General features: G+C 43.1%; 2 protein-coding genes across 5 annotated transcripts; one reads left to right on the forward strand and one right to left on the reverse strand.

The window, feature by feature from the left end:
- Nucleotides 1–6,708: 6,708 nt before the first annotated feature.
- KLHL15 (kelch like family member 15) lies at nucleotides 6,709–49,268 on the reverse strand. 3 transcript variants are annotated; one of them, XM_016943822.4, is made up of 5 exons: nucleotides 49,187–49,233; nucleotides 46,901–47,102; nucleotides 46,658–46,720; nucleotides 28,040–28,751; nucleotides 6,709–12,030 (listed from the first exon to the last, which is right to left on the reverse strand). In XM_016943822.4, the coding sequence occupies exons 4-5, from the start codon at nucleotides 28,742–28,744 to the stop codon at nucleotides 10,921–10,923; spliced, it is 1,815 nt and encodes a 604-aa protein (XP_016799311.1). In that variant the 5' UTR covers nucleotides 28,745–28,751; nucleotides 46,658–46,720; nucleotides 46,901–47,102; nucleotides 49,187–49,233; the 3' UTR covers nucleotides 6,709–10,920. The 3 variants fall into 3 exon arrangements, with proteins under 3 accessions (XP_016799311.1, XP_054533023.1, XP_016799310.1); XM_054677048.2 differs by lacking the exon at nucleotides 46,658–46,720 and having other exon boundaries at nucleotides 49,187–49,268; XM_016943821.3 differs by lacking the exons at nucleotides 46,658–46,720; nucleotides 49,187–49,233 and adding an exon at nucleotides 47,674–47,860.
- A 27,201-nt stretch (nucleotides 49,269–76,469) lies between these two features.
- EIF2S3 (eukaryotic translation initiation factor 2 subunit gamma) lies at nucleotides 76,470–99,842 on the forward strand. Of its 2 annotated transcripts, XR_008542093.2 has the most exons (13): nucleotides 76,475–76,870; nucleotides 77,448–77,511; nucleotides 79,270–79,397; nucleotides 79,482–79,603; nucleotides 81,944–82,038; nucleotides 84,265–84,423; nucleotides 86,056–86,190; nucleotides 87,853–87,947; nucleotides 89,849–89,993; nucleotides 93,435–93,604; nucleotides 94,969–95,141; nucleotides 98,071–98,511; nucleotides 98,593–99,339. XR_008542093.2 is itself a non-coding variant. In XM_016943739.4 (12 exons), the coding sequence occupies exons 1-12, from the start codon at nucleotides 76,802–76,804 to the stop codon at nucleotides 98,654–98,656; spliced, it is 1,419 nt and encodes a 472-aa protein (XP_016799228.2). In that variant the 5' UTR covers nucleotides 76,470–76,801; the 3' UTR covers nucleotides 98,657–99,842. The 2 variants fall into 2 exon arrangements, 1 of the variants encoding a protein (XP_016799228.2); XM_016943739.4 differs by lacking the exon at nucleotides 98,071–98,511 and having other exon boundaries at nucleotides 76,470–76,870; nucleotides 98,593–99,842.
- The last annotated feature ends 44,337 nt before the right edge of the window (nucleotides 99,843–144,179 follow it).

The raw sequence follows: 144,179 nt of genomic DNA on the forward strand, positions 1-144,179 counted from the left end.
TGGGCGTGGTGGTGGGCACCTGTAATCCCAGTTACCTGGGAGGTTGAGGCAGAGAGAATCGCTTGAACCCGGGAGGCGGAGGTTGCAGTGGAGCGCCATTGTACTCCAGTCAGGGCAACAGAGCAAAGACTCCGTCTCAAAAAAATAAATAAAATAAATAATAAATAAAATTAAAGTATAAATTGCATCAGTCACCTATTAGTTAGAACCTTTCAATGCCTTCCCACTTGCCTTAGAATAAAATACACATTCCTCATGGCCCCTTATGTGACCCTGGGTGTTCTGGCCTTAGTTCCTCTCCCATCTCATCTTCCATCACATTCTCTGCATTCCTTACGTCAACCAGATGCCCTGGTTCTCTTTCAGTCTCTTGGCTGCCCCAAGATTTTTTGAGACAGGGTCTTGCTCTGTCACCCAGGCTGGAGTGCCGAGGTGCCATCTCAGCTTACTGCAGCCTTGATCTCCTGGGCTCAAGGGATTTTCCCCACCTCAACCTCCTGAGTAGCTGGGACTACAAGCACGCCACCACGCCCAGCTAATTTTTTGTATTTTTAGTAGAGATGGGGGTTTCACCATGTTGGCCAGGCTGGTCTCGAACTCCTGACCTCGTGATCCACCTGCCTCCACCTCCCAAAGTGCTGGGATTACAGGCGTGAGCCACTGCACCTGGCCAAAAAAAAAGTATTTCTCCAGTTACTCTCATGAAGGGAAGCCTGGGTGTTCCATAAGGTGAACTGTGGATCTGCTTCTCTCAGTCTAACCCCGCTGGCCTTAAAATTATTTTCAAGGCAGCTCACCATTTTATATGATGTTTCGGTCAATCTCTATTTTAATCGGTTTTTATTCTTTTCCTATAAGGTCACGGGATATTTTAGTGAAAAGTTGTGAGGCATTTCAATGGGGGGCTGTAAAATCCTATTTTTTCTTATCCTCTTTTAACAAAGTAATCTGCAGATCCACAGAATATTCATGAATATGATTTTGTTTTTGCTTGACATCTGCTCTCATAGCTCTGTCAGTGAGGAATTCATCATTCCCAAAGCATTCCATATGCTTTTCCACTCTGCATTTACCCATGCAATTTCCCCTGGCACAAATCCTCTTCATTTTTGGCTGCTAGCAACTCAAGAACAGGATGTTTCGACCTTCCCCTTGTTTGGAGCCTGAGGACACTACACTGTGACTCCATGTTTCTAAGTGCAAACACTTAAATCCGAATTCTACCAACTCTGGCCGGGCACGGTGGCTCACGCCTGTAATCCCAGCACTTTGGGAGGCGGAGGCAGGCAGATCACTCAAGCTCAGGAGTTCGAGAGCAACCCAGCCAACATAGCGAAACCCTGTCTCTACCAAAAATACAAAAATTAGCTGGGTGTGGTGGCACACGCCTGTAATCCCAGCTACTCGGGAGGCTGAGACAGGAGGATCGCTTGAGTCCAGGAGGTGGAGGTTACACTGAGCCAAGATTGTGCCACTGCACTTCAGCCTGGGCAACAGAGAGAGAGAGAGCCCATCTCAAAAAAAAAAAAAAAAAAAAAAAAAGAAAGAAAGAAAGAAAGAAAAGAAAAAAAAAGTATTTCTCACAATAGGGGCATGGTTAGATAAATGATGGTATAACCATATTATGGAACACTAGGTAATCACTAAAAATATTATTTTCAGGTTAAGCATGGTGGCTCACGCCTGTAATCCCAGCACTCTGGGAGGCCGAGGTGGGTGGATCACCTTAGGTCACGAGTTCGAGACCAGCCTGGCCAACATGGAGAAACCCTGTCTCTACTAAAAATACAAAAATTAGCCAGGCGTTGTGACACATGCCTATAGTCCTAGCTACTCTGGAGGCTGAGGCAGGAGAATCGCTTGAACCCAGGAGGTGGAGGTTGCAGTGAGCCGAGATCACACCACGGCATTCCAGCCTGGGCAACAGAGCAAGACTGTCTCCAAAAAAAAAAAAAAAAAAAAATATATATATATATATAAAATATATATACTATATATATATGTAATTTTCATAGAAATTTTAATGACTTATGAAATTGTTTCCAATATAATGTGAAAATACAGGATAAAAAACTATAATTGCACTGATCGCAATAACACTGACCCCCTGAGAGGCAGTTTTCTGGTGACTCCTAATTTTCCTGAGTATGGGTCACACTTTGCTGTTTCTTTGTACATCCTGTTTCTTTTAGGTAATATGTTGTAGCAACTCTGGACTCTGTATTAACCCACTCCCAATCCAGATGGTGGTGGGGTTTGCTATTTTTAGATTTGTTGTTTGTTTAGTGATCTGCCTGGACTAATTCTGTGGCGTCTATTCCCCACTCACTCTCCCCGCTCTCCAGTGTACAGCCACTGATGTCTCTGCTGTTTTCAAAATTCTTGTTTTTAAGACTGGATTCCTAGGGATCACTTCTGAGTCGGCATAGGTCAGCCAATGATTGGTCAGAAGTTGTTTAAACACCTTGAGCCAGTAAAGCTCTCACCCTCTGCTGATGAATGCGTGTGACCTGGGGAATGCATTCCAGTCAGAGCAGTTTCCAAGTCTATTTATTCCAGTTTTGATTTTCTGTTTGCAAGGCTTCACATGCAGGCACGGACAAGTAGCTTGTTAGGGCCCTTTTAGGTCTCTTCTTGGGTGCACACGGTCCTGCACATGATGAGCACAGCCTTATGGACCACTAGGGATAAGTGGGATCTTATCAAGCGTATTTTGCTGTTACATTCCCAAGACCTCCCTGTTAAACTGCTCGCTGCTCTGTCTGCCTCTCTATTGCTAGCCCAAATCACTATTGAGACCTCAGGCTACCTGCAATGTTGGCCACACTGAAATATGGGATTCTCCACACTCTATTCCAAATGAAGTCAGCCCCCTCCCACAGCCCTAGAACTTCTGTGACACAGAGCCTGGGGAGAAGGGAGTTGGGATGGGAGCAGCCCCAGGTTAAAACATCACAGACTCCTACTTTTCTTAGAGAGGGGTTCAGTAGATTTTCTTGAATAAACACTCCTCAATTTTTTGTATGCCTTTGGTCAACTTCCAGTCTTAATTTTTTTTTTGTGACAAGTTTGTTCAGTTTTGTCATTGCTTTTTAGGGAGAGGATTTGCTGAGCTCCTTACTTGGCCTTCTTGGAAGCACTGCTCCTTAAACCATACCAGTTGTAAAAATTAATTATACTGGCCGGGCGTGGTGGCTCATGCCTGTAATCCCAGCACTTTGGGAGGCTGAGGCGGGAGAATCACTTGAGGTAAGTTCAAGACCAGCCTGGCCAACGTGGTGAAATCCTCTCTACTAAAAATACAAAAATTAGCCAGGCGTGGTGGTGGGTGCCTGTAATTCCAGCTACTTGGGAGGCTGAGGCACAAGAATTGCTTGAACCCAGGAGGTGGAGGTTGCAGTGAGCTGAGATTGCACCACTGCACTCCAGCCTGGGTGACTCTCTCAAAAAAAAAAAAAATTAAAACAAATTCATCCTAATCTTAGGATAAAGTGGGACCTTCCTTGCTAAGTAAAATCCCTAAGGTAATGTCATCTTGGCAAAATGTTAACTTCACCTAGAAACTAACTGCAACTGCAGGAGGAAGTCCTGTTTTGTAGACCAGAGTACCTGAATTAGTAGTCTTGAGATTTTTTTTTTTTTCTTCTTCTTTTCAGAGACGGGATCTCACTGTCACCTGGGCTGGAGTGCGTGATCATAGCTTACTGCAGCCTCAAACTATCCTCCTGCCTCAGGCTCCCAAGTACCTGCATTGTTTTCTTTCAGTTAATCCTTAGCGAGGCTTTTTCCAGAGCATTCACGGATCACACATACTCTATGAAAAAGAGTTCAGCTCTTTGACTGGTTTACAAACAGTGAAATGTTTGGTTTATACTGAGCTAAACAAAATCAAAATGAGTTAACAGCAGGACTTCTGGGAGCCTTTAATAGGCTAATGTTGGTTGAGATTCTCCAAGAAGAGAAGTGTAGTGTTTCCCAATATTACTGTGACCACTGAACACTTCCCCCGACAGAGCATTTCATGGGATTAATGTTCTGCAAAAACACCCTTTGGTCTGTCTTGATATTTTCAGTCTGGATCACGAATAGTGAGATGTTCAGGGAAGAAGTATTTGTTGACAGTTGTGAGAGCTGTATGCATTACCCTTCTAGACACGGGAGTGGTGGTTGTGGAAATGGAGGGAAATTCCTCTGGGAGGTCAACTTTGGCAGACAATCAAGCTCTCTCATACAGGTACCCCCTCAGCCAGAGCATTTCATTGGCAACATTCCAAGTTTCTGAGTTCTCTTTTAAGGAGGACTTACCATGTACCAGACATTAAGTCAGACTCTTGGAAAATAAAAACACAGTATTTGCCCTCAAGGAGTACGATTAAGGGTGGGATGGAGAAGACAGTTCTAATCACGTGTTAAGGGAGATGGGGTCTAGGTATCCAGAAGTGTTATGGTAAGACCAAGGAGACAATGTTAACATGTCCCAAGGGGTTAAAAAAAAAAACAAAACCTGACAGAGGGCATGATGCCCAGGCTGGTTCTTGAAGGCCAAGAAAGGGTTAGGCAGGAATGGAAGAGGGGAAGCATGTGTGCAAAGGCAGACAGGCTTAAGAAAACACAGTCTATTCAGGAACTCCAATTAGCTTGCATAGCTAGAGGATAGAACGTAAAACAGACTGAACAGGTACAAAGAGAGCAACGCATGAAGGGCCTTGTGTGGCACGCACGCTAGGGAATTTGGATCTTAGTCTCAGGGTGAAGGGAGATCAGTAAAAGGCTGCGGAGGCGGGTGGATCACTTGAGGTCAGGAGTTTGAGACCAGCCTGGCCAACATGGTGAAACCCTGTCTCTACTAAAAACACAAAAACTAGCCGGGAGTGTCATCCCAGCTACTCGGGAGGCTGAGGCAAGAGAATTGCTTGAACCTGGGAGGCAGAGGTTTCAGTGAGCTGAGATTGCACCACTGCACTCCAGCCTGAGGGACAGAGTGAGACTCTGTCTCAAAAAAAAAAAAAAAAAAAAAAAAGTGGATGATGGAGGTAGATGATCAGAAAGCTCCAGAAGGCCAGCAAGGAGGACAAGGGTCTGAACTAGGACAGTATGGATGGAAAGGAGAGGGCAGTTGAGAGTTTAAAGTGCTAGAACTGGATGAACTAAAATGTTGGGGTTAAGTGGGAGAGAGACATTCCGAGGTTATACATGAACAATTGTAGGCAATGGTAAAGCCAGATAATACAGACAAGATAAGCGGCATGTTTTGGGGGAGTAGACAATGTATTCAGATTTGCACTTGTTCAGTTTGAAATTCCAATACAACAGTGAGAGATGTTCAGGAGATGGTTGGAACTCTGCGTTGAGAAATACAGATATGATGGGTATCAGAATAAAAGTTGTAGGCTGGGTGCAGTGGCTCACACCTGTAACCCCAACACGTTGGGAGGCCGAACGGGTGGATCATCTGAGGTCAGGAGTTCGAGACCAGCCTGTCCAACATGGTGAAACCCCGTCTCTACTAAAAATACAAAATTACCTGGGCATGGTGGCACATGCACCTGTAATCCCAGTTACTTGGGATGCTGAAGCAGGAGAATCACTTGAACCCAGAAGGTGGAGGTTGCAGTGAGCCAAGACCACACCATTGCATTCCAGCCAAAGCAAGGCTCTGTCTAAAAAAAAAAAAAAAAGAGTAACAGTTGTAGATGAAGCCATAGGTATAGGTATGGATGAGATAGTACAGAGTGTGTAGACTGAGACGCAAGCAGAGACAAAACCCCAGGGCATTGTAATCTCTCTCTCATCTGAATACCTATACCATTTGTCTGTTACATATTGAATTTGTCATATGCTGCAATAAACATTTAGCTCAGTGCGTACTGTGTACAAATGCTAGATATAAGGGTACAAAGAATGAAAGATCTTTTCACCCAAGGAGACTATGATCTAGTTGTGGAGAAAGAATCATGCCCAATTATTATGCAAAATGAAGTTAAATAGAAACTATAAGTGTGTTGAGTGTAGAAGAGGCAATTAATTCAACGGAAGAGCTAATGCAGCTTTCAGGAGGGGAGGGAAACATTTGAGTTGGACTTTGCAAAAATAAGTGGATTTTAACAAGCAGGGCAGGGGAAAGAAAGGCAAGTAATTTTAGGCTGGAAAGGAACACATGTAAAGATCACAACAGAATGGAGTGTAGGAAGTGGTGGGGAGAAAGAGGCTAGAAAGGTTGCCTGAGGCCAGGATCTAGGTGCTTGGGAATCCTGTTGAGGTTTCTTAGGTGTCATTTGAAAGATGGCACACATGTGCTGATGTACCCAAGGCCTCCACCTAGTTCTGAATTTCAGAAATGCCTGGAAGACCAATGAATCAAAAATGCTTAAGGAAATCTAAACATCACCAAACTAAGGCTTGAGGCTTGTAAATGCTTTTTCTCAGTTCTATATTTTCATTTTGCAAGACTGCAAAACTCTGTGTTAGTAGAACTTTAATTACTTGGCTTCATTATAAAATTTCCATTGCACATAAGAGTATAAATAATTTCACTCTAATGCTCTCATTTGAATCTGCGGCTGAAAGCACTAGCAGAAATCACATTTTCATGGCACTTCCTTGGCATGTTGAAGGAAAACAAAATGTATTCTGCTAATCAAGTCATTAGTGACTTTGAAAGTGATGGATTATATTAAAAAACGGCAAATAATCAGAGATAAAGAAGTATATTTTAAAGATTAAAAATATTTTATTTAAACTTTTCTTCATAAACACTTTTAACATTTTTTTCAATTTAAAAACAGAATGGATAGCATAAACATGTTTGAATAGATTATATCCACGGCTTGGGAAAAATTACCTGACAAAAATGTAAAGGCTTTCAAAACAGGTATAAAAGGCAAACCTTAAATTATTCTAAGATTTTTATATCGGCCCTAGGATTATTTGACTACTGGCCCAAAATGTACCTAAAGGTCAAAATATTTTTCTATAGACAAAGTATGCCCAAGAGGTATAGGGCATATACAAGTTAGGTAGAAAATAACCTCTCCCAATCACCTCACTGGACCATTCCTTCAGAAAGCAAACACCTAATCCTTACTATATACTGACTAATAACATTTTAAATGCAGTTGTTCCCAAAATGTAAAAAGAAAACCGAAGAATTTAAGGGAGAACAAAGCTGATGGCATTCTCCTCAATGTTACTTGTGTAATATTGAAGTTATACGGTGTACTGAAAGGATATGATTTCCATGAATTTTATCTATTCCAGTCTATGCCTAGTGAATATTTGACTTTATAAACTCTGGATAAACTAATTTTTAGGACTTCCATTTTTAAGATAAATCTCTTTTTAGAAGATATTTATTCCCAAACCAACTCTAAATGTAATTGAACAAACATATGATCTCTCAAAATGTTCAGAATACAAAAACAAAAATCAAAAATGTATAACAGGCAAACAAGAAAACTGGCACTAGCAGTTTTACTGCCATATAGCCCTCAATTATATCTGATTTACACTATTATCTATGTTGCATTTTACTTTAGTCTAAAACTTTAAATTATGAATTCTCAAAAGAGCTAGTCTCCTCTGAGAGATAGCTTATAAACTGAAATAACAATTTATATTATAAACTGAAATGTTATGACCTACACCCACATATACATATATAAAAATAGTCCCACTGAACGTTTGACATGTTTAGATTATGCAGCTCAAATAATCTGTTATAAAATATTTTAAAGCTTAGTTTCATGTAATTAAGACAAAACTCCATTTTTACCACTTCTCCCCACATAAAGCGTGTGTCCTTTACTATGACTCGAGCAGGCTTCCCAGAATGAGGTGTCCAAAGGTGCTGCTTTAGAAAAGATAAGTGAAGGGCTCAGTCAGTATTTCACAAATTCTAGTAACACTCACACAGAGCAGAGTAATGAGGACACAGAAAGCTGTCTCAAGAAAAGCTAATAATTCTATTAGTTAAGCTTTGCTTTTTAAAAACCAGTAGCATTTCTTCCAACACAAAACCTTCAAAGTGAGATTCTTGCATTTTAAGAAAAGGCTGTAGTGCAAGGAATTTCTTTAAAATCAAAACTTAGAAGGTCAAAGACACGGAAGAGAACAAATGGTTCTAATTAAGATGTAATTAATGAAGATCAGCTATTTTTGTGAACTCTGGCATTTGAGATATAAAGTGAAAACAACACGCATAAAGGTCATAACAGTTAAACTGTATAGATTCAAATCTTACTGAATTTTTCAAAAAACTACTTTTTCGAGCGCAATGTATATAAACAAAAACTCCAAATGAAGCACACAAAAAATAAACTTGAAAAAAATGCTATGAAAAACTTTTCCATAGTTTAGTATAACAAAAATAAATCTCTTGCAGCAATAAAACCATAATTTTAAAAGGGAATGTAAGTTAATCATGGATTTAAAATAACCTAAATTAGAACTACATATAAACAGGGAGTTTTCTCATACATTCAGAACCCAAGCAACAGCAACTATCCTTAAAGCTCAAAACTGATTACAGCTAACATCAGGTCCGACGTGACTTACGTAAAGCTGAACCCAGAGTTAGTTCAAGTTAAGATTTTACGAATTTTACAAAACATGAACTTTGATCTTGGCCTCTGTCTTTAAAATGGAAGACCAAGAATACTCAAATGTTTGCCCAGATGTCACCCTAACTAGGGTCATGAAGTCATATCTAAGCAATTAAAGAGAACCACCACTATAGTGTAAAGCCTTTGATGTGGATAGCTGGCCTGATGGCTCTTTCTTGGTCTTTTCTAGCAAAAGACATCAATGAGGAAAATAATGAAGACGTTATTTTCTTTAAAGCAAAATAGCACACATACAAAGCCACTAAACTAATGTAGAAAAAAATTAAATGGCTAACTTATTCCTAACTTTCAAAAATAAAATAATGTATTTTTTTTTAAATGTAGAAAGACTTTTACCCATATTACCATGGGAAACAAGATACCAAATTTTATGTTTGGAAACTGTAAGTAAATGACAGGACTAGTTAATGAAAATATAAGTCTCATATATAAAATAAGATTATTATTGATTTTTGAAATCAATGCCAATGGTTTTTTCAAAAGCTACTTATGTACCTGTTTCTTAAACCCAAATGCCTCCAATTTTGGAGTTTGAAGATCAGGTTTAATCTCATAGTATGTCTAATAACTGCCCAAAAAGCCCCCAAAAACCAAAGTCTTCACATTTCCATGACTTCACACTTCCATTTTATGTTCAATGGTGGCAGCAGCAAAAAAAACAAACAAACAAAAAAAAAAAAAAACAAAAAACACCAAACAAAGTGAAACTAGAAAATTTATACATCAGCAGCCATATAGAAGGCATTGCAATATTGCACCAATATTCTAAGATCTGGCAAGTTTTGCCAGTATAGATCTAGTCTGTATCAGATATAGACTACTCATGCGCAAATGGCATCAATTTCAATGATCCACTCCCAGGTTATTCTTGCTTAACTTTGTCAACTATGTTTTTTCCTCTGAATTTAAAGAGTTGAAAGGTGCAGCTAATCCTAAAACACTTATTATAAATGCTTTTAAACAGCTATTCTTGATCCATTCTGAACTTTGTGGTTACTATCCTTCATGCTAATAGCTTTCAGTAAATAAAACAAAAACTGAGGGCTTACATCCCTAGTGTCGCTGGGTATTTTGTACAAAATAAACAAGTAGATAAAACCAGTAACATTATAATTCTATTTCTTACCTCTAAGTCAAAACTGAGGTCAAATTTTCTAAGAGTTTCTACCTTCCATTCAATAACAAATGCAGCAGCCTTACTGAATGTAAAAAATGGGAGTTGCACTTACTTTTAAGGGGCCTTGATTTAGGAGTCTGGTATTACCTAAATGCTCTTTAAAAGTGCTTGCATGCTGCAGGGCCAGAACTTGTCATATACCACTCCGATTCTCACTAAAAACAGGGCAACGTTAAACAGACTGCAAAGAAAAACATTTTCAAAAAGAAAAGACATACATCGACAAAGAACACTAACATTTACTTTTGAAAATAAAATATAAAGTGTTAGTTTTCATAACCATACATGTTTCAGAAATATAAGGAGTTCAAATATTACTGAATCAGTATGGACTGAAGATAGGCTACTTTGATAGCAAATGAGGACTCCAGTTATTTCAACTTTCTAAAAATGTTAATATGTGAAAAGACGTTACATCTAAAATTCAACAAGTATGGCGAACTGTGTGTGCAAGTTAAGTGCACTAGCTTAAAAATATAGAATCCTAACCACGCATAAAAGGGATGTGCCTTGTGTATTTATAGGTTGTATGCGAGTATGAATATGCTTTCACTAACACAATGCGGATAAGAGAAGGCAGCTTAGAAATAGTGTTTTGAATATAAAAAGTTAATTTTGTAGAAAATTTATATTTTTGCATTTTCAGCAAAAAGCCATGCAAAAAGGTCAAGAGTTTTAAACTTTTAAATAATAAAACTAAAAAGTATAACAGACTGAAATACACTGAAATAAATCTTCAAAAAGGTTTCAGATAGAGACAGAGACTGAAATCACATCCAGTGACACCTATCGGGTCTTCTCTTAGAAGACACATGACACTCCTACGCTAACATCTGAAAGAAATGTTTAAAGCAGAAAATCAATATCCCAGATAAGTGGAGCATTCTATTCAACTGCTTCTGGAAGTAGTTTCAAGAGCTAGCACTTAGAATTAACTTATTGCATGAGTTTGAGGCCACTGAAAAGAAAAAAAGGATGCTAGCACAGAATGAAAAATTCTTACAATGTTAGACCAATGGCTTTGATAGTAAAACTGGTGAGGTTTTTCTTTATATGTTTTAATTAATTACTCTGCGCAAACAAATACTTTGTTTGCCTCTTTTTTTAGGGAGGAGGATGTCATTAGTTGCAACGCCTGACCTCATCCAGTACATAGTCCGGAAAATGCAGGTTGCATACTTGTAAACCATCCAGCTTGCAGGGCATCCGAGGGTACTCATCTTCCTTCCACTTGTTTTCATCCGGATCAAAAGTGAGGATGGAATCGCTGTAATGACCATTATAACAAAGGCCTCCAAGAACCATTATTTGTTTGTCCAGCACAGTCACACCATGGCCACTTCTACCAATCGGCATGGATGCCAAGATGGTCCACTGATCAGTCTCTGGGTTATATACTTCTGTGGAAGGGCATCCCTGAGATTCGAAAGAGGCCCTCAAGATCACACAGACACCACCGAAGACATAAAGCTTGCCATTGTAAGAAATCATCTTGTGAAAGCATCTCGCGTAATTCATCTTGCTCTTATTCTCCCAACAGTTGGTAACCACTTGAGTTCTCCTGGTCCGTTGTTCTATGGTCCCTTCTTTGCTGGGGTCAAACACGCACACTTGCTTGGAGGTGGAAGATGAGGTGATTCCACCGGTGATAAACAATTTGTTATTGAGCACTGTCCCCTCATGTCCATATTTGTTAACTGGATAAGGATCCACAAATTCCCATTTATCATTGGTGATGTCATATCTCTCAGTTGAATAGAAAGTCTCATCTCTGGTTCTGCCTGCTACGGCGTAAATAAACTTCCCAATAACACCTACAGCAAATTCAGAGCGTGGTACAGACATATCTGCCATCTGCAGCCAGGAGTTCTGTCTCGGGTCATACCTGAATACTTTGGAAGAAGCATGGAATTCACCATCCGGGCCCAGCTCTTCCCCGCCTAACAGGAACACAAAATTATTGACGATAGCAAGGCAGTCAGGTCGCAGAGGTACTTGTGGGCCTTCTAGCTCCCACCAGACTCTTGGTTTCTTTAAGAGAAGTATTTTACTGTTAACCATGCTATGTCCAATCATTCCTCGAAATACTGTAGTTTGCGGTTTTGCAGAACGGATGCGGCTTGACTTCATATCCAACAAAGGCTGCTGGTGAACATTCTGAAAGTAATTCAATGCTTGGTCAACTTCGTAACGGAGCTGTCGGGAGTATCTATAAAATTCTGATGTCTTAACCTAAGAACACAAGAAAAAGAATTTAACCAAAGGAAAAAGCATCAGCTGCAAACAAATTATCAAAGCTGACTAATACGATCATCTTAGGCTCACTTTACTAAAACTGCTTTTCCTGCTAAGATCACCTACTTTCTTTTGTTTTCTACAAAACTTTTAAAAAATCTTTTTTTTTTTTTTGGAGATGGAGTCTCACTCTGTTGCCCAGGCTGGAGTGCAGTTGCACGGACTCGGCTCACCGCAAGCTCCGCCTCCCAGGTTCAAGCACTTCTCTGCCTCAGCCTCCTGAGGCGCCTGCCACCACGCGCCCAGCTAATTTTTTTATTTTTAGTAGAGATGAAGGTTTCATCATCTTGACCAGGCTGGTCTTGAACTCCTGACCTTGTGATCCACCCGCCTCAGCCTCCCAAAGTGCTGGGATTACAGGCGTGAGCCACTGCACTGGGCCTCCTATGTTTTCTTAATTTATAATGATCTATGTACATTCCCAAGCTTTTAAGAGTAAACAAATAATTAGGCACCTATTATGTGAAGCCCTGGGCTACAAGTAGCGGGTATGAGGACAAGTACAGGGCTTCACAGTAGAGGAAACCACATCCACAGTTTTCTTAACCACACGTAACACCATAAAGCTGTGACTGAATCATTTGGGGAGTTAAGTTAGTGAAAATTTAAATACATGTAAAATTTCGGGGTTTTGACATAAAGACTTGGTCTGATAACTCCTGTAAGAATTCAGTAGATATCAGGTCAAACTTTTTCCTTTAATTTTTAAAATTTTATTTTAAAATTATTATTACTATATATTTTTAGAGATCGGGTCTTGCTCTGTTGCCCAGGCTGGTCTTGAACTCCTGGCCTCAAGCGATCCTCCTGCCTCAGCCTCCTGAGCTGCTGGGATGACAGGTGTGAGTCACTGCGCCTGGCAAACATTTTCCTTTTTGCTTCTGGAGCTGGAGCTACCTAATTATGATGACTACCAAGATTTATATAAAGCATTTTTGGCCAGGTGCAGTGGCTCATGCCTGTTGTCCGAGCACTTAGGGAGGCCAAGGTGGGAGGATCACTTGAGACCAGCCTGGGCAACAAAGCAAGACCTCATCTCTACAAAAATTAATAAAATAAAATAAAAATAAAGCACTTTTAAGTATTGTCCTAAGTGCTATAGGGAGAAACAAAAATAAGCGTAAGATGTCATCCGTTTCCTTAAAGAACCTAGAATGTATTTGGGAAAGTGGAAACAAATACAAATTTACCAACAGGTAAATGAGTCAGGTGACAATTAGGTATGAAGCCAAACAGCACATCTGTGAGTGCGGCAGAATTAGAGATAAAGATTATATTAAACTGGCCCAAGACATTCAAGAGATACTTTGTGGAAGATATAAGAAGTAGGGGACCAAGCAGAAAAATCCTTTGTCATAATAAGACAAGGATAAGAGGGTCTTAAATTTGGGTAACAAGAATTAGATAGCGTAGAGATAAAATCTACAGACAACCATGACTGATTTGAAATAGGGTGAAAGAATGAGGACTCAAATGTGATTTGAGCATTTAGACTTGAGGTGATGGAAAGAGTGTTGATATCAACAGGGAAAGCAGGGAAGATGAGCTGGTTTGGGAGAGGTATTCAACTTCCTTGATAGGGTTCTGAGGCGGAAATGTCTAAGAGCCTGTTGGAAATCTGGGATGACAGCTTGGGAGGGAAGTCAAAACCAGGTGTATATATTTATGAGCTTCCTCCCCCCCTTCCTTCTCCTCTCTTTCCTTTCCTCCTTCCTATCTTTCTTTCTTTAGCCCATTCACTAATTCCTTGCCTTAGTCCAAAAGAGTGGTCAAAACAAAAAACGTCACAAATTTAAGTATTTTGAAAACTGTATTCAGTATAACTGGTTTCCTTTGTAACGTCAGGCATTTTATCATTAAAATCATTATTTTGAGAAGGGGTCCTTCCATGGGCTTCACAACATCAGCAAAGGGGTAAATAGCACAAAAAAGGCTGAGAACCCCTTGTCCAACTACATAAGAGAGAAAACTAACATTGGCCAGGCACGGTGGCTCATGCCTGTAATCTCAGCACTTTGGGAGGCTGAGGCGGGCAGATTACCTGAGCTCAGGAGTTCAAGACCAGCCTAGCCATCATGGTGAAACCCCGTCTCTACTAAAAATACAAAATTTAGCTGGACATGGTGGCAGGTACATGTAACTCCAGCTACTCAAGAGGCTGAGGCAGGAAAATCACTTGAACCTGGGAGGCAGAGGTTGTAGTGAGCTGAGATTGCGCCATTGCACTCCAGCCTGGGTAATAAGAACAAAACTCCGTCTCAAAAAAAATAAAAAATAAAATAAAAATAAAAATTAAAAAAAAGCCCAGGTGTGGTGGTGCATGCCTGTAACCCCAGCTACTTGGGAGGCTGAAGTAGAAGAATCGCTTGAACCTGGGAGGTGGAGGTTACAGTGAGCCAAGATCATGCCATTGCACTGCAGCCTGGGCAACAACAGCGAAACTCTTATCTCCAAAAACAAACAAACAAACAAACCAAAACCAGGCTGGGCGCGGTGGCTCATGCCTGTGATCCCAGCACTTTGACAGGCCGAGGCAGGCGGATCACGGGGTCAGGAGTTCGAGACCAGCCTGGCCAACATGGTGAAACCCCATCTCTACTAAAAATACAAAAATTAGCCAGGCGTGGCAGTGCCTGCCTGTAATCCCGGCTACTGGGGAGGCTGAGGTAGTAGAATCACTTGAACCTGGGAGGCGGAGGTTGCAGTGAACTGAGATCATGCCACTGCATTCCAACCTGGGTGACAGAGCAAGACTCCATCTCGAAAAAACAACAACAAAAACCTGAAAAAAACAAACAAAAAACAAAACTGAGTATTTTCCATTCATTTCTTCTATAAATTGCCTAATAGTGTGCCTTACCGATTTTTCTCATCTTTTTCTTATTGAGTTGTAGGAGCTGAAGGGCAATACTCTGAAAATCAGCAAGAATCATAAACCTCAAATTAAATATTTAAGTGCCTACTGTGCACAGCCAGTGGTCTGAGAGCTACACAGGTTTTCAAGTAATAGAATCCCGTCCAGCATGGTAATTAAGCACCATGTCTGGTGATTAAGGATCCAATTTAGGAAATTTCTGACTTTGGCACTCATGAGCTGTGGCAATCTTGGGCACATAGCTCAATATCTTTAAGCCCATATCCTCAACTGTATTATTGGGATAACACATTCATAACCCTATGATAGAAGTGAGAGTACGTGAAAAGGATTTAGTATGGTGCCTGTCATGTGGCAGTGTGCAAAAAGTATCAGCTATTATTAGCTATTATTAATGACCAGGGCACATTTGCAAAAGTGTCACTCAGCTTAAATCAGTGCATCTCATGACATGCTTTTGTCTGTGTAAAAATTTAGTCTTTCAGAAGATTGAGGAGAAATGAGAGAAACTGTTATTTTGGACCTAATCCTCACTGGTGAAACATGATTGGTAATGTGCAAATGGGAGGAAGCTTTAGAGAAAGAAGCCATGTTGTTTGGAGATCAAGAAACAAAGGAAGGAGAATGCTGCACATATTGGATAGGCAGATTTCAAGTTTTTCAAAGGAAAATTAGGATCAATTCCAAGATCAGAAACTGTGTAAGGAAGCTCAAGAAGGCTTGGAAGCTCTCAAAAGCATAACGCTGACTGCATAATTGCAAAATACACTGATAAGAGGAAGAAAAGGGGAATGTATCTAAAAAATCTGATGCGCTGCACAGAGAGCTTTCTGGAATTCAGATGTTAAAAAACCACTTACAACAGATGGTAAAAATTGGGCACATAAAACAAGTATTATAACGAGTGAAACAGAGCTACAAGAATATAGTGAATAAGGCTAAAGCCTCAGGATGAACTGTGACTTGACGAAGTAAGAGATGTGGAATAAATGGCATTTTATAAGTTAAAGGAAGAGTGAAGCCCACCCCCATCCCATGGGGTGGTTAATGTAATATTAACAAAGAGAAACAACCCTACTCCTGTTTGATTTCCATTCTTAGCTAATAATGTCTTATGCTTTCCAATCTGAGGATTAAATACAATTACTAAGAAGAAACTTAAATCCAAGATGGTTGAGAACAAAAAGAAAAACTAGCTAGTTATTCTCAGCAAGTTCAAGTCATTCGATCTCACAACTAATGTCCTGGGATCCTTGAGGCTTCATAGATAAGGCTGCTTAATTGCTTTCTGCATCTGTGTGGAATTGCGATGAATGGGAGAGGACTAGAAGCCAGACAGATTCCTGAACTACAGACTGGTTAGCCTGAGGTAGATCCTGTATTGTTGAAAAATAGCCCACCAAAACAAAAAAGCGCCCCACACTTGGAGGCAGCATGAACTCACAGGGTAATGCCAAGGCTGACTCAGTTTCCTGTTGAATTTTTGATGATGTAACAGCACTGATAGAGAATGAGAGAACCTATGACTTCAGCAAAGTAATCAACAAGGTCTAATCATAAAGAAAAGAGAAACACCAGGGACCCATGAACCACCTGAAATTGCAGCAATAATTGTGTGTTAATGCATTTGGGGGGTAGGGTGAGGTGACTGGAAGTTCAGTTTTTATCAGGTGCTCCAGGGACCCACGAATTCCAAATGTAAAGCTTCGACTGACTATCCTCAATATGAACTAAAGTGATATGGCAGCTGTAGGAACAAAACTGTAAACTAAATTAAAAGGACAGACAATCCTGGTCGGGCACGGTGGCTCACACCTGTAATCTCAAGCACTTTGGGAGGTCGGGGCGGGCAAATCACTTGAGCTCAGGAGTTTGAGACCAGCCTGGGCAACATGGCGAAATCCCGTCACTACAAAAATAATAATAATAATAAAAATACAAAAAATAGCTAGGCGTGGTGGCATGCACCTGTGGTCCCAGCTACTCGGGAGGATGAAGTGGGAGAATCGAATAGCTTGAGCCCAGGTTGAGGTTGCGTGAGCCATGATAGTGCCACTGCACTCCAGCCTGGGCAACAGAGTGAGACCTTGTCTCAAAAAAAAAAAAAAAAAAAGAAAATAGGCAAGTCCACCCTCTCTATTCAGGTAAAACCACAACCAAGACAGTGTTAAGTTATATCACTATACTATTAAACACTGACAAAGTGGACCACATCTGGAAGACAGTGAAGGGATCCAAAGGGAGAATGGTCAAATGGGTGAGGAATGTTTCAACACAAGAGAAGACTCAGAAAGATGGCAACTCTTTTCAGGACCAGTAAGTGGAAGTTAAGAGGAAGATTTTATGCCAGTGTAAGAAAAAGTTCTGTAGTAAGAACTGTCAAGAGAATGGATGCTCATTGCATTATTGTTTGTAAGAGCACAAAACCTGGGATAACTCCAATCACCTATCAATAAGACATTGGTTGGATACACTCTGGTATATACCATATGCAGCTGTGAAAAAAGAGTGAGGTTGATCCATATGCACTAACACAGATATTCAAAATGTTAAATAAGAAAACTGCAGAACAGTATGTGGCTCATCTTTTCATAGAGAAGGCACTTCTCCCATCCTTCATTTCTCACATAACAGTTTATCTGTGTATCAGGTACTCTCAAAGAGGTATGGAAAGAATGACATTTCTTTCATGTTCTGAATTACTTCCCTTTGCCTTTCACAGGATTAAACAGCTGTCATGTTTTAAAGCTTGGAAAGAATGTTACTACTTTTCTTGCTTTGATACTTTAAAAAACTGTATAATAAAAAGCATTTTGTCTTATTCTGAATATATCATATAATTATATATAATTTCAGTGGTCTGAAAAAAATTTTTTTAATTTACTGATTATTTAATAAAATAGAGATTGGGTCTCACTATATTACCCAGTCTGGTCTTAAAATCCTGAGCTGAAGTGATCTTCCCACCTCGGCCTCCCAAAGTGCTGGGATTACCAGCATGAGCCACCTTGCCCAGCCTGAAAATGTAAATTGTCCATTTCCTCTAAACATCTTTTACTTTAATTTAATTGTGTGTGCATGTATGATATAGCTGACAATGAAGTATGAGAAATGATTAACTTTGAATACAGTTCCTGTAAATATGTATACACATACACACACACACGCATATATACACACACACAAATATATAAAGTTGGAGAAATAACTAGCCATTACAGCTGGGCAAATACTTCATGTTTCTCCATTCACTGTCAAAACGTTATATCATAGTGAAACCCAGTCTCTAATAAAAATACAAAAATTATCCGGGCATGTTGGTGTGCGCCTGTAGTCCCAGTTACTCGGGAGGCTGAGGCAGGAGAATTGCTTGAACCCGGAAGATGGAGGTTGTGGTGAGCCAAGATCACGCCACTGCACTCCAGCCTGGGCAACAGAGCGAGACTCTGTCTCAAAAAAAAAAAAAAAAGGCTGGCTAAAAGCCTAAAATAATTCTAGACTGTAGCCAGTTAGAGTACATTTTTTTTTAATTCCAGATTTTTTAATCAAATAAAGGTAGTAAACTCTGTGGAAATCCCTATTTTAATTATATTGCAAGTTACATTTTAATTCTCTCAAAATTAAAGACGGTATATACAAATTACCTTTAAAACTTAAGAATCTGAATACCATGTGGCCAGGCTGGTCTTGAACTCGTGACATCATGATCTGCCTGCCTCAGCCTTCCGAAGTACTGGATTACAGGCATGAGCCACCGTGCCCAGCCTAGCCAGCCAATTTAAGATACACTTTTTGAAAGAAAAAAAAAAAATTGAGACGGATTTCACTTGTTGCCCAAGCTGGAGTACAGTGGTGCGATCTTGGCTCACTGCAACCTCCACCTCCTGGGTTCAAGCGATTCTCCTGCCTGTCTCCCGAGTAGCTGGGATTACAGGCACATGCCACCATGCCCAGCTAATTTTTTGTATTTTTAGTAGAAATGGGGTTTCACCATGTTAGCAAGGCTGGTCTCGAACTCCTAACCTCAGGTGATTTGCCTGCCTTGGCCTCCCAAAGTGCTGGGATTACAGGCATGAGCCACCACACCCAGCCACGAAATAATTTTTAAAATATCCAATATGCTTATATTAAATCAAAGAAACAAAATACCTTTTATTAGTTTATCTATCAGAAGGGGTGGAAGTGGGGGAGCAATTCCTGAACTTAAGATGGTGCCCGGCCCTATAAAAGAGGTTACCTGTGTGAACAGGCACCTCTCTGGCCCTTTCTACATCCAAAAAATGCTAACCTAATCGCTCGAATGACAAGTACAAGGAGGTATCAAGACTGAGTCTTGGTTGTCAGTTTTATCATCTCTTCTCCACCATGATGCAATCTTCCCAAGTAGTTACTATCGTGGTGCTTTAATGCTGAAACAAACCATATCAGGCCGGGCGTGGTGGCTCACGCCTGTAATCCCAACACTTTGGGAGGCCAGGCGGGCGGATCATGAGGTCAGGAGTTCGAGACTAGCCTGGCAAACATGGCGAAACCCTGTCTCTACTAAAAATACAAAAATTAGCTGGGCGTGGTGGGGGCACCTGTAATTCCAGCTACTCAGGAGGCTGAGGTAGGAGAATCGCTTGATCCCGGGAGGCAGAGGTTGCAGTGAGCCGAGATCGCACCGCTGCACTCCAGCTTGGATGACAGAGCGAGACTCCATCTCAAAAAACAAAACAAAACAAAAAAACCCTGTATCAGCTACATTTGATATAATTTTGATTCTCAGTAAAACATGGAGCAGTCTTTAGATGCTATATTGCAAAACTATCTACCCTGGTATGAGAAGTCTTTATTTGTAAAATCTTGCTCAGAACTAAAGCTTATATTGATTTACGTAAAACAAAATCATCACAAAAAAAGCTAGGTGCAATATGCCTTTAATCAATCCCTTTGTCCTGAAAAACTGAGTTAATGACCAAGGATAAAGCTATGAAAAATCAGTTCATGCTAAGCATAAATCCTTTCAGTCATACTGTATTTATAGTCAATACCAAATGGTAAATAAAGATAAATTGTAGTAAGAATTTACTCACTCTCTTCTCTCCAAGCAGGCAAAGTCAAAAGTAAACTGAACTTCAGAAGTGAACTTCAGAAGTAAAGTGACCAGGGTAAATAGGGGTGAGGGAGAGGTGCCCTCAGGGCAAGATTCTAAGAGTTTTAGCACAATTTGGTAAAGTTCTCTATCCCTTCAACCCTTCTAGAGAGTAAAAAATACTTAAAGAATAAATGTGCTTACAAAGTCTAATTTCCTTCAAATTTCAGTGCAATAGTAATAGAACACTATTAGAAATGTAAAAGGCTGGGCATAGTGGTGTGCCCCTGTAGTCCCAGCTACTCAGGAGGCCGAGGTGGGAGGATCACTTGAGCCCAGGGATTCAAGGCAGCAGTGAGCTATGATGGTGCCACTGCACTGCAGCCTGGGCAACAAGGCAAAACCTCGTCTCTAAAAAAATAAAATTTTTGGCCAGGCGGGGTGGCTCACGCCTGTAGACTTAGCACTTAGGGAGGCAGGCGAACACCTGAGCTCAGGAGTTCAAGACCAGCCTGGCCAACATGGTGAAACCACATCTCTACTAAAAATACAAAAATTAGCTGGGCGTGGTGGTGTGCACCCGTAGTCCCAGCTACTCGGGAGGCTGAGGCAGGAGAATCACTTGAACCCGGGAGGTGGAGGTTGCAGGGAGCTGAGATTGTGCCATTCCACTTCAGCCTGGTCAACAGAGTGAGACTCTGTCTCAAAAAAAAAAAAAAAAAAAAAAAAAATTTTTTTTTTTTTTTTTTTAATTTTAGAAAAAGAAACTAACAAGCCTCAGCTAAGTGCCATGGCTCATGCCTGTAATCCCAGCACTTTGGGAGGCTGAGGCGGGAGGACGGCTTGATGCCAGGAGACCAGCCAGGAGTTGAGACCAGCCAAGACGACATGGCAAAACCCCATCCCTACCGAAAAAACAAACAAAAAACCCTAATAAGCCTCCAAGGTAGAAAATAATGTTTGAGACGGAGTCTCACTCTGTCACCCAGGCTGGAGTGCAGTGGCACAATCTCAGCGCACTGCAACCTCCGCCTCCCAGGTTCAAGCGGATTCTCCTGCCTCAGCCTCCCGTGTAGCTGGGATTACAGGCGCCTGCCACCAAGCCCAGCAAATTTATTTGTATTTTTAGTAGAGACGGAGTTTCACCATGTTGGCCAGGCTGGTCTCAAACGCCTGACCTCAGGTGATCCGCCCACCTTGGCCTCCCAAAGTGCTGGGATTACAGGCGTGAGCCACTGCACTTGGCCACGGTTTTCTCCTTTTAAATGTCAAGAAAGCTGTCCCTGTTCCATGTCTTCCTTTTTAATTTCCAATTGTCCTATGCTTGTTTTCATCTTTTATTTAAAAAGAGAGGCCTGGCGCGGTGGCTCATGCCTGTAATCCCAGCACTTTGGGAGGCCGAGGCAGGCGGATCACGAGGTCAGGAGATCGAGACCATCCATCTTGGCTAACACGGTGAAACCCCGTCTCTACTAAAAATACAAAAAATTAGCCGGGCACGGTGGCGGGCGCCTGTAATCCCAGCTACTCGGGAGGCTGAGGCAGGAGAATGGCATGAACCTGGGAGGTGGAGCTTGCAGTGAGCCGAGATAGCGCCACTGCAGTCCTGCCTGGGCGAAAGAGCGAGACTCCGTCTCAAAAAAAAAAAAAAAAAAAAAAAAGAGAATCAGCAAGTAAGATTGAACTTTTACACTCCAATTTTCAATAAGTTCCTGTCTCTCTAATACACTCCCCAAGATACTATCTTTCCTAAGGCCCTAATAGTAGTCAACACCTAGATTACAGGCACTCTTCAGGAATCTGTGAACCTGGAGTGAATGCAAGTCAAAGGTAGAAAATAAGAACACTCTACATCTATACATAAAAGGCAGAAAACTTTAGAGGAGAAAAACACCTTGCGTGATTTCGAAAGAACTGCACATGCGTTAATTACAATCTTCCAAAGTCCATGGGGTTGGGGAGGAAGGGTTGGCAAAAAGGAGTCTGATGCAGAAAAAGACATTAAGTTAACTGAGAAAGTACACTTAACCCACTGACCTAGTTTCTAACAGAAAACCTGCTCATCTCTATGCTTTCACTCCAAGAGGTGAGTTCATTGTTAATTTAAGCAATTTCAAGTTCTAGCTGCGTATTATCTGGTATCTGAAGGAGATTTAGAACTTTTTCAAAAACAACTCAAGCTTATTAGAAATTCTAATCAAATTTCACATTTGAAATAAAGGTTACTATCTTTAAAAAAAGTTGGCCCGGCCGGGTATGGTGGCTCACACCTGTAATCCCAGCACTCTGGGAGGCTGAGGCAGGCAGATCATGAGGTCAGGAGATCGAGAAACATGGTGAAACCCCGTCTCTACTAAAAATACAAAAATTAGCTGGGCGTGGTGGTGCGTGCCTGTAACCCCAGCTACTTGGGAGGCTGAGGCAGGAGAATCACTTGAACCAGGGAGTTGGAGGTTGCGGTGAGCAGAAATTGTGCCACTGCACTCCAGCCTGTGAGACTCCACCTCAAAATAAATAAATAAATACGTAATAAAAAAAGTTTGTCAGTGTCAAACACAGCACTGCTTATATTTCTCACATATTTCTAAAACTGAGGGCTTATATTTCTCATGTACTTCCAAAACTGAGGGTTAGAGGGAAATTTCTACTTCTCTAGATTTATCTGGCTCTAGCTGAAGTCATTAGATATAAATGAACTGTTTTTTTCCAAAGAGTTTTTGGCTAAATTATGGTAACACTGCAGGTGATGGTTTCCTGGACAGAAATTTTGCATTGGTCAAGTGCTGGATTAGTTAAAACATGTTCCAATGCCTAAGTGAAGGAATTCTGGAGGGGCATACAGCACCTACAGTTTACATAGATGTGGCTTTGCCCAGGCAATTTCATTTACCAAATGGGTTGTGCCTCAATTAACCAGAACAGCATACCACCTAAGCATGAGATTATATTAAGGACAATAAATGTCCCCCATTTTAAAATGTAGCTTTTAAATACACATTTTAAAATGTACCTCAATTTCACCCGGCCCAAAGTTGTGAATATTCTTATAATAAATTCTCTGTAAGTTACAGAAATCCAATTTTGGGGGGATATACTGAATTACATTTAACAGACTGGGGAAAAAAGTACATTGGGGGTCTATCATGAGCCAGTTTATAAAATAAAATATTTGGAATAAGCATGACGGCTGTATTTAAAGCAGAATACTTCTATATAATCTACTTCCTTAATAGCCAATGAAAAATGAACTATAAAATCCTAAATACAAAGCTGAACTAATGTGTTTTTTCTCTTTATCGGATTTAAAATAGATTTCTTTCCCTCTGAGAAACTGAAAAGATTTTATGATTATGTAAGATACTGTATTTTACATATTAATACAATTTCTAAGGGGATCATTGGGATGCTGAATCTTACCTTATGCATATTTATAATACTGAAGATACCCTGGGTTCAAAAATATTAAAATGTCACTGTACTAGAGAATCAACATATGGGTATTTTAACGAATAATTTAACAATTTTGCTTTAAAAATCTTTTATGTACAAAAAAAGTCAAGCATAGGCTGGGCGCGGTGGCTCAAGCCTGTAATCCCAGCACTTTGGGGGGCCGAGGTGGGCAGATCACTTGAGGTCAGGAGTTTGAGACCAGCCTGGCCAACATGGCAAAACCCCATCTCTACTAAAAACACAAAAATTAGCAGGGCGTGATGGCACACACCTGTAATTCCAGCTACTCGGGAGGCTAACGCAGGAGAATCGCTTGAACCCGGGGGGCGGAGGTTGCAGTGAGCCAAGATCACCCCACTGCACTCCAGCCTAGGAGACAGAGCGAGACTTGTCTCAAAAAAAAAAAAAAAAAAAAAAAAGAAGAAGAAAAAATATATATATAGGTCGGGTGCGGTGGCTCACGCCTGTAATCCCAGCACTTTGGGAGGCCAAGGCGGGTGGATCACACGGTCAGGAGATCGAGACCATCCTGGCTAACACAGTGAAACCCCGTCTCTACTAAAAATACAAAAAATTAGCCGGGCGTGGTGGCGGGCGCCTGTAGTCCCAGCTACTCGGGAGGCTGAGGCAGGAGAATGGCGTGAACCCGGCAAGTGGAGCTTGCAGTGAGCTGAGATCGCGCCACTGTACTGCAGCCTGGGCAACAGAGCGAGACTCTGTCTCAAAAGAAAATAAATAAATAAATAAATAAATAAATAAATAAATAAAAGTATAATATGCATTTTGCCAAATATACGTTTACTTCATAAAATGTTTTCAATAAAACAATCATTGTTTTTTAAAAACCAAAGACCAAAGAAAGCAGTTGAAACTATTTAAATCTTCACATCACTGAAATTCAGAATGACAAATGTCAGGCCTTATCTGTTAACATGTGCAAAGACCATCAGAGCTAGTAAAAATACATGCCACAGACATTTGCATAAGTAAAAACTGAAACTGTAGTCTAGTTTTAAAACTAGGAATCCACTATAGATCAAATGAGTCATAAAAATCCTTAAATAACTATGTCAGAAGGACAAGATCCTTAAAATTTCAATTTCTTTGATTATTTCAGTGAAAACCCAAGATTTGTGCTTTCATATCAAAGTTTTCCCACACTTTATATGTATTTTTCAGTGCCATTAAATTTCCTAGGCTATGTTTTTTTTTTTTTTTGGATGGGGTGGGGTAGGGGATTGGGGGGAACAGGTTCTCACTTTATCGCCCAGCTGGAATGCAGTGGCACGACCGTGGCTCACTGCAACCTCGACCTCCTGGGCTCAAGCAATCCCTCCCACCTCAAACTCCCCAGTAGCTGGGACTCCAGGCATGTGCCACCACACCCAAATAATTTTTAAATTTTTTGTAGAGATAGGTTTGCCTACTTTGCCTAGGCTGTTCCCCAACTCCCGGGCTCAAATAATCCTCCTGCCTAGGATTCCCAAAGTGCTGGGATTATAGGCGTAAGCCACCCTTCCTAGCCCTTCGGCTATGTTTTGCTCATGTAAACACCTTAGAATTTTTACAACTCTGTAACATACACTTGCCCTTAGGCTATGTTTTGTTAATGCAAACAGCTTAGAATTTTCATAGCTCTTTAACAACTTCTGAATGACCCCAGCTGGGCCACAGGTTAACAGCATGCTTCCTGCACTTTAGGGTCTTCTCCCTATTCTATTAGCTGTAACAGGAAGTCCCAGATTGGGAAGCAGCTGCCCTGGCTTTCAGTCTGGACAGTGCCACTTGGTCTGGAATAAGATCCTTAACCTTTCTGTGCCTGTTTCCTTATCTATAAAATGGGGATAACATGTAGATGCATGGCCGGGCGCGGTGGCTCACCCCTGTAATCCCAGCATTTTGGGAGGCCGAGGCAGGCGGATCACGAGGTCAGGAGATCAAGACCATCCTGGCTAACACAGTGAAACCCCGTCTCTACTAAAAAAAAAAAATGCAAAAAAATTAGCCAGGCGTGGTGGCGGGCGCCTGTAGTCCCAGCTACTCAGGAGGCTGAGGCAGGAGAATGGCATGAACCTGAGAGGCAGAGCTTGCAGTGAGCCTAGATCGTGCCACCGCACTCCAGCCTGGGCAACAGAGTGAGACTCCGTCTCAAAAAAAAACAAAAAAAAAACCATGTAGATGCTACCTATATGTACGGTAAGAGCACTTAGTGCATGACCTAGCATAAATATGTGTGTGTGTGTGTGTGCTCGTGTGCACACGCAGTGTTCAGATAAACAGTATTGCTGCCTCTAAGGAACTCAGGAAATTTGGAAGCCTTGGCCTCTTCGATGATGGTCCCACAGAATACTTAGTACAAAAATTAAGACAATCTGGCCAGGCACGGTGGCTCACATCTATAATCCCAGCACTCTGGGAGGCCGAGGCACGAGGATCACTTGAGGCCAGCTCAAGACCAGCCTGGACAACAGTGAGACTCTATCTCTACAAAAAAAAGTTAAATATTAAAAAAGAAAAAAGTATACTAAAAAAAAGAAAAAAAAAGTTAAGACAATCTTATCTTCACCTAAGGAGAAAATCCAGTAGAGGACTACATAGATACTGCAGAAGGATAAACCCAAAGATTTCAGCACAGCTAGAGGACATGACTTGTGTCCCTAGAACGAATGGGGGCTTTTCCTTGGGTTGAGGCAGAATGCCCCCCTTCCCTACACTATTAAGTCACTGTTCAAATCTGTTACTACCAAAGGAAGAATTAAGAATCTCCACACACAAAAAATTAGCCAGGCGTGGTGGTGGGTAACTGTAATCCCAGCTACTCGGGAGGCTGAGGCATGAGAATTGCTGGAACCCAGGAGGTGGAGGCTGCAGTGAGCTGAGATCGCAGCACTGCACTCCAGGGCCAGAGTGAGACTCCTCTCAAAACAAAACAAAACAAAACAGGATTCCCCAGGGAAAAAGAGCAATAAAAACAATAGGAAAAAAATCAAAACATCAGAGACAAATGATTTACATAATTGATGTGGGGCTGATTATCACTAAACAAAAAATAAAAGAAATATATTATTGGCTGGGTGGGGTGGCTCACGCCTCTAATCCTAGCACTTTGGGAGGCCAAGGCGGGTGGATCATGAGGTCAGGAGTTCGAGACCAGCCTGGCCAAGATGATGAAACTCTGTCTCTACTAAAACACAAAAATTAGCCAGGCACAGTGGCGGACGCCTGTAATCCCAGCTACTCGGGAGGCTGAGGCAAGAGAATCGCTTGAACCTGGGAGGCGGAGTTTGCAGCGAGCCGAGATCACGCCACTGTACTCTAGCCTGGGCGACAGAGCGAGACTCTGTCTCAAAAAAAAAAAAAAAAAAACATACATACATATATATAATTTAGTTTCAATTATTTCTGCCACATCAATACATTGAGAATAAAAGACAAAAATCCACAAAACTGAATTCTCAGTTTCACAGCATTTTGGAGGAAAAAAAAAATATGTCAGGCTGCTGTTATTCAAAGGCGCAAATGGGTTTATTTTTCAAATGGCGTAGACAACCCTCCTTTGCAGATACTATATTTTTATAACCAGGTCTAATAACTAAAGCTGAGGAACTATTTAACATGAAAAGTGACCAACCAAGTTTTCAGTGTGCTTTCTAGAAAAAAGAGAAGATGCAAGAAGTAAACAGAGCCCCAGAGGTAACCATGTGATTAGAAACCAATTAAGTTAAGCAATTACTAAAAGTGCTCTATGACCTTTGGGCAAGAAAGGATCACAAGTGAAACTCTGATATAAAAATGAAAATGCTTACATGCAAAAAAAGGCCAAGGCTGTTTCAGAGAAAGACTATTTTTAAGAGAACTATTTGCATGGTAAAATGTGCCCAGGGATGGTTGATCAATGTAGATAGAAGAGTTATAGTCTACTTGTTTAGAAATGCCAAAATGATGTTTTTAGACATATAACATGTTTTCATTGTCAAATTTAGTTAGTATTCACAGTAAAACGGGGAAAACCAGAAGGTAAGAGCAGGGAAGAAAATCACCATTAGGGCCTATTGGTTTTCAAGAGCTATTTTGTACGTCCTTGCTATATTTTAGAGGAATAAGAAACTCTATTAATGTATACCACACAGAACTCTTCTCAATGCCAATTTCTGCATGTATTACTTAAATTTATTCTTAAAAAGAGATCTAGCCTGACTCGGTTCCGATTTAATTGGTGAAATGAAAAGAAAAGCTACAGCAAACATGTAATATTTTGCATAAAGTAATTATGCTTCAACTTTAAAAGTACTTTTAAAATAAAACTGTTCTACTACCTACGTGGTTTATCTTTCACCCACAAAATGTATTTTACAAAACCTAAATGCACAACAAATCAGGCTTCTTATACATAAAGTACTCTTATGTTATTCATTCTTGAATAACATAAGAAATAACAAAATGAAGTTATTCATTCTTGGCTCTTAAGTCTGTGAATCTTATCTATAAAGACATACACTGCCTTAACTAAATGATGAGTACTGTCTATTGCTTTCAAACGCACTAACCTTCTCAAAAACGCTGGTTGGGGTCATCAAGCAAAACCGGATATTCTGAATGATGGTATCGGTATGTCTCCAGCGTCTTCTATCATGCCGCAGCCAAGACTGCACAGCCTCGTACAGCTCTATCTCTGGGAACCTGCTCAGATGATCATTATCCAAATAAGACATGAGCTTCTCAAAGCTCAGATAGGACAGAAAGTCAGGCCTAGACATGAGTGGCACAAAGTTGTCTAGCAGAAAGGCGTCTAACTTCTCCCTGACTCCCTCGATGTTTACGCCGAAATCATCTAAGAGTCTCATAATTTCTGCACAATTTTCTAGGCAGATCTTCGCTAAGAGAAAAGAGCAGCAGAACTTCACCACTTCTATAAGTTGAACATACATGGCAGCCTGAAGAATCTCATGAACGGTATTCATACTCAGCTCTATAGTTCCATAGTACATAAATTGCAGGACATGGCTGAAACCGGTAGCTGTTAGACCTTTTAAATGAATTTTGTCCTGATCTCGTTCCCTCATGTCTGCAGTAAACATAATTCTGAAGTAATCACTCTGGGTGGCCAAGAGTGCTTTATGGGCCTGGAACTGATGATCTTCAATAACCAGAGTGACATCAAGAAGCAATCCCTCCTCATACAGTGCTCTGAACCCAGCAGAGACACTGGTGTCGTGGATGGAGGAACAGAATCCTTCCACGTCCCCTGCCATGAATCACCTGGAAAAAATCAAAGACAACAATGTTAAACACTTCCATGCATTCAGAAGAAAATATTAACTTAGAGTTTTAACAATTTTTGCTATTATCTCAATTCTACTGACTAAGTCCAAAATGTACAAGTCCTTTGGGAGAAGACAATCTAAAGGTTTGCAGACTAATATTTCTGGCTTCCCCATCTAAGGAAAAGAATCTATTAAAGATACATCAATAGTTCATGCCTATAACCCCAGCACTTTGGGAGGCCAAGGCAGGAAGATCGCTTGAGCCCAGGAGTTGGAGACCAGCCTAGGCAAGATGGCAAATCCCTGTCTCTACAAAATAATAACAATAAAAAAAAAAGTAGCTGGGCATAGTGGCACATTGTCAGCAGCCCCAGCTTCTTCAGAGGCTGAGGTGGGAGATTCCCTTCAGCCCACGAGTTTGAGGCTACAGTGAGCTATGATAGCACCACTGCACTCCAGCCTGGGCAACAGAGCACGACCCTATCTCTTAAAAATATATATGTCGGCCGGGCGCGGTGGCTCACACCTGTAATCCCAGCACTTTGGGAGGCCGAAGTGGGTGGATCACCTGAGGTCAGGAGTTCAAGACCAGCCTGATCAATACGATGAAACTCCAACTCTACTAAAAATACAAAAAGTAGCCAGGTGTGGTGGCATGCACCTATAGTCCCAGCTACTCAGGAGGCCAAGACAGGAGAATCGCTTGAACTCGGGAGATGGAGGTTGCAGTGAGCCAAGATCACGCCACTACATGCCAGCCTGGGAGACAGCAAGACTCCATTTCCAAAAAAAAAAAAAAAAAAAAAAAAATATATATATATATATATATATATATATATGTATCAAACAATGGTAAATTGTTATCTTACAAATAATATATGCCTATTCCATTGATTTCATATTGTTCATCAAATATACTTTAAACAGGTTCCAAAATAAGCAACATAAAAATGATTTCACAGCCAAATACTAAATAATGAGAAAAGGGACAAAAATGAAACTAAAAAGTATACCTGAAAACTCCTAGAAATTTACCTAAAGGAAATATTCAAATAAATAGGCAAGTTGTACACAAAGGTTTTTCTATCTAGGCTTATTATTTAAAAATCAGAAACTATTCAAAAGTCCAATAACAAATTATTAAAACATGATACAGTCCTACAATAAATTATCAATTTAAAATGATGTCAACAGTTTAACTATTTTTACAAAGAATATTTATCAGATATTGTATGAAAAAAAAACAAGTGACTTCAGTATACTGAGTACATCTTCGAAAACTAAATATGCATATATTTGTTAGATGAGAAAAAGTCTGGAGAAATATATACCAAAATAACGTCCCTGGGTAGTAGGTTTTCAGGAGAGGCTTTCTTTTCATTTACCTCATTACCCTTACTTTGAAAAACAATAATGATGAAATGCTTATATATTTAAAAATACAAATCTATAATTTTAAAGGAAATTAAACCAAATGTTTCCATATCAGAGAAATGAAAGTAAAATAGAGAACTATAATTAGATATCTTAAATACAGTGGAATAAACTAATTCAGTCTATTTTTTTGTTTTCGGAGTCTTGCTCTGTCATCCAGGCTGGAGTGCAGTGGCACAATCTCGGCTCACTACAACCTCCGCCTCCCGGGTTCAGGCGATTCTTGTGCCTCAGCCTCCCGAGTAGCTGGGACTACAGGCACCTGCTACACGCCCAGCTAATTTTTGTATTTTTAGTGAAGACAGGTTTCGCCATGTTGGCTAGGCTGGTCTAAAACTCCTGACCTCAGATGATCCGTCTGACTCGGCCTTCCAAAGTGGTGGGGTTACAGGCGTGAGCCACTGTGCCTGGCCACTAATTCAGTCTACTGGGTTATTTATGAAGCAAATTAATTTTCTCCTTTTCACATACCCCTACCCCAGACCATCTATCTTCTTAATTCTCATCCTTACACAGCTCCCAGCTTCCTCCCCAATGACCCATCCTCCATCCCTGAATTCTCTCCCAAATCTTTCCACTGTGCCCTGTGGAACCTTACTTCAACGTAAACAAAATCCCCTACATGCTCAGGTTGGTCACAGAAAGTTCTCTCCTCAACCTGATTTAAATGAGACATAGTTTTCCTAAAAGTCACAGCTTCCAGGCCTCCTGCCTCCAACCTCTAGCTCTACTCCCACGCGTGTTAGAAAAAAAAAAAAAAACTTTTAGAGCTTACAGCCCTACTTTCCAAGTCTTCTTTCTCTTAGCTTTCTATTTATTGTTCTTTTTCTAAAACTTGGCCTTTTGCTCAGATAAAAATCCATCTTCTGTCACCCCTTGTCACTTCCATACACATCTTCTGATCAATCACTCTCAAACATTTGATGAAGACTTCAACACCTGGGCCAGGCATGGTGGCTCACACCTGTAATCCCAGCACTTTGGGAGGCTGAGGCAGGCGGATCACTTGAGATCAGGAGTTCAAGACCAGCCTGGGCAACATGGTAAAACCCTGTCTCTACTAAAAATACAAAAATTAAAGGCCGGGCGTGGTGGCTCATGCCTGTAATCCCAACACTTTGGGAGGCCGAGATGGGTGGATCACCTAAGGTCAGGAGTTTGAGACCAGCCTGGCCAACATGGTGAAACCCCATCTCTACTAAAAATATAAAAATTAACCAGGCGTGGTGGCGGGCATCTGTAATCCCAGCTACTCGGGAGGCTGAGGCAGGAGAATCGCTTGAACCTGGGAGGCGGAGGTTGCAGTGAGCTGAGATTGCACCACTGCACTCCAGCCTGGGCGACAAGAGTGAAACTCCGTCTCAAAATAAATAAAATAAAATACAAAACAAATACAAAAATTAGCCGCACATGGTAGCGGGCGCCTGTAGTCCTAGCTACTCCGGAGGCTGAGACAGGAGAAATCTCCTGAACCCAGGAGGCGGAGGTCACAATGAGCCAAGACTGCACCACTGCACTCCAGCCTGGGCGACAGAGAGAGGTTCCATTTTCAAAAAAAAAAAAAAAAAAAAAAAAGCCGGGCTCAGTGGCTCACGCCCGTAATCCCAACACTTTGGGAGGCTGAGGAGGGTGTATCACCTGAGGTCAGGAGTTCAAGACCAGCCTGGCCAACATGGAGAAACCTCCTCTCTACTAAAAATACCAAAATTAGCCGAGCGTGGTGGCTGGCATGTGTAATCCCAGCTACTTGGGAGGCTGAGGCAGGAGAATCGCTGGAACAAGACTTCAACACCTGGCTAAGTCATCTTTCACACCTCTTCAATGTTCACATAAGATCAGCCATCCAAAAACTGTAAGTCAAAACTCCCTGACCATCTCAACTCCTACAACCTCCCCACTTATTCCATTGCAAACCCTACTCCCACCCCACTTGGACCTGTTCCTGATCCAAAACTGGTCTACATCTGAAATCTAAACTGTCAACTTCCTACTTAACCTTCCTACTCTCTTTTCACTTGGTCTATCATCTCCTAACTTAACCTCTGTCCTTCTCCAGCTTAGACCTTACCATATCAGAGCAACCACTTTCTTACCAGGGCCTTCATTTCCCTTAACTCTCTGCCTGTCCTCCATCCCTGCCCTGCTAAACAAAAACTATGCCAACTGGTCCTTTAATCTTGGGCCAATCTTCAGTGCCTCTCAGCAGTTTCGTCCACCGAACAGTTGTGAGGCATTCCCTGCTGGTATAACACTGATGCACTATCAAAGATGTTCCCAAACTAAGGACAGCAGATATGGACCAATCTCTGGGATACTACAGCCATTTTTAAGCATTTTCTAGAATACCTCATGACTTGGAATCATATGTTGCAGCTATTTTCTAGAACACAACCTACAAACCACACTAGCCTAAAAGAGCACTAAGGATGTGGCAGCCAACATCTACGGCTCTGAATTTCTGCCAGTGACACTGCTGGGACCCAATCTCCCAAGTTCTGTCCTTCCCCTGGTTAGGTATTTATATGGACCCCGAGCCCTCCAGAGAAGCAGCGGGCACTGCAGTCAACTGCTGTCACTTGCTCTACACCTCCTTCTTTAGGGAGGCTGTCACTGCCAGTGTCACCACTCTGTCAATGCCTTCCCATTTCATTTACTAAAAGGAAGAGCCTTTGTGTGTGCCAGGTACTGTGTTAGGTATGGAGATGAGTGCCATTTGGGAATCCCTCTGTACTCTGGGTTTGGCTGAGCCCTCAGTTGCCAAGAAGGAAAAGGTGGCATCTATGTACACACTAAAAAGACGCCACTTCTCCACTCTCATGAATAAACTATCACTAGATTTACTACTTTGTTTCATCAATATGTTGTCCATGATACCCTTTATTCAACTTCCTGACAGATTAACCCATTTATTCAATAGTTATCCCAGCCCAAAGTCATCTCAAAAAAAAAAAAGAAAAAAGAAAAAAGAAAAACCCTTGTTAATAAATAAGAAAAGGCAGGCATGGTGGCTCATGCCTATAATCCCAGCACTTCGGGAGGCTGAGGTAGGAGGACTGCTTGAGGCCAGAAGCTTGGGACCAGCCTCAGCAACATAGTGAGACACTGTCTCTTAAAAAAAAAAAAAAAGGGCTAGGCGCCGTGGCTCACGCCTGTGAGCCTCCCAGCACTTTGGGACACCAAGGTAGGCGGATCACGAAGTCAGGAGTTCCAGGCCAGCGTGGCCAACATGGTGAAACCCCATCTCTACCAAAAATACAAAAATTAGCCAAGCATGGTGGCGCATGCCTGTAACCCTAACTACTTGGGAGGCTGAGGCACGAGAATTGCTTGAACCTGGGAGCTGGAGGTTGCAGTGAGCCAAGATTGTGCCACTGCACTCCAGCCTGGGCAACAGGGCAAGACTCTGTCTCAAAAAAAAAAAATCAGCTGGGCATGGTGGCTCACATCTGTAGTCCCGGCTACTCGGGAGGCTGAGGTGAGAGAATCACCTGAGCCCAGGAAGTTGAGGCTGCAGTGAGCCATGATTATGCCACTGCATTCCAGCCTGGATGACACAGTGAGACCCTGTCTCAAAAAAAGAAAAAAAGAAAAAGTCTAAAAGGATAGAATGCCAAAAACATTAAAAACGGTAGAGTAGGCCAGGTGCGGTGGCTCACGCCTGTAATCCCAGCATTTTGGGAGACCAAGGTAGGCGGATTGCTTGAGGTCAGGGTTCAAGACCAGCCTGGCCAACATGGCAAAACCTTGTCTCTACTAAAAATACAAAAATTAGCTGGGTGTGATGGCAGGTACCTGTAATCCCAGCTACTCAGGTGGGGGGAGGCTGAGGCAGGGGAACTGCTTGAACCTGGGAGGTGGAGGTTGCAGTGAGCTGAGATCGTGCCACTGCACTCCAGCCTGGATGACAGAGGAAGACCCTGTCTCAAAAAAATAAAAAATAAAAAATGGTAGAGTATCAGGTAGTTTTACTTTTATCCCTTCCTATTTGCTAATCTGTGTTTTCTAATCTATTTCCAATGAAAGTGTATTACTGCTTTTAAAAAAGTTTATAAAAATCTCTTTAAAAGGCCCTAATTGGTCCAATTCAGAGGTTACATCCTAGTCCCCATTTCCCTGGATCCTTCTGTAGCATAAATTATGCTCAGCTCATCACACTCTCAGCTCTATGACACTGTGCTCCTGATTCTCTTCCTAGTCCTGGGCTGCTCATTTCTCAATCTCCTTCATGGGCTCACTTTTCTTGAGCTACCTTTCAACATCGGTATTCCCTAGGATTCTGTTCTTGCCTCTTTTCTCATCTAAACACTGTGTCTCCCTAAATGAGCTCACCTAATCCATGGTTTCTACTTATATGTACTTTCACCAATACCTGGATAATCTCTGTCAAGATCTCCATCCTTACTCCAGTCCATATATATGTGTAATCAACTGCCTAGGAGACACTTCTGGGTGCTCCATTTTGGTATGATCCCATTTTGACATCTCAAAATCAACATGTCTAAACAATCAGTTCTATTCTGCCCCCACATCAGCTTTTTCAGCATTCTCTATCTTCTCAAGAGGCATCTGAGGTGCCTCTTTCTTCCCTTCTGTCCCCTAACCTACCTTTAAGTCCTATTGATTCTACCACATTAAAGGTTCACTTATCTAAGACAGCAAAGTATATAAAAGATGAAATTAATAACAAATTTTTATTAGTACTCCATTAATCGAAAGCTGTATCATTTCATTTGGAAAGGGAGAACACAAGAGGTCTATCTATAATTTGGAAAAAATATATATTCTGGAAACTAATCAATGCTTGGCAAAACAACTTTACTAATACATTTAAGATAAAAGTAAGCTACAAGTTTGGTCTTGTTCATCTGAATTATTGATTTAGTTTTTAAAGACAGGGTCTTGCTATGTTCCCCAGGCTGGAGTGCAGTAGCTATTCACAGGCATGATCATAGTACACAACAGTCTAGAACTGCTGGGCTCAAGCAATCCTCCTACCTTAATCTCCTGAGGAGGCACACCACTGCACCCAGCTTAAAAAAAATTTTTTTTTTTTGAGACAGAGTCTCACTCTGTTGCCCAGGCTGGAATGCAGTGGTGCGATCTCTGCTCACTGCAACCTCCACCTTCTGGGTTCAAGTGATTCTCCTACCTCAGCCTGCCAAGTAGCTGGGATTAGAGATACACGCCACCAGACTCGGCTAATTTTTTTTTATTTTTAGTAGAGAAGGAGTTTCCTCATGTTGGCCAGCTGGTCTTGAACTCCTGACCTCGAGAGATCTGCCTGCCTCGGCCTCCCAAAGTGCTGGGATTACAGGCGTAAGCCACCACACCCAGGCTTGAATTATTTTTAAAGGTAAAATTAATGAGCTTAGAATTTTCCTACATACACAAATGCATACTGGGAACAAAAGGAATCTCGTACAGTGTAGTGTTTGAATAACCATTCTAAGAAGGCTATCAACATCACACTAATTATCAGTTTTCAAAATATTTAGAATAGGGCTGGGTGTGGGGCTCACACCTGTAATCCCACACTTTGGGAGGCCAAGGCGGGAGGATTGCTTGAGCCCAGGAGTTTGAGACAAGCCTAAGCAACATAGCGAGTCCCCATCTCTAAAAAAAAGTAGTAATAATAGAAAAAAACAATTAGAATTAAAAACAACAAATTAAACTGGATGAAAATTTTGATACTATATGTTTTTTTTCAGGATCATTATGGTCACCAACAATCATTCTGCCTTGTCAAGCTGTACTGGTCTGCAGGGAGCAGTGGCTTGTGCCTGTAATCCAAACAACTCAGGAGGCTGAGGCAGAAGGAGCACTTGAAAGACCAGCCTGAGAAACACAGACCCCATCTCTAACAAAATTAAAAAAAAAAAAAAATCAGCTGGGCATGGTAGCATGCACCTACAGTCTCAGCTACTCAAGAGGCTGAGGCAGGAATTTCAGGCTACAGTAAGCCATGATCATGCCACTGCTCTCCAGCCTGGGCAGTAGAACAAGACCCCAACTCTGAAAGAAAAGATTTATTGGTCACATTTAATGAAGATTTAATAATAGAAGGCTGGAAATTAGTGTTCATATACTTGAGAGTAAACTGCTTTGTTTCATTAATCTGTTATTTTGACAATGCCTAAAAATACCACACTTCACTTCATGTCAAAGTCACCCTCTCTATTCAACAGTTAATCATTACCTGAAAAGGTCTAAAACAGCTAATATTCACGTTTCTGAAAAATACTCCATCTAAAGGAAATTTATAAAAGGAGAAACTATGCTTTCTCAAAAAAACAAAACAAACAAACAAAAAAAAAACAATTAAGGTTCCAGATACTTACTATGATGGAAATATTATAAGGCAGAGAAGCAGTGGGGGAAAAAAGAGGAGGAGGAGGAGGAGGAGAATTGGTAAACTGTGAGTCAGACGACCCCAAAGACATATGTAAAGACAGCTCCTGTCTGAGTACACAGCACTCTCCTCTGGGCACCCAGCCTGCTGAGAGGGATTCCTAGCAGGCAGCCTCCCACTCTGTGATCCTGGCCACAGTCACTCGTGGTCATACAGGAGTGGGAAATATGAATCAAGATGAACAGAAACTTAGCAAAGGCGAGGGAAAGAGAAACAAAGATAAAAAGAGAGAGACGTGTATTGACTGTGTATGACGGGAACTGGAACATGTCAAAGAGCAACTGTGGGCACCCACTTCTGTCTGCCATGTGGGCTGAAGATCAGAGAAAGGCAGTCAACTGAGAAAGAATAAAGCCAAAAGGAGGACAGGCAGTGCTCCTGAACGCCTCGTTCTCCCAGTTGCTAAGCCCAGTTCTATGTCTGCCCTTGGGTTCTGAGAGAACCTTACATTCTTAGAATAAATTCTTCCTCTTTACTACCTTAGGTTGATTTTTCCTACTTATAACCAAGGGTCCTAACAGTTTTAGAACAGAAATATCTGTAAGTTACTCAAATTTCCTTGGCCTTCTCTCTGCATCTGTAAAAACAAGAGCACTAGACATGATCTCTAAAATATTTTTAGTCCTAAAATTCTCATTCTTTTTATATGATTTTGTAAATATGCAACACACTAAATACACATGCCAGTTAAATAAACTATAGCTACTTTTGAAGTCTCAGCAACGCATTTGTGAAGTTTACCTGATCTAAACAGACTTTTAAAACTCATCTGCGATAACCGAGACATATGCAGTAACTTATTTTCTACCTAAAAAGCTTAGTGCATTTATCAATAAGACTAACAACTTTAGAGGAGCAGCAGTACTTTACACTTTTATGGTAAGCATGTATTAAGTAGAAAACAGTGAAACACTCAGTGATTAAGTGACCAACATGATAGAGTCTCTAGATGGTAGTAGTAAGTAAGGGTATAGGTCTGGCGTCAGATGCCTAGGTTTGAAGCGTGGTTCTACCTCTTATTAGCTCTGTGATATTGGGGCAAGCTACTCAGCCTCTCTGTGCTCTAAAATGTAAAATCTGGACACGGTGGCTCACGCCCATAATCCCAACAGTCTGGGAGGCCGAGGTGGGCAGATCACCTGAGGTCAGGAGTTCCAGACCAGCCTGGCCAATGTGGTGGAACCCCGTCTCTACTACAAATACAAAAATTAGCCGGTCATGGTAGCTGGCACCTGTAATCCCAGCTACTTGGGAGGCTGAGGCAGGAGAATCGCTTGAACCTGGGAGACGGAGGTTGCAGTAAGCCGAGATCGGGCCGCTGCACTCCAGCCTGGGCAACAAGAGTGAAACTCCGTCTCAAATTAATTAATTAGTTAATTAATTTAAAAAGTGTAAAATCTAAAACTTTTAAATTGGGGTACTTCAGGCCAGGGACGGTGGCTCACGCTTGTAATCTCAGCACTTTGGGAGGCCAAGGCGGGCAGATCATGAGGTCAGATCGAGACCATCCCGGCTAACATGGTGAAACCCCGTCTCTACTAGAAATACAAAAAATTAGCTGGGCGTGGTGGCAGGAGCCTGTAGTCCCAGCTACTTGGGAGGCTGAGGCAGGAGAATGGCGTGAACCCGGAAGGCAGAGCTTGCAGTGAGCCAAGATGGTGCCACTGCACTCCAGCCTGGGCGACAGAGCGAGACTCTGTCTCAAAAAAAAAAAAAAAAAAAAAAAAAAAAAAAAAGGGGGGGGTATACTTGGCCAGGTGCAGTGGCTCATGCCTGTAATCCCAGCATATTGGGAGGCCGAGGCAGGTGGATCACTTGAGGTCAGGAGTTCGAGACCAGCTGGCCAACATGGCAAAACCCCATCTCTACTACAAATAAAAAAAAAATTGGCTAGGTGTTGTGGCTCACGCCTGTAATCCCAGCTAGTCGGGAGGTTGAGGTGGGAGAATCGCTTGAACCCAGGAGGCGGAGATTGCAGTGAGCAGAGATGGCACCACTGCACTCCAGCCTGGGCAAAAGAGTGAGATCATGTCTCAAAAAAAAAAAATTGGGGTACTAATATTAATAGAACCTACCTTACAGGTTGCTGCGATAATTAAGTAAGTTAATGGATGTAAAGCACTTAGTACAGTGCATGGACCTTAAGTACACTGTAACATTAAGGCTTATTATCATGACCCTTCGTGTGGTACTACTACAGCCAAAATAGTAAGCCTGATCTAGTTAACTTTGAAGAAACCCCCCAGCCCACCTTCTGAGTATAGTTTCTCAAGACTCAGGACCCAGGTCAACTCTAACTCCACAGATGAAGACAGTAATAATGTCCACGGGTGAACTGACTTTTTATTCAAGGTCACAGAACTAGTAGCTAGAAATAAAGTTAAGACTAGATTCTAGCCTGCGCAACATATCAAAACCCCGTCTCTACAAAAATTAGCTGGGCGTGGTAGTGTGTGCCTGTAGTCTCAGCTACTTGGGAGACCGAGGCAGGAAGATTGCTTGAGCCCAGGAGGCAGAGGTTGCAGTGAGCTGAGATGGCGCCATTGTACTCCAGCCTGGGCAACAAACTAAGAGCCTGTCTCAAAAAAAAAAAAAAAAAAAATTAGATTCTATTTGCAAAAAATACAAAATAGTGTGGTCGGAAAGAGCAAAACCTCTGAAATCAGAGTGCTTACTGTGTGACCTACAGAAATTTTGTTAACTTCCTATCTTGGTTTCCATCCATACATTACTAATAATCATCATCATCTTATTATCAAGTTAGGGTGGTGAATAAATGAATTAACATAAGTGAGAACCCTCAGTCTCCTCTCTACCTACCCCATGCCTCCCTAGGGTTTATCATAATGCAGATTTATAACAGATCGGAGTCAGGCGCAGTGGCTCATGTCTGTAATCCCACCACTTTGGGAGGCCGAGATGGGCATATCGCTTGAGCTCGGGAGTTCGAGGCCAGCATGGGCAATGTGGCAAAACCCCATCTCTACTAAAAACACAAAAATTAGTCAGACGTGGTGGTGTGTGACTGTAGTCCCAGCTACTCAGGAGGCTGAGGTCAGAGGATAAACTGAGCCTGGGAGGCCGAGGCTGCAATGAGCTATAATCCACCACTGAACTTCAGCCTGGGCAACAGAGTGAGACCATGTCCCCCCCCCCCAAAAAAAAAAAATTGTGTACATAATTCTTTAACTGGTTACAGCGGCCTCATGCCTGTAATCCCAACATTTTGGGAGGCAAGGCACGAGGATCACTTGATCCAGTTCAAGACCAGCCTGGGCAATGTGGCCAGACCTCTTCCCTACAAAAAATTTTTTTTAAATAGCAGAGCTTGGTGGCGTGCTCCTGTGGCCCCAGCTACTTGGGAGGCTGAGGCAGGAAAATCGCTTGCGCTGAGGATGTCGAGGCTGCAGTGAACCACGATGAAGCCACTGCATTCCAGTCTGGGCAACAGAACAAGGCCCTGTCTCTAAAAAGAAATCTAAGTACAGAATTATATCAGTTTAAGGAAGAAAACTATTATAAGAACTACTTTGCAATGGCAGAGACAGCCGCGGCAGCAGTAGCGTGCTCAACAAGAAGTGCGTAGCCCCACTCTCCCAAAAGAAAAAAACGAATCATTGTAAAACACAAAAACCTTAAATAAGAACTCTTTAAATGAGTGCTGGAGGAAAAATTTAAGAGGCTTTGAGGAAAAACATTTACTGACAAAATGTTCAATGTACAAAAATTCTGTATCCTTACTTTTCATATATAGGTTTATCAACACTTTATACATGGCCTTCAGAATTTCAAATAGTAGGTTTTTTTTTTTTTCAAGAGGGAAACCAATTAGACAAAATGACAAGGCATACTTATACTACCAGGAAAGAAATACTGAAGAACGTGTCTTGTTTCGTAAACTTGGTACTGACTAAATAAAAGAAAGCCTCACATTTTTGTGCCTAAGAATGATTTAGTATAGGGATTCTCAAAGCATGATCTGGGGACAAGTGAATCCAGTTGTCCTAAAAGATCCCAGTCCCCACTAAAGGGGCTTCCCAATGTCAAAATTATTATCCAAATAATTTTTTTAAAGTTATTGGTCAGCCGGGCACAGTGGCTCACATCCGTGATCCTAGCACCTTGGGAGGTAGAGGTGGGCTGATCACTTGAGCTCAGGAGTTCAAAACCAGCCTGGTCAATATGGTGAAACCCTATCTCTACTAAAAAATACAAAACTTAGCCAGGGGTGGTGGCATGTGCATCTGATTCCAGCTACTCAGGAGGGTGAGGCAGGAGAATTGCTTGAACTCAGGAGGCAGAGGTTGCAGTGAGCCAAGATTGCGCCACCATACTCCAGCCTGGGCGACAGAGCAAGACTCCTTCTCAAAATAAATACATAAATAAAGAATAGTTATTTGTCTTTTTCACTTTCATTCTGTTTTCTAGAGGTTTACACATGGTATGTGATATTGCAACAGACTGAATGCAGAAGCTGATGAGAAGCCCATTGGCTTTTATTAAGCCAGATATTAAAGAGATATGCAAAAATTTAAAACAATGCCACTCTTTTCACCAAGTTCTTAACTGTTTTAGAAAAGTTATTTTTCATAAAAAAAAGTTATTTAGGTTACCATGTAATAGAATTAATTTTTATTTGTTTATTTATTTTTTGAGACAGTCTCACTCTGCACCCAGGCTGGAGTACAGTGGCATGATCTCTGCAACCTCTGCTCCGGGGTTCAAGCGATTCTCCTGCCTCAGCCTCCTGAGTAGCTGGGATTACAGGAGCCCACCACCACGCCCGGCTCATTTTTTTCTTTTTAGTAGAGACGGAGTTTCACCATGTTGCCCAGGCTGGTCTCGAACTCCTGGCCTCAAGCGATCCACCCGCCTCGGCCTCTCAAAGTGCTGGGATTACAGGTGTGAGCCACCAAGCCCGGCCCCCACTAATTTTTAAGAGTACAAATAAGTACAAAGAAGTCCTGAGACCACAGGCTTGAGAACAACTGAAAGTATAAGAGATAAGTGACAACACGCGCACACACACACACACACACACACGTGCACGCACAAACCTCAACCTCTTCCTACCTCTGCCCTGGAAGACTATTACTGCTATTTATATCACAGAATTTTTGAACACTTCAAACTCTCTAGTGACCAGTAAAAAAAGAAGTTTGGTGGAGGTAAAACTGGACAGGAAATTAAAGGCAAAGAAATTAAATGCTTCCTTTTCAGTTATAAGGCTGCCATTCTGATGTGAAGGCAAAATTATAGGCAATTAATTAAAAGACATTTCAAAATTAACCTCTATGTTTATGCCATAAGCAATAATTTATTGCTTTCACATTCCTTCCACAGCTGCTTGAAAATTCATACAAAAGCTTAAGGTATTCAATGCAAAAGCTAGATTCTCAGAGGTTGATATAATATACTTACCCTCAATGAAAAATTTAAATGATTTCATACTATCTTCATCCCCAAACTGTTCTCCTACCAAAATTGATGCCTATGCAGAAAATGCCACAGTTGCATATCGAAAAGAGAATGCAAAGGCTTACTACGGATAAAAACAGAATTAATTTCTGAGTCATAACATTTCTCACTTCTGTAACCCATAAAGTAAAAAATGTAAATTTGACAATCTCAAAGCAGCCAACTTCTCAACATACCAATATAAAACAAAAGACAAATTTAAAGACAGACTTTTAAGCTCTATTAGCGGTCACTTTACTCTCAATACACTACTCAAATTGAAAACTCACTTTAATATGGGAGGAGACGTTGTGTAAGTTAACTTTAATTTGTTTAATACTGGAAATTCTTTCTTGTCATCAAAATATTTTTATAACTCAGGACCAAATTGCAAATGACCATTTAACTAAGCTATTAGGACGGCCCTGGGTCCTCCAGCCTCCAGACTGGCACCAAATTACTTCACTTTTCAGGTATGTTTAGCATTTCGTCATCCTATAATACAAGAAGCCTTATAAGAAAAAAAAACCCTGCTTGAATGCTATTTTTCATCAGAAGACTTTAATTTAATGCTTCTCTGCTTATTCCACACTATGACTAAAAGTAGTCCAAGAGTGATGTCATGGAAAACAGCTTCCCTAGCCTTTAGAGATGGGATCCAGTGAGAATTCTAGGAAAAGCCTCTATTGGGGAATAAAACCCCAAATCTTCTAAGTTCTATTCTAACATGAAATCACAAATACTGTAATGTTAGCCTTTTAGTTCCTCATAAGAATTATACAACCAAACTAAATATTTTGGAAAGTCTTGCTGTTATGATACAGATTTCCTGCAAATCATTAGTCTATAATATATATCATTAACTAAATTCAAAGATCTTATCAGAGACAAAGGGTATTTTTTTATCCATTCTTACATGTTTCAGTGATTGAGCCTGATGAGCTTTAAGGGTCTTACGTTAAAAACAGAAAACCTGACAACATATTTTGCCTTTCCTAATTTCTTATTTCCAAAGTTAAAATTTCAAATTCTGAAAAGGCCTTCCACTTTTGGACCAGCAGCAATACAACATATACCGTTGGCAGAGATGAACTATGAGAGCCTTTCCAATGATTCTTAAAATGGCAATAATAATAATCTTATATTACTATCTCCCTTGGTGCCGCTGTTCCTTGAAAACCAGCTACACTCCCAACTTAAGGCCTCTCTACACCCTGTTCCCCCTGCCTGGATCACACTATCCCCAGATATATATGGTTCCCTTAGGGTCTTTGGTGTCATTTCAGTGAGGCCTTCCTCAAACACCCTCTTTTAAAGTTGCAAAACCCCATCTGCCCCATCAACCTGACAATCCCCATACCCCTCCACTTTATTATTCTCTGCAGTATATTAAATGGCAATACAGGCTATCCATTTTACTTAGTTTCCTTTCTGCTTCAATTTGTCGGTTTTGCTTCACTGACTGTTGCATCTCCAGCACCTAAAACAGTGCTTGGCACATAATAAGTGCTTAATAAATATTTGTTGGAAAGACAGATAAATTTAATTCTTGCAACCTTCCATGTTTTGTATCCATCCCTGACTTAAAGATGAGAACATCAAAGCTCACAGAGGTTAAGTAACTTGCCCAAGGCTATAATTATTAGTAAGTTGTGAAGTTGGGGTCTGCCTGACTTCAGAGCCTCCCCTATTAAACACTGTTCTACAATGCCTCACCCATGGCTCTATCTTTCATTTCTCTTCAATAAAAAAAAAAAAAAGCACCACATGAGCTATAGCACTCCAATTCAGAGAAAATAGATGCTAATAAAGTAATCCACCTCCTCTAAGCTAAAGATTCATTCTCCTCACAGTTAACATTATTCACTCTCAAAACATTTGCACTGGGAAAGGCCAGGCTTGACAACAGGCCACCTACATCATTTGCGGGGACTCTTGTTCAAAATCAGGGAAAAATGTTGTTAAAAGGCTGGGCGATGGCCGGGCGCGGTGGCTCATGTCTGTAATCCCAGCACTTTGGGAGACCGAGGCGGGCGGATCACTTGAAGTCAGTCGAGACCAGCCAGGCTAACATGGTGAAACCCCGTGTCTACTAAAAATACAAAAATTAGTCAAGCATGGTGACGCGCATCTGTAATCCCAGCTACTCGGGAGGCTGAGGCAGGAGAATCACTTGAACCCGGGAGGCGGAGGTTGCAGTGAGCCGAGATCGCGCCACTGCACTCCAGCCTGGGAGACAGAGCAAGACTGTGTCTCAAAAGATAAAAAAAAAAAAAAAGAAAAAAAAAAAAGAAAAAAAAGGCTGGGCACGGCGGCTCCCGCCAGTAATTACAGCGCTTTGGGAAGCCAAGGCGGGTAGATCACTTGAGTCCAGGAGTTCGAGACCAGCCTGGCCAACATGGTGAAACCCCGTCTCTACTAAAAATACAAAAATTAGCCGGGCGTGGTGGCGAGCGCCTATAATCCCAGCTACTTAGTAGGCTGAGGCCCAAGAATCGCTTGAGGCCGGGAGGTGGAGGTTCCAATGAGCGGGCCGGGAGGTGGAGGTTCCTCTCCAATGAGCGGGGATCGCACCACTCCACTCCAGCCTGGGCGACGACAGAACAAGACTCTTGTCTTAAAAAAAAAAAAAAAAAAAAGTCGTTAAAGGTAATAAAATGTAAAGCTCTTTCAAAACTTTCTTCCGTATCTCTCAACTGTTTCGCGGTTTTTTTTTTTTTGAGACGGAGTTTTGCTCTCGTCGCCCAGGCTGGAGTGCAGTGCCGCCATCTTGGATTACCGCAACTTCTGCCTACCGGGTTCCAGCGATTCTCCCGCCTCAGCCTCCAGAGTAGCTGGGAATAGAGTAGCTGGGATTACAGGCGCCCGCCACCACGCCCGGCTAACTTTGTATTTTTAGTAGAGACGGGGTTTTCTCCACGTTGGTTAGGCTGGTCTCAAACTCCCGACCCTCAGGTGATCCGCCCGCCTCGGCCTCCCAAAGTGCTGGGATTACAGGCCTGAGCCACCGCTCCCGGCTCTCACCGTGTTTTTTAAATTTGATGTTTAATGTCGTTCTGAGTAAAGGAAAATTAAAAATTTAAATTAGCATGAATTTTACCATTCACCCTTATACCGTACAATCCCAGTTTTACATGCAGATTATTAAACCAAGTGTGGGGCCCTTCTGAACATCCATGAAGCCAAGCCTGCCCTGATCAAGGTTAGGTTTCTGAGATAACCCGACTCGAGGTAGAGAGAAGGTCAAACCTTGAAATCCCCAATAAAGCAATGATTTGTCAAAATTTTATCAAGATTAGTGATAAATCCAATCTATAAAACCAGCCACTTTGAAGTAGGCTCTTCCTTTTACTATGTAAATCCTGCCCAACTTCTATTATTTTGCCTTTTTACAAAACACAAAAGCATACTCTGAAAGACAACTGGTATTGGACTAGAGGATTATAAATTTAATAAAACATCTAACTACTCAAAACCATTTGTTAGCTAAAAATAACAATATACCCAAAAATGCTTCTCTTTTCACTTTTTGTGGACCATTTAAGCCAAACCATACTATATTTTTGATATGCCAAGTAAAAATGATCCATACTGATCTGCTACACATATAAATCCTGGCAAAATAAATTTAATTTTCAAACCACAAATATTTACTATCTTATTCTTTCCCCAAATTAATCAGCAATGAAGAGTGCAAGTTAACATCCTCTACCACTGATAAACTGTGACTCTAAGCACCTACTACGTGTTGTGATTAAAAATGAGAATAAAATTATATAATTAATTAAGTGCTAAAAAGTTGAAATGTTCTATACATTTCTAGATCTATTAAGGATTACTGAAACATGAATGCACTGATAAGCTCTTCAAAACCAATTTTCAAATTAGTAGAAGTATTCAAGCATCCTGCTCCCTAGATATGAAAAACAGGCATTAAAATTAGGGCATATATGTCTGCAAAGCATTTTCTAAATTACCACTTAATCAGATTAACAAAGGCAAACAAATTCGGAAAATAGAAAAGACTAACAAATGTAAGGTGTTAAATACTTGGAGTAAGAAAAGGGGCCTAAAGCGGCCTAGAACGATGAAAAGCAAAGCCCCTACGGTAACGTTACATTTGAATTAAAGAATACCGTTATTTAAATAAGCAGTTAGCACTTCGTAGGAGGAAGGCCAAGCAACGTGACTATTACAGATCTATGGATTCACAGCACTGCTTTACTATTATTCCGTACTTATTTGCTTATATTTATAATATAGAAATAAAGAGGCAGCAACAGTTAGCCACTACATTAACCACTCTACCAAAGGTTACTTAAAAAACGGCCTTGCATTCTTACAACACTCTACAGTTAAGGATTATTTTCACATATATGACCTCATATAGTCCTCTCAACCCTGCGATGTTGGTAGTACCGACTATATTTCATAGATAAGAAACCGAGGCTCGGTACGCGATTTTTTCTCAGAGTCACCCAAGTCGAACCCAGACCTTCCGATTCCTAGTTTTATGCCTCGCATTTTGCATAGTTCTATTTCAGGCATAAATTGAATTGTTAAAGGGAAGGAACGGGCTAGGCAAAAAATAATCATGGTACCTGCAGCTGTGTGCTGCAAAAAATGGCTGAATTATGCTTCTTCCTTTTTCTTTCTCGCTGTCTCTGGAAAAAAAAAAATTACATTTCAAACAATTTAAGTAAACTCGAAGACAAACGAGGTCCCGGCGTCTACCAAATGTTTGACTCGGGTCCGTGCAGAGAGGGCCGGCGAATTCGTGCCTAGCTCGGGGCCGCGGGCGAAGCCCGGGCTCCGCAGGCCGGCGGCCAGGGGCGGCTACGTACCTCGGGGGGTCCTGTCCAGCCTCTAGTGGACGGCAGTCTGCATCAGGAAGAACCGGGCCAGCGGGCCGATGGGTGGGCGGTCGGGCGCCGGGACGGCACTCGGCAGGCTCCTCGGACGTCTACGAGCAGCCGCTCCCGGCACGAGCCGGGTCGCTCCGGCGGGGCACGAGCGTGCTCGCCTGCAGCCCCCTCTGGATAAGTCCTGGGAAAGAAGACAGCGCTGAGTCGAGAAACCAGACAGTCGGGCTCCGCACGAGGCGGCGCGGCGTCGGGGCCCGGACCGACCTTGCCAACGCCGGGGGCCTCGCAGCACCCGACGGGGCTCGGCGGGAGGGCCGACTGGGGCCGCGGGCGGGGAAAAGGGCTGGGGGGCAGCAGGCAGAGACAGAAGCACCAGCTGAGGCAGCGTCGAGGACGGCGTCTCTGGGCTTCTGCCCCGAAGCGCGCCGAGCCTCGGGATCACCCACGCCGGGGGTGGAGGAAGGCGGGAAAGGGGCGGGGAAGGGGCGGGGCGTGCGGGGCCACGAGCCGGGGGCCGCTCCGGGCCGCGCGCCCCCTGCGGGCCGCGGGAGCCGCCCGGGGCCCGCCCAGGGAGGCGGGGCTGGCCGGCAGGGGGCCCCGTGCGCTGTCGTCTTGACGCGGAAGCCCGCCACGCTGGGAGAGAGGGCGGAGGGTGGGAAGCCGTTGGGGGCGGGGAGCTGGCCCGGGAGGCCCCCCCCTCGGCCCCTGCTGGCGCCCCGAGGGGGCCAGCCCGTGGCCTGGCGGGTGTTTACCTTCCCCCTGGTCGAGCGCCAATGCCGCCATCTTTCAGCCCAAAACGCGTCACTTCCGGCGCCACGGGAGCGGGAGCGGGTGTGGGAACGGGGGGGAAGGGGGGGCGGGGAAGGCTGTCCCGCGCCTGCGGCGCCCCGCGTCCCGGCTGCCGGCCCGCCACGCCAGCGGTTTCCCACCGAGGAAAACAGGCGGCCGGGCGTCGCGGCCCCGGACTGGGCCCGACGCAGCTTCCCCCGCGGCGCCGCCGTCGGGGCTGAGGACACTCAGCTGTCCTCGTCCCCTTGCAGCGGTCTCTCTCCGCCTGCACGAGCGATGGGCCCTGAGCCACTGCGGTGCGCCCACCCTCGACAAGTTGAGGGCTAGGAAGCCAGGAAAGTGTCTTTTTGCATCTTGGCCACGGTGGGGGTGGGGGAATCGGGGACAACGTGGAGGGAGCTTTTCTATAGCTACCTGTTATAAAAGTGACTAGATCTGCGCCAAATGACATCATTTTTTGTAAGGCAACTTGCAGTGGACTATTGCGTCACTGTCCACTTGGCTTACTGCACAACAATTACACGTTTCAGAAATCGATTTCCCAAGGGTGGGAAAATTCATAAAAAATTGCATGTCTGCACCACCCGGAGATAATGCCGGATTTAAAAAAGCTGTTCTGTCTCTACTTGCGTCAAAATAATCAAGAACGAACATTCAGAGGGCAGTGATTTTTGTTGTTGGTTTTTTATAGAATTCTAGCTAGTACTTTTTAAATATTACCTTTTCTTGACAAGAATATAAAACTAGACTATAGGACTGTTTTGTAAATTTATTATGGCATCTCTTTCTGGGAAAAGTGTAGATGACGGAAATACACAGTTGGAAGCCCGTGGATCTACAATTAACCTTAAATTAGGGCATCCATTGCCCATAGCAGATCCTAAACTGAGGTATTTCGGCTTCCCCCACCCCCACCCCCCGCCGCCATTTTCTCTCTAGACCAATATCCCGATGAACTTTCCGTGAGAGGTGTCGCTAAAAGCGATAATTATGTCTTTCTAGCAAACTTGAACATGCCATCTTTCCCAAGAGGCCAAAATAGCACACGGTGTACTGTTTTGCTGAAGTAGACTACTTCGTGGGAGAGATAACAGAATCACTTCAATCTTTTGGAAATACGCTTCCTTATTCCGATTTAAACTATAACAAGCTTTAAAAAAACTGTAAGACACTGAAATTCTCAAGTTGTTCACACTTTCTTTCCATCTTTTCCAATAGCTCCTTTAAGATATTTCTGTTCATTATTTAAAAATCCCTGCTTGCCATATTTGTATCTATTACTACATGACAAATTACCCCAGAATTTCACATTAAAACATTTTTAAAATTAAATCATAAAATAAACTTTAAAAATGCATACATTCCACTTCTGAATATTTAAATGTTCATGCATTATTCCCGAACATCTAAACGCTGAGTTTGGATTTTTGTACATTAACTAACATTTTAAGCTATACATTACTATGTGGCACTGACCTGTCTAAAGAGAGGCTTCTGTTCTTGATTCAAGCAAGAGTTGAAACGTTTCTGCGCTCTGTGTACCAGGTATAAATGTAGTAAGTGATGTCATAAGCCATTCTGTGATCACCATGCTCCCCGTCCCTCCTTATTTTGACATTGCAAGGTCTCATGTGGAATTTCAAATGTGCTTTTTTGGATATTTATGTAGTTTTAAAACTGGGCTGTGTCTTTCAATCAATCTATACGTTTACTATATGAACCCCTCCCCAAGTTATCTTCAATCAATGATGCCTCTTTCACTCTTATTTCTTATTTTTATGTTATTATTATTATTATTATTTTTGAGACAGTCTCACTCTCGGCCAGGCTGGAGGGCAGAGGCATGATCTCAGCTCACTGCAGCCTTGACCTCCCGGGCTCAAGCAATCCTTCCACCTCAGCCTCCCGAATAGCTAGGACCACAGACGTGCCCCACCATGCTCGGCTAACTTTTCTTTTCTTGTTTTTGTTTGTTTGTTTGTTTTGTTTTTGTTTGCTTGTTTTTTTCTGAGATGGAGTCTGTCGCTCAGGCTGGGGTGCAGTGGATCTCGGCTGACTGCAACCTCCGCCTCCCGGGTTCAAGCGATTATCCTGCCTCAGCCTCCCGAGTAGCTGGGATTACAGGCGCTCGCCACCGTGCCCAGCTAACTTTTGTATTTTTAGTAGAGACGGGGTTTCACTGTGTTGGCTAGGCTGGTCTCAAACCCCCGACCTCATGATCGCCCGCCTCGGCCTCCCAAAGTGCTGGGATTACAAGCGTGAGCCACTACACTCCAGCTCAGGCAACAGAGCAAAACTCCGTCTCAAAAAAAAAAAAAAGAAAAGAAAATATATTTTAACTTTCCCCACCAATTTCTGGACTGTAATGGGAGTTGTTAAATACCTTGAGAGTATCCTTTCACACTGGTAGAGTCCCACAGAGGTAGATGGAAGCTGTCTTTTCTTAGCCCTCTAGCCTAAGTATTTGAGAATACACATTCCTCAATAGCTATTTATTTAGCAGCTAGCGAGGTCGGAAGCATGCTAGAAGCTTGGGCCTGGGAGTGCTGGTGGAGTTGGAATGAGGTTCTTCCCCAGGGGTTCTGAGGATTTAGGATACTGCATACCCTCCTCCTCCCTCTTGTTTTTGTTTTTTAAGAAATTGAGGCCAGGCGTGGTGGCTGACGCCTGTAATTCCAGCACTTTGGGAGGCCGAGGCGGAAGGATCATTAGAGGTCAGGAGTTGGAAACCAGCCCGACGAACATAGTGAAACCCCGTCTCTATTAAAAATACAAAAAATTAGCTGGCATGGTGGTGCGGGCCTGCGGTCCCAGCTACTCAGGAGGCTGAGGTAGGAGTATGGCTTGAGCCCAGGAGGCAGAGGTTGCAGTGAGTCGAGATTGCACCACTGCACTCCAGCCTGGACAACGGAACTAGACGCTGTCTCAAAAAAAAAAAGAAAAGAAAAGTTGAGGCTTTTCAGAAATTCCCAGTCTGCGGTAGTTGTCTTGGTAATCACTTTTCTTTTTACTTTTTTTTTTTTTTTTTTTTTTTTGAGACAGAGTCTCCCTCTATCATCCAGGCTGGAGTGCAGTGGCGTGATTGGCTCACTGCAACCTCTGCCTCCCAGGTTCAAGTGATTCTCCTGCCTCAGCCTCCCAAGTAGCTGGGACTACAGGCACACACCACCACGCCCGGCTAAATTTTGTAACTTTAGTAGAGATGGGTTTTCCCATGTTGGCCAGGCTGGTCTCGAACTCCTGACCTCAAGTAATCCATCCACCTCAGCCTCCCAAAGTGCTGGGATTACAGGCGTGATCAACCGCACCCAGCCACCCCATGATCTTTCCACTGTACCATGTAATTACATTAACATAGTAAATTATCTTCACATAGTTGTATTTTTATTCCTACTTAATTCCACAAATTGTTGGTTTGCAATCTACTATACTATTTATTTATTCATTCCATAAGTATGTGTAAGTGCCTAGTACATGCCAAGTCTTGTTCTACCCACTGGGGATCCATCAGTGAATAAAACATATGAAAACTCTAGCCCTTGTACGGATTACATGTGTCAGGTAATAAAATAAATAAGCAAATTATGTGGCCTGTTAGAATGTGGTAAATGTGGCTGGGTGCGGTGGCTCACGCCTGTAATCCCAGCACTTTGAGAGGCTGAGGTGGGTGGATTACTTGAGGTCAGGAGTTCGAGACCAGCCTGGCCAACATGGGAAACCCCATCTCTACTAAAAATACGAAGAAATTAGCCAGGCGTGGTGGCACATGCCTGTAATCCCAGCTATTTGGGAGGTTGAAGCAGGAGAAGTGCTTGAACCCGGGAGACTGGGCGAAAGAGGGAGACTCTGCCTCAAAAAAAATATATATTATTTTCATAGAAGTTTTAATGACTTATGAAATTGTTTCTAATATAATCTTATGTGAAAATGCAGGACAAAAAAAGTATAATTGCACTGATCGCAGTAACACTGAACCCTCAGAGGTAGTTTTCTGTTGACTCCTTATTTTCCTGAGTATGGGTCACACTTTGCTGTTTCTTTGTACATCCTGTTTCTTTTAGATAATATGTTGTAGCAACTCTGGACTCTGTATTAACCCACTCCCAATCCAGGTGGTGGTAGAGTTTGCTATTTTTAGATTTGTTGTTTGTGTGGTGGTCAGCCTGGACTAATTCTGTGGCGTCTATTCCCCAAATTGGGATGTGATAAATGCTATGGAAAATAACAGAGCTGGGGAAGGGTGTTCCAGTTTTAACTGGGATGATCAAAGTAGGAGGTATCATTTGAGCCTTGCCTTCAATGAAATTAGGGACCAGAGTGTATAAAACCTGGTAGGCAATTGTAAGATCTTTGGCCTGTGAGAAATTGGGAACCACTGGAAGCTTTCGTGAAGAGGACCAATATGATTTGACACTCAGGCTGCTATGTAAATAACAGAATTTAGGTGGACTAGGGCAGAAGCAGGGAGATGGGTTAGGAGACTATTCCGATAATGGAATGGAATGGAATAGAATGGAATGGAGGCTACAGTGGAGATGGTGAGAAGTGCTTAGACTTTGCAAATATTCTGGAGGAAGAGCCAACAGGATTTCCTGGAGGTAGGGATAAAGGAAAAGAGAGGAGTCATGGATAACATCAAGGTTTTCCGTCCTGAGCAACTGGAAGGATGGAATTGTCATTTCCTGACATTGCAAAGACCTCAGGAGGATCAGTTTTGAAGGGAGTGGGGAGGAAGGAAAAGCTGCAAGGACTGGGCCCAGAGGTGTGCCTGGGCCAGGGAGCCATCCTGGAGAACAGAGGGAACTGGTTCTAGGAGATCAGACAAGAGTGTGGAATGCTACAAGCTAGAGAGAAAGTTACTGGAAGTTGCTAAACATTCACTATCAATAAAAGATGCAATGAATATTGCCATTTTAATGGAATATATTTACCTTGAAACATGGTGTAGACAATGCCCCCTTGTAGATGAAAACCTTAAAAAGAAAGTTATCATCTTTGTGCTCCTTATGAACCAATGAAAAATAACATTATGCTTCAGCTTCAGTTATGAGATTATCAAGGTACAGTGAGGACTGGGCTTTGCGGCGCAGCAATGTGAGGGAGTCATCCGGGAGAAGATACGGGACTGTCAAGGAGACAGAGAAGGAGTAGCCAGTGAGATAAGAGTAAGACAAAGAGTGTGCTATGCTAAGCCAGATAGAAAAGTACTGTAATTGCTAAACATCCACTATCAATGAAAGATGAAACGAATGTCACCATTTTAACTAAATCTATTTACTGTGAAATGCAACGTAGACAATGCCTCTTAGTAAATGAAAATGTTAAAAGGAGTAACATACCCCCTTTCCCAAAATTAATCATTAAAAAAAAGTTTTTTTAAGAGATGAGGTATCCCTCTGTAGCCCAGGTTGGAGTGCAATGGTGCGATCATAGTGATCATAGCTTACTGCAGCTTCGAACTCCTGAGCTCGAGGGATCCTCCTGCCTCCGTCTCCTGAGTAGCTCAAAATACAGGCTTGAGCCACTGTGCCCAGCAAAATTAATCACTTTTAAGTTCTTTATGAACCAATGAAAAATAACACTATGCTTAGAAGCCTCAAGATACGAGCCACATATTTGTTTTTTTGTTTTTTTTTTTTTGTTTTTTTGTTTTTTTTTTGAGATGGAGTGTCGCTCTTGTTGCCCAGGCTGGAGTGCAATGGTGTAGTCTTGGCTCACTGCAACCTCCGCCTCCTGGGTTCAAGCGATTCTCTTGCCTCAGCCTCCCAAGTAGCTGGGATTACAGGCACCCACCACCACGCCCGGCTTATTTTTTGTATTTTTAGTAGAGACAGGGTTTCACCACGTTGGCCAAGCTGGTCTCGAACTCCTGACCTCAGGTGATCCGCCCGCCTTGGCTTCCCAAAGTGCTGGGATTACAGGCGTGAGCCACCGCACCCAGCCCAAGCTACATATTCTTAAGTACTGCATTTCAGTAGATGTGTACCCAAACATGCACACATTCTAAGTGTGAGTGCCAGAGTTGAGGTGAGTAGCAGGAATAAAGAGCTGCTACATGGTGTTGTATGACTAAAGAAGTGGAAAAAGAAAGAAAAAAAACCCTCCAGTAACTACTGTTGCCAGCAGCACAACTTCAGGGTTTGGGGACTGTGGTTAAGGATAGAGACAAGATTGAATGTAGGCTCTGAGGTTATTTATTGATTCTAAAACTAAGTTCTTAAAAAATGCAGTGATGGCCGGGTGCGGTGGCTGACGCCTGTAATCCTAGCAGTTTGGGAGGCTGAAGCAGGCGGATCATGAGGTCAGCAGTTCAAGACCAGCCTGGCCAACATGGTGAAACCCCGTCTCTATTAAAAATACAAAAATTAGCCAGGTGTGGTGGCGGGCACCAGTAAACCCAGCTACTCAGGAGGCTGAGGCAGGAGAATCGCTTGAACACACAAGGCAGAGATTGCAGTGAGCTGAGATCATGCCATTGCACTTCACCCTGGGCGACAGAGCGACACTCCATCTAAAAACAAAAAACAAAAAACAAAAAAACTTGGTGGCTCACGCTTGTAATCCCAGCACTTTGGGAGGCAGAGGCGGGCGGATCACTTGAGGTCAGGAGTTCAAGACTAGCCTGGCGAACATGGTGAAACCCCGTTTCTACTAAAATTACAAAAAAATTGGCCAGGCGTGGTGGCAGGCACCTGTAATCCCAGCTACTCGGGAGGCTGAGGCAGGAGAATTGCTTGAACCCAGGAAGCGGAGGTTGCGGTGAATCGAGATCACACCATTGCACTCCAGCCTGGGCGACAGAGCAAGACTCCGTCTCAAAAAAAATTTAAATTAAAATTAAAAAAACTAAAAAACAGGCTGGGTGCAGTGGCTCACATTTGTAATCCTAGCACTTTGGGAGGCTGAGGGGGGCGAATGGCTTGAGCCTAGGAGTTTGAGACAAGCCTGGCAACATGGGGAGACCCCATCTCTACAAGAAATACAAAAATTAGCCGAGCATGGTGCTGTGAACTTGTGGTTCCAGCTACCCAGGAGGCTGAAGTGGGAGGATTGCTTGAGCCCGGGAGGTCAAGGCTGCAGTGAGCCGTGATTGCACCACTGTACTCCAGCCTAGGTGACAGAGTGAGACTCGGTCTCAAAAAACAAAACAAAACAAAACAAATAAATAACCTAGTGATCACAAAACTATCTCTAAGACAGAATTTCTTTCTAGATACAGGGCAGAGAGGGACTTTAGGTAAGTCAATTCTGGCCTCCTCAGCTTTGTGTGTGGGTAGTGGAAGAGAAAGCAGGGGTATAGTTTCACACATAGACGTCTGGGCATAGGCCTGGACAAAAGGAGGGGTGAATTTCATGCTGTCTTAGGGACTTGGAAGAAGAGGCAGCACTGTCTTGGTGAGGGAGGTGAGAATGTTAAGCGTAGGTGAGGCAGGATAGTCCTCTGGGATTGGAGGTTTTTTTGTTTGTTTGTTTGTTTGGTTTTTTTTTTGAGACCGAGTCTCACTCTGTCGCCCAGGCTGGAGTGCAATGGCGCGATCTCAGCTCACTGCAAGCTCCGCCTCCCGGGTTCACGCCATTCTCCTGCCTCAGCCTCCCGAGTAGCTGGCTGGGACTACAGGTGCCCGCCACCGCGCCCGACTAATTTTTTTTTTTTTTTTTTTTGTATTTTTAGTAGAGACGGGGTTTCACCGTGTTAGCCAGGATGGTCTCTATCTCCTGACCTCGTGATCCACCCGCCTCGGGCCTCCCAAAGTGCTAGGATTACAGAAGTGAGCCACCGCGCCCGGCCAGAGATGTCAATATTGTCAAGATGATAGTTCTTCCCAATTGATCTACAGACTCAAAACAATTCCTATTAAAAATCCAGCAGGATGGCCGGGCAGGATGGCCGGGCACGGTGGCTCACGCCTGTAATCCCAACACTTTGGGAGGCCGAGGCGGGCGGATCACGAGGTCAGGAGATCAAGAACATCTGGCTAACACGGTGAAACTCCGTCTCTACTAAAAATACAAAAAATTAGCCGGGCGTGGTGGCTGGTGCCTGTAGTCCCAGCTACTCGGGAGGCTGAGGCAGGAGAATGGCGTGAACCCGGGAGGCGGAGCTTGCAGTGAGCCGAGATCGCACCACTGCACTCCAGCCTGGGCGACAGAGCGAGACTCCGTCTCAAAAAAAAAAAAAAAAAAAAAAACCCAGCAGGAGAGCAGGGTAAAACTTAATTTGGTGTTATGGCACATGCCTGTAGTCCCAGCTACTCAGAAGGCTAAGGCGGGAGGATCCCTTAAACCCTGGAGTTCAAGGCCAGCCTGGGGGGAACATAGCGTGACCCTGTCTTAAAAATTAAATGGGTACAGGGTTTCAGTTTTGCAAGATGAAAAGGTTCTAGAGATCGGTTGCACAACAATGCACATATAACTAACACTACTGGCCGGGCGCCATGGCTCACGCTTGTAATCCCAGCACTTTGGGAGGCTGAGGCAGGCGGATCACGAGGTCAGGAGTTTGACACCAGCCTGGTCAACACAGTGAAACCCTATCTCTACTAAAAATACAAAAATTAGCTGGGCATGGTGCCAGATGCCTGTAATCCCAGCTACTCGGGAGGCTGAGGCAGGAGAATCACTTGAACCTGGGAAGCAGAGGTTGCAGTGAGATCATGCCACTGCACTCCAGCCTGGATGACAGAGCCAGACTCCGTCAAAAAAAAAAAAAAAAAAAAAAAAAAAAAAAAAAAAACCTAACACTACATACAATTAAAAATGGTTATGATGGTAAATTTTTACCACAATAAAAGAAAATCCAGCAGGCTTTTTTCTCTTTTTTTTTGGAATAACAAATGTTTATTCAGAAATGGATAAGTAATACATAATCACCCTTCATCCCTTAATGCCTCTTCCTCTCCTTTTGCAGAGGAGACACAGATGGGTAACGTAGGGGCATGGGAAGTGGAGGAGGACACAGGACTGGCCCACCACCTTCTCTTCCCTGTCTCCCAAGATGACAGCTTATAGAGTGGAGGAGGCAAACCGGTCCCCTCAATGTACCAGATGGTCACCTACAGCACCAGCTCCAGATGGCCACGTGGCTGCAGCTGGGCTCAATGAAACTCTGTGACAACCAGAACATACCTGCTTTGGGATTAGAGGGAGGGTAAAGCCATGCAGGCAGGATATTTACCGTCCCTACTCTAAGCAGAGTCCAAGCAGTGAGCCCCTTGTTCCCAGTACCTGAAAAACCAGGTCCTACTGCCTTCTGGATGCTCTCTTGGGCCAGGAAGGGTAAAGTGTGGGAGGAATGTCTTCCAGCTGCTAATGAGAAGTCTGCACACACTTGAAGGGGTTAAGAGAATAAAAAGCAGCATTCTTTAAAGAACTGGAAGTGGAGCACCACCAGGCCCCTTCCTTGGACTCTCCCGGCCTGGGCAGCCTCAGAGCCTGCAGACTGAAGCTGGGTTCAAACCCTGGGTCCTTCCTGCCTGACAGACTGACCTCTGGAAACTTGAGTCTCTGGGTTTTTCTTCACTAGGCTAGCCTCAAGCAAGTCTTGGGAGCTCTGAAACATGAATCTCTGGGTTTTTCTTCACTGGGCTAGCCTCAAGCAAGTCTTCAGAGCTCTGAGTGTCTCCAGCATGCGCCTTTCCCAGCACTTGCTACTGATGTTGCAGAGCTCCCAGAACCCTGCTCCCCAACTGGCTCCAGCTCTGCCAGCCTGGATTCCCTTCACTCCCAACAAACCAGCAGGGGACCACTCAGTGACACCAGGGGCAACACTGGCCTGGTCATTCAAGGACTGCCGCTGGGCTCTATAGTTTTGTCCCAACTGCCTCCAGCAGGCTTTTTTATAGAAATTCACAAGCTGATCCTAAAATAGATATGGAAATGCAAAGGCCCCAAAAATAGCCAAATAATTTTGAAAAAGAACATGGTTAAAGGACTACTTCCCAATTTCAAAATGTGGTATAAAATTACAAAAATCAAAACAGTGTGATACTGGTATAAGGATAGACTTATAGATCAATGGAACAGAATTGACAGTCCAGAAATAAACTCTTTTTTTTTTTTTTTTGGAGACGAAGTCTCGCTCTGTCACCCAGGCTGGAGTGCAGTGGCGCGATCTCAGTTCACTGCAAGCTCCGCCTCCCGGGTTCACACGATTCTCCTGCCTCAGCCTCCCGAGTACCTAGGACTACAGGCGCCCGCCACCACGCCCGGCTAATTTTTTGTATTTTTAGTAGAGACGGGGTTTCACCGTGTTAGCCAGGATGGTCTCGATCTCCTGACTTCATGATCCACCCACCTCAGCCTCCCAAAGTGTTGGGATTACAGGCGTGAGCCACCGTGCCCGGAGAAGTAAACTCTTTTTTTATTATTATTTTATTTTAATTTATTTTATTTTTTTTGAGACAGAGTCTCGCTCTGTCGCCAGGCCGGAGTGCAGCGGCGCGATCTCGGCTCACTGCAAGCTCCGCCTCCCGGGTTCACGCCATTCTGCCTCAGCCTCCCGAGTAGCTGGGACTACAGGCGCCCGCCACCACGCCTGGCTAATTTTTTTGTATTTTTAGTACAGACAGGGTTTCACCGTGTTAGCCAGGCTGGTCTCGATCTCCTGACCTCGTGATCCGCCCGCCTCGGCCTCCCAAAGTGCTGGGATTACAGGCGTGAGCCACCGCGCCCGGCCACTAAACTCTTTTTTTAATGGTCCATTTATTTTTGACAAAGGTGCTAAAACAATTCAATAGGGATAGGGTAGTCTTTTCAACAAATAGTGCTGGGACAACTGGATATCCACAGGCGAAAAGAAAGATGGACTTAAACCTTCACCTCGGCTGGGTGCAGTGGCTCACACCTGTAATCCCGGCACTTTGGGAGGCCAAAGTGGGCGGATCACCTGAGGTCGGGAGTTCCAGACCAGCCTGGCCAACATGGTGAAACCCTGTCTCTACTAAAAAAAATACAAAAATTAGCTGGGCGTGATGATGCACGTCTGTAATCCCAGCTACTCAGGAGGCTGAGGTAGGAGAATCGCTTGAACCCGGGAGGTGGAGGTTGCAGTGAGCTGAGGTCGCGCCACTGCACTGCAGCCTGGGCAACAGAGCCAGGCTCCATCTCAAAAAAACAAAAAAACAAAAAAACAAAACTCACCTCAAACCATACACAAAAATTAAGTCAAAATGGATCACACACCTAAATGTAAGAGCTAAAACTACAAACCTTTAAGAAGAAAATATAAAAGTAAATCTTTGTGACCTTGGGTTAGGCAAAGTGTTCTTTTTTTTTCTTTTTTTTTTTTTGAGATGGAGTCTGGCACTGTTGTCCAGGCTGGAGTGCAGTGGCGCAATCTCAGCTCACTGCAACCTCCGCCTCCCGGGTTCAAGAGGTTCTCCTGCCTCAGCCTCTCGAGTAGCTGGCATTACAGGCGCCTGCCACCATGCCTGGCTAATTTTTTGTATTTTTAATAGAGACTGGGCTTCACTATGTTGGCCAGGCTGGTCTCAAACTCCTGACGTCGTGATCTGCCCGCCTCAGCCTCCCGAAGTGCTGGGATTACAGGTGTGAACCACTGCGCCTGGCCCAAAGTGTTCTTATATATGACACGAAAAGCATGATCCATAAAAAAGAAAATAAATATATAAATTGACTTCATGAAAGTTAAAAACTTTTACTCTTCAAAGACACCAGTAAGAAAATGAAAAGACAAACTACAGACTGAGAGAAAACATTTACAAATCAAATATCTGATAAAGGACTTGTATACAGAATATTAAAAAAAAATCCAGAATATTAAAAAAAAAAACCTCTTGCAACCCAATATTAAGGAGATAAATAACCCAATTTAAAAATGGGCTTGGTGCGGTGGTTCATGCCTGTAATCCCAACACTTTCGGAGGCCGAAGTGGGAGGACTGCTTGAGCTCCAGAGTTCAGGATCAGCCCGGGCAACAGAGTGAGACCCTGTTTCTATTTCAAAAAAAATTTAAATTTTTCAAAAAAAAAAAATGGGCACCCAGCTGGGTAAAGTAGCTCACACCTGTAATCCCAGCACTTTGGGAGGCTGAGGTGGGTGGATCACTTGAGCCCAGGAGTTTGAGACCAGCCTGGGCAACATACTGAGACCTTGTCTCTACAAAAAATTTAAAAATTAGCCAGGCATGGCGGCACACGACTGTGATCCCAGTTGAGATCCCTACTTGAGAGGCTGAGGTAGGAGGATCACTTAAGCCTAGGAGGTTGAGGCTGCAGTGAGCCATGATTATGCCACTGCACTCCAGCCTGGGTGACAGAGCAAAACTCTGTCTCCAAAAAACGAAAAAAAAAAGAAAGAAAGAAAGAAAAAAAAGGGCACTAGCCTGGGCAATACAGCAAGATCCCATCTCTAAAAAAAAAATCCAAAATTGCCTGGGCATGGTGGCATGCCTGTGTACTCCCAGCTACTTGTGAGGCTGAAGTAGGAGGATCATTTGAGCCCAAGGGTTCAAGGCTGCAGTGAACTATGATTGCTGCATTCCAGCCTGGATGACAGGGCAAGGCCCTTTCTCTAAAAAGAAAATAAATAAAAATAAAAGTAGGCAAAATATTTGAATAGCCATTTTACCAAAGAAGAGATATGAATGGCTTAATGAGTATATGAAAAGATGCTGAACATCCATTAGTCATTAAAGAAATGCAAATTGAAACCACACCGAACTGGCATGGTGGCTCATGTCTATAATATCAGCACTGTGGGAGGCCAAGGCAGGAGGATTGCTTGAGGCCAGGATTTTGAGACCAGCCAGGGCAACACCGCAAGACCCCATCTTTCCTTTAAAAAAGAAAAAAAGCTGGGCGCGGTGGCTCACGCCTGTAATCCCAGCACTTTGGGAGTCCAAGGCGGGCGGATCACAAGGTCAGGAGATCGAGACCATCCTGGCTAACATGGTGAAACCCCGTCTCCACTAAAAAATACAAAAAATTAGCTGGGCATGGTGGCGGGCGCCTGCCTGTATTCCCAGGTACTCGGGAGGCTGAGGCAGGAGAATGGCGTGAACCCGGAAGGCAGAGCTTGCAGTGAGCTGAGATCGTGCCACTGCACTCCAGCGTGGGCGAAAGAACGAAGACTCCGTCTCAAAAAAAAAAAAATAATAATAATAATAAAGAAAAAAACCATAGCCACTAGAACGACTATAGTAAACAAAGAGACAATTACAAATGTTGGTGAGGGGCCAGGCGCAGTGACTCACGCCTGTAATCCCAACACTTTGGGAGGCCGAAGCAGGCAGATCAACTGAAGTCAGGAGTTCGAGACCAACCCGGCCCACATAGTGAAACCAAGTCTGTACTAAAAATACAAAAAAAAAAAAATTAGCCGGGAATGGTGGTGCACACCTGTAATCCCAGCTACTCGGGAGGCAGGAGAATCACTTGAACCCGGGAGATGGAGGTTGGAGTATGCTGAGACTGCACCATTGCACTCCAGCCTGGGCAACAGAGCAAGACTCTGTCTCAAAAACAAAACAAAACAAAAAACAAGGGTGGATGAGGATGTGGAGAAACTGGAGCCTTCTTCATATACTGCTGGTGGGAATGTAAAACGATACAGCCATTTTGGGAAACAACTGAAATGTTTCTCAACCTTTTTTTTTTTTTTTTTTTTTTTGAGAGGGAGTCTCACTCTGTCTCCTAGGCAGGAGTGCAATGGTGCAATCTTGTCTCACTGCAACCTCCACCTCCAGGGTTCAAGCAATTCTTCTGCCTCAGCCTCCCGAGTAGCTGGGACTACAGACGCCCACCACCACACCTGGCTAATTTTTGCATTTTTAGTAGAGACAGGGTTTCACCATGTTGGCCAGGCTGGTCTTGAACTCCTGACCTCCGGTGATCCACCTGCCTCGGCCTCCCAAAGTGCTGGGATTACACGGGTGAGCCATCGCTCCCGGCCTGTTTCTCCAACTATTAAACCTAGATTTACCATAGGACTCAGCAATTGTACAACTAGGTATTTACCAAGAGAAATGACAATATGTTGTCATAAAAACTTATACACAAATTTTCATTTGCAGAATTATTCACAATAGCCAAAAAGTGAAAACAATCCAAATATCTATTCAGCTCGTGATGGATCAATAAAATGTGATATGAAATTTTATTCAACATCATGTTCATACATGCTATAACATGGATGAACCTCGAAATCATTATGCTAAATGAAATAAGTCAGACACAAAAGACCACATATTATATGATTCCATTTAAACGAAATGTCTAGAAAAGGCAAATCTTTAGAGAAAGAAAGTCCATTAGTAATTGCCTGGGACTGGAGATGGGAACAGGGATTGAATGAACATAGATGCAAAGGATTTATTTGGGGTGATGGAAGTGTTCCAAATCTGGATTGTTGCGATGGTTGCATAACTCTGTAAACTCACTAAAAATCATGGAATTGTGTATTCAAAATTGGTGAATTTTATTTTATTTATGTTTTGAGACTCAGTCTCACTCTGTTGCCCAGGCTGGAGTGCAGTGGCGCGATCTCAGCTCACGACAACCTCCACTTCCCAGGTTCAAGCGATTCTCCTGCCTCAGCCTCCCAAGTAGCTGAGATTACACTCCCGCGCCACTTTGCCTGGATAATTTTTGTATTTTTAATAGAGACAAGGTTTCACCATATTGGCCAGGCTAGTCTCCAACTCCTGACCTTAAGTGATCCACTCACCTCGGCCTCCCAGAGTGCTGGGATTACAGGCGTGAGCCACTCCGCCTGGCCTAAAATTGGTGAATTTTATAGTATGCAAATTTAATATAAATAAAGCTTTTTAAAAAAAAGTATACTCATACTTGACTATGAATCCCACCTCTGCTACTTACTAGCTTTAGAATCTTGGGCATGTTATTCAACCTTTCTAGGACTGCTTTCTCACCTGTAAAATGGGAATAACAGGATCTACCTCACTGGATTTTGTGAGAATTAAATAAAGTTAATACTTGTTCGGGTGGTGCCAATAATTGTTAACCATTTTTTAAATTAATAAACATTTTATTTCCTATGACTTTTCTACTTCCAATAAATGTTTCTGACAATGAAGCATATTATTATTCTGCCTATTGACAATGGATATTATTATTATTATTATTATTATTTTTGTAGAGACGGAGTCTCGCTCTCTCCCCCAGGCTGGAGTGCAGTGGCGCGATCTCGGCTCACTGCAACCTCTGCCTCCCGGGTTCAAGCAATTCTCTTGCCTTATCCTCCCGAGTAGCTGGGACTACAGGCGCACACCGCCACGCCCGGCTGATTTCTTTTGTATTTTAGTAGAGACGGGGTTTCACCGTGTTGCCCAGGCTCGTCTCGAACTCCTGAGCTCAGGCAATCCGCCTGCCTCAGCCTCCCAAAGTGCTAGGATTACAGGCGTGAGCCACCGCACCCGGCTGGATTTTATGATTTATTATTCATTTTTATTTTTGAGACAGGGTCTCCTCTGTTGCCCAGGCTGGAGTGCAGTGGCTTGATCATGGCTCACTACAGCCTCAACCACCTGGGCTCAAGCGATCCTTCCACCTCAGTCTCCCTAGTAGCTGGAACTACAGGCGTGAGCCACTGTGCCCAGCTGATCTTTGTATTTTTTGTAGAGATGGGGGTCTCCCTATGTTGCACAGGCTGGTCTGGAACACCTGGGCTCAAGCGATCCTCCAGCTTTGGCTTCCCAAATTGCTAGGATTACAGTCATGAGCCACCACGCCTGGCCTAGATTTTTTTTTTTCTCTCTGAGACAGGGTCTCACTCTGTCACCCAGCCTGGAGTGCACTGGCGTGGTGTTGCCAGATTTTTTTATATATAGATAAAATTCACATGTCCTAAGATTCACCCGGTTAAACTGCACAATTCGCTGGTTTTTAGCATATTTACAAAGATGTGCAATCATTGCCACTATATAATTCCCCAGCATTTTAATCACCTCAATAGGTTTTTGTAATTGGCTGGTATATTTAGAATGGGGCCGGGCGCGGTAGCTCATGCCTGTAATCCCAGCACTTTGGGAGGCCGAGGCGGGCAGATCACGAGGTCAAGAGATCGAGACCATCCTGGCTAATACAGTGAAACCCCATCTCTACTAAAAATACAAAAATTTACCCGGGCGTGGTGGCACGCGCCTGTAGTCCCAGCTACCTGGGAGGCTGAGATAGGAGAATCGCTTGAACCCTGGAGGCGGAGGTTGCAGTGAGCCGAGATGGCACCATTGCACTCCAGCCTGGGGGACAAAGCAAGACTCCCTTTCAAGAAAAAAAAAAAAAAAAAGAATGTAAGATTAAGGCCGGGCACGGTGGTACACGCCTATAATCCCAGCATTTTGCGAGGCTGAGGCAGGCAGATCACTTGAGGTCAGGAGTTCGAGACCAGCCTGGCCAACAAGGTGAAACCTTGTCTCTACTAAAAAAAAAAAAAAAAATTAGCTGGGCCTGGTGGCACACATCTGTAATCCCAGCTACTTGGGAGGCTGAGGCAAGTGAATTGCTTGAACCAAGGAGGCAGAGGTTGCAGTGAGCTGAGATTGTGCCACTGCACTCCAGCCTGGGCAACACAGCAGGACTCTGTCTCAAAAAAAAAAAAAAAAAAAAAAAAAGAATGTAAGATTCCAGGGAATACCTCCAATTTTCACCATCACTTAACTAATGCATGCATTTACTGAAACATAACTTCCTATTTTAGGTAAATTGTTGTACCTAAAATTTACGTGATATAAAGCACATGTTCATTTAAATTTTACTTAAGTATTCAATGAACACACAGATAACCTAAATTCTTTTTTTTTTTTTTGAGACGGAGTCTCACTCTGTTCCCCAGGCTGGAGTGCAGTGGTACAATCTCAGCTCACTGCAACCTCTGCCTCCCAGATTCAAGTGATTCTCCTGCTTCAGCCTCCCGAGTAGCTGGGATTACAGGCACGTGCCACCACGCCCAGGTAATTTTTGTATTTTTTAGTAGAGACGGGATTTTGCCATGTTGGCCAGCCTGGTCTCAAACTCCTGACCTCAAGTGATCAGCCAGCCTCGGCCTCCCAAACTGCTGGGATTACAGCGTGAGCCACTGTACCCGGCCCAGACAACATAAATTCTTATTTATTCACCTCTCCTTATATTTTTTTTCTGGTGTGAAATAGCTGTTTATAAAAAACAAACAACCCCACTAAAAAGTGGGCACAGAACATGAACAGACACTTCTCAAAAGAAGACATACATGCGGCCAACAAACATATGGAAAAAAGCTGAACATCACTGATCATTTGAGAAATGCAAATCAAAACCACAGTGAGATACCACCTCACACCAGTCGGAATGGTGATTATTAAAAAGTCAAAAAACAGCTGAGAGTGGTGGCTTATGCCTATAATCGCAGCACTTTGGGAGGCCAAGGCGGGCGGATCACGAGGTCAAGAGATGGAGACCATCCTGGCCAACATGGTGAAACCCCGTCTCTACTAAAAATACAAAAATTAGCTGGGCATGGTGGCCCGTGCCTGTAGTCCCAGCTACTTGGGAGGCTGAGGCAGGAGAATCACTTGAACCCGGGAGGTGGAGGTTGCAGTGAGCTGAGATGGCGCCACCGCACTCCAGCCTGGTGACAGAGCGAGACTCAGTCACAAAAAAAAAAAAAAAGAAAAAGTCAAAAAACAACAGATGCTGGCGAGGTTGTGGAGAAAAAGGAACGCTCTTACACCATTCGTGGGGGTGTAAATTAGTTCAACCATTGTGGAAGACAGAGTGGCAATTCCTCAAAGCCCTAGAGGCCGAAATACCATTAGATCACGCAATCTCATTACTGGGTATATAGCCTCTAAAATATAAACCATTCTGTTATAAAGATACATGCACACATATGCTCACTGCAGCACTATTCACAATAGCAAACACGTGGAATCAACCCAAATGCTCATCAATGATAGACTGGATAAACAAAATGTGGTACATACACACCATGGAATACCATGCAGCCATAAAAAGGAACAACATCATATCCTTTGCAGGGACATGGATGGAGCCGAAAGCCATTATTCTCAGCAAAGTAACGCAGGAGCAGAAAACCAAATACCGCATGTTACCACTTATAAGTGGGAGCTGAATGGTGAGAACACATGGACACATGCGGGGGAACAGCACACACTGGGGGCTGTCTGACGGCTGGGGGTGGGAGGAGAGAGAGCATCAGGAAGAACAGCTAATGGATGCTGGGCTTAATACCTAGGTGATGGGATGATCTGCGCAGCAAACCACCATGGCACACAGTTTACCTACGTAACAAACCTGCATATCCTGCGCATGCACCCCTGAACTTAAAAGTCGGGGGGAAAAAAAAGAGAGGTAGCAATTATCACCTTAATGAATTCCTTTCTTCACTTCTCATATTGTGCCTCACTTTCCCTAATTTTCCTCGTTTTTTCATTTATAATATTTATTTCCTAAATAATCAACCTTGATGAGTACTTATGAGTGAGTGAGCTTGGCTTCTCAGTATTTGTCATTGTGGCTTTCATATTATCCTTTCACTTCTTACTATACTTTTGCATAATAGTTGTCTAATAAGTGTTTATGGAAATAAATTTATCGCAAACAAAAGAAATAGCACTTTATGATAAAATTTGTACAGAAGTGCATGGCGACAAACAAACAAAAATCACTCAACTGCTTTTTTTTTTTTGAGACGGAGTCTCACTCTGTCGCCCAGGCTGGAGTGCAGTGGTGCGATCTCGGCTCACTGCAACCGCCGCCTCCCGGGTTCAAGCAATTCTCCTGCTTCAGCCTCCCGAGTAGCTGGGATTATAGGCGCTCGCCACCACGCCTGGCTAATTTTTGTATTTTTAGTAGAGACGGGATTTCACCGTCTTGGCCAGGCTGGTCTTTAACTCCTGACCTCGTGATCCACCCGCCTCAGCCTCCCAAAGTGCTGCGATTACAGGCGTGTCACCAAGCCCGGTCTCAACTGCTTTTTAACACGATGAAAAGTGGTTTAAGAATGTCTCAAAAATCTTTAAATTTGAAAATACCAATTGATCAGTAATCGGGGTTTTCTTGGGTCTGCGTCTTTAAAAAAAAAAAATACAGGGAACTTCGGACCCTTTTTTTTTTTTTGAGATGGAGGTTTGCTCTTGTTGCCCAGGCTGGAGTGCAATAGTGGGATCTCGGCTCACAGCAACCTCCGCCTCCCTGGTTCAAGTGATTCTCCTGCCTCAGCCTCTGGAGTAGCTGGGATTGCAGGTATGTGCCACCACGCCCAGCTAATTTTGAATTTTTAGTAGAGGTGGGGTTTCTCCATGTTGGTCAGGCTGGTCTCAAACTCCCAACCTTAGGTGATCCACCCGCCTGGGCCTCCCAAAGTGTTGTGATTACAGGCGTGAGCCACCACGTCCGGCCTAAAATTGGTGAATTTTATAGTATGTAAATTTAATCTCAATAAAGCTGTTTTTATTTTACTTAATTATATTTTTTATTTTTTTATTTTTTTTGATACGGAGTCTTGCTTTCTCGCCCAGGCTGGAGTGCAGTGGCGTGATCTTGCTTCAGTGCAAGCTCCGCCTCCCGGGTTCAAGGAATTCTCTGCCCCAGCCTCCCAAGTAGCTGGGATTACAGGTGCCCGCCACCACGCCTGGCTAATTTTTGTATTTTTAGTAGAGACGGGGTTTCACCATTTTGGCCAGGCTGGTCTTTAACTCCTGACCTCGTGATCCACCCGCCTTGGCCTCCCAAAGTGCTGCGATTACAAGCGTGAGTCACCGAGCCCAGCCTCAACTTCTTAACACGACGAAAAGTAGTTTAAGAACGTCTCAAAAATCTTTAAATTTGAAAATACCGATTGAGCAGTAATCGGGGTTTTCTTGGATCTGCTTTTTTTAAAAAAAAATACAGCGAACTTCGGACGCTTTTTTTTTTTTTTGAGACGGAATTTCGCTCTTGTTGCCCAGGCTGGAGTGCAATGGCGGGATCTCGGCTCGCGGCAACCTCCGCCTCCTGGGTTCAAGTGATTCTCCTGCCTCAGCCTCTGGAGCAGCTGGGATTGCAGGTATGTGCCACCACGCCCAGCTAATTTTGTATTTTAAGTAGAGATGGGGTTTCTGCAAGTTGGTCAGGCTGGTCTCAAACTCCCAACCATAGGTGATCCGCCCGCCTGGGCCTCCTAAAGTGTTGGGATTACAGGCGTAAGCCACTGCGTCCAGCCTAAAATTGGTGAATTACAATTGAGATGTATGTAAATTTAATCTCAATAAAGCTGGCTTTTTTATATATGTATATACACACACACATATACATATATGTATACACACACATACATATATGTATACACACATACACATGTGTATACACATATACACATATGTATACACACATACACACACATATGTATACACACATACACACACATATGTATACACACATATGTATATACACACATATACACACATATGTATATACACACATATACACACATGTATATACACACATATACACATATGTATATACACACATATACACATATATGTATACACACATATACACATATATGTATACACACACATATACACATATATGTATACACACACATATACACATATATGTATACACACACATACACATATGTATACACACATATACATATATGTATATACACACATATACATATATGTATATACACACATATACATATATGTATATACACACATATACATATATGTATATACACACATATACATATATGTATATACACACATATACATATATGTATATACACACATATACATATATGTATATACACACATATATACATATATGTATATACACACATATACACATATATGTATATACACACATATACATATATATGTATATACACACATATATACATATTCATACAGAGTCTAGCTCTGTCGCCCAGGTTGGAGTGCAGTGGCGCGATCTCGGCTCACTGCAACCTCCCCCTTCCGGGTTCAAACAATCCTCTGCCTCAGCCTCCCGAGTAGCTGGGATTACAGGCGCTGGCCACCAAGCCCAGCTAATTTGTGTATTTTTAGCAGAGACTGGGTTTCACCATCTTGGCCATGCTGGTCTTTAACTCCTGACCTCGTGATCTACCTGCCTCGGCCTCCCAAAATGCTGCGATTACAGGCGTGAGTCACCTAGCCCGGCCTCAACTGCTTTTTAACGTAAAGAAAAGTGGTTTAAGAATGTCTCAAAAATTTGAAAATACCGATTGATCAGTAATTTTGTTTTGTTTTGTTTTGGTTTGGTTTGGTTTTTGTTTTTTTTTTTTTTTTTTTTGAGACGGAGTCTCACTCTGTTGCCCAGGCTGGAGTGCAGTGGTGCGATCTCGGCTCACTCCAAGCTCCGCCTCCCAGGTTCACGCCATTCTCCTGCCTCAGCCTCCTGAGTAGCTGGGACTACAGGCACCCGCCACCACGCTCGGCTAATTTTTGGTATTTTTTAGTAGAGACGGGGTTTCACCGTGTTAGCCACGACGGTCTCGATCTCCTGACCTTGTGATCCGCCCGCCTCGGCCTCTCAAAGTGCTGGGATTACAGGTGTGAACCACCGCGCCCGCCCATCGGGGTTTTCTTGGATCTGCTTCTTTAAAAAAAATACAGCGAACTTTGGATGCTTTTTTTTTTTCTTTGAGTTTCGCTCTTGTTGCCCAGGCTAGGGTGCAATGGCGGGATCTTTGCTCATGGCAACCTCCGCCTCCCGGGTTCAAGTGATTCTCCTGCCTCAGCTTCCCAAGTAGCTGGGATTACAGGCATGTGCCACCACACCTGGCTAATTTTGTATTTTTAGTAGAGAGGGGATTTCTCCATGTCGGTCAGGCTGGCCTGGAACTCCCAACCTCAGGTGATCCGCCCGCCTGGGCCTCCCAAAGTGTTGGGATTACAGGCCTGAGCCACCCCACCGGTTTTTTTTTTTTTTTTTTGAGACGGAGTCTCGCTGTGTTGCCCAGGCTGGAGTGCAACAGCTCAATCTCGGCTCACTGCAACCTCTGCCTCCTGGGTTCAAGCAATTCTCCTGCCTCAACCTCCCGAGTAGCTGGGATTACAGGCGTGCGCCTCACGCCCAGATAATTTCTTTAGTGTTTTAGTAGAAACGGGGTCTCAACATGTTGGTCAGGCTGGTCTCAAACTCTTGACCTCAGATGATCCACCCTCCTCAGCCTCCCAAAGTGCTGGGATTACATGAGTGAGCCACCGCGCCCAGCCTAAAATTGGTGAATTTTGTAATATGTAAATTTAATCTCAAAAAGCTTTATTTTATTTATTTATTTATTTATTTATTTATTTATTTATTTTTGAGATGGAGTCTCGCTCTGTTGCCCAGGCTGGAGTGCAGTTGCGCGATCTCGGCTCACTGCAAGCTCCACCTCCCAGGTTCACGCCATTCTCCTGCCTCAGCCTCCCGAGTAGCTGGGACTACAGGCGTGTGCCACCACGCCCGGCTAATTTTTTGTATTTTTAGTAGAGATGGGGTTTCACTGTGTTAGCCAGGATGGTCTCGATCTCCTGACCTCGTGATCCACCCGCCTTGGCCTCCCAAAGTGCTGGGATTACAGGCGTGAGCCACCGTGCCCAGCTATTTTTTTTTTAAGAGTATACTCATACTTGATTATGAATCCCAGGTCTGCTGCTTACTAGCTGTAGAATCTTGGGCATGTTATTCAATCTTTCTTTTATTTTTATTTTTTTCCTTTGAGACAGAGTCTCACTTTGTCACCCAGGTCAGAGTGCAGTGGTGGGATCCTGGCTCACTGCAACCTCTGCCTGCTTCCTGGGTTCAAGCAATTCTCCGCCTCAGCCTCCTGAGTAGCTGGGATTACGGGCACCTACCACCATGCCTGGCTAATTTTTTTTTTTTTTTTTTTTGGTATTTTTTAGTAGAAATGGGGTTTCACCATCTTGGCCAGGCTGTTATCGAACTCCTGATCTCAGGTGATCCGCCCTCCTCGGCCTCCCAAAGTGCTGGGAATACAGGCGTGAGCCACTGTGCCTAGCCGTTATTCAATCTTTCTAGGACTGTTTTCTCACCTGTAAAATGGGAATAACAGTATCTACCTCATTGGATTTTGTGAGAATTAATGTTAATACTTGCTCAGCTGGCGCCAGTAATTGTTAACTATATTATTTTTATTAATGTTTTATTTCCTGTGACGTTTCTACTTCCAATAAATGTTTCTGACGATGAAGCATATTATTATTCTATTAACAATGGATTTTATGATTTATTATTCATTTTTATTTTTGAGACAGGGTCTCCTCTGTTGCCCAGGCTGGAGTGCAGTGGCTCGATCACAGCTTACTGCAGCCTCAACCACCTGGGCTCAAGCGATCCTTCCACCTCAGTCTCCCTAGTAGCTGGGACTACAGGTGTTAGCCACTGCGTTCAGCTAATTTTTGTATTTTTTGTAGAGATGAGGGTCTTCCTATGTTGAGCAGGCTGGTCTGGAACTCCTGGGCTCAAGAGATCCTCCAGCTTTGGTTTCCCAAATTGCTAGTGAGAGGTGACAGCGTGCTGGCAGTCCTCACAGCCCTCGCTTGCTCTCGGTGCCTCCTCTGCCTGGGCTCCCACTTTGAGGAGCCCTTCAGCCCACCACTGCACTGTGGGAGCCCCTTTCTGGGCTGGCCTAGGCTGGAGCCCACTCCCTCAGCTTGCAAGGAGGTGTGGAGGGAGAGGCCTGAGCGGGAACCGGGGCTGCATGCGGCGCTTGCGGGCCAGCTGGAGTTCCGGGTGGGCGTGGGCTTGGCGGGCCCTGCACTCGGAGCAGTCGGCCAGCCCTGCTGGCCCCGGGCAATGAGGGACTTAGCACCCGGGCCAGCAGCTGCGGAGGGTGTACTGGGTACCCCAGCAGTGCCAGCCCGCCGGCGCTGCTCTCGATTTCTCACGGAGCCTTAGCTGCCTTCCCGCGGGGCAGGGCTCGGGACCTGCAGCCTGCCATGCCTGAGCCTCCCACCCACTCCATGGGCTCCTGTGCGGCCCCAGCCTCCCCGAGGAGCACCACCCCCTGCTCCACAGCGCCCAGTCCCATCGACCACCCAAGGGCTGAGGAATGCGAGCGCACGGCGCAGGACTGGCAGGCAGCTCCACCTGCAGCCCCGGTGCGGGATCCACTGGGTGGAGCCAGCTGGGCTCCTGAGTCTGGTGGGGACGTGGAGAGTCTTTATGTCTAGCTCAGGGATTGTAAATACACCAATCAGCACCCTGTGTTTAGCTCAAGGTTTGTGAGTGCACCAATCAACACTCTGTATCTAGGTGCTCTGGTGGGGCCTTGGAGAACCTTTATGTCTAGCTCAGGGATTGTAAATACACCAATCAGCACCCTGTGTTTAGCTCAAGGTTTGTGAGTGCACCAATCGACACTCTGTATCTAGCTGCTCTGGTGGGGCCTTGGAGAACCTTTATGTCTGGCTCAGGGATTGTAAATACACCAATCAGCACCCTGTGTTTAGCTCAAGGTTTGTGAGTGCACCAATCGACACTGTATCTAGCTGCTGTGGTGGGGCCTTGGAGAACCTTTATGTCTAGCTCACGGATTGTAAATACACCAATCGGCACTCTGTATCTAGCTCAAGGTTTGTAAACATACCAATCAGCACCCTCTCTTTAGCTCAAGGTTTGTGAGTGCACCAATCGACACTCTGTATCTAGCTGCTCTGGTGGGGCCTTGGAGAACCTGTGTGTCAAAACTCTGTATCTAACTAATCTGATGGGGACATGGAGAACCTTTGTATCTAGCTCAGGGATTGTAAATGCACCAATCAGCACCCTGTCAAAACAGGCCACTTGGCTCTACCAATCAGCAGGATGTGGGTGGGGCCAGATAAGAGAATAAAAGCAGGCTGCCCGAGCCAGCATTGGCAACCTGCTTGGGTCTGCTTCCACAGTGTGGAAGCTTTGTTCTTTCGCTCTTTGCAATAAATCTTGTTGCTGCTCACTCTTTGGGTCCACACTGCTTTTATGAGCTGTAACACTCACCGCGAAGATCTGCAGCTTCACTCCTGAAGCTAGTAAGACCACGAGCCCACTGGGAGTGAACGAACAACTCCAGACGTGCTGCCTTAAGAGCTGTAACACTCACCACGAAGGTCTGCAGCTTCACTCCTGAGCCAGCGAGACAACGAACCCACCAGAAGGAACTCCAGACACATCCGAAACATCAGAAGGAACAAACTCCAGACGCGCCACCTTAAGAGCTGTAGCACTCACCGCGAGGGTCCGCGGCCTCATTCTTGAAGTCAGTGAGACCAAGAACCCACCAATTCCGGACACACTAGGATTATAGGCACGAGGCCACCATGCCTGGCCTGTATTTTTTTTTTTCCTCTGAGACAGGGTCTCACTCTGTCAGCCAGGCTGGAGTGCAGTGGCGCTATCTCGCTGGAGTTGTTTTTTTTTGTTTGTTTTTTTGTTTGTTTTTGTTTTTGAGACGGAGTCTCGCACTGTATCCCGGGCTGGAGTGCCATGGCACGATCTGGGTTTACTGCATCCTCCACCTTCCGGGTTCATGAGATTCTCCTGCCTCAGCCTCCCGAGAAGCTGGGATTACTGGCGCACAGTACCACGCCCGGGAAATTTTTTTGTATTTTTAGTAGACAGGTTTCACTATGTTGGCCAGGCGGGTCTCAAACTCCTAACCTCATGATCCACCTGCCTTGGCTTCCCAGAGTGCTGGGATTACAGGCGTGAGCCACCAAGCCCGGCCGGATTTTTTAATTTAGATAGTTCACATGTCCTAAGATTCACCACGTTAAACTGTACAATTCACTGGTTTTTAGCATATTTACAAAGATGTGCAATCATCACCACTATATAATACCCCGGCATTTTAATCACCTCAGTGTGTTTTTGTAATTGGCTGGTATAAATATTTAGAATCTAAGATTAAGGCGGGGCGTGGTGGCTCAGGCCTGTAATCCCAGCACTTTGGAAGGCAGATCACTTTGAAGTCAGGAGTTTGAGACCAACCTGGCCAACAAGGTGAAACCTTGTCTCTAGTAAAAATACCAAAAAATTAGCTGGGTGTGGTGGTGTACACCTATAATCCCAGTTACTTGGCGGGCTGAGGCACGGGAATTGCTTGAATCCAGGAGGCAGAGGTTGCAGTGAGCTGAGATTGTACCACTGCACTCCAGCCTGAGCGAGAGAGCACGACTCTCTCAAAAAAAAGAAAAAAAAAGAATGTAAGATTAAAGTGATTGCCTCCAGTTTTCACCATCACTTAACTAATGCATGCATTTATTGAAACATAACTTCCTATTTTAGCTAAATTGTTGTACCAAAAATTTATGTGATATAAAACACGTATTCATATAAATTTTACTTAAGTATTCAATGAACACACAAATAACCTAAATTCTATTTTTTTTTTTTTTGAGACAGTCTGGCTCTGTTGTCCAGGCTAGAGTGCAATGTCTCAATCTCAGCTCACTGCAACCTCCCCCTCCCAGTTTCAAGCAATTCTGCCTCAGCCTCCCGAGTAGCTGGGATTACAGGTAGTGCCACCACACCCAGGTAATTTTTCTATTTTTTAGGAGGGTTTTTGCCAGCTCAGGATTTTGGTCAGGCTGGTCTCGAACTCCTGACCTCAAGTGATCAGCCCACCTCGGCCTCCCAAAGTGCTGGGATTACAGACGTGAGCCACCGCACCCGGCCCAGAAAACCTAAATTCTTATTCACCTCTCCTTACATTTTTTTTCTGGTTTAAAATAGCTGTTTATAAAAAACAACTCCATTAAAAAGTGGGGAAAGGACATGAACAGACACTTCTCAAAAGAAGGCATACATGCGGCCAACAAACACGGAAAAAAGCTCAATATCACTGATAATTCGAGAAATGCAAATCAAAACCACATGAGATACCACCTCACACTAGTCAGAATGGTGATTGTTAAAAAGTCAAAAAACAAAAGATGCTGGCGAGGTTGTGGAGAAAAAGGAACGCTCTTACACTATTTGTGGGGGTGTAAATTAGTTCAACCATTGTGGAAGACAGAGTGGCAATTCCTCAAAGCCCTAGAGGCCGAAATACCATTAGACCAAGCAATCTCATTACTGGGTATATAGCCTCTAAAATATAAACCATTCTGTTATAAAGATACATGCATATGCTCACTGCAGCACTATTCACAATAGCAAAGACGTGGAATCAACCCAAATGGTCATCAATGATAGACTGGATAAACAAAATGTGGTACATACACACCATGGAATACCATGCAGCCATAAAAAGGAACAACATCATATCCTTTGCAGGGACATGGATGGAACCGAAAGCCATTATTCTCAGCAAAGTAACGCAGGAACAGAAAACCAAATACCGCATGTTACCACTTATAAGTGGGAGCTGAATGGTGAGAACACATGGACACATGCGGGGGAACAGCACACACTGGGGGCTGTCTGACGGCTGGGGGTGGGAGGAGAGAGAGCATCAGGAAGAACAGCTAATGGATGCTGGGCTTAATACCTAGGTGATGGGATGATCTGCGCAGCAAACCACCATGGCACACAGTTTACCTACGTAACAAACCTGCATATCCTGCGCATGCACCCCTGAACTTAAAAGTCGGAGGAAAAAAAAGAGAGGTAGCAATTATCACCTTAATGAATTCCTTTCTTCACTTCTCATATTGCCCCTCATTTTCCCTAATTTCCCTCATTTTTTTCATTTATAATATATATATATTTTGAGATGGAGTCTCGCTCTGTCACCCAGGCTGGAGTGCGGTTGGCGCGATCTCAGCTCATGGCAAGCTCCGCCTTCCGGGTTCACGCCATTCTCCTGCCTCAGCCTCCGGAGTAGCTGGGACTACAGGCGCCCGCCACCACGGGCGGCTAATTTTTTTTTTTTTTTGTATTTTTAGTAGAGACGGAGTTTCACCATATTGGCCAGGCTGGTCTCGAATTCCTGACCTCGTGATCCACCCGCCTCGGCCTCCCAAAGTGCTGGGATTACAGGCGTGAGCCACCGCGCCCGGCCTCATTAATAATATTTATTTCCTAAATAAGCTAACTTGATGACTACTTACAAGTATTCTAAAGTGAGCTTGGCTTCTCAGTATTCGTCATTGTGGCTTTCATATTATCTTTTCACTTCTCTTTACTATACTTTTGCATAATAGCTGTCTAACAAGTTTTTATGGAAATAAATTTATTGCAAACAAAAAAAGGAAATAGCTGTTTATGATAAAATTTGTATAGAAATGCAAGGAGAAAAACAAATCACTCAACTGCTTTTCAACACGACGAAAAGTGGGTTAAGGTCTCAAAATTCTTTAAATTTTAAAATACCGATTTGTCGGTAATCGAGTTTTTGGATTTGCTTCTTTAAGAAAAAAAAAAACACACACGCACACACACACACAAAAACCCAGCGAACTTCAGACGCTCTTACGACACCTAGCTATATTCACTGGGAACGCAGTCTAACGTCACCAAGGCCCACCTCCCGGGCCCTAGAAATCGCTCTCTGGGAACAAGCTGGGGACTTTGATTTTGCTAGCCCTGCCCCTCTGAGCCCTTCACCAAACTTCCGCGCGGGGGCGCCCGCCCCGCCTCCCGCCGGGGCTCAGCACGCGGCCTTCTCCCAGCCAAGAGCCCCGTCATAGGTGGGCGCCGACCCCGAGCCGATCTCGCTTTATTAAATTACAGAAATCGGTATTCAAAAAAAAAAAATAAAGGGCGGGGAGGACACTCCCTCTTCTCTGTTCCCACACCCTAGCTGATTCCCAGGTTTCGGGAAACTCCACAGGAAACGGAAATGGTCTCTCCCAGGCCAGCGCGCGCGCCGGGTTGCATCACCCGCCTCGCACGGGCCGGCGGGGCGGGGGTTTGGTGGCTGCCCTCAGTATTGCCTGCACAAATATCTACCAGGTCTGCGACGAATAGCTCCAGCAACTTCGCACCGTGTTTTCCACTCAGCCTACCGACAGGCACTGTGCAGATTCAAGCGGAGAGATGTCCAAGCAGTGAGGCCGCTGCTGCACCGGCCATCCTGAGCCCCTACTCGGCCTTCCCGTCTCCGCTTCCCCGCCCCGCACTAGGACCCCTGCAGACGATCATGCGGCAGCCGGGGTGACTTCCTTCCTCTTTTGGCAACATGGCGGGCGGAGAAGCTGGAGTGACTCTAGGGCAGCCGCATCTTTCGCGTCAGGATCTCACCACCTTGGTGAGGTTTTGCTTGGGGAGGATGCAGAGTGAGCTCAGGAGTGGAGGTGACCGAGCCTCCCGGTGGTATTGGGACTAGTCAGTGTCGGGAGCATGGGTCAGGAGCCTGGGTCAGGAGGGAGACCTGGAACTGGGCGCCCTAAGCCATGCTCGCGCCGCCTGTACCCAGGCCAGTCCACGATCTGGGCGCAGGGGTGTACGGTCGTGGGACTTCTAGCTTCTGGAGGGTTCGGCTGGAAAGTCTTGATGTTGATTGTCATGGTTTCACCCTCTGAACGTCTGGGAAGGGGGTGTCCTGTCTGCATTACTTTTAGTGCTAATGTTCCCAAGATTGGGGGAATCTCTGACTTCCAGATATCCCCTAATAGTTGAGTGGAGGTGTAGTCTGTTGTGTAATGATGAAGGGCTCTTAACAGCTTCCCAGCCATAGGAGTACAAAGTTACTGATTGGGGAAAGGAGCTTTAGAAGTAGTGGAAAGCTGTGCAGATGGTGGCAAGATGTAGATAGCAAACGTAAAGTCAAAGGAAAAGTTGTCATTTGTTTTACGTGCAGTGTTTTAAAATATATTTCATTGCAGGATGTTACCAAGTTGACGCCACTTTCACACGAAGTTATCAGCAGACAAGCCACAATTAACATAGGTAAGAGTAACTTAAGAGACCTAACCTTGGTCTCCAACAATTAATTTTAACCTCACTTTTTGTGTGATTATTTGAATAGTATGAGGATTCAGATATTCAAGAAATAGATACTGAGTCCTTGTGAATAAAGCATCTGCTACATTTGCGGTGCAGGGGGAGCACAAAGAATGCTGCCCATGTGTAGCTTACAGACTTGGTAAGAAGAAAAAATGGAGACATAAGAAAAGTTTAATAGCATAAGGCAGTATGTAGTCATACGTAGCAGAAGTTTAAGGAAGAGGTGAAAAATGTGGCTGTACTTGACACACAGGATTATTTCAAGGGCAGAATTTATGAAAGTTTTATTTGATGTACAAGCTGTGATTAAATAGAGGGTTTTTTTTCTTAATTGGCACCTAGAACTTTAGAGGAGAAGTTACGTTGACTGAGTGTAAATTTTGGACATTTTGAGTTTGTACAAACAGCACAGTTTGTACGAAAGTAAGTTAAAAAGTACAGAAGTAAGTTAAAAAGTAAGACTAGTTTTTAACCTAGTTAAAAAGTAAGACTCCTCCATGAGGCTATTAAAGTTACAGTATTACAGTCTGGAGCTTTAATTTATTAATGCAAACAAAGCCCAAATAAGCCTACAGGCCTTGAACTACTGCCCCTGCATTAAAAATTTTGGTTGAGGTGACCTTGGAGCATAACCTAACCTCCGAACAACCTATGCTAAGACTGTACCAGTTAAAGCAAATTACTATGCATATATTGACCCAATAATTTGATCAACGGAACAAGTTGCAATTAAACTTAGGTTGTTTCCTTGTTTTTTCACAGATCCCTTTTTGTTGTGTCAGGGCCCATCATACCTGTTTAATCTGGAAATGCTGGAAGGTTCCTTAATATATAAAGTTCTGGCCGGGTGCAGTGGCTTATGCTTGTAATCCCAGCCCTTTGGGAGGCCAAGGCAGGTGGATTGCTTGAGCCCAGGAGTTGGAGACCACCTGGGCAACGTGGCCAAACCCCATCTCTACAAAAAATACAAAAAATTAGCTGTGCGTGGTGGTGCATGCCTGCAGTCCCAGCTACTAAGGAGGCCGAGGTCGGAGGATTGCTCAAGCCCAGGTGGTTGAGGTTGCAGTGAGCTGTGATCAGGGCATTGCATTCCAGCCTGGGCAGCAGCAGGAGACCCTGTCTGTCCCAGAGTATATTTTTTAAGTAAAGCTGTTAGTTACATGGAAGTTTCTCTTAAGTCCTATATGAGAACACGTTTCTAGTAGGAAGGGGTATGGAGGAGGAAAAATTGAAGTCACTGTTGGTTTTATGTTGATATTTACAGCAAGTTATGGCTTTGGCTTTAATTTTATTTATTTATTTATTTATTTATTTATTTATTTATTTATTTGCGACGGAGTCTCGCTCTGTTGCCAGGCTGGAGTGCAGTGGCACGATCTCGGCTCACTGCAGCCTCCACCTCCTGGGTTCAAGTGATTCTTCTGCCTCAGTCTCCCCAGTAGCTGGGACTACAGGCATGCGCCACCACGCCCAGCTAATTTTTGTATTTTTAGTAGAGATGGGGTTTCACCATGTTGGCCAGGATGGTCTTGCTCTCTTGACCTTGTGATCCACCCACCTCGGCCTCCCAAAGTGCTGGGATTACTGGCGTGAGCCACTGTGTCCAGCTGGCTTTGGATTTTCTACTCTTAACACTATTTGAAAAAATATTTGATATGTAATTAAATACACATGAATTAATTTTTTGAACTTTATCCACAGGTACAATTGGTCATGTAGCTCATGGGAAATCCACAGTCGTCAAAGCTATTTCTGGAGTTCATACTGTCAGGTTCAAAAATGAACTAGAAAGAAATATTACAATCAAGCTTGGATATGCTAATGCTAAGGTAAGCTGTGTACTGTGGAACGAGAAACTAACTTTAATTGTCGTGCAGATAACAAATCAAAGTCTTCTTTTATTGAAATTTTAGATTTATAAGCTTGATGACCCAAGTTGTCCTCGGCCAGAATGTTATAGATCTTGTGGGAGCAGTACACCTGATGAGTTTCCTACGGACATTCCAGGGACCAAAGGGAACTTCAAATTAGTCAGGTGACCTCTCTTTTGCTACAAACACTACACTTTATATTTTATTGTCTTCTGTTTTGTGCTTTTTGAAATATTGAGGTGTTAAACGGTGAACCTAATGGCTAAATGGTTTTGTTGTTTTTCCATTGTTTATGTTTTTATGGCAAATCTGAAAAGTCAAGCATCTAATCCTAAGTTAAAATACTTACATGCAATTTCTCCAAACTAAAAGTATCACTTAAACAAAACAGAAAAACAACTCATTGGATTGAAGGGATTCTTTTTCTAGGCTTCCTGAATTTCTTTTAAACAGTGCTGTTTCTGTATGTTAAATAGGAGAGAAACAGAGCCATTTCTAATTACTTCTCTAAAACACTTGAACTTGTTCCCCATCTGTTTTCTGAATATGATTGCATACCTGTTTTTTTATCAGGATACTGACACCTGTCTAGTGATGTTTATGGGGATTGGAGATGCCCTACAAGGAATGTTTAGATTGGGGCAGGGCTGGGACCAGGGAGGGACAAGTGAGGCCTTCACCTCAAGCCCAAAATGTAAGTGGGCCTGGCGGTGGCAGGTATGCCAGAAAACTCAGTAATTAGGATAAATATTTTAATGCAGTGTTTTTTTAAAATTAATGCAAAAAATGTGATAAACAAATCAATTTTAAATAAGGGCAGACTCTATTACTAAATTTTTTTCCCCTTTTGCTTTGGCTCAGCATGGCATTGTATTTTGTTTATGATTGATTTTTTGCATTAATTTCGACTTTTTAAAAATACTGAATGCATATATTTTTCTTTCTTTTTCTTTTCTTTCTTTTTTTTTTTTTTGAGACAGTCTCTGTTGCCCAGGTTGGAGTGCAGTGGTGCGATCTTGGCTCACTGCAGCTTCCACTTCTGGGTTCAAGCAATTCTCCTGCCTCAGCCTCCCGAGTAGCTGGGATTACAGGCGTGAGCCCCCATGCCCAGCTAGTTTTTATTTTTATTTATTTATTTATTTATTTTTGAGACGGAGTCTTTCTGTGTCGCCAGACTGGAGTGCAGTGGTAGAGACGGGGTTTTACCATGTTGGCCAGGATGGTCTCGATCTCTTGACCTTGTGATCCGTCCGCCTCGGCCTCCCAAAGTGCTGGGATTACAGGCGTGAGCCACTGTGCCCGGCCTAGTTTTTATATTTTTAGTAGAGGTGGGCTTTTGCCATGTTGTATAGGCTGGTCTCGAACTCCTGGCCTCAAGTGATCTGCCCACCTCAGCCTCCCAAAGTGCTGGGATTACAGGCATGAGCCTCCATGCCCGGCCATTTTCCTTGATTACTGAGTTTTTTGGCAGTCTCTTAAATTTTGCACTTGTCTCACTGTAGTCCTGGCCTTTAATAGGGGATCAGCAAACTTTTTCCACAAAGGGCTAGGTAGTAAATATTTTCAGCTTTGCAAGCCATAGAGTTTCTGTTGATTCTGTTCTTCTATTACAGAAGCAAATATAGACAATACGTGTGTAAATAGGTATGGTGGTGGGCCAGATTTGGCCTAAGGGCTGACCTCTGTTTTAGATCATGACAATGTGAGCATACGATTAAAAAAAAATTGTGACTCTGAATGAATACCATAGTTTTGTTAAAAGTGCTGCCATCTGTGCTTCAAATGGGCAATTCTAGTTTTTCAAGGTGTTAGAGGTATTTTTGGAAAATTGTTTTTTTTTTTTCTTTTTTTTTTTTGAGACGGAGTTTCACTCTTGTTGCCCAGGCTGGAGTGCTATGGTGCTATCTTGGCGCATTGCAACCTCCACCTCCTGGGTTCAAGCGATTCTCCTGCCTCAGCCTCCCAAGTAGCTGGGATTACAGGCATGCACCAGCTACATGTGGCTAATTTTGTATTTTTATTAGAGACCGGGTTTCACCACGTTGGTCAGGCTGGTCTCAAACTCCTGACCTCAGGTGATCCACCTGCCTCGGCCTCCCAAAGTGCTGGGATTACAGGTGTGAGCCATTGCGCCCAGCCAGAAAATTGTTTTTTCAAATTCTCATTCTGTTAACGTGGTTTTTATAAGTCATTATAAGTTTTAGCTTTCAAATCAATGACATTCTCAGTATATACTCTCCACCATTATTCTATACCATATTCATTTTCATTGGATTTTGGAGTTTATCTTCCATTCTGCACATAACTAATTTAATTTGCTTTGTAATCTGCAGTGGTTTTCATCAGCTGGTGAACTTATTTCCAAGTTCTAGAAACGCCAAGCCCTGTAACCATTTTATAGCAATAAGATTATTTCCTAAGTTGATTTAACTTTAAAAAATCTAAAACTAGCATGTGTAAGTAGTGATTTATGTTAAGGCTGATTGTTATTTCTCAATCGTTAGACATGTTTCCTTTGTTGACTGTCCTGGCCACGATATTTTGATGGCTACTATGCTGAACGGTGCAGCAGTGATGGATGCAGCTCTTCTGTTGATAGGTAAATACCTCACAATTGGTTTGGACAAATCAATGTGGAACAAATCCAAGATGAAATATTTAAAGGGGAACTAAGGCCTTTAAGGATCATATCTATTACCTAAGGGTGACATGAATGGGAACTAACATGTCATCCAGGATGACTTTCCTACCTATCAGCTATCACAAAATACTCAAAAAGATAGACTTGGGGCTGATAGCTTGCGAGAATTCTTGTGGTAGCATTTGAGAAAAAGAAAAAAAGTCAGTAGTTCATTTTTCTCATTTAAATCACATGAGGTGATTTATTTAGTTTTAAATGTATGTGTAAAACTATTTGTGTTATGGTTTGTGTGTGTGTATGTCTGAACTGTCTACTGTGGAAGTATTTAAGATACAAATATTCATAATACGTGCTGATGTGTAGGAATAAGTGGAGTTTTGAAGGGTAGTGTATGCTTTGTTTCTTACGTTAGCTGTTGAGAGATTTCATTACTAGGGGGTAAAATTTTTTAAAAGCTGCTGGTGCGGTGCTCACGCCTGTAATCCTAGCACTTTGGGAGGCTGAGGTTGGCGGATCACCTGAGGTCAGGAGTTTGAGACCAGCCTGACCAACATGGTGAAACCCCCTCTCTACTAAAAATACAAAATTAGCTGGGCGTGGTGGCGCATGCTTGTAATCCCATCTACTCAGGAGAATCTCTTGAACCCGGGAGGCAGAGGTTGCAGTGAGCCAAGATTGCGCCATTGCACTCCAGTCTGGGTAACAAGAGCAAAACTGCATCTCAAAAAAAAAAAAAAAAAGCGACTGGGCATGGTGGCTCATGGCTGTAATCCCAGCACTTTGGGAGGCCGAGGCAGGCGGATCACTTGAGGTCAGGAGTTCAAGACCAGCCTGGCCAACAGGGCGAAACCCTGTCTCTGCTAAAAGTACAAAAAATTATCCAGGCTTGGTGGCGCGTGCCTGTAATCCCAGCTACTTGGGAGGCTGAGGCACGAGAATCGCTTGAACCCAGGAGACAGAGGTTGCAGTGAGCCGAGATCGAGCCATTGCACTCCAGCCTGGGCGACAGAAGGAGACTCAGTCTTAAAAAAAAAAAAAAAAAGCTGGGTGCGGTGGCTCACACCTGTAATGCCTGCACTTTGGGAGGCCAAGGCAGGTGGATCACTTGAGGTGTCAGGAGTTTGAGACCAGTCTGGCCAACATGGTGAAACCCTGCCTCTATTAAAAATACGAAAATTAGCCGGGTGTGGTGGGGCACCTGTAATCACAGCTACTCAGGAGGCTGAGGCAGGAGAATCGCTTGAACTTGGGAGGCGGAGGTTGCAGTGAGCCGAGGTGACGCCACTGCACTCCAGCCTGGGTGACAGAGACAGAGTGAGACTCAGTCTCAAAAAAAAAAATTTTTTTTTTTTAAAGCATGCCATGTTGGTATAGTCAGGACACTTGAATATCACGACTTGAGGAGGTTGATCATTAGAGTGCTCAACAAAACATGCCTATTTCTTTATAATACACTGTTGGTTATCTTCACAATAGCATTCTTCCCTCCCTCGGTTGAAGAGTAGCCTCTGATATTAGTAAAAAATCATAGACAGTATTAAGTGCCTTTCCCTTTTAATTACTCTCTAATTCTCAGGAGCTTGCCTGGGCCAGAACATTTCTAAAACTGGAGAGAGTTAGAGGGCTATACCTCATACCTGAGCAAAAGCTGAGTGCAGACCCTGAGAAAAGCCAAACTTGCTGATTTTAAGCTTCTTGCTTAGGACCAGGATTGGGAGCCACACAATTGGGAGGTTTCAGTGAATGCAGGCAACAGAGGATGAAGCAGGGCCAAAAGGTGGATACCTGGCAATAATATCTTCCTTATTAGGGTTAGAACATTCAGAAGTCTCCTTTATTAGATGCCAACTTTTTTTGGGGGGGGGGAGTGGGTGGCAAAAGAGACTCATAAAATGTACCATTTTATGTATTTACAGGGTACAATTTAGTGGCATTAAGCACATTGACAATTTTCTACAACATAGTGGTTGTCATTTCACCACTATCTAGTTCCAGAACTTTTGTATCAGAACTTTTGTATCACCGCAAAAGGAAACCCCATGCCCATGAAGCGTCAGTCCACATGTTTTCCTCCCCCAGCCCCTTGCAACCAATAATCTGCTTTGTCTCTTTATGGATTTACCCGCCTATTCTGGATATTTCCAGCTATTCTTATATGCATCTTTTTTATTCTTCATCAACTAGCTGGTAATGAATCTTGCCCTCAGCCTCAGACATCGGAACACCTGGCTGCTATAGAGATCATGAAACTGAAGCATATTTTGATTCTACAAAATAAAATTGATTTGGTAAAAGAAAGTCAGGCTAAAGAACAATACGAGCAGATCCTTGCATTTGTCCAAGGTAAGAAGCCATAATATGTAATAAATCTATGAATCACTTTGAGAGGCATTTACTCTGGATACCAGATGTTAAATTAACTTTTAATACATTATCTAAAACAAGGTAAACTTACGAGTCTTAAGCCTTATCGCCCTACCTTTTGCTTGTTAGTAACCTGATATAACTAATGAAACCTGTGATTCTGAATTTAATATACTAAAGTATATTTTTGCGGGCAGCAAGTTAGAACTGAGGTTGTTTTCTGGAAACTTTATCAATCAGATTTAAAAAAATCTCAGTGACAGTAAAATGAATAAAATAATTTTAAAAAACCTTGTCTTACAGTATTTGTTACTGAACAGCTTTCAGATTTGGAAGTGACAGTGATTATTTAATCTCTAGAGTGTCGGCCGGGCATGGTGGCTCACACCTGTAATCCCAGCACTTTGGGAGGCTGAGGCAGGTGGATCATCTGAGGTCGGAAGTTTGAGACCAGCCTGACCAACACGGAGAAACCCCGTCTCTACTAAAAATACAAAATTAGCAGGGTGTGGTGGCACATGCCTGTAATCCCAGCTACTTGGGAGGCTGAGGCAGGAGAATCGCTTGAACTTGGGGGGCGGAGGTTGCGGTGAGCCGAGATCATGCCATTGCACTCCAGCCTGGGCAACAAGAGTGAAACTCCGTCTCAAATAAATAAATAATAAATCTCTAGAGTGTCCCTTCTCTAATAGGATAATGTTTTTCATTTCAGAGGAGACGTGATATATTTTATTGTTGACATTTTCTCTCTCAGTCTTGTTTTTCTTGTTAGAAAGGTTAATTTCTTATGAACTCAGTTCTGTCATCACGAGAAGTAATAAGTGAATTTGATTCAAGTCTAATTGTGTTTGGTCTATTTCTTTGACTAGCTTGTTTGACATATAATCAATACGTAGCAAATATATATGGTTGGGCGTGGTAGCTCACACTTGTAATACCAAGACTTTAGGAGGCTGAGGCGGGTGGATCACTTGAGTCCAGGGGTTCAAGACCAACCTGGGCCACGTGGTAAAACTCTGTCAATACAAAAAATTAGCTGGGCTTGGTGGCACACACCTGTGGTCCCAGCTATTATGTAGGAGGCTGAAGTGGGAGGATCGCTTGAGCCTGGGAAGTGGAGGTTGCAACAAGCCGTGATTATGCCACTGCAGTCTAGCCTGGGTGACAAAGCGAGACCCTATCTCAAAAAAAAAAAAAGTATATATGCCAGCAGTCTTTGATTAGCAGAGTCTGTAATTTTATCTTGACATTTATTGGGAGATTAATTACATGTTGTTAGAAATTTTTTCAACTAGTAGAGTGCTCTTTCACAGGAATGTTAGTATTTTCTTTATTTAAATAAGTTTATCATTGTACTAATATTAAGTATGTCTACTAATATAATGTAACAAATTTTCTCTTACAGGGATTTGTATTCATTTTCAGGAGTAAAAACAAACAATATTGCCATCTTTCTAAACAGAATTATCCACTTTCCACTTGTTGCTGACATTTATATGGGGTTTAGGCATCTATTTTATTATAGTAATCTTAATTGTTTTATGTAACAGATACATAGAATAAATTTTATAAAACTGAATAATTTTGATCTTTCTAAATTTTGTCGTATAGGTACAGTAGCAGAGGGAGCTCCCATTATTCCAATTTCAGCTCAGCTGAAATACAATATTGAAGTTGTTTGTGAGTACATAGTAAAGAAAATTCCAGTACCCCCAAGAGACTTTACTTCAGAGCCCCGGCTTATTGGTAAGTGATAGGATTTGCCTTTAACTCTTAATCTGATCTTTTCCACATTGGTGATTCCTCTTCAAGGATGTTTATTAATATTTCCTCTTTCTGCAGAGGTGATAATTCATACAATTTTTTTGAAATCAATTCTGAGATTGTATTGGCAGTGCTAGATTGTATTACTGAATGAGGGACAGAGTCCTGAACACAGTAAGAACTGTTAACCTAAGCCGGGCGCAGTGGCTCACGCCTATAATCCCAATACTTTGGGGGGCCGAGGTGGGTGGATCACCTGAGTTCAGGAGTTTGAGACCAGCCTGATCAACATGGTGAAACCCTGTCTCTACTAAACATATAAAAAATTAACTGGGCATGGTGGCGGGTGCCTGTAATCCCAGCTACTCGGGAGGCTGAGGCAGGAGAATGGCGCGAACCCGGGAAGCGGAGGTTGCAATGAGCTGAGATCGCGCCATTGTACTCCAGCCTGGGCAACAAGAGTGAAACTGCGTCTCAAAAAAAACCAAAAACAACTGCTAACCTTTCTGTGCTTAATATATGGTACATGATCAAGATGGAGTAATACAGTATTCTCTATGGAATCATAATGTTTTAGGGTGTTAGAACTTCCTGACTAAAACATTTACAGATGATTTTGTTGTTCAATTAACGAAGAACTGATACTGGTATAATTTGATCACCTAGGCTTGTGGTTCCTACACGGGGATGTAGTAGCCTTCTCGAAACAGACATTTGAGCTCCTCTGGCTTTCATCCGGGCTTCTGGTGTTTAGTAGGAAATAGTCTCCGAAGTGCAGGTCATGTAGTCCTAGTGTTTTATAGTTATAAAGCTGAATTGTTCTTACAGGAGTTACAGAGGTCTATAAAGAAAATGTCCATAATCTCTCTGTCTTCAAGTTCTAGTTCCTTAGCCCTAAAGTCAGCAAAGTTAACATTTGGTGTCCATTATTCCCACACTTTTCTCTTTGTTCATATCATCATGTATAAACATATACACAGGCTGGGCATGGTGGCTTTCACCTGTAATCCCAGCACTTTGGGAGGCTGACGCTGAGGTGGGAGGATTGCTTGAGGCTAGGAGTTCAGGACCATCCTGGGCATTAAGGGAAGACCCCATTTCTACAAAAAATAAAATATTACAGCTGGGTGCAGTGGTGTGTACCTGTAGTCCGAGCTACTCGGTAGGCTGAGGCAGGAAGATTGAGCCCAGGAATTTGAGGCTGCAGTGAGCTATGATTGTGCCACTGCACTCCAGCCTCTATGATAGAGGGGAAAAAAAATCCATATACAGACATTGATTATTTTATTTTTCTTTATGGAAGTGGGATTATATTATGCATGTAATTTTTATAACTTTTCTTAACAGTATGTGAGGGTCATCCTTCCAGATCATTACATATAGCTCTAACATTGTTAATAGCTGCGTGATGCTCTATAATACTGGTATACCATATATGCCACTTATTAATAAACTTAAGTTACTTTCATTTTTTCCATCATAAGTAAGACTGCTTAATCATTGGAATAATAATAGATTTTGTTAAAAAGGCACCCCTTTGGTATAAATCTCAAATGGCCACTATTTTAGAAACATTAACATGGAAAATAATATTTCTTCTAAAGTTAAGATTAACAGAACTGACTTTAATTTGTTTTATTTTAGTTATTAGATCTTTTGATGTCAACAAACCTGGCTGTGAAGTTGATGACCTTAAGGGAGGTGTAGCTGGTGGTAGTATCCTAAAAGGAGTATTAAAGGTAAAATGGGTTTTGGTTGTTGTGATTTTGGGTTTTTTTTTGTTGTTATTTGTTTGTTTGTTTTATCCTTGTCTTAATCAGGAAAAAAAGTATGGACAATCCAAATTGAAAAATAAAATTTTTTCCATGGTTTCTGGTATTTGATGTAGAGTTCTCTTTTTTAATATTATTTTTTTCTCTCTTCAAACCTCACTCCTCCCACCCTTCTAGACCTCTGAATCCACAATCTACCTTCATGAGATCCACCTTTTTAGCTCCCACATATACAGATGAGTGAGAATGTGTGATATTTGTCTTTTTGTGCCTGGCTTATTTTACTTAACAAAATGGCCTCCAATTCTAGATGTGCTGCTGCAAATGGCAGAATTTTTTTTATGGCTGCATAATACTCCATTGTGTATATATATATATATATATATATATATATATATATATATATGCTGCCATTGCTTTTCTTTTCTTTTTTTTTTTTTTGAGGCGGAGTCTTGCTGTTTCGCCCAAGCTGGAGCGATCTCAGCTCACTGCAACCTTCACCTCCTGGGTTCAAGCGATTCTCCCTGCCCCAGCCTCCCAAGTAGCTGGGATTACAAGCACCCCCCACCATGCCCAGCTAATTTTTGTATTTGTAGTAAAGACAGGGTTTCACCATGTTGGCCAGGCTGGTCTTGAACTCCTTACCTCAAGTGATCCACCCGCCTCGGCCTCCCAAAGTGTTGGGATTATAGGCGTGAGCCACTTTGCCCGGCCTATATACTGCATTTTCTTTATCCATTCATCTGTTCATGGGCACTTAGGTTGATTCCATATTTGGCTATTGTGAACTGTGCTGCAATAAACATGGGAGTGCAGATACCTCTTTGATAATATTGCTTCCCTTTCTGTTGAATGTATACCCACTAGTGAAACTGATGGATCATATGGTAGCTCTATTTTCAGGTTTTTGAGGAACCTCCATACTGTTCTCCATGGTAGCTATACTAATTTACATGCTCTGATAATAGTTTTTTTTGTTTGTTTTGTTTTTTGAGCACAGTGGCATGATATTGACTCACTGCAACCTCCACCTCCTGGGTTCAGGTGATGATTCTCCTGCCACAGCCTCCCGACTTGCTGGGGCTACAGGCACTCGCAACCTCGCCCGGCTAATTTTTTTGGTAGAGATGGGGTTTTGCCATATTGGCCAGGCTGGTCTCTTAACTCCTGACCTCAGGTGATCTGCCTGCCTCAGCCTCCCAAAGTGCTGGGATTACAGGCATAAGCCACCACGCCCAGCTATATTTCTTTGTTTTCTGTTATGTCTTTTGAATGTGTCTGACTTGAAAATTTATAGACTTGTAAGTATGGAGCACATTTGATGTGGTAATAGACTTGTGTGGTGGGTAGTTAACAACAGTTGGATGGTTCTGGTTTTGACAGTCTCGTTCACATCTTTTTTTTTTTTTTTTTTTTTTTTAAGAATAATCTTTGAAATACAGGAATGATTGCCTTTTCAGTTTTATGGTCTTCCGTTTGGACCTTTATTATTATTTTATTTTATTTTATTTTTGAGACAGAGTCTCTCTTTGTCACCCAGGCTGGAGTGCAGTGGTGCGATCTCGGTTCACTGCAACCTCTGCCTCCCAGATTCTAGCAATTCTGCCGCAGCCTCCTGAGTAGCAGGGATTACAGGTGCGTGCCACCACACCTGGCTAATTTTTGTGTTTTTAGTAGAGACGGGGTTTCACTATGTTGGCTGGGCTGGTCTCGAACTCCTGACCTCAGGTGATCCACCTGCCTCGGCCTCCCAAAATGCTAGGATTACACATGTGAGCCACCGCACCCAGTCCCTGTTGGAACTTTTGATAGGTAAATGATAATTTTGCGTAACACAGTAATTCTAATTACTAATTATATGTTTACAGGTGGGCCAGGAGATAGAAGTAAGACCTGGTATTGTTTCCAAAGATAGTGAAGGAAAACTCATGTGTAAACCAATCTTTTCCAAAATTGTATCACTTTTTGCAGAGCATAATGATCTGCAATATGCTGCTCCAGGTGGTCTTATTGGTAAGGATTTTTTTCTCATCTCTTTTAATTTGTGGCTATTTGTGGTACTTTTCATGGGGGATGGATTACCAAAAGGGACATATTACAGATTTTTAATTGGGTATTTTAATAATAGAGTAGGGTGGGGAACAATCATGTGGTTAAGCTCTTGTTTTAGGTTATAAGATGGTTTCATGGGTTTGTAAAAATTATTTTTAAACACAAAGGATACATTTTGATCAAATATAGAGTAACTCCTTTTTAGCAATATAAAAAAATAAATTTGATGACTTATCATGAAAGATATTTACCTGCACTTATGTTTTTGTTAACATGATTTTTGTGCTAGATAATGGTTGCCTTTTTTTTTTTGGGAGATGGAGTCTCGCTGTGTCCTCCAGGCTGGAGTGCAGTGGTGCAATCTTGGCTCACTGCAGCCTCCGCCTCCCAGGTTCAAGCAATTCTTATGCCTCAGCCTCCCGAGTAGCTGGGACTACAGGCACATGCTGCCAGGCCCAGCTAAGATTTTTGTATTTTAGTAGAGACGGGGTTTCACCGTGTTGCCCAGGCTGGTCTCGAACTCCTGAGCTCAGGCAGTCCCCCTGCCTCGGCCTTTCAAAGTGCTAGGATTACAGGCGTGAACCACCATGCCCGGCCATGGTTGCTTTTATGTATATTTTGCAAATGGAAAATTACCTACAAATGTCAGTTGAATGATGTCAGGTCGTATTTCCAATGAGGTAGAAATAAAAAAAAGTAAATTTCTTTGTGTAGCAATTACTGAAGTGATTTAAAAACTTTTCTAGTCCCTTACAACTTAGTGTATTACTCAATACCCAGAAAAATGAAAGATTCAGTGAGAATTAGAAGGGGTGTTGTACCTTTAGATTAAAGAAGAAAATGTTTGGTAAAGAAACAGTTAATTCTTCACCCAATAAGTTGTGTCTCTGGTTGAAAATTTTAAAAAGGAAATAAAAGAAAACAAAAAAATGAAAAAGAGTTTACCAGGTTGGCTGGGCGCAGCGTCTCATGCCTGTGATCCCAGCAATTTGGGAGGCTGAGGTGGGTGGATCGCTTGAGCTCAGGAGTTTGAGACCAGCCTGGGCAACATGGTAAAACCTTGTCTCTACTAAAAATACAAAAGTTAGCTGGGTGTGGTGGCCCACGCCTGTAATCCCGGCTACTCGGGAGGCTGAAGCATGAGAATCGCTTGAACCCAGAAGGCGGAGGGTGAGCCGAGATCACACCAGTGCACTCCAGCCTGACAGAGTGACACTCTGTCTCAAAAAAAAAAAAAAAACAAGAAGAAAAGAAAAGAAAAAATGAATTTACCAGGTTGGGTATGGTGGCTCATGCTCATAATTCCAGTGCTTTGGGAAGCTGAGGTGGGAAGATTGCTTGAGACCAGGAGTTTGAGACCAGCCTAGGAAACCATGAGATGCCATTTCTCCAATAAAATAGTAAAATTAGCTGGGTTTGGTGGTGTGTGCCTGTAGTTCCATCTATCATTTTATCCTTTGTGTGCATGTGTGTGGTAAACAAGGGAAATCTGCAAACTTTTTAAAAATTTAACTTAAGGAACTTTTTTAATTTCTTTTTTTTTTTTTTTTTTTTTGAGGCAGAGTCTCATTCTGCCACCCAGGCTGGAGTGCAGTAGTATTATCTCGGCTCGCTGCAACCTTTGCCTCCTGGGTTCAGTTAATTCTCCTGCCTCAGCCTCCCGAGTAGCTGGAACTATAGGCACATACCACCACAGCCAGCTAATTTTTGTATTTTTAGTAGAGATGGGGTTTCGCCATGTTGGCCAGGCTGGTCTCGAACTTCTGGTCTTAAGTGATCTGCCCTCCTTGGCCTCCCAAAATACTGGGATTACAGGCGTGAGCCACCACACTTGGCCTAAGGAACTCTTTAAACATAGGATAGAATACTGTAATGATAACCCCCATAGAGCCATCACTCAGCTTCAGCAATTATTAATGTTTTACCAGTCTTGGCTGGGCGTGGTGGCTCATGTCTGTATTCCCAGCACTTCGGGAGGCCGAGGTGGACGGATCACCTGAGGTCAGGAGTTCGAAAAACCCTGTCTCTACTAAAAATACAAAAAAAAAAAAAAATTTAGTCAGGTGTGGTGGCACATGCCTGTAATCCCAGCCTGTAATCCCAGGTCACAGTGAGCTGAGATCCCACCACTGCACTCCAGCCTGGGCGACAGAGAGAGACTATGTCTCAACAACAGCAGCAAAAAAAAGTTTTCCCAATCAATCTTGCTCCATCTATATATCTTCTTTCCCCTACTCCCCTCAAGACACAGCTAGAATATTTTGAAGTAGATCCCAGGAATCATATGTAGTTTTTTTTTTTTTTTGAGAGTCTCACTCTGTCGCCCAGGCTGGAGTGCAGTGGCACGATCTCGGCTCACTGCAACCTCTGCCTCCCAGGTTCAAGTGATCCTCCTGCGTTAGCCTCTCGAGTAGCTGGGATTATAGTTGTCTGCCACCATGCCCAGCTATTGTATTTTTAGTAGAGATTGGGTTTTGCCATGTTGGCTAGGCTCGTCTTGAACTCCTGACCTTAGGTAATCCTCCAACTTGGGCCTCCCCAAGTGCTGGGATTATAAGTGTGAGCCACTGCGCCTGGCCCTTACGTAGTCTTTAACTATCTTTTCAATCAGTCTTTCAGGGGAGAAATGGCATGCAGGTATTCTGCAAACTACTCATTTTGAATTTTGTATTCTTTCAGTCTTTGTTAAGGATATTCGGACTCATTTTGAGTTCACTTATTATCTCTATTTGCCCTTTGTTTAGAATTTATTGTTTTCAAGACCAGATCAGTAATACTTACCATCTCCTGCATTAAGTTCTCAGCCAAGCCATCATTCCTAGAAAATCAGATTTCTAAACCCTTTGTTTAGAATTTAAATCAAGAGAATCGTTCTGTTCTCATTTGCCCAGTCATCTCATGAGTGTATATTTCTATTTGTCTAGATAAAACAGGTATTTTCTTGTACCTATATAGCTATTATATGAGTATAAAAATAAAAGTATGAAAGTGTGTAGGTATATGCTGTGCTTATATGGCTTTGGGGTATCTAATTGACTTTTTTTTTTTTTTTGGAGACAGAGTCTCACTCTGTCACCCAGGTTGGAGTGCAGTGGTGCGATCTCGGCTCACTACAACCTCTGCCTCCTGGGTTCAAGTGATTCTCCTGCCTCAGCCTCCCGAGTAGCTGAGACTACAGGTGCACGCCGCCATGCCTGGCTAATTTTTTGTATTTTAATAGAGACAGGGTTTCACCATGTTGCCCAGGCTGGTCTTTAACTCCTGAGCTCAGGCATCCACCTTCCTCGGCCTCCCAAAGTGCTGGGATTACAGGTGTGAGCCACTGCACCTGGCCAACTAATTCACTTTATAGGTGTTTTAGGAAATAAAAAATTGAGCTATATACATCTTATTTTTATATAGGAGTTGGAACAAAAATTGACCCCACTTTGTGCCGGGCTGACAGAATGGTGGGGCAAGTACTTGGTGCAGTCGGAGCTTTACCTGAGATATTCACAGAATTGGAAATTTCCTATTTCCTGCTTAGACGGCTTCTAGGTGTACGCACTGAAGGAGACAAGAAAGCAGCAAAGGTAAATGCTTTTTTAAAAATTCCTGTTTCTAAAAAAGTGACAAATGGGAGCGTTAAACCAGTGTTGACTTTTATTGTTTTACAGTTAACATGAAATTAAGAAAAAAAGAAAAGGTAAATAAATTTGACCTCCCCAAAATTGAGGGTTTTTTTTTTTTTTAATTTAGAGATGGAGTCTCTCGCTCTGTTGCCCAGGCTGGAGTGCAGTGGCGCGATCTCGGCTCACGGCAACCTCCACTTCCTGGGTTCAAGCAATTCTCTTGCCTCGGTTTCCGAAGTATATGGGACTACAGGCACGCACCAGCACGCCCAGCTAATTTTTGTATATTTTAGTAGAGATGGGGTTTCACTATATGTTAGCCAGGCTGGTCTTGACCTCCTGACCTCAAGTGATCCGCCCGCCTCGGCCTCCCAAAGTGCTGAGATTACAGGCATGAGCCACTGCGTCCGGCCAAAATTGAGAACTATATGGCAGTTAGTTTAAGAAAGAAACTTAATAAACAGGGAAAAGTATTAGCCATTTATGACAAAGACATGATATTCCTAAAATCCATATTTTTGTTTTGTTGTTTATTTTGAGACAGAGTCTTGCTCTGTTGCCCAGGCTGGAGTGCAGTGGTGCGATCTCGACTCACAGCAGCCTCAATCTCCCAGCTCAAGCCATCCTCCCACCTTAACCTCCTGAGTTGCTGGGACTACAGGTGTGGGTCACCATGCCTGGCTAATTTTGTATTTTTTGTAGAGACGGAGTTTTGCCGCATTACCCAGGCTGATCTCCAACTCCTGGGCTTAAGCAATCTGCCCACCCCAGCCTCTGAAAGTGCTGGGATTACAGGTGTGATCCACTGCGCCCAGCTTCATGATTTTTAAAAAATGTCCCAGATTAGGTTGGCAGAGATGGGAAATTGCTGACACCTAGTGTTGGCAAAGATTGAGGAAAATAAGCTATCGTGCTTTTTTTTCCCCCCACTCAGGTGATCTGCCTTCCTCGGCCTCCCAATGTGCTGGGATTACAGGCGTGTGCCACTGCGCCTGGCCCATATTAACTCTTATATAGCCATAGTCCTCCCTGCTCCCCTCTTTGGGAAATTTTGTACCTCATTTGTACTAGGTAACTGCTTCAGAATTTTAAGAGGTACTCTAGTACGGTTACTACCCTATTTTTTTAAAGGTGGATCTTGTGTAAATTCAGTGGGTGCCAAATAAACTATACTATATATAGTTCAAATTCCTTTATAATGAAATTTCTATAGAATTTTTTTTATGATTGACGTATTTCCCAATAGTATTTGGTAAATTCTTACTTACATTTGGAAAGCATTTTCTTGATTTTGGGGTTTATTTTTCCCTAATTTATTTTTCTAGGTTCAAAAGCTGTCTAAGAATGAAGTGCTCATGGTGAACATAGGATCCCTGTCAACAGGAGGGAGAGTTAGTGCTGTCAAGGCCGATTTGGGTAAAATTGTTTTGACCAATCCAGTGTGCACAGAGGTAGGAGAAAAAATTGCCCTTAGCCGAAGAGTTGAAAAACACTGGCGGTAAGTTTGTTAGTCTTTGCCACTGTCTAATTAAAAAAAGACACAGTCTTGTACAGGAAAAAAAAGCACACACTCTTCCTTGGGGACAACAGTTACTGTGGCTTTCAGTCTCAACTATTTATTTGGATGACTTTGAAAACTATACTTCGGCCGGGTGCGGTGGCTCACGCCTGTAATCCCAGCACTTTGGGAGGCCAAGGCGGGTGGATCATGAGGTCAGGAGATCAAGACCATCCTGGCTAACATGGTGAAACCCTGTCTCTACTAAAAAATACAAAAAATTAGCCGGGCGTGCTGGCGGGCGCCTGTAGTCCCAGCTACTCGGGAGGCTGAGGCAGGAGAATGGCGTGAACCTGGGAGTCGGAGCTTGCAGTGAGCCGAGATGGCGCCACTGCACTCCAGCCTGGGCGACAGAGCGAGACTCCGTCTCAGAAAAAACTACAACCTTGACTATAGTCCCATTTTTTAGTCCAAATACTGTGATTGGCTTCTCTTCCTGTTAGACACAACCTATGCAAAACCGAATGAATTTGGGTTTGGTATTTCTATCGTCATTGGCTTTGGAAATCATTTCACACTTAATAGAAAAATTGTAAGAGTTTTACAGAAAACTCATCTATAGCTTTTTCCTAGATTGACAAACACACATACAGATTTATTTACATATATAAGTTTTTTTCTGAACCATTTGAGGGTAGGCTATATATGTTATGCTTCTTGATCTCTTAATACTTCAGTGTATATTTCCCATCAAAAAAGGATATTCTTATATAACCACTTAGAAATTTAACATTGGCAAAATGCTGAAATCTACAGTGCATGTTTCAGTTTTATTACTTGTCCCAATAATGTACTTTATGTTCCTCCTGTTTAGAATCTTGGATTGCATTTAATTTCATGTCTCTTTGATCTTTAATCTGGAGCTTTTTCAGCCTTTGTCTTAATTGACATTAACAGTTCTGAAGAATACAAACTAGTTACTTTATAGAATATTCCTCAATTTGGGTTTTTCTTATCATTCGGAAGCCTAACATTAGATTCAGTTATATATTCTTAACTTAAATACACCGTGAAGTCTCCTTTTCAGGAATCACAGCTAGAGGCACATGATATCTGACTGCTCCTCTTTGTTAAGGTTAGTTTTGACTATGTAGTCAAGATGTTGTCCAGCTTCTCTGCTGTGTAGTTACTCTCTACCCTTGCAACTAATAAGCAATCTGTAGGGAGATCTTTCTAGCCAGTACAAATAGCCTGCTGCTCATTGAATCCCACACCCCTGGATGTAGCATCCACTGATGATTCTTGCCTGAATCGAACTTGACTATAATGATTACAAAATCATAGCACCTCTACAGGTTGCAGTATCCTCCCTCAACTCTACCACCCCACATTTATCATTTGGCATTCTTTCTTTGCCATTATTTATTTCCCTATCTAGTTATAATATGGACTCATGGAGTCCTATTTTATTCAACATGTTATGATCCATCACTGTCTTCCTTTATTTTGATGTGCATTGTTCGACGTTTGGCCAGTGGAGGTCCTTCAGGCTGGCTCTTGTGTCCTTTTGACATGTACTCATCATTTTTTCTTCTTCTTCTTTTTTTTTTTTTTTTTGAGATGGAGTCTTGCTCTGTCGCCGGGGTGGAATGCAGTGGCATGATCTCAGCTCACTGCAACCTCTGCCTCCCAGGTTCAAGCGATTCTCCTGCCTCAGCCTCCCGAGTAGCTGGGACTACAGGCACACGCCACCACACCCGGCTAATTTTTGTATTTTCAGTAGAGACGGGGTTTCACCACGTTGGCCAGCCTGGTCTTTAACCCCCGACCTCAGGTGATCCGCCCTCCTTGGCCTCTCAAAGTGCTGGGATTACAGGCATGAGCCACCACGCCTGACCTCTTTCTTCTTTTTTTTGGAACATTTCCTTATTTTCTGGCACAAAATCTTCCAGACTCATCTTGTACCTTCTCTGTTCCAGTTTTAGAACTGGCCATTTCTCTTATAAATGAAAAGCTGAGTGTTCAGGTGTGCTCATGGCTCTTAGGGTGCTATTGCTTCTAGGTCTTTTGAGAGCATAGAGCCAGGAAGCATACACACATTTTTGGCTCCTGACTTTTTGCTCTTTCCCAGGTTATTGAGTTTGCCCCTTGCTTTCCATTCCTCGTCACCTCATCACAGTCCATACCACCATCACTTTACACTTCACAGTTAGTGCGAAAGACTCCTAGTTTGCCTCTTAACTTGGTCAAAATTAGTCTTCTTAAAACATTTTCATCATGCTGTGTTTAATAATTTCTAGAGTCTTCTCACTACTTTTTGATATTTGGGACTTTTCTAGAAACCTGCTTCAACCCATTTAAGCTTTCCTTCTGCATTGTCTTATATAAACCCTCTAAATTAGACTGTTTTGTGCCCTGTCCCCATAATTATTCACATCACCCCTACCCACTATCTACTTCCTTAATTATTTATTTTATATTTTTTAGAGGCAGGGTCTCTCTGTTGACCAGGCTGGAGTTTAGTGGCATGATCATAGCTCACTGCAGCCTCAGTGTCTAAGTAGCTAGGACTATTGGCTCACACCACCGTGATCAGCTAATTTTTTTGTTTTTTGTAGACACTTGGTCTCACTGTGTTGCCCAGCATAATCTCAAACTCCTGGCCTCAAGCCATCCTCCCACCTCAGCCTCTCAAAGTGTTGGGATTACAGACATGAGCCACCCTGCCCAGCCCTGTTTCCTTTATTAAGGCTTCCATGCTACTGTGCCCACAATGGTCTCATCACTTGTCCAGGAGATTTATCTGAATTATTGCCCTGTAATTTAGAAAGTTAAATTTTTGTTGTCTCTTAAGTAAATAATTATTTGTGGTGACTTATGCCCTTTTGATTTTACTGTCTTTTGTGATTATATTTTTTTGCTATTACAGACACACGACTTCCAGTGTATTTTGAAATAGATTTAAGCAATAAACTTTCAGTCCAGGCATGGTGGCTCATGCCTGTAAGCCCAGCACTTTGTGAGGCCGAGGTGGGCGGATCACTTGAGGCCAGGAGTTCGCAACCAGCCTGGCCAACATAGTGAAACCCCATCTCTACTAAAAATACCAAAAAATCAGCCGGGCATGGTGGCGCATGCCTGTAGTCCCAGCTACTCGGGAGGCTGAGGCATGAGAATTGTTTGAACCCAGGAGCCAGAGGTTGCAGTGAGCCGAGATCGTACCACCGCACTCAAGACTGGGTGACAGAGTGAGACTGTCTCAGAAAAAACACACAAAAGCAAGAATAAAAAAGAATCTAAGAATATAGTGTGGGCTTTCTTTATGGAGGAGCAGGCTTTGGGAACAAATTTGAATTCAGAAGATAAGCAGGTAAAATTTATCACAAGATTGTGTGGTAATGAGAGTGAAGTGGATGAAAGATTTATGATTTCTTTTATTTTCATTTTGCAGTTTAATTGGTTGGGGTCAGATAAGAAGAGGAGTGACAATCAAGCCAACAGTAGATGATGACTGAAGAATACCAGTTAAATAATACATTCGGATGGATTTGGAAGTTGGAATTCCTCTTAACAACCAAGGGGTTTATTTTCAAAGCAATATTGGGGAATTGATTTCACAGTTCGTTACCTTAGTAGGTAACTGTAAGGTTATTCTCTTTTTTTTTTTTTTTTTTTTTTGGTTATGAAAACTTAGGGACTAAAATTAATATAAAAATTGGCATAATGTTGGATTGAATTTACATTTTGGCAGAAGTTAAACATTCCCACATAATGTCAAAATTATACATCATGCAGTTTTGTTTTTTTGTTTGTTTTATTTTGTTTTGTTTTTGAGTCTGGCTCTGTCACCCAGGCTGGAGTGCAGTGGCGTGATCTGCAACCTCTGCCCCCGGGTTCAAGCAATTCTCCTGCCTCAGCCTCCCGAGTAGCTGAGATTACAGGTGCGCGCCACCACACTTGGCTAATTTTTGTATTATTAGTAGAGACGGGGTTTCAGCATGTTGGCTAGGCCGGTCTCTCCTGACCTCAGGGTGATCAGCCCACCTCGGCCTCACAAAGTGCTGGGATTACAGGCGTGAGCCACCTTGCCCAGCCCACATCATACAGTTTGAAATGAAACTTTGCCACAACCAGCCTTTGCTGTAGCACACACATATATCACTGAACCTGTTTGAAATAAAGTTTTTTTTCTTTTTCATGATTCGTCTTTGAGTACCTCCAGGCTGAAAGACTGTTGTACCAGTAAAAACTTAAAGGCACAAATTCTCCTTGAAGACCTTCTCCCTTATATGTGGCCCCATATTTTATGTTGCTTTATCTTTGAAATTTTGCATGAAAAGGAAATGAATGGGTTCGAATGAAATTGTCCTTTAGAGCATGATTACTTGTTCCCATGGACAAATATTTTTCTCCCCTTGCTCTTCCTGGCCTGAAACACGGGAAACCAGAGTCAAAAGTTATCTCCCTCTCCCTGTGATGCCTTGAGATTTTTTTCTGCGTTGTTTAATGCCTGAAATCCAAGTCTTCCTCCATTGGAAAATACTGTTATACCAAATAATTCTAGATGAGTAACAAAGATCTTTCTAGGCCTTCATTTTATGTTTTTTCTTAACTGTTATATTATGATTGTGACATAGATTATACTACTACTAATTTTTGGATGTTTCAAAGGGTCAAAAAGTAAAATATGTTAGAAAACAATGAGTGAGTACTTTTGATTTTTAACTTATTCCCCATGTCCCTATACTTCGTGTGCTTTTCCTTTTTTTTTTTGAGACGGAGGCTCACTCCGTCACCTAGGCTAGAGTACAGTGGCACGATCTTGGTTCGCTGCAACCTCTGCCTCCCTGATTCAAGTGATTCTCGTGCTTCAGCCTCCCATGTAGCTGATATTACAGGCACTTGCCACCATACCCGGCTAATTTTTGTATTTTTAGTAGAGATGGGGTTTCACCATGTTGCCCAGGCTGGTCTTGAACTCCTAACCTCAGGTGATCCGCCCGCCTCTGCCTTCCAAAGTGCTGGGATTACAGGCGTGAGCCACTCTGCCCGGCTTATTTTTCTTTATGTTTTTGCTTCGTAAGAGGTTCTGTTGAGCAGTGATTTGCAACTCTTGCTGACGTTGCTGGGGAAGCTTTAAAAAAAAAAAAAAGATGCCCCACAGAGATTCTGATTTTAATTGTTCTGATTTAATTGGCTTGGAGTAGAATTCAGGCATTGATACCTAAAAACTCCCCAGTGTTGAGAAACAAATTTAGAGAGTTGAGAAGTAGGTATATTAAATTACAGAATCACTGAGTTTTGGTAGTCTGATAATACAATTTGCTTTGCTTTTCTTAAATTTGCATTGAGATGGGATTTGAAGCATATTGTGCTCTTGTGAATGTTGAAGTTGCATTGTAGAAGTTTAGAAGCTCTGGCTATGGGTTGCCTAAGTTGATGTTTTGAGGAAGCATATTAATGTTATAAACTTCACTGACTTTGAAGGTTGTGTTGTAGCATGAGGAACACAAATAAAACAATTCTAAATCAAACTCATTTTATATCTAACATGTCCCCATGTGTTTTGTAGGTACCTTCTACCAGAAATTTTGGAATAAGACTTAAAATATAGACATTGTAATTAATCTCATGTAAGATTTGAAACCAGAATTCTATTATAATTAATTTCAGACATCCACATGAATTAGCAAGTTTGTAAAGCACTGTACTGAGTGTAATGGGCATATACAGATAGGAAGTAAATGGACCTTATTTTAATAGAACTTGAAGCCAGAGCAGTGATTCTTAGCAAGAGATGTACCTAGTTGAGAATGTGCCTGTAATGTTTCTGATGAAAGTACATTACGGCCAGGTGTGGTGGCTCACGCCTGTAATCCCAGCACTTTGGGAGGCTGAGGTGGGCGGATCATGAGGTCAGGAGTTCGAGACCAGCCTGGCCAACATGGCGAAACCCTGTCTCTACTAAAAATACAAAAGTTAGCCGGGTGTGGTGGCAGGTGCCTGTAATCCCAGCTACTCTGGAGGCTGAGGCAGGAGAATCGCTTGAACCCAGGAGGTGGAGGTTGCAGTGAGCTGAGGTCACACCATTGCACTCCAGCCTGGGTGACAAGAACAAGACTCCATCTCAAAAAAAAAAAGTGCATTGCATATGTAAATCCTCTTGGCTCTACTGTCAAGATATTTTCAAAATCTTTTTAGTTCTGATCACTTCCACTGCTACCACCTTAGTCAAAGCCATCAGTGACTCTCACCTGGACTAGCCTTCTAACTGTCCTGCTTCTGCACTTGCCCTGCTGCAGTCTGTTCTCAACACGATGGCCAGAGTCCCTGTTTTTTAGAGAATACTACATACAACTCTGATAGTAAGGTGTAAAAGTTAGCCTCACAGAAACGGGGGGCATGAAGACAGACTAGCTGTGACATCTTCCAGGTGGTTTTGAAGCCAACCTGGAAAGCTCTCGGTACTTTCCTCATATGTGACTTCCAAAGAGGATGCCTGTGTGTGCTTGTTTTTGCAGAGGCAACGTGACTTTTTTTCTAATAAGGATATGCAAATAACTGCACTCATAAAACAAATCCCATTTCTAGAAAAACTTGATAGGGTGATGATTCCAGTGAAATGGGTGCTTTTTGGAAATAATATTTAAAAATTTTTAATTACCTAAAATGAAGCAGATACCCTTAAAAGATTAATAACCATGAAACAGGTGATTCAGAAAGTACCTCTGCTGGGCCGGGCACGGTGGCTCACACGTGCAATCCCAGCACTTTGAGAGGCCGAGGCGGGTGGATTACCTGAGGTCAGGAGTTTGAGACCAGCCTGGCCAACATGGCGAAATGCCGTCTTTACTAAAAATACAAAAATTAGCTGGGTGTGGTGGCATGCGCCTGTAGTCCCAGCTACTCAGGAGGCTGAGGCAGGAGAATCTCTTGAACCTGGGAGTTGGAAGTTGCAGTGAGCTGAGATTGTGCCACTGCACTCCAGCCTGAGTGACAGAGCGAGACTCCATCTCAAAAAAATAATAAAAGAAATTACCTCTGCTGGCTGGGCGTGGAGGCTCACGCCTGTAATCCCAGTACTTTGGGAGGCCAAGATGGGTGGATCACTTGAGATCAGGAGTTTTGAGACCAGCCTGGCCAATATGGTAAAACCCCGTCTCTACTAAAAATAGAAAACTCAGCCGGTTGTGGTGACACATGCCTGTAGTCTCAGCTACTTAGGAAGCTGAGGCAGGAGAATTGCTTGAACCTGGGAAGTGGAGGTTGCAGTGAGCCGAGATTGTGCCACTGCACTCCAGCCTGGGCGTTGCAGCGAGACTCTCAAAAAAAAAAAAAAAGTATTCTGTTCTCACTACTCAAACTTGGGAGAGAATACTACACAAAAACAACAACAAAACACCAGAAAAACCAGAGACCATTCTCACAAAAAGATACAAAGTCCATACTAAAATGTAATAAATCCAGCAGTGTATTAAAAATAATGTGTATACAGGGATGTATTATAGGTTGAAAGAAAAAGTACCTTGGAGATGTGTTTGATACAGTTCAAAGTGATTTTTAAAAGCGAGATGGTGTAAAGGAAACAATGAGTACTAAGCAAAGAACTTTCAGAATCATTTTCAGTAATGAGACATTGGAGCACGGTAACATCTTGCCATAATGTGATAGGTGAGGTAAATATTTCATTTGGGTAAAATGGGTTATTGTGAGGTTGATGAAATAACTAGGATGCAATTCAGAGCGTGAGAAGCAATAATTTGCATTATATCAGAATTCATCACCTCTGTTCTCATTAAGGCCTAAAGAATGTCAGCTACTACTACAATTCTACAACATTGTTCTCTGGGGCTTAGTAAATGATACAAGTACTGGGAATGGAAGAGACTGAATGTAAGATAGTTTACCTCATGGAGAGATTGAATGTTATTCACAAAGTGTAAGATAGTCCACCTAGAAAATACATCCCAGAAACTGAAAAACTGCTAGGAGAGTTCAGTAAGGTGACAAAGTTCAAGATAAATATGCAAAATTATTTAATATTAGTTTCCTTATTCACCACACACACACACAAATCAAAATGTGATAGATGTAAACTACCCAGGTATACATTTAACAGAAATACTCAAGATATGTATGAATAAAACACATTTTGCTAAAGAAGAGATGAATTATAAGGAAAATATTATTGGATGGGATCAATGTACAGATGACCGTGCCATTTTTTTCTACAAATTCAATCTAATCCAGAAAGGCTTAAAAAAAATTTCTTTTTTTTGAGACAGGGTCTCACTGTAGTACAAGACGAGGTAGAGCCCAGGAGTTTGAAACTAGCCTGGGCAACATAGGGAAACCCGGTCTCAAAAAAAAAAAAAAAAAAAAAAAAAATTGGCTGGGTGTTGTGGCGTGTGCCTGTAATCCCAGCAACTCAGAAGACTGAGGTGGGAGGATCGCTTGAACCCAGGAGACAGAGATTGCAGTGAGCCCAGGTGGCGCCACTGCACTTCAGCCTGGGTGACAGAGCAAGACTCCGTGTCTCAAAAAAAAAAAAAAAAAAGGATGGGAGTGGTGCCTCATGCCTGTAATCGCAGCACTTTGGGAGGCTGAGGAGGGTGGATGGCTTCAGGCCATGACTTCCAGACCAGCAGTGGCAACATGGCAAAACCCCATTTCAAAAAAAAAAAAAAAAAAAAAAAGCCAGGCATGGTGACCCTGCCTGTAGTCCCAGCTACTCGGGAGGCTGAGGTGGGAGGATGGCTTGAGCCCGGGAGTGGCGCTTGCAGCGAGCCTAGATGGCGCCATTGCACTCCAGCCCAGCCTGAGTGACAGCAAGAACCTATCTCGAAAAATATAAAAAATATTTATAATCAATGTAGGCGAGGATATGTTACCGTTATATCTATCAAGTTTTAAAATGTCTCACCTTTTGACCGAGAATTCATATCTGAGAATTAATCATAAATATTTGCTCGTGTTAATAAAGATATATGTAGAAGGATGTTCATTCCAGCATTGTTTACTTATTTTATTTTATTCCTATGTTGCCCAGGCTGGTCTGGAACTCTTGGCTTCAAGTGATCGTCCCACCTCAGCCTCCCAAAGCATTGGGATTACAGGTGCGAGCCACCAGGGCTGGGCCCCAGCATTGTTTATTATAGCAACTATTGCAAGGCACCTAAATGTTAGTCAAAAGGAATGATTTAAAATATTTTGTGGTGAATTCATTCTATTATGAAATAAAGCTATGAGCTACCTTTGATTCAGCCTGGTTAAAATTAAAAAGTGAAAATACTGGTCCCAAAAATATTTCATGGGAATCCCTGAGAGGAAATAATTTTTGACTTAAGGTGATTTGAGAATTCAAAATGCAGTATTGATTATTGCTGACTCAACAAGAAGGAAGAGGAATGTAAAAGGAACATGCCCCACATCAGTATTAGCACTGAATCTGTTCGAATCACAACTTTATTTTCTCATACAGCCTCATAGGGAGAAATCTAACACTAACAAGTGATTTATGCCACTTCTATAGTAGTGAAATTATACGTTACAGTTAATCACTTTTGAGCTGGTGTGTCCATTACAGTTTATTTTCTTACAACACATGCTTTCTATCAAATATAAATTCCTTTTACTTTTTTTTTTTTTTTTTTTTGAGACAGAATCTCGGTCACCCAGGCTGGAGTGCAGTAGCGCGATCTTGGCTCACTGCAACCTCTGCCTCCTGGGTTCAAGTGATTCTTGTGCCTCAGTCTCCCGAGTAGCTGGGACTACAGGCAGGCACCACCACGCTCAGCTAATTTTTGTATTTTTAGTAGATATGGGATTTCACCATGTTGGCCAGGCTGGTCTCAAACACCTGACCTCAGGTGATCTGCCTGCCTCTGCCCCCCAAAGTGCTGGGATTACAGGCACGAGCCACTGTTCCTGGCCTAAATATAATTTCCTTTTACAAGTGAATGTTGAATAATATATTCTCCACAAGAAACATATAAAAAGACTTAGCAGGAGGCCAGGCGCGGTGGCTTACGCCTGTAATCCCAACACTTTGGGAGGCTGAGGCAGGTGGATCACCTGAGGTCAGGAGTTCGAGACCAGCAGGCCAACATGGTGAAACCCCGTCTCTACTAAAAATACAAAAATTAGCCTGGTGTGGTGGGCGCCTGTGATCCCAGCTACTCAGGAGGTTGAGGCAGGAGAATCGCTTGAACCTGGGAGGTGGAGGTTGCAGTGAGCCGAGATTGCGCCATTGCACTCCAGCCTGGGTGACGAGGGAAATTCCGTCCCAAAAAAAAAACAAAAAACAAAACAAAACTTAGCAGGAATCATAACTTTGAGTATTATACTCCAAAAGAGATAACAATAAATCCTTTAAAAATAATATGTATACTGGGATAAGGCCGGGTGCGGTGGCTCACGCCTGTAATCCCAGCACTTTGGGAGGCCGAGGCGGGCAGATCATGAGGTCGGGAGTTCGAGACAAGCCTTACCAACATAGTGAAACCCCATCTCTACTAAAAATACAAAAATTAGCCGGGCGTGGGGGTGCGCACCTGTAATTCCAGCTACTCAGGAGGCTGAGGCAGGAGAATCACTTTAATCTGGGAGGTGGAAGTTGCAGTGAGCAGAGACTGTGCCACTGCACTCTAGCCTGGGCAACAGAGAGAGACTCCCATTTCAAGAAAAATAAAATAAATATAATAATAATAATATGTATACCGGGCTGGGCGTGGTGGCTCATGCCTGTAAACCCAGCACTTTGGGAGGCCGAAGTGGGTGGATCATTTGAGGTCAGGAGTTCGAGACCAGCCTGGCCAACATGATGAAACCCCATCTCTACTAAATACAAAAATTAGCCGGGCATGGTGGCGCATGCCTGTAGTCCCAGCTTGGGAGGCTGAGGCAGGAGAATTGCTTGAACCTGGGAGGTGGAGGTTGCAGTGAGCCAAGATCGCATCACTGCAGTCCAGACTGGGTGACAGAGCGAGACTCCGTCTCAAAAAAAAAAAAAAAAAAAAAAAAAAAAGTATACCAAGAATGTCACAGTAGGAGCTTCAACAAGCCAAGAACACACTAGTGATAGTAAGATGCAGAATATGTATAGCTCAAACTTAAACAAGACCTTTGTCCATTGCAGAATCTCCTAAGTCATGATTTGTAATTATCTTCAACTTTTTCCAAAGGGTTGCACAATTACAACAAAACCCATTAGTCCAGTGGTTTGCATTCTCAAAAGCATAACCCAACAGTCTTTTGCTTGTCTCAAAGTTTCTCATCAAATATGACTCATGGCCTATTTTTCTTTTTTTCTTTTGAGACGATGTCTCGCTCTTTCGCCCAGGCTGGAGTGCAGTGGCGCGATCTCAGCTCACTGCAAGCTCCGCCTCCCGGGTTCATGCCATTCTCCTGCTTCAGCCTCCCAAGTAGCTGGGACTACAGGCGCCTACAACCACGCCCGGCTAATTTTTTGGATTTTTAGTAGAGACGGGGTTTCACTGTGTTAGCCAGGATGATCTCGATCTCCTGACTTCTCCTGATCTGCCCGCCTCAGCCTCCCAGAGTGCTGGGATTACAGGCGCTCATGGCTTATTTTTCAAAAATTTTATTAGTCTTTTCAAAAGATCAATGCTGTGGCTTGAATGTTCCTTCCAAAACTCATGTTGAAATTTCATCATTGTAACAGTGTTGAGAGGTGGGACCTTTAAGAGGTGATTAGGTCATGAGGGTTCTGCCCTCATAAATGGATTAATGCCTTCATCTCGAGCGTGGGTTGGTTATCACGAGAGTGGGCTCCTGTTACCATGCGGCAAGAAGACCCTCACTAGATGTCGACACCATGCTTTTGGACTTTCTAGCCTCCAGAACCATGAGCCAAATCTCTTTTCTTTATAAATTACCCAGACTGTGGTATTCTATTGCAGCAACAGAAAACAAAGACAACCAGTTTTTGAATTTGTTAAAGCCTCTCCATTGTACTTTTAACTTCACTGATTTCTTACCTTTCTCATTTCCTTTCTTCTACTTTATTTGGGTTTATCATGCTATTTTTTTTGTAAGTACTTAACTCACTAATTTTATTTTATTTTTTTTCCCCCCCACGACACAGGTCTCCCTCTTTTGCCCAGGCTGGAGTGCAGTGGCACAACCAAGGCTCACTGCAGCCTCAACCTCTCCAGACCCAGGTGATCCTCCCACCTCAGCCTCCCAAGTAGCTGGGACTACGGGTGCACGCCACCATGCCCGGCTAAGTTTTGTATTTCTTGTAGAGACGGGGTTTTGCCATGTTACCCAGGCTGGTCTCGAACTCTTGGGCTCAAGTGATCCACCCACCTTGGCTTCCCAAAGTGTTGGGATTACAGGCGGGAGCTGCTGCACCCAGCCCATTAATTTTCTTTTAGCCCTTTTTCTAGTATAAACATTTAAGGCTAAACATTTCCCACTCGGTACTTCCTTAGTTGAGCAAATAAGATGTTATTTATTTAGGTATAATTTATATTCAGTAAAATGCACAAATCTTGAATATTCATTTTGATGAGTTTTTTTTTTTTTTTTTTTTTTTTTTGAGAGGGAGTCTTATTCTGTAACCCAGGCTGGAGTGCAGTGGCACGATATCGGCTCACCGCAACCTCCACCTCCCAGGTTCAAGCAATTCTCCTGCCTCAGCCTCCCGAGTAGCTGGGATTACAGCGCCTGCCGCCACACCCGGCTATTTTTTTGTATATATTTAGTAGAGACAGGGTTTCACCATTTGGGCCAAGCTGGTCTTGAGCTCCTGACCTTGTGATCCACCCGCCTCGGCCTCCCAAAGTGCTGGGATTACAGGTGTGAGCCACTGTGCCCGGCCGATGAGTTTTGATAATTGTATACACCCTTGTATCCTGCAGCCTAAACAAGATACAGAACATTTCCATCACCCCAGAGAATTCCCTTATCCTTCTACAATATGTCGTCTTTTGGCATCTGGCTTCTTCCACTTAAAAAAAATTTTTTTTTTTTTTGAGACAGTCTGACTCTGTCACCTGGGCTGGAGTGCAGTGGTGCGATATTGGCTCACTGCAACCTCCGCCTCCCGGGTTCAAGTGATTCTCCTGCCTCAGCCTCCCAAGTAGCTGGGATTACGGACATATGCCACCATGCCCAACAAATGTCTGTATTTTTAGTAGAGACGAAGTTTCACCATGCTGGCCAGGTTGGTCTTGGACTTCCGACCTCAGGTGATCTGCCTGCCTCGGCCTCCCAAAGTGCTGGGATTACAGGCATGAGCCACTGTGCTCGGCTGTATGTTTTAATTGCTTTAAGTAGATTCCTAGGAGTGAAATGTTGGGTTGTGTGGTAAGTCTGTGTTAAACTTAGAAACTGCTAAATGTTTGCAAAGTGGCTGTGCTATTTTATTTTATTTTATTTTATTTTATTTTATTTTATTTGGGACGGAGTCTTGTTCTGTCACCCAGGCTGCAGTGCAGTGGCATGATCTCGGCTTACTGCAAACTCTGCCTCCCGGGTTCAAGCGATTCTCCTGCCTCAGCCTCCTGAGTAGCTGGGACTACAGGTGCCCGCCACCATGCCCAGTGAATTTTTGTATTTTTAGCAGAGGCGGGGTTTCACCATGTTGGCCAAGCTGGTCTCAAACTCCTGACCTCAAATGATCCACCCACCTCAGCCTCCCAAAGTGCTGGGATTACAGGCATGAGTTACCATGCCCAGCCAGGCTGTGCCATTTTATATTCCTATCAACAATAGAGCAGGGTTCCAGTTTCTCAATATCCTCTCTAATACTTGGTATTTTTTTAAATTACAGTTGCCCCCCCTTACCTGCAGGGCATATATCCCAAGACCCTCAGTGAATCCCTGAAACAGTAGCTAGTACCAAATCCTATATATACTATATTTTTTGATCTGATAACCAAGATGGCTACTAGGTGATTAACGCACAGATAGTATGTACAGCATGGATATGCTGCGCAAGGGGATGGTTCACACCCTAGGCAAGACAGAGTGAGATGGCATGATATTTTATCATGCTATTCAGAACAGCACACAATTCAAAATTTATGAATTGCTTATTTCTGGAATTTTCAATTTAATATTTTCAGACTGGTTTACCACAGGTAACTAAAACCTTGGAGATAAGGGGGGATTACTGTATAACCCCCCCTTTTTTTTTGAGACAGGGTCTCACTGTGTTGCCCGTGTTGGGGTGCAGTGGCACAATCTCGGGTCACTGCTACCTCCGCCTCCTGGGTTCAAGCAATTCTGCTTCAGCCTCCGGAGTAGCTGGGATTACAGTCGCCTGCCACCCCGCCTGGCTAATTTTTGTATTTTTAGTAGAGACGGGATTTCACCATGTTGGCCAGGCTGGTCTCGAACTCCTGACCTCAAGTGATCCGCCTGCCTTGGCCTCCCAAAGTGCTGGGATTACAGGTGTGAGCCACCATGCCAGGCCTGTATAACCCCTTTTTTTTTTTTTTGCGACTGAGTCTCGCTCTGTCACCTAGGCTGGAGTGCAGTGGCGCGATCTTGGCTCACTGCAACCTCTGCCTCCCTGGTTCAAGCGATTCTCCTGCCTCAGCCTCCTGAGTAGCTGGGATTACAGGTGCCTGCCACCACGTCCGGCTAATTTTTTGTATTTTTAGTAGAAACAGGGTTTCACCGTGTTAGCCAGGATGGTCTCGATCTCCTGACCTCGTGATCTGCCCACCTCGGCCTCCCAAAGTGCTGGGATTACAGGCGTAAGCCACCACGCCCAGCCCTGTATAACCATTTTAGTGGGTATATAGTGGTATCTTGTTGTGGTTTAAATTTGCATTTTCCTAATGACTAATGATGTTGAGCACTTTTCATGTGCTTCTTAGCATATAACTTCTGGAAGTTTTATAGTTTTGGTTCTATTGTAAGTTAATTTTTCAATGGTGTGGGGTAAAGGTCTACGTTCATTTTAAAATTTTTATTTATTTTATTTTATTTTGTAGAGATGTGGTCTCACTATGTTGCTCAGGCTAATCTCAAACTCCTGGCCTCAAGTGATCCTCTCGTCTCAGCCTCTCAAACTGCTGGGATTACAGGTATGAGCCATCACACCCAGCCTAATTTTATTTTTAAATGGATGTCTAATTCTCCCAAAGCATTTGTTGAAAAGATTATTCTTTCCCCACTGGATTATCTTGGCATCTTTATTGAAAATCAGTTGACATAAGTATAAAAGTTAATTTCTTTAATTCTACTCTATTGATCTATATGCCACACTGTCTTGATTATTGTGACTTTACAGGGAGTTTTGAAATTGGAATTGGGTAACGTAAATCCTTCAGCTTTGTCTTCTTTTTTTGTTCAGAACTGTTTTGGCTATTTGAAATCCTTTGAATTCCCATATAACTTTTAGGATCTGCTTGTCAAATCCCGCCCCCCCCCCCCCCCCCCGCCACAAAAAAACCCAAACCTTCTGGAATTTTGTTAGGGATCACACTAAATTTCTAGATCCAGTTTGGAGGGAAGTACCATCTTGACAATATTGATTCTTCTAATTCATAAACATGGGATGTCTTTTAGTAGAGACGGGTTTCACCAGGTTGGCCAGGCTGGTCTCAAACTCTTGACCTCAGGTGATCTGCCCACCTCAGCCTCCAAAGTGCTGGGATTACAGGCATGAGTCACCGCTCCAGGCCATGAAATTTATTTCTTTATTTTTTTCCCAAGACAGAGGCTTGCTCTGTTGCCCAAGCTGGAGTGCTGTGGTGCAATCTTGGCTCACTGCAACCTCTGCCTCCCGGGTTCAAGCAATTCTCCTGCCTCAGTCTCCCGGGTAGCTGGGATTACAGGCGCCCACCACCGTGCCTGGCTAATTTTTGTATTTGTAGTAGAGATGGGGTTTCACCATGTTGGCCAGGCTGGTCTCGAACTCCTGACCTCGTGATCCACCTGCCTCAGCCTCCCAAAGTGTTGGGATTACAGGCGTGAGCCACCACGCCTGGCCGAAATGTATTTCTTAAATAATAAGACTTGAAAGTTGAAATTACTCCCTGAACCATGGGCTGCAGAATGGATGCTGTGTTAGCAGGCATGAAAACAATATTAGGGCTGGGTGTGATGGCTCACACCTGTAATCTCAGCATTTTGGGAGGCTGAGGTGGGAGGTTCTCTTGAGCCCAGGAGTTTGAGACCGGCCTGGGCAACGTAGGGAGGCTCCATCTCCACAAAAAATGAAAAAATTAGCCAGGTGTGGTGACATGGGCCTGTAGTCCTAGCTACTCAGGAGCCTGAAGGGAGAGGATGGCTTGAACACAGGAGATTAAGGCTGTAATGAGCTGTAATTGTGCCACTGAACTCCAGCCTGGGTGACAGAGAGAGATGCTGTCTCAAAAAAAAAAAGATTAATCTCCTTGTACATCTTCATCAGGGCTCTTGGGTGACTAGGTGCATTGTCAGTGAGCAGTAATATTTTGAAAGGGATTTTTTTTTTTTTTTTTGAGACAGAGTTTCGCTCTGTCACCCAGGCTGGAGTGCAGTGGCCCGATCTCGGCTCACTGCAACCTCTGCCTCCTGAATTCAAACGATTCTTCTGCCTCAGCATCCTGAGTAGTTGGGACTACAGGTGCGCGCCATCATGCCGGGCTAATTTTTGTATTTTTAGTAGAGACAGGGTTTCACCATGTTGGCCAGGCTGGTCTCGAACTCCTGACCTCAGGTGATCCGCCCTCCTGGGCCTCCCAAAGTGCTGGGATTACAGGCATGAGCCACGGCGCCTGGCTGAAAGGGATGTTTAAAAAATGAGCAATAGGTCTTGACATTGGGCTTAAAATATTCAGTAAACCATGCTGCTAATAGATGTGCTGTCATCCAGGTTTTGTGATTCCATTTATAAAGCACAGGCAGAGTAGATTTAGCATGATTCCTTAGGGCCCTAGGATTTTATTTTATTTTTTTTAGATAGGGTCTTACTCTGTTGCCCAGGCTGGAGTGCAGTGGCATAATCATACCTCACTGCGGCCTGAAACTCCTGGGCTCAGAGAATCTTCCTGCCTCAGCCTCCTGAGTAGCTAAGGCTACAGGCATGCTCCATCATGCCTAATTTTTTAAATTTTTTGTAGAATTGGGGTCTTGCTATGTTACCTGGGTTGGTCTCCAAACTCCTGGCCTCAAGGGATCCTTCTACCTTGGCCTCCCAAAGTGCTGGGCTTATAAGCATAAGCCACCACACCAGGCCCAGGCCCTAGGATTTTTGAAATGGCCAGAGTTTGGCTTCAAGTTAACGTCATCAGCTATTAATACATTAGCCCCTAGGACAAGAGAGTCAGCCTGTCCTTTGAAGCTTTGAAGCCAGGCATTGACGTCTCTCTAGCTATAAATGTCCTAGATGGTATCTTCTTCAAATAGAAGACTGTTTTGTCTACATTGAAAATAAATCTGTTGTTTAGTGTAGCCACCTTAATCAATTAGCTAGATCTTCTGGATAACTTGCTGCAGCTTCTAAATCAGCACTTGCTGGTTCACTTTGTACTTTTTTGTTATGGAGATGGCCTCTTTCCTTAATCCTCATAAACCAATCCCTGCTGGCTTCAAACTTTCCTTCTGCAGTTTCCTCACTTCTCTCAACCTTCATAGAATTGAATGGAGTTTGGTTTAAGGAAATGCTGTAACTGGTTTGATCTTGTATCCAGACCACTCAAACTTTCTTCTTATTAGCAGTAAGGCTGTTTTGCTTCTTATCATTCATGTGTTTGCTGGAGTAGCACTTTTAATTTCCTTCAAGAAGTTTTCCTTTGCACTCACAACTTGGCTGACTGTTTGGCACAGAAAGCTTAGCTTTTGGCCTGTCTTGGCTCTCCACATGGCTTCCTCACTAAGCTTAATCATTTCTACCTTTTGATTTAAAGTGAGAGATACGTGACTCTACCTTTCGCTTGAACATTTAGAGGCCATCGTTGGGTGATTAATTGGCCTATTTTCAATATTGTTTTGTTTCAGCAAATAAGGAGGCCCCAGGAGAGGGCGAGGGGTGGCCAGTGGGTGGAACGGTCAGAACACACATAACGTTTATGGGTACATAGACATGGTTCCTGGTGTTCCAAAACAATTACAGTAGTGACATCAAAAATCACCGATCCCAGATCACCATAACAGATATAATAATAATGCAAAGACTTGGAATATTTTGAGAATTACCAAAAATGTGACCCAGAGACATTAAGTGAGCACACACTGTTAAAAACATCGGAACTGACAGACTTGCTTGACGCAGGGTGGCCACAAACCTTTCATTTGTAAAAAATGCAATATCTGCAAAGTGCAATAAAGCAAAGTATAATAAAATGATGTATTCTGCATAATTTAGATTTTTTATTGCTTGTTGAGTTAATTTTGGTAATTTGTATATTTTCAGGAATTTATTCATGTCATCTAAGTTTTCTAATGTGTGGGCATAATATTATTCATAGAATGCCTTTTAATCCTTTTATGTGAAGTGTAGGTAGTGCTGTAAGATTTTGTTCCTGATTTTGGTAATTTATGTCTTCTCTCTTTTTTGGTTGATTTGTTTGTTTTTCTGAGTCAGAGTCTCGCCCTGTCAGGCTGGAGTGCAATGGCACGATCATAGCTCACTGCAGCTTCAAACTCCTGGGTTCAAGCAATTCTCCTGCCTCAGCCTCCCAAGCAGCTGGGACTATAGGTGTGTGCTGCCAAGCCAGGCCCTCTTCTCGATTTTTTTTTTTTTTTTTTTTTTACATGGCAGAGTCTCGCTCTGTTGCCAGGCTGGAGTGCAGTGGCACGATCTTGGCTCACTGCAATCTCCGCCTCTTGGGTTCAAGCGATTCCCCTGCCTGGGCCTCCCGAGTAGCTGGGACTACAGGCGCCTGCCCCCACATCGCCTGGCTAATTTTTTGTATTTTCAGTAGAGACGGAGTTTCACCGTGTTAGCCAGGATGGTCTCCATCTCCTGACCTCGTGATCTGCCCGCCTCAGCCTCCCAACGTGCTGGGATTACAGGCGTGAGTCACCGTGCCCGGCCTTCTCGCTTTTTTATGTGGCAATCTAGCAAAGGTTTGTCAATTTTCTGGATCTTTTCAAATAACCAACGTTTCATTTATTTGATTTTCTCTATTTTTTTTCTGTTTTCTGTGTTTCAGTTCTCACCTTTATTACTTTATTACTTAACATTTTATTTATTATTCTTTATTACTTCTTATATTCACTTCTGGTGTAGTTTGCTCTTCTGTTTTCTAGTTTGTTAAGGTAGAAGTATAGGTTATTGATATGATGCCTTCTTTTCTGATACAGGCATTTAAAGATGTAAATTTCTCTCTAAGCACCACTTTCTCTGTATCCCATCCTATTTTTAAAATTAAACTTTTTTTTTTTTTTGAGACAGAGTCTCGCTCTGTCACCCAGGCTGGAGTGCAGTGGCTCAATCTCTGCTCACTGCAAGCTCCGCCTCCCGGGTTCATGCCATTCTCCTGCCTCAGCCTCCGGAGTAGCTGGGACTACAGGCGCCCGCCACCATGCCCGGCTAATTTTTTGTATTTTTAGTAGAGACGGGGTTTCACCGTGTTAGCCAGGATGGTCTCGATCTCCTGACCTCGTGATCCGCCTGCCTTGGCCTCCCAAAGTGCTGGGATTACAGGCTTGAGCCACTGCTTCCGGCCCGGCAGAGATAATTTCTGAATCACCCCGCCAGGCGCGGTGGCTCATGCCTGTAATCCCAGCACTTTGGAACGCCGAGGCAGGCGAATCACGAGGTCAAGAGATCGAGACCATCCTGGCTAACACGGTGAAACCCCGTCTCTACCAAAAATACAAAAAATTAGCCGGGCGTGGGGGCGGGCGCCTGTAGTCCTAGCTGCTCGGGAGGCTGAGGCAGGAGAATCGCTTTAACCCGGGGGGCAGAGGTTGCAGTGAGCCGAGATCTCGCCACTGCACTCCAGCCTGGACAACAGAGCGAGACTCCGTCTCAAATAAATAAATAAATAGTGCCGGGCGCGGTGGCTCACGCCTGTAATCCCAGCACTTTGGGAGGTCGAGGCGGGCGGATCACGAGGTCAGGAGATCGAGACCATCCTGGCTAACGCGGTGAAACCCCGTCTCTACTAACAATACAAAAAATTAGCCGGGCGTGTAGGCAGGCACCTGTAGTCCCAGCTACTCGGGAGGCTGAGGCGGGAGAATGGCGTGAACCCGGGAGGCGGAGCTTGCAGTGAGCCGAGATCGCACCACTGCACTCCAGCCTGGGCGACAGAGGGAGACTCCGTCTAAAATAAACAAACAAACACAAATAAACAAATGTTTTAAAGGAGATAATTGTGGACTCACATGCTGTCCTAAGAAATCATATACAGCAGGCATCCCCAGCCCCGGAGTGGCGGACCTTTACCGGTCCTTGGCCTGTTAGGAACCCAGCCGCACAGCAGGAGGCGAGCGAGCATTAGATTCTCATAGAAGGGAGAACTCTCCGCATGCGAGGAATCGAGGTTGCACACTCCTTATGAGAATCTAACTAATGCCTGATGATCTGAGGTGGAATAGTTTCATCCTGAAACCACCCACCCCCTATCTGTGAAAAAATTTTCTTCCACAAGACAGGTCCCTGGGGCCAAAAAGGTTGGGTATCGCTCATAAGGAGTGATCCCATGTACCTTCTACACGGTGTCCACCAGTGGTAACATCTTACAAAACTGTAATACCATAGCACAACCAGGATGCTAACATTGATACAGTCAGGATACAGGACTGTTGCATCACCAAGGGTCCCTCATGTTGTCCTCATGTAGCCACGTCTGCTTTCTTCCTACCTCACTCCTAGCAACCGCTATTCAGTTCTCCATTTCTATAATTTTGTCATTCCAAGAATGTTATATAAATTGAACTATACTTTGGGATTGGCTTTTTTTTTTCTCTCAGCATAGTTCTCTGAAGAATCATTCAAATTGTTGTGTGTATCAATAGTTTAATAGTTTGTTCTTTTTTTTTTTTTTTTTTTTTTTTTTTGAAATAGGGTCTCGCTCTGACCCCCAGGCTGGAGTGCAGTGGTACAATCTCGGCTTACCGCAGCCTCTACCTCTGGGACTCAAGCGGTCCTTCCACCTCAGCCCCCCAGAGTAGCTGGAACTATAGGCACATGCCACTGTGCCCGGTTAATTTTTTGTAAGTTTTGTAGGGGTGGGGTCTTGCCATGTTGCCCAGGCTTGTCCCCCCTTTTTTTTTTTTCCTGAATAGTATTCTGGATGTACTATAGTTTGTTTAACGATTCACCTATTGGAGGACCTCTGGGTTGTTTCCATTTATTGTCTGTTACAATAAAGCTGCGGTATTCAGCTTAATTAAGCAAGATTAAATACATGTATAAAAAAGTAAAGCTGCTATAAATATTCATATACAGGTCTTTGAACTTAAATTTTCAGTTCTCCTGAATAAATGTCAAGCAGTACAATTACTGGGTTGTGTGGTAGTTTTAGCATTTATTTGTTTATTCCTGGTAACTCACAGAAAAGGTAGTTTTAGTTTTTAAACATGTTTAGTTTTTAAAGAAACTGCCAAACTGTTTTCCAGAGTGGCTGTACTTTTTAACATTCCCACCAGCCATCACTACCTTTTATTTTGGCCACTCTGATAGGTGTGCAGTGATATCTCATTGTGGTTTTAACTTGCATCTCTGTAATGGCTATGATATTGAATGTCTTTTCATGGGCTTATTTGCCATCTGTATATCCTTTTTGATGAAATGACTGTTCATGTCCTTTCCTCATTTTGTAATTGGATTATTTACTTTTTTACTGTTGAGTTTTGAGATCCTAATTCTTTGTCAAATATGTGGTTTGCAAATATTTCCTTCCAGTCTGTAGACTGACTTTTTATTCTCTAAACAGGTTCTATTACAGCAAAATTTTACATTTCGATGAAGTTCAACTTACCCACTTTTCCTTGTATGATACTATGGGTGTTAAATTTAAGAACACTTAGCCTGGCTCTAGATCCTGAAGATTTTCTAGTTTTCTTTTCCCTGAAGTTTTATAGTTTTATGTTTTACATTTAAGACCATGACCCATTTTGAGTTAGTTTTTGTATAAGGTGTGCAGTTAGGTGGAGTCTCATTTTTGCCTATGAATGTATAATTTCTGTAGCACCAGTTATTGAAAAGGCTTTTTGTTAAAAATCAGTTGAGTATATTCATGTGGGCCTGTTTCTGGGTTCTCTAATCTGTTCCATTGATCTGTGTCTGTCCCTTTGCCAGTATCACACAATCTGGATTACTGTATAATAAAGCATGAAATCAGGTTGACTTATTCTTTCCCCTTTATTCATTTTTTTCAAAATTAATTTAGCTAATCTAGTTCCTTTTTCTTTCCATGTAAATTTTAGAATATGCTTGTCGGTATCAATAGAAAAATCTTGCTGGGATTTTGATAGGAATTGTATTATACCTGTATATCAATTTGAAGAAAATTGACATATTTTCTATGTTGAGTTTTCCAATCCATGGAAATATCTCTCCATTTGTTTAGATCTTCTTTTATTTCTTTTATTTATTTTTTTTGAGACAGAGTCTTGTTCTGTTGCCAGGCTGGAGTGCAGTGGCATGTTCTTGGCTCACTGTAACTTCTGCCTCCCAGGTTCAAGTGATTCTCCTGCCTCAGCCTCCCCAGTAGCTGGGACTACAGGTGCGCACCACCATGCCCAGCTAATTTTTGTATTTTTAGTAGAGACGGGGTTTCACCATGTTGGCCAGGATGATCTTAATCTCTTGACCTCGTGATCCGCCTGCCTCGGCCTCCCAAAGTGCTGGGATTACAGGCGTGACATGCCACCAAGCCCAGCCTCTTTTGTTTTTTTAATCGGTGTTTTGTAGTTTTCAGCATATAAGTCCTATACATGATTTGTCAGATTTATACCTGTTTTATTTTTTTGAGCAATTATAAATGATAATCTTCTCTTCTCTCCTCTCCTCTCCTCTTCTTCTTTTTTTGTTTTTTGTTTGAGAGACAGGCCCTCATTCTGGTGCCCAAGCTGGAGAGCAGTGCTATGATCTCAGCTCACTGCAACCTCCACATCCCAGGTTCAAGGGATTCTCCTGCCTCAGCCTCCCAAGTAGCTGGGATTACTGGCGCCCACCAGCACGCCTGGCTAAGTTTTGTATTTTTAGTAGAGGCAGGGTTTCACCATCTTGACCAGGCTGGTCTCGAACTCCTGACCTCAAGTGATCCACCTGCCTCGGCCTCCCAAAGTGCTGGAATTACAGGTGTGAGCCACTGTGCCCAGCCGAGGTATTGTACTTTAAATCTTGTTGTCCATGTGTTCATTGCTAATATATAGTAATGCAATTGATTTTGTATGTTTATATTATATCCTGTGACCTTGCTGGACTCACTTATTAGTTCTAGGAGTTCTTTTGTGGATTTTCTACATAGATAATTATGTCATCTGTAAATAAGGACAGTTTTATTTCTTTCCTATTAAGATGGCTTTTATTTCCTTTTTTTTCCTTTTTAATCTTGCTGCATTGGCTAGAATGTCCAGTATTATGTTGAAGAAGGTAATGAGAGGGGACATCTTGCTTTGCTCCTGTTCTCAGGGGTAAAGCATTCAGCCTTTCACCAGTAAATATAATGTTAGCTACAAGTTTTCTTGTAGATATCCTTTATCAAGTTGAAGAAGTTACCCTCTGTTCCTAGTTTTCAGAGAATTTTTATCAGGAATGGGTGTTGAATTTTGTCAAATGCCTTTTCTGCATCAATCGATATGATTATGTGATCTTTCTTCTTTAGCTTGTTAATGTGGTGGCTTACTTTGACTGATTTTTGAATATTGAGCCAAATTTTCATCCATGGAAAAAACCTTACTTAGTCATGGTATATGAGCCTTTTTTTTTTCTTTCTGTCTTTCTTTTTTTTTGAGATGGAGTCTCACTCTTTTTGCCCAGGCTGGAGTGCAATGGCGCAATCTCGGCTCACTACAACCTCTGCCTCTGGGGTTCAAGCTCCTGCCTCAGCCTCTCAACTAGCTGGGATTACAGGCATGTGCCACCATGCCTGGCTCATTTTTTGTATTTAGTAGAGATGGGGTTTCACCATGGTCAAGCTGGTCTCGAACTCCTGACCTCAGGTTATCCACCCACCTTGGCCTCCTAAAGTGCTGGGATTACAGGCATGAGCCACCATGCCCGGCTGGTGTGTAATTCTTTAAAAAAAAAATTTATTGTGGTAAAATACACATAACATAAAATGTCCAATTTTAGCCATGTGAAGTGTACAATTGACATTAAGTACTTTCACAATGTTGTACAACCATTACCACCATCTAATTCCAGCACATTTTCATCACCCCAAAAAGAAACCCTAGACTCATTGAGTAGTCACTCCTCATTCTCATTCCCCTCAGCCCTTGGCAACCACTAATCTGCTTTCTGTTTATATGGATTTGCCTGCCAACTCTGGATAATTCATATAAATGGAATCATACAATATGTGGTCTTTTGTGTCTGGTTTCTTTCACTTAGCATAATGTTTTCAAGGTTCATCTATGTTGTAGCATGTGTGAGTACATCATTCCTTTTTGCAATTGAATAATATGCCATATTTTGTTTATTTATTCATCTGTTGTTGAACATTTGGGTCGTTTCCATGTTTTGACTATTGTGAATAGTGGTGCAATGAACATTCCTATACAAGTTTTTGTTTGAACACCTGTTTTCAATTCTTTTGGGTATACACCTAGAAGCAAAATTGCTGGGTCGTGGTAATTATATGTTTTAACTTTTTAAGAAACTTCCAAAGTATTTTCCAAAGCTGCTACGGCATTTTACATGGGATTTTTTTTTCCCAGGCTGGAGTGCAGTGGCGTGATCTCGGCTTATTGCAACCTCCGCCTCCTGGGTTCAAGTGATTCTCCTCCCTCAGCCTCCCAAGTAGCTGGGATTATAGGCATGTACCACCACGCCTGGCTAATTTTTGTATTTTTTTTAGAGATGGGGTTTTGCCTTGTTAGCCAGGCTGGTCTCAAACTCCTGACCTCAGGTGATCTGCCTGCCTCAGCCTCTCAAAGTGCTGGGATTACAGGCGTGAGCGCCCAGCCTCTTACATGGGATTTTTAAGAGTAAGAATTCAATTTCTTTAAGATATATAGGACTATTCAAATTATGTATTTCATATTGGGTGCATTATTAGTTTGTGTCTTTAGGTGAATTGCTGCACTTCATCTTAGTTGTCAAATTTTTGGCCAAGTGCAGTGGCTCACACCTGTAAATCCCAGAATTTAGGGAGGCAGAGGCAGGAGGATAGCTTAGCCTAGGAGTTCGAGACCTGCCTGGGCAATATAGCGAGACCCTGTTCTCCACAAAAAGGGGGAAAAAAAGACAAATTTTTCTGTGTAGAATTGTTTGTGGTATCCCCTTATCCTTTGATGTCTACAAGGTCTCCGGTGATATCCCCTGTTCCATTCCTGATATTGGTAGTTTATGTCCTTCCTCTCTCTCTCAACTATCTTGCTAGAGGTTTGTCAATTTTATTGGTCTTTTCCCAAGAACCCAGCTTTTTGTTCTGTTGACTTTTCTCTATTTTTTTTTCTGATCTTATCTTTATTATTTCCTCCTTTCTGCTTTATTTGGGTTTATGTTACTCTTATTTTCCTAGGCTCTTCTATTGGGAGCTTAGATTATTGCTTTGAGATATTTCTTCCCCTCTTAATACTGCTTCAGCTAATGTTCTACAAATAATTGATAATGTATTTTCACTTTCATGCAGTTCACTGTATTCATTTTTATTTTGATAAAGGTGATTAATTTTTCTTTCCAGTTTTCCCAAAATATGTAATGTGTTTACCTTTTAATCTGTGATAAAAAACATATAACATAAACATTTGCTATTTTAATCATTTTTGAGTATACAGTTCAGTAGTTCTAAATATATCCAGCTTGTTGCTGTGAAACAGATCTCCGGAACTTTTTCGTCTTGCAGATCTGAAACTCTACACCTACTAAACAACTCACCCTTCTCCCTTCCTCTTAGCCCCTGGGAACCACCATTCTGCTTTTTATTTCTATGAATTTGACTAATTTAGATACCTTATTTAAGTAGAACCATACAGTATTTATCTTTTTGAATTTACTGTGTTTTAAAAGTTTCCCTTGAAATTCCCTCTTTGACTCGTGGATTATTTAGCAGTGTGTTTAGTTCCCATATGTTTAGAGATTTTGATTTCTAGTTTGATTCCATTGTGGTCAGAGTACCACACACTCTGTATGATTCCAGTTCTTTTAAATTTATTGAGGCTTGTTTTATACCTATTGATATGCTCTATCTTGGAGAATGTTTCATGTCTACTTGAAAAGAATGTGTATTCTGAACTGGATGAGTGGAATGTTCTAAAATTGTTAGTTAGATGGAGTTAGTTGATAGTAGTATTCATTTTTTATTCCTGTTGTAACAAGTTGCCACAAACTTAGTGGCTTAAAACAACACATATTTGTTATCGTATAGTTCTGGAGGTCAGAAGTTTGCAATAGGTCTCACTGGGTGAGGGGAAGATGTTGACAAGGCTGCATTCTTTTCTGGGTGCTCTAGGGGATTTTCTTGCAATTTCAGCTTCTACAAGCTGCCCCGAATTCCTTGGCTTATGGTCTCCTTCCATCTTCAAAGTCAGCAATAGGTTGCTTATGTCGTTCTCACATTACATCACTCCGACATTCACTCTTCTGCCTCCCTCTTTCACTTCTAAGGACCCTTGTGATGACATTGGGCCCACCCAGATAATCCAGGACAATCCTTCCGCCTTGAGATCTTTAACTTAATCACATCTGCAAAGTCTCTTTTATCATGTAAGATAACGTACTCACAAGTTCTGGAGATTAGGATGTGGATATTTTGGAGGGACTATGTCTACTACAATAGTGTTGTTCAAATTTTCTCTCTATGCCAGGCACAGTGTTACATGCCTGTAGTCCCAGCTACTCCGGACGCTGAAGCGGGAGGATCACTTGAGTCCAGGAGTTTCAGACCAGCCTGGGCAACATATTGAAACTCTGTCTTTTTTAAAAAAACTTTTAAAAAAAGTTTTCTTCTTAAACAAAAAGTTTTCTTTTCACTCTGTTATCAAGAATGAGGTATTGTAATCTTTGCCTATTATTGCTGATTGTCTCTTTCCCCTTTGAATTCTTTCACTTTTTGCTTCATGTATTCTGAGGCTCTCATTAGGTATATATATCAGTGTATAATTGTTATATCTTCCTGATGTATTGAACCTTTTATCAACATGAAATGTACCTCTTTGTCTTTAGTAATATTTCTTATCTTAAAGACCATTTTGTCTGATTTTGCTGTATACACAGTCTCAGCCAGGAATGTGCTTGCTGCAACCACAATGGCAACCCCAGACTAAGAGAGATGTATATCATCCCCTCCCACCCTTTGCTGAGATCGTCACTTCCTCTGACTGTGCTACTGTGCATGGACATTACCCACTGTTCCCAAGTGAGTGAGACCACTTTGACTACGGCAGCAAAGCTGCCAACCTCACAGCCAACCCAGCCTTAGCAGAACTTTCACGCTAAGGGAGCTGGAATCTGGGAGAGGCCCCAGGGAAAAACACTGCAGACTCCCCCTCTTCTTGCACAAAGTTCAGCAATTTTTCAGGCATGACCACTTCTCAGATCATTGTACAATTGTTTTTGTCAATTTTGTCCATCTTTATACTTTTCTGGAAGAGGATTTGTCTTCCATCTTCACTGGAAGTCCTGCCTCTACTACAGTGTTGTTTTTAAAATAGATTTCTTTTTCCAGATTAAGGACATTTCCTTTTAATTCTAATTCTCTTAGAAGTTTTTTCATTTAAATAATAATAATTATTATTATTGAGACTAAGTTTTGCCCTTGTTGCCCAGGCTGGAGTGCTATGGCATGGTCTCGACTCACTGCAACCTCTGCCTCCCGGGTTTAAGTGATTCTCCCGCATCAGCCTCCTGAGTAGCTGGTATTACAGGCACCCATCACCATGCCTGGCTAATTTTTTGTATTTTTAGTAGAGACAGGGTTTCACCATGTTGGCCAGGCTAGTCTCGAACTTCTGACCTCAGGTGATCCGTCCACCTCGGCTTCCCAAAGTGCTGGGATTACAGGTGTGAGCCACTGTGCCCGGCCTTAATTATTATTATTTTTTGAGACAGGGTCTCACTCTGTCACCCAGGCTGGAGTGCAATGGCACAATCTTGGCTCACTGCAACCTTCACCTCCCAGGTTCAAGTGATTATTGTGCCTCAGCCTCCCGAGTAGCTGGGACTGCAGGCGTGTGCCACCACACCCAGATAATTTTTGTATTTTTAGTAGAGACAGGGTTTCACCATGTTGGCCAGGCTGGTCTTGAACTCCTAACCTCAAGGTGATCCACCCACCTTGGCCTCCCAAAATACTGGGATTACAGGCATGAGCCACCGTGCCCGGCCTGTTTTGTTTTAAATAATGAGTGTTTGTCTCTTCTTTATCTCACGAAATGATTATATTTTCCCTTTAATCTGTAAAATATTTTGCTAGATTTTCCGATGTTGAACCCTTCTTCATGCATTCCTCATAAAATTCTACTTAGTCATAACACATTACTTTTTATTTTTATTTATTTATTTTTTGAGACAGGGTCTTGCTCTGTCACCCAGGCTGGAGTGCAGTGGCACAATTTCGGCTCACTGCAACCTCCACCTCCCAGGCTGAAGCGATCCTTCCACCTCAGCCTCCCAAGTAGCTGGGACTAGAGGTGTGCGCCACAACAGCTGGCTAATTTTAAAAAATGTTTTGTAGAGAGGTCTCACTATGTTGCCCAGGCTGGTCTTGAACTCCTGGGCTCAAGAGATCCACCTACCTCAGGCTTCCAAACTGTTGGGTTTATAGGCGTGAGCCACCGTGCCTGGCATATTATTTTTATTAGAGATGAGGTCTGCTAAAATTTGGTTTGTTACTGGTTTTTTTTTTTTTTATTAGAGTTGGGGTCTTGCTATGTTGCAATGGCTGGTCTCAAATTCCTGGGCTTAGGAGATCCTCCTGCCTCAGCCTCCAGTTAGCTGGGACTACAGGCACGCACCACTGCATCCGGCTTGTTATTTTATTTAGAAGTTTTGCATGCATGTTAATAAGTGAGATTGGTCTAAAACATTATTTTTTAACACAGTTTTGTGAATTTGATATTAAGTTTGTATTAGCTCGTAATATGGGCTGAGTAAATTTCCCACTCTTTCTGTTTTCTGAAATATGTTATTTCAGAATTATTTAATATAGAGAGATTATCTTTCCTTTGAAGGTTTGGTAAGACTTTTTAGTAAAACTGTGTGGGCTTGATATTTCTTATCGTGAGAGATACTTGATTATCAGTTCCTATTTTGGTAATCTGTATTTTTCTTGAAATCTTTCCATGGTATCTTGGTTTTCAAATGTCCTGGGACAAGGTTGTTCACAGTGTTCTCATATGTTATTAAAAATCTCTACTGTTATCATTTGTTATATTTCCTTTCTGTTCCTATTATTGTTTATTTTCTCTCTTCTTACTCCTTTCTGATGATCAGACTTGCTGGAATTTTTTCCTTTTTCTTTTTTAAATTAGAGATGGTGTCTAACTCTGTCGCCTAGTCTAGAGTACAGTGGCAGGATCATAACTCACTGTAGCCTTGAACTCCTGAGCTCAAGTGATCCTCCTGCCTCAGGATCCTGAGTAACTGGGTTTATAGGCGACAGCCACTGTGCCCAACAATTTTTTCTATTTTAGTAGTTTTGTCAGAGAACAAGATTTTGGTTGCACTGATTGCCTTTTTCTTTCCTTTCTGTCATTAATTTCTGCTCTTATAGACTTTATACCCATCTTTCTACTTCTTTGGGGTTTACTTTTTTCAGTCTAAGATCCTGAATTGAATATATAACTCACTTATTTTCAGTCTTTTCTATTTTTCTTTTCTTTTCTTTTCTTTTTTTTTTTTTTTTTGAGACGGAGTTTCGCTCTTGTTGCCCAGGCTGGAGTGCAATGGTGTGATCTCCACTCACCGTAACCTCCGCCTCCCAGGTTCAAGCAATTCTCCTGCCTCAGCCTCCTGAGTAGCTGAGATTACAGGCATGCACCACCACACCCGGCTAAGTTTTGTATTTTCAGTAGAGATGGGGTTTCTCCATGTTGGTCAAGCTGGTCTCGAACTTCTGACCTCAAGTGATCCTCCCGCCTCGGCCTCCCAAAGTGCTGGAATAACAGGCGTGAGCCACCGCGCCCGGCCCCTATTTTTGTTTTCACAACTTTTTTTTTTTTTTTTAAATCAAGCCCCTTCCCCAGGAACCAGTGGGTTCAACATCCAGCCACAACAGGAACAGCCACTGGGCCTTGTCCTGTTCCTTGAGGCTTGAGGGATTATTTATTTTTGTTATTTTATTTATTTATTTTTATTTTATTTTTTGAGATGGAGTTTCACTCTCGTTGCCCAGGCTGGAGTGCAGTGGCGCGACCTTGGCTCCCTGCAACCTCTGCCTCCCGGGTTCAAGTGATTCTCCTGCCTCAGCCTCCCAAGTAGCTGGGATTACAGGCACCTGCCATCATTCCTTGCTAATTTTTGTTATTTTTAGTAGAGATGAGGTTTCACCATGTTGGCCAGGCTGGTCTCAAACTCCTGACCTCAAGTATCTGCCAGCCTCAGCCTCCCAAAGTGCTGGGATTACAGGCATGAGCCACCACGCCCAGCCCTTATTTGTATTTTTTTGAGACAAAGTCTTCCTCCGTCGCCCAGGGTGGAGTGCAGTGGCATGATCTCGGCTCACTGCAACCTCCACCTCCCGGGTTCAAGTGATGCTTTTATTTTTTTATTTTATTATTATTATTTTTTTGAGACGGAGTCTCACTCCATCGCCAGGCTGGAGTGCAGTGGCATGATCTCGGCTCACTGCAACCTCCGCCTCCCAGGTTCAAGCGATTCTCCTGCCTCAGCCTCCCGAGTACCTGGGACTACAGGTGTGCACCACCACGCCCGGCTAATTTTTGTGTTTTTAGTAGAGATGGGGTTTCATCAGATTGGCCGGGATGGTCTTGAACTCCTGACCTCATGATCCGCCCGCCTCGGCCTCCCAAAGTGTTGGGATTACAGGCGTGAGCCACTGCGTCTGGCCTGGGTTGAAGCGATTCTTCTGCCTCAGCCTCCCAAGTAGCTAAGATTGCAGGTGTGTGCCACCATGCCCAGCTAATTTTTGTATTTTTGTATTTTTTTTTTCTGAGATGGAGTCTCACTCTTGTCACCCAAGCTGGAGTGCAATGGCACGATCTCGGCTCACTGCAACCTCCGCCTCCCGGGGTCAAGCAATTCTCCTGCCTCAGCCTCCCAAGTAGCTGAGATTACAGGCGCCTACCACCACTCCTGGCTCGTTTTTTGTATTTTAAGTAGAGACAGAGTTTCACCGTATTGGCGAGGCAGGTCTTAAACTCCTGACCTCAAGTGATCCGCCTGCCTTGGCCTCCCATAGTGCTGGGATTACAGGCGTGAGCCATCGTACCCAGCCTTTTATTTTATTTTATTTATTTATTTATTTTTAGATGGAGTTTCGCTCTTGTCGCCCAGGCTGGAGTGCAATGGCATGATCTCGGCTTACTGCAACCTCTGCCTCCCAGGTTCAAGTGATTCTCCTGCCTCCCGAGTAGCTGGGATTACAGGCGCCCGCCACCACGCCCGGCTAATTTTTGTATTTTTAGTAGAGACGGGGGTTTCACCACGTTGGCCAGGCTGGTCTCGAACTCCTGACCTCAGGTGATCCACCCGTCTTGGCCTCCCAAAGTGCTGGGATTACAGGCGTGAGCCACCAGGCCCGGACTTATTTTTTATTAAATACAAGTCACATACTATAAACTTACCCTTTTAAAATATATAGTTCAGTGGTTCTTAGTATATTCCCAAAGTTATGCAACCACCACCACGATCTAATTCTGAAACATGAAACCCCATATCCATTAGGCAGCCATCCCAGCACTACCTCAAACACACACCCAGCCCCTGGCACACCCTAATCTACTTTCTGTCTCTATGGATTTGCCTATTCTAGACACTTTTATTATGGACTCATATAATACGTGGCCTTTTCTGCCTGGTTTCTTTCATTTTGCCAAACGTTTTCAAGGTTCATCCATGTTGTAACAAAGTACTGCAAACTTGGTGGCTTAAAACAACAGAAATGTATTGTCTCACAGTTCTGTAGGCTGGAAGTCTGAGTTCAAGGTGTTGGCAGGAATGGCTCCTTCTGAGGGCTGTGAGGGAGAATCTGTTCCAGGCCTTTCTCCTAGCTTTTGCTGCCTTGCTGGCAGTCTTTGGCATTCCAAAGATAAGATGTGTCACCCTTATATCTTTTTTTTTTTTTTGAGAGGGAGCCTCACTCTGTCGCCCAGGCTGGAGTGCAGTGGCGTGATCCTGGCTCACTGCAACCTCTGCCTCCCGGGTTCAAGCAATTCTCCTGCCTCAGTCTCCTGAGTAGCTGAGATTAGAGGTGCCTGCTACCACGCCTGGCTAATTTTTGTATTTTTGGTAGAGACGAGGTTTCACCATTTGGGGAGGCTGGTCTTGAACTTCTGACCTCAGGTGATCCGCCCTCCTTGGCCTCCCAAAGTGCTGGGATTACCGGCTTGAGCCACTGCGCCCGGCCATGTCACCGTTATCTCTGCCTTCATCTTCATGTGGCATTTTCCTTGTATATGTGCCTGTCTCTGTGTCCAAGTTTCCTCTTTTTTAAGGACACCAGTCCTGTTGGGTTAGGACCTAACCTAATGTCCTCATTTTAACTTGATTTCCTCTGTAAAGACCATATTTCCAAATAAGGTCGCAATCTGAGGTACTGGGGGGTTAGGACTTCAATATATCTTTTTGAGGGTCACAACTCAACTCATAGCAGCACTTCATTCCTTTTATTGCCAAATAATATTCGAATAATATGGATATACCACATTTTCTTTATTCATTCATTTGTTGATGGACATTTGGGTTGTATCTGCCTTTTAGCTGTTATGAGTAATGCTGCTATGAACATACAGGTTTTGTGTGGACACATATTTTTGATTCTCTTTGGTATATGCCTGGGAATAGAATTGCTGGGATGTATGGTAACTCAGTGTTTAGCCTTTGGAAGAACTGCCAGGCTGTTTTTCACAGCTGCTGCAGCATTTTACGTTGCCACTAGCAATGTAGGAAGGTTCTAATTTTTCTGCATCCTCACCAGCATGTATTATTTTGATTCTAGCCATCCTAGTGGATGTGAAGTGGTATCTCATTGTGGTTTGGATTTGCATTTCCCTGACAAGTAAGGATACTGAGCATCTTTCCATGTATTTGTTGGCTATTTGCATATCTTCTTTGAAGAAATGTCTATTAAATCCTTTGCCCATTTTTTTTTTTTTTTTTCCGAGACAGAGTCTTACTCTGTCACCCAAGCTGGAGTGCAATGGCGCGATCTCGGCTCACTGCAACCTCCACTTCCCAGGTTCAAGCAATTCTCCTGCCTCAGCCTCCCGAGTAGCTGGGATTATAGGCTCCTGCCACCATGCCCAGCTAATTTTCATATTTTTGGTAGAGACGGGGTTTCACTGTGTTGGTCAGGCTGGTCTCGAACTCCTGACCTCAGGTGATCCACCTGCCTTGGCCTCCCAAAGTGCTGGGATTACAAGCGTGAGCCACCACGCCTGGCCTCCTTTGCCCATTTTTAAATTTGGTTATTTGACTTTTTATTATTGAACCCTTTAGGTACTCTAGATACAGGTTCCTTATAGATATGTAATATGCAAATATTTTCTTCCATTTTGTGGATTGTCTTTTTACTTTCTTGATCATTTGCAGCACAAAAGTTTTTAACTTTGAGGAAGCTCAGTTTATTTTTTCTTTCGTCGTTTGTACTTTTGTTATTGTGTCTAAGAAACCACTGCCAAATCCAAGGTAATGAAGACATACTCCTAAATTTTCTTCTAAGAGTTTTCCAGTTTTAGCCCTTACACTCAGGCCATGATCCGTTTGAGTTCATTTTTGTGTGTTGAGTGAGGAAGAGGTCCATCTTCATTCTTTTGCATGGGGATATCCAGTTGTCTCAGCACCATTTGTTGAAGAGACTATTCTTTCCCCATGGAATTGTCTTGGCACCCTTCTCAAAATCAGTTGACCACAAATGTAAGGGTTTATTTCTGAGCTCTTAATTCTGTTCCATTGATGTATATGCCTATCCTTATGACGGTAGTGCACTGTCTTGATTACTGTAGTTTCGTAGTAAGTTTTGAAATCGGGACATGTGACTCTTCCAACGTTGATCTTTTTCAATATTTTTTTGGCTATTCTGAGTCCCGTGCGTTTTCATATGCATTTTATGGTTAAATTATCTATTTCTGCAGAGCAGCCTGGGATTTTGATAGGGATTCCATTGAATCTGTAGGTGAATTGGGGGAGTATTATCATCTTGACAATGTTTGTTTTCCAATCCATGAACATATATATTTTTCCATTTTTTAGATCTAAAGGTTTTTCAACAGTGTTTTATAGTTTTCAGTGTACAAATCTTGTGCTTTTTTCTTAAATTTATTCCTAGGTATTCTTTGGTTTTGCTGCTATTATAAATGGGATTGTTATCCTAATTTGGTTTTTGGATACTTCAATGCTAGTGTATAGAAATACAACTGACTTTGGCATGTTGATTTTGTATCCTGACACTTTTCTGAACTTGTTCCTTAGTTCTGATTTTTTTTTTAGCAAAATTCTTAGGATTTTCTGCATTTGAGACTGTGTCATCTGCAAATAGAGATAGTTTTGCTTCTTTGTTCCATCTTGAGTGCCTTTTTATTTCTTTTTCATGCCTGATTGTCGTGGCTAGAACCTCTTCTACAATGTAGAATAGAAGTGGGGAGAGCAAGTCCAGGTGCAGTGGTTCACACCTGTAATCCCAGCACTTTGGGAGGCTGACGTAGGTGAATCACCTGAGGTCAGGAGTTCGAGACCAACCTGACCAACATGGAGAGACCCTATCTGTACTAAAAATACAAAAATTAGCCGGTCGTGGTGGCTCATGCCTGTAATCCCAGCTACTCCGGAGGCTGAGGCACGAGAATTGCTTGAACCCCGGGAGGCGGAGGCTGCAGTGGCAAAATGTTGGTTTTCTAATTCTCTCATTCTTTCTGTACTTTTTTATCTGGAATTCTTCTATGGAGACAAAGTATTCCCCATTAATTACTTGGTGACCTTGGGGTTCTGCCTGGGGACAGAAATGCCATGATAAATGTTTAATTCTTTCCATTTATCAGTTTGCAGAGTTATGAGATGGTGCTTTAGCATGGTGAGGGTTATTAAAATTATCTCTGTGGGCTCACATACATATTTTACATACTTCAATCAATTACACTCATTATTGTTTCTGATGCTCAAATTATTTCTTGTTTGGCCAGTGGGAGCCCCTTCAAGGTGACTCCTGTGCCTTCCTGATAGTATCCTGGCAAGCTGTCCCAGGTTTGTGTTATAAATTTCCTGTCTCAGATGTGGAATCAGCCATTTGGGGGCTTTTCTTTTTTAAAACTTAATCCACTGGCTGGCCACGGTGGCTCATGCCTGTAATCCCAGCACTTTGGAAGGCCAAGGCAGGCGGATCATCTGAGGTCAGGAGTTTGAGACTAGCCTGGCCAACGTGGTGAAACCCCATCTCTACAAAAATACAAAAATTAGCCAGGCATGATGGCGGGTGCCTGTAATCCCAGCTACTTGGGAGGCTGAGGCAGGAGAATCGCTTGAACCCGGGACCAGAGGTTGCAATGAGCCGAGATCGTGCCACTGCACTCCAGCCTGGGCAACAGAGCAAGACTCTGTCTTAAAACAAACAAACGAAAACCAAAAAAACCCAAGTTAATCCACTTATGAATAAAAATTACCTCAAAATACTGATTTGCTACATCCAGTAAGTTTTGGTGTGAAATACTAACATTCCAGTTGAGATATAAATATTTTGTTTTTTCTTTTTCTTTCTTTCTTTTTTTAATCTTGAGACAGAGTCTTGCTCTGTCACCCAGGCTGGAGTGCGGTGGCTCAATCACGGTTCACTGCAGCTGCAACCTCCTGGACTGAGGTGATCTTCCCACCTCAGCCTCCCAGGTAGCTGGGACTACAGGCACGGCCACACCTGGTTAATTTTTTCTATTTTTTGTTGAGACGGGGTTTCACCATGTTGCCCAGGTAGGGCTCGAACTCCTGGGCTCAAGTGATCCTCCTGCTTTGGCCTCCCAAAGTGCTGGGATTACAAGTGTGAGCCACCGTGCCCAGCCTATTTTGTAATTTTTATTTTGATTTACTCTTTTTAAAAAACAGTTTTATTGGGATGTAATTTACATACTATACAACTCACTGATTTAAAGTGTACAATTCAGTGGTTTTTAGTATATTACCAGATATATGCCACCATCGTGACAGTTGGGACATTTGAATCACTTCAGAAGGAAACCCTTCAGTAAGCTGGGAACACAACAAAGAAACACAAAAGAAAAATAAGAAAAGGAGAATGAAGAAAATCAATTTCTTAAAAAAAGAAAAAAAAGAAACCATATCCTTTAGTTATCATTCCCTCATCCCTCATCCTCCCAACCTCCCAACCTTAATAACCACAAATCTACTTTCTGTCTCTATAGGTTTTTCGATACTAGACATTTTTTTCTTTTTCTTTTTCTTTTTCTTTTTTTTTTTTTTTTTGAGACAGGGTCTGGCTCTGTCGCCCAGGCTGGAGTGCAATGGTGATCTTGGCTCACTGCCACCTGCACCTCCTGGGCTTAAGTGATCCTTCCCCCTCAGCCTCCCACATAGCTGGGATTACAGACGTGAGCTACTGCACCTGGCTGCTATTCTGGACTTTCATAGGATGGAATAATATAATATGTGGTCATGTCTTTGAAATTCATCCATGTTATAGCATGTATCAGTAGTTCATTCCTTTTTATTTTTAAATTATTTTATTTTTATTATTTTATTTTTTTAAGGGACAGACCTCTCTCTCTCTCTCTCTCTCTCTCTGAGACAGGGTCTCACTCCAGTTTCCCAGGCTGGAGTGCAGTCGCACCATCTTAGCTCACTGCAGCCTCGACATTCGGGGCTCAGGTGATACTCCCACCTCAGCCTCCCGAGTAGCTGGCACTACAGGCATGTGCCACCCACGTCCAGCTAGGTTTTGTATTTTCAGAAGAGATGGGGTTTCGCTATGTTGCCCAGACTGGTCTCCGACTCCTGGGCTCAAACGATCTGCCTGCATCAGCCTCCCAAAGTGCTGGATTACAGGCGTGAGCCACCAAACCCGGCCCCATTCCTTTTTTAAAAACAGCTTTATTGAGATATAATGTACACAGCACACAATTAACTCATTTAAAGTGTAGAATTCAATGGCCATTAGTGTATTTGTAAAATTGTGCAACCATCACCATAGTCAATGTTAGAAACTTTTTATCCGGCCGGGCGTGGTGGCTCATGCCTGTAATCCCAGGACTTTGGGAGGCTGAGGCAGGTGGATCACCTGAGGTCAGGAGTTCGAGACCAACCTGGTCAACATGGCGAGACCCCATCTGCACTAAAAATACAAAAATTAGCCGGGTGTGGTGGCTCATGCCTGTAATTCCAGCTACTCCGGAGGCTGAGGCACGAGAATTGCTTGAACCCCGGGAGGCGGAGGCTGCAGTGGCAAAATGTTGATTTTCTAATTCTCTCATTCTTTTTGTACTTTTTTATCTGGAATTCTTCTATGGAGACAAAGTATTCTCCATTAATTACTTGGCGACCTTGGGGTTCTGCCTGGGGACAGGCGTGGTGGCTCACGCCTGTAATCCTAGCACTTTGGGAGGCTGAGGTGGGCGGATCACTTGAGGTCAGGAGTTGGAGACCAGCCTGACCAACATAGTGAAACCCTGTCTCTACTAAAAATATAAAAATTAGTCAGGCGTGGCGGGTGCCTGTAATCCCAGCTACTTGGTAGGCTGAGGCAGGAGAATCACTTGAACCCAGGAGGCAGAGGTTGCAGCAAGCCGAGATCATGCCACTGCACTCCAACCTGGGGGACAAGCGCGAAACTCTGTCTCAAAAAAAAAAAGGCCAAAAAAAGAACCTTTTTATCCCCTCAAAAAGAAACTCTGTACCCTCTAGCCATCATCACCCTACTCCTTAGCACCCTCCTCCACGCCCAGCCCTAAGCAGCCACTGCTCTACTTTCTGTGTCTGTAGATTTCTAAGTTGCAAACTTTCGTATGACTAGAATCATATAATATGTGGTCTTTTCATTTATATGTGGCTTCTTTCATTTAGCATAATGTTTTCAAGGTCCATCCAAGCTGTAGCATCTATTAGTACTTCATTCCTTTTTATTGCTGAATAATATTCCATTGTATGGATATAACACATTTTGTTTATGCATTCGTCCGTTGATGGACATTTGGATTTCCACCTTTTGGCTTTTATGAATATTGCTGCTATAAACATTTTTTGTTTTTATTTTTCATTGTTTGTTTGAGACGGAGTTTCGCTCTTGTTGCTCAGGCTGTAGTGCAGAGGCACGATCTCGACTCACTGCAACCTCTGCCTCTTGGTTTCAAGCGATTCTCCTGCCTCAGCCTCCTGGATAGCTGGGATTACAGGCACCCGCCACCACGCCTGGCTAATTTTTGTATTTTTAGTAGAGACGGGGTTTCACCGTGTTGGCCAGGCTGGTCTCGAACTCATGACCTCAGGTGATCTGCCCGCCTTGGCCTCCTAAAGTGCTGGGATTACAGGCGTGAGCCACTGCTCCCGGCCTGCTTTAAACATTTTATATAAGTTTTTGTGTAGACATATGTTTCCATTTCGCTTCAGTGTATACCTAGAAGTGTGATTGCTGGGTCATATGGTAACTATTTGAGGAACTGCCAGACTATATGCCACAGCAGCTGTACCATTTTCCATTCCCACCAGCAATGTATGAGGTCTCTGATTCCTCCACATTCTCACCAGCACTTGTTACTATGACTTCTTTGGCTGTGTTCTTTTTATTTTACTCTTCAGCAGGTTTTCTTTTTTTTTTCTTTTCTTTTTTTTTTGAGACGGAGTCTTGCTCTGTTGCCCAGGCTGGAGGGCGGTGGCGCGATCTTGGCTCACTGCAACCTCGGCCTCCCGGGTTCGCGCCATTCTCCTGCCTCAGCCTCCCGAGTAGCTGGGACTACAGGCATCCGCCGCTGCACCCGGCTAATTTTTTGTGTTTTTAGTAGAGACAGGGTTTCACCGTGTTAGCCAGGATGGTCTCGATGTCCTGACCTCGTGATCCGCCTGCCTTGGCCTCCCAAAGTGCTGGGATTACAGGCATGAGCCACCGCGCCCGGCCAGGTTTTCTTTTTAACTGAAGTTCGTAGCTTACATTAAGGTTCACTCTTTGCACTGTACATTCTGTGGATTTGGACAAATGTATAATGACATGTATCCACCATTACAGTATCACACAGAATAGTTTTGGTACCCTAAAAATTCCCCATGTTCCACCTACTTATCCCTCCTTCCTTCCCTCCCTTCCAACCCTTGGCAACCATTATGTTTCCATAGTTTTGCCTTTTCCAGAATGTCATATAGTTGGAATCAAACAATATGTAGACTTTTTAGTTTGGCTTCTTTTACTCAGCAATATGCATTTAAAGTTCCTCCATGTCTTTTTCTGGTTTCATAGCTCATTTCTTTTTTATCACTCAATAACATTCCATTGTATGAATGTACCACAGTTTGTTTATCTATTCACCTATTTTAGGACATCTTGGTTGCTTCCACATTTGGCAATTATGAATAAAGCTGTTATAAACATTCATGTGCAGGTTTTTATGTGGACATAAGTTTTCAATTCATTTGTGTAAATACCAAAAAGTGCGATTGCTGGATCATATGGTAAGAGTATGTTTAGTTTCGTAAGAAACAGCCAAGCTGTCTTCCAAAGTGGCTGTACCATTTTGCATTCCCACCCACAATGAATGAGAGCTCCTGTTGCTTATTATGACTTTCTGATTCTAGCCATCCTACTGGGTACAAAGTGGTATCTCATTCTCATTTTGATTTGAATTCCTCCAATGGGTAATGATATTGAGCATCTTTTCATGTGCTTATTGGTCATTTATATATTCCTTGGAGAAATACCGATCATGTTATTCAGATCCTTTGCCTATTTTTAAAATGTTGGCCTGTCTTATTATTATTGAATTTTAAGAGTTTTTAATTCTAGATACAAATCCCTTAATGGATTTATGATTTGCAAATATGGTCTCCCATTCTGTGGGTTTTTTGTGCAATTTCCTTTTTTTTTTTTTTGACACGGAGTCTTGCTCTGTCGCCAGGCTGGAGTTTAGTGCAGTGGTGCAATCTCGGCTCACTGCAACTGCCACCTCCTGGGTTCAAGTGATTCTCCTGCCTCAGCCTCCCAGGTAACTGGGACTACAGCCGCCTGCCACCATGCCTGGCTAATTTTTTTTTTTTTTTTTTTTTGTATTTCTAGTAGAGACGGGGTTTCACCGTGTTAGCCAGGGTGGTCTCGACCTCCTGACCTCGTGATCCGCCCACGTCAGCTTCCCAAAGTGCTGGGATTACAGGCGTGAGCCACCGTGCCCGGCAATTGTGACTTACTCTTAAGCCCATGAGTTATTTAGTAACATTTTAGTGTTGTAAACATTTATTTTTAAAACTTATCTTTTTATTGTTCTTTTCTTTTTGAAAGTAAGGTTCTGACTGAGCATGGTGGTACATGCCTGTAGTCCCAGCTACTTGGGAGGCTGAGATGGGAGGATGGTTTGGGCCCAGGAGTTTGAGGCCAGCCTGGGCAACAGACTGAGACTCTGTCTCTAAAATTAAAATAATAATAATAATAATAGAGAGTGAGGTCTATTTAATATTAATTCTTTCCAATTTGTTGAGACTTCATTCATCATTTATATCTTTTTTTTTTTTTTTTTTTAACAGAGTCTCGCTCTCTCACCCAGGCTGGAGTACAGTGGTGCAATCTCAGCTCACTGCAACCTCCGCTTCCCTGATTCAAGCTATTCTCCTGCCTCAGCCTCTCAAGTAGCTTGGATTACAGGTGCTTGCCACCACAGCTGGCTAATTTTTGTATTCTTAGTAGAGATGGGGTTTCACATGTTAGTCAGGCTGGTCTTGAACTCCTGACTTCGGGTGATCCACCCACCTCGGCCTCCCAAAGTGCTGGAATTACAGGTGTGAGCCACTGCATCCAGTCCATCATTTATATCTGATTTTTTTTTTTTTGTGAATGCTTCATATGTAACTAAGGAGAACGAACATATTTTTTCTTGTTGGTGAGTTTATCTTGTTCTGGGTTTGCTTATCTTGAATAAAAAACTTGTCTTTCTTGGCCGGGTGTGGTGGCTAACACCTATAATTCTAGCACTTTGGGAGGCCTAGGCAGGTGGATCACCCGAGGTCAGGAGTTTGAAACCAGCCTGGCCAACATGGTGAAACCCCATCTCTACTAAAAATACAAAACTTAGCCTGGTGTGGTGGCGCATGCCTGCAATCCCAGCTACCCAGGAGGCTGAGGCAGGAGAATCGCTGGAACTCAGGAGGTGGAGGCTTCAGTGAGCCGAGATCACCCCATGGCACTCCAGTCTGGGTGACAGAGGGAGACTCTGTCTGAACAACAAAACAGAACAAAACAACTACAACAACAGCAGCAAAAAACTTCCTCCAAATTTGGGAAGTTTTCAGCCATTATTTCTTCAAATATTTTTTCTGCACCAATCTGCTGGGACTCCAGAGCCACAAAAGTTAGATCTTTTGATATGTTTTCACAGGACTGAGGATCTGTTAAATTTTTTTCAATCTTCTTTCCATTCTTTATTTTTTTTATTTTTTAAATTTATTTATTTATTATTATTATTTTTTTAGTTGGAGTCTCGCTCTGTCACCCAGGCTGGAGTGCAGTGGCGTGATTTCGGCTACTTACAACCTCGGCTTCCCAGATTCAATTGATTCTCCTGCCTCAGCCTCTCGAATAACTGGGATCACAGGTGCTCACCACCACACCTGGCTAATTTTTGTATTTTTAGTAGAGACAGGGTTTTACCATGTTGGTCAGGCTGGTCTCTTAACTCCTGACCTCGTGATCCACCCGCCTCGGCCTCCCAAAGTGCTGGGATTACAGGCGTGAGCCACCGCGCCTGGCCCAGCCAGTATATTTTTTTAGGTGTGATTAACATTTAAATCAGTGGACTTCGAGTAGAGTAGATTATCTTCTATAATGTGAGTAAGCCTCATGCAATCAGTGGGAGTCTGTAGAAGTAAAGAGGAAGAAAGAATTCTGCCTCCAGACTGCTTTCAGAATCAAGATTGTAGCATGCACTTTTCCCTGGGTCTCCAGCCTGCTGGCCTGCCTTACAGAACTTGGACTTGCATATATATATATATATATATATATATATATATATATATATATATATATATACACACACACAGAGAGAGAGAGAGACACACACACACATATGTCCTATTGGTTCTGTTCCTCTGGAGAACCCTGACTAATATAGATGTATTTCTGCTATTGAGCCCATGTAGTGAGCTTTTAATTTGATATATTGTATTCTTATTATTTTTAGTGCATTGGTATTTTGTAGAGACTTCTTATTTATTTATTTATTTATTTATTTATTTATTTATTTATTTTTAGATGAAGTTTCCCTCTTATTGCCCAGGCTGGAGTGCAATGGCACGATCTCGGCTAACTGCAACCTCTGCCTCCTGGGTACAAGCGAGTCTCCTGCCTCAGCCTCCCGAGTAGCTGGGATTACAGGCATGTGCCACCACACCCAGCTAATTTTGTATTTCTATTTGAGACAGGGTTTCACCATGTTGGTCAGGCTGGTTTCAAATTCCTGACCTCAAGCGATCCGCCTGCTTCAGCCTCCCAAAGTGCTGGGATTACAGGTATGAACCACTGCACCTGGCCAAGACTTCATTTTTAGAGCAGTTTTAGGGTCACAGCAAAATTAAGAGGAAGGTACAGAGATTTCCATATATCCCTTGCCCTACACATGTATAGCCTCCCACATGATCAACATCCCCCACCAGAGTGGTTCTTTTGTTACAATTGATGAACCTACATCAACAACCATAATCACCCGAAGTCCATAGTTTACATTAGGATTCACTCTTGGTGTTGTATATTTTATGGGTTTGGACAAATATATAATGACATGTATCCATCCTCATAGTATCATACAGAGTATTTTCACTGCCCTAAAATATATTGTATTTTTACTCTCTAAAATTTCCATTTGGTTATTTTTTATAGTTTCTTTCTACTCTGCTGAGTACTATATTTTCATTTATTTAAAGAATGTTCAAGCCAGCTGTGGTGGCTCACTCCTGTAATCCCAGCACTTTGGGAGACCGAGGCTGGAGGCTTGCTTGAGCCCCCAGAGGGTGAGGCTGCAGGGAGCCGAGATCATTCCACTGCACTCCAGCTTGTGCTACGGAGCAAGACCTTGTCTCAAAAAAATAAATAAATAAAAAATAAAGAAGAAGAGTGTTCACCTTTACCTTTACCTCACCTCACAGAGCATAATTATAATCACTGCTTTGAAGTCTGTCTTGTAATTTCAACATCTGAATCATCTTGGATTTTGCATCTGTTGAATGTCTTTCCTCTTGAGAATTACAGTTTCTTGGTTCTTTGTATGCAAAGTAATTTTGGATTAGATCCTGGACATTTTTAAATACTATATTGTAAGAATCTGGGTCCTGTTCAAGTCCTCTGGTGAATGTGATTTTTTTTTTTTTAAATCAGGCTATCAACCTGGTTAGGCTCAGACTACAAGTTCTATCTTACCTTCTGTGTGCAGTTGGTTCAGTGTCAGTTCAATTTTCAAAGCCTTTGCCACGCTATTTTGGGCTTATTTCACATATGGCCTCCTCAGGGGTTAGTCTGCTGTTTTAAATCGTAGTTCAGTTTTCAAAGTCTGCTGTTTATTTGGGTCTGACTCACGCATGCTCAGCTCAGAGATGAGTCTGGGATTTGTGCCATGTTCATACACACACACAATGAAAGGATCCTCTCTCCAGTTCTCTCCTCTGTGATTCCCTCCACACTGTCCAGTTTTCAGGGGCCCATTTTCTCAGTCTTCTGGCCAGTAAAATGGGGCTCCTTGGAGTTTTCTTCCCTGCATCACCTACAGCAGCTTTGCTGGAGACTTCCTCACTGATAAATGTTGGAAGAGAAGGTGGGGAAAAAAATATAAGTAACTCATCCCTGTATGAGCACTGTTTCAAGTTTTGGTTTTTCTTCCCAATTTACCTAGTCTTGCTTACTTTTCAGAGTTCTCAGGTAGTTGCTTTTTGTGTTTTCTACAGAAATTTTAGTTGTCATAAGTGGGAGAGAGAGACTACAGTGGACTTACTCCATCTTGGCTGGCAACAGAAATCAGTACATCCATAATATTTCTTTTTCTTTTTCTTTTTGAAACGAAGTCTTGCTCTGTCACCTGGGCTTGAGTGTAGTGGCGTGATCTTGGCTCACTGCAACCTCCACTTCCCAGGTTCAAGCAATTCTCCTGCCTCAGCCTCCCGGGTAGCTGGGATTACAGGCGTGTGCCACCACAACTGGCTAATTCTTTTTTTGTATTTTTATTATTATTATTTTTTTTGGGGGGGGGGTGGAGTCTCGCTCTGTCACCAAGCTGGAGTGCAGTGGCGCGATCTTGGCTCACTGCAATCTCTGACTCCCTGGTTCAAGCGATTCTCCTGCCTCAGCCTTCCAAGTAGCTGGGGTTACAGGCATGTGCCGCCACGCCCAGCTAATTTTTGTATTTTTATTAGAGACAAGGTTTCACCATGTTGGCCAGGCTGGTCTCAAACTCCTGACCTTGTGATCCGCCCACCTCAGCCTCCCAAAGTGCTGGGATTACAGGCGTGAGCCACCGCGCCCGGCCTTTTTTTTGTATTTTTAGTAGAGACGGGGTTTCACCATGTTGGCCAGGCTGACCTCAAGTGATCCACCCGCCTCGGCCTCCCAAAGTGCTGGGATTACAGGCGTGAGCCACCACACCCGGCCCATAATATTTCTTTTAGTGAGTTTGTGAGTGGTAAACAATACTTTTTTATATGTCTATAAATGTCTCTATTTTGCCTTTACTCTAGAAAAATCATTTATCTAGGTATAAAATCCTAGGTGGCTAATTATTTCCTTTTTCACTTTGAAAATATCATTCTGCTGTCTTCTGGTATCAGTTGTTGGCAGATGCAAAGTCGGCTAATGATTTAATTTTCATTTCTTAGTGCTAATGCCTTTTTTTTCCCTCTTTCGTTTTTTGGTCTAGACAGGTTTTTTTTTTGTTTGTTTTTTGTTTTTTTTTGTTTTTTTTTTTTCTGAGACAGAGTCTCGCTCTGTCACCCAGGCTGGAGTGCAGTGGCGCGATCTTGGCTCACTGCAAGCTCCGCCTCCCGGGTTCACACCATTCTCCTGCCTCAGCCTCCCAAGTTCCCAAGTAGCTGGGATCACAGGCGCCTGCCACCATGCCCGGCTAATTTTTTGTGTATTTTTAGTAGAGACGGGGTTTCACTGTGTTAGGCAGGATGGTCTCGATCTCCTGACCTTGTGATCTGCCTGCCTCGGCCTCCCAAAGTGCTGGGATTACAGGCGTGAGCCACCGTGCCCAGCCTAGACACATTTTTTGTTCACTCTGACACCCAGGCTGGAGTGCAGTGGTCTCATCATGGCTCACTGCAGCCTCCTCCTCCTGGGCTTAAGCAATCCTCTGCCTTAGCCTTTTGAGTAGCTGGGACCACAGGCATGTGCCACCATGCCTGGCTAATTAAAAAAAAAACTTTTTTTTTTTTGGTAGAGATAGGGGTCTCCCCATGTTGCTCCAGCTGGTCTAGAACTCCTGAGCTCAAGCTCTCCTCCTGCCTCAGACTCCCAAAATGCTAGGATTACAGGTGTGAGACACAGCTGGCCTCTTTTGCAGTTTTTTTTGTTTTTTGTTTTTTTTTTTTGAAACAGGGTCTCACTCTGTCACCCAGGCTGGAGTGCAGTGGCACGATTGTGGCTCATTGCAGCCTGGAACTCCTGGGCTCAAGCCATCCTTCCACCTCAGCCTCTTGAATAGCTGAGACTACAATGTACGTCACCATGCCTGGCTAATTTTTTTTTGTATTTTTTTGTAGGGACGGGTTTTTGCCATGTTGCCTAGGCTGGTCTCAAAACTCCTGGGCTCAAGCAGTCCTCCTGCCTCGGCCTCCCAAAGTGCTGGGATTACAAGCGTAAGCCACCTCGCCCAGCCTACTCTCTCTTTTGACTGAGGTTGCTTTTTTGTCCAGAAACTGGCTGGGTTGTAAGAAGATGTGGGCTGTAGATCTCCAGTTTCTCATGAGTTCAAAGGCTAGACTAATCCCCTTTTTATAGACAAAATGACATGGATTCCAAAATTTTCAGATAGGGGTTGTTCCCACAGTCCACATAGTTCTCATTTCTGGGCTTATATCCTACCAGTACCTATTTCTTTCACTGGTTCATGGAAATCTGCAGCTTTCATGAAGACAACTTCCTTCACTAGCTGACTTCCTTCACTACTTCATTGCTTTGCATTTCTTTATTCCTTTTAAGATATTTAAATATATATTTTTTTGTTTTTTGTTTGTTTTGTTTTGTTTTTGTTTTTGAGATGGAGTCCTACTCTGTCGCCCAGGCTGGAGTGCAGTGGTGCGATTTTGTCTCACTGCAACCTCTGCCTCCTGGGTTCAAGCAATTCTCCTGCCTCAGCCTCCCGAATAGCTGGGATTACAGACATGCGCCACCATGCCCGGCTAATTTTTGTGTTTTTAGTAGAGACGGGGTTTCACCATGTTGGCCAGGCTGGTCTCAAACTCCTGACCTCAGGTGATCCACCTGCCTCGGCCTCCCAAAGTGCTGGGATTACAGGCATGAGCCACTGCACCCGGCCTTAAATATATTTCAGGGTAACTTTAAAGCCACTTAAAGCCATCTCATGGATCTTTTGTCTCCTTCCTTCCTTCCTTCCTTCCTCCTTCCTTCCTTCTTTCCTTCCTTCCCTCCTTCCTTCTTTTCTTCCTTTCTTCCTTCTTCCCTCCTTCCTTCTTTTTTTCCTTTCTTCCTTCTCCCCTCTGTCCCTCTAATTATCCAGTCATTTACTTAACATTAATTGAATTAATATGCCAGGTTCTATACTAGGTCCAGGGTTAGAGAGAGAAATAAAACTCAGACCCTTTCCTCAGGATTCCTCAGCCTCTTCAATGCATTAATCCAGGCTGGGCTTGGTGGCTCACGCCTATAATCCCAGGACTTTGGGAGGCCATGGCAGGTGGATCTCTTGAAGTCAGGAGTTCGAGACCAGCTTGGCCAACATGGTAAAACCCCATCTCTACTAAAAATACAAAAATTACCCAGGCATGTTGGCACACGCCTGTAATCCCAGCTACTCAGGAGGCTGAGGTAGGAGGATTGCTTGAACCCAGGAGGCAGAGGCTGCAGTGAGCTGAGATCACGCCAGATGCAGATGTCACTAAATTAAAGATCTTGGGATGGGGAGATTATCCAAGATTATCCAAGCAGGGCCAACGTAATCTCAAAGATCCTTATAAAAGGGAAGTGGACCCGGTGCAGTGGCTCATGCCTCCAGCACTCCAGCCTGCACTCCAGCCTGGGCAACAGATCGAGACTGCATCTCAAAAAAATAAAAATTAAAAAAGTAATAAATAAATAAAGCATTGTTAATCCAGAGAAAACAATTTCATGACATAGAGCAGAACTGTAAAGAACTTGTGAAGTTGTGCTAGAAAAGTCTTTGATTTAAGTTAATCTATTGGCCAGGCACGGAGCTCATACCTGTAATTCTAACACTTTGGGAGGCCGAGGCAGGAGGATCATTTGAGTCCAGCAGTTAGAAACCAGCCTGGGGAATATGGTGAAACCCCGTCTCTACAAAAAATCAGGCCGGGCTCAGTGGCTCACGCCTTAATCCCAGCACTTTGGGGGGCAAAGGTGAGCAGATCACTTGAGGTCAAGAGTTCGAGACCAGCCTGGCCAACATGCTGAAACCCTGTCTCTACTAAAAATACAAAAATTAGCCGGGTGTGGTGCGGGGTGCCTCTAATCCCAGCTACTTGGGAGGCTGAGGCAGGAGAATCGCTTGAACCTTGGAGGTAGAGGTTGCAGTGAACCGAGAACGCACACTCCAGCCTGTGTGGCAGAGCAAAATTCCTTCTCAAACAAAAACAAAAACAAAAAAACAACAGCAACAAAAAACACAAGACACTTTTATTATCTCACACTGTCAGTGAGTCAGGAGATTGAGCATGGTTTAGCTAGATGTTCTGCCTATGGCTCACAGAGCTTCAATCAAGGTGTTGGAGGGACTGCAGTTTCATCTGCTTGCAAGCTCACGTGGTTGTTGGCAACCTTTAGTTTCTAGCAGGCTGCTGCACTGATGTCCTCAGTTTCTCGCTGGCTGTTAGCCAGAGGCTGCCCTCAGCTCCTTGCCATATGGCCCTCTCCATACACAGCTTGCTTCTTTTATGCCAGCAAGGAGAGAGTGTCTTTGCAAGAGGGGCATTACAATCATCATGTAATCATTCTGAACGTAATGTACTCATGTATATGTAACCACGTACATCCTGTCACCTTAGACATATACTACTGATCAGAAGCAAGTCATGGTTCCTCCCACTTTCAACAGGAGGGGATCACACGGGAGCATGAACGGCAGGAGGCAGGGATCATGAGTGCCACTCTAGAGTCTGTGTGTCATAAATATGTATACATTTTTTTTCTAGCTGTGTCCATTGAAGTAGCCTAAAAGCAACTTCACTCTGTAATAATGAACATCTCTAGTGCTCAGGTTGTGGTCCTTAAAAACCATTCCCCCGGCCTGGCGCAGTGACTCACACCTGTAATCCTAGCACTTTTGGAGGCCGAGGTGGGCGGATCACCTGCGGTCGGGAGTTTGAGACCAGCCTGACCAACATGGGGAAACCCCGTCTCTACTAAAAATACAAAATTAGCTGGACATGGGGGTGGGCAGCTGTAATCCCAGCTACTTGAGAGGCTG

Source organism: Pan troglodytes, chromosome X, assembly GCF_028858775.2.
Source record: "Pan troglodytes isolate AG18354 chromosome X, NHGRI_mPanTro3-v2.0_pri, whole genome shotgun sequence".
NCBI classification, from domain to species: Eukaryota; Metazoa; Chordata; class Mammalia; order Primates; family Hominidae; genus Pan; species Pan troglodytes.

What these genes read in the sequence shown, in the direction of transcription:
- KLHL15 (XM_054677048.2), bottom strand. Translation starts at nt 28,744, where the DNA reads ATGGCAGGGGACGTGGAAGGATTCTGTTCCTCCATCCACGACACCAGT. An exon ending in CAACCAGCGTTTTTGAGAAG is followed by an intron (nt 12,031 to 28,039) that starts GTTAGTGCGTTT and finishes TTGTGTTCTTAG; the next exon opens with GTTAAGACATCAGAATTTTA.
- EIF2S3 (XM_016943739.4), top strand. Translation starts at nt 76,802, where the DNA reads ATGGCGGGCGGAGAAGCTGGAGTGACTCTAGGGCAGCCGCATCTTTCG. An exon ending in TTGGATATGCTAATGCTAAG is followed by an intron (nt 79,398 to 79,481) that starts GTAAGCTGTGTA and finishes TTGAAATTTTAG; the next exon opens with ATTTATAAGCTTGATGACCC. An exon ending in TGCTCCAGGTGGTCTTATTG is followed by an intron (nt 89,994 to 93,434) that starts GTAAGGATTTTT and finishes ATTTTTATATAG; the next exon opens with GAGTTGGAACAAAAATTGAC.